This window comes from Pelobates fuscus, chromosome 6, assembly GCF_036172605.1.
Source record: "Pelobates fuscus isolate aPelFus1 chromosome 6, aPelFus1.pri, whole genome shotgun sequence".
Lineage (NCBI taxonomy): Eukaryota > Metazoa > Chordata > Amphibia > Anura > Pelobatidae > Pelobates > Pelobates fuscus.
The window spans coordinates 2,200,097-2,344,275 of NC_086322.1; the positions used below are offsets into that span (position 1 = coordinate 2,200,097).

The 144,179-nt window shown below is 45.5% G+C and overlaps 1 protein-coding gene across 1 annotated transcript; it reads left to right on the forward strand.

Moving 5' to 3' along the window:
• The first annotated feature begins 23,557 nt into the window (after window positions 1-23,557).
• LOC134614085 (interleukin-12 subunit beta-like) lies at window positions 23,558-93,412 on the forward strand. The gene is made up of 7 exons (XM_063457505.1): window positions 23,558-23,641; window positions 27,489-27,695; window positions 67,342-67,459; window positions 81,421-81,614; window positions 86,558-86,700; window positions 91,304-91,437; window positions 93,341-93,412. Exons 1-7 carry the CDS (start codon window positions 23,560-23,562, stop codon window positions 93,360-93,362), a joined length of 900 nt encoding a protein of 299 aa, XP_063313575.1. The 5' UTR covers window positions 23,558-23,559; the 3' UTR covers window positions 93,363-93,412.
• The last annotated feature ends 50,767 nt before the right edge of the window (window positions 93,413-144,179 follow it).

A 144,179-nucleotide genomic window follows, 5' to 3' on the forward strand; every position in this document is an offset into this window, starting at 1 on the left:
CCCTGCTCTCTGTATAAGGATACTGTATGTACCCTGTATTAAACACCCTCACTCCGCGCTCTCTGTATAAGGATACTGTATGTACCCTGTATTAAACACCCTCACTCCCTGCTCTCTGTATAAGGATACTGTATGTACCCTGTATTAAACACCCTCACTCCGCGCTCTCTGTATAAGGATACTGTATGTACCCTGTATTAAACACCCGTACTCCGTGCTCTCTGTATAAGGATACTGTATGTACCCTGTATTAAACACCCTCACTCCCTGCTCTCTGTATAAGGATACTGTATGTACCCTGTATTAAACACCCTCACTCCGCGCTCTCTGTATAAGGATACTGTATGTACCCTGTATTAAACACACTCACTCCACGCTCTCTGTATAAGGATACTGTATGTACCATGTATTAAACACCCTCACGCCGCACTCTGTATAAGGATACTGTATGTACCCTGTATTAAACACCCTCACTCCGCGCTCTCTGTATAAGGATACTGTATGTACCCTGTATTAAACACCCTCACTCCCTGCTCTCTGTATAAGGATACTGTATGTACCCTGTATTAAACACCCTCACTCCGCGCTCTCTGTATAAGGATACTGTATGTACCCTGCATTAAACACCCTCACTCCACGCTCTCTGTATAAGGATACTGTATGTACCCTGTATTAAACACCCTCACTCCACGCTCTCTGTATAAGGATACTGTATGTACCCTGTATTAAACACCCTCACTCCATGCTCTCTGTATAAGGATAATGTATGTACCCTGTATTAAACACCCTCACTCCGCGCTCTCTGTATAAGGATACTGTATGTACCCTGTATTAAACACCCTCACTCCCTGCTCTCTGTATAAGGATACTGTATGTACCCTGTATTAAACACCCTCACTCCCTGCTCTCTGTATAAGGATAATGTATGTACCCTGTATTAAACACCCTCACTCCGCGCTCTCTGTATAAGGATACTGTATGTACCCTGTATTAAACACCCTCACTCCCTGCTCTCTGTATAAGGATACTGTATGTACCCTGTATTAAACACCCTCACTCCCTGCTCTCTGTATAAGGATACTGTATGTACCCTGTATTAAACACCCTCACTCCGCGCTCTCTGTATAAGGATACTGTATGTACCCTGTATTAAACACCCTCACTCCGCGCTCTCTGTATAAGGATACTGTATGTACCCTGTATTAAACACCCTCACTCCCTGCTCTCTGTATAAGGATACTGTATGTACCCTGTATTAAACACCCTCACTCCATGCTCTCTGTATAAGGATACTGTATGTACCCTGTATTAAACACCCTCACTCCGCGCTCTCTGTATAAGGATACTGTATGTACCCTGTATTAAACACCCTCACTCCGCGCTCTCTGTATAAGGATACTGTATGTACCCTGTATTAAACACCCTCACTCCCTGCTCTCTGTATAAGGATACTGTATGTACCCTGTATTAAACACCCTCACTCCCTGCTCTCTGTATAAGGATACTGTATGTACCCTGTATTAAACACCCTCACTCCCTGCTCTCTGTATAAGGATACTGTATGTACCCTGTATGAAACACCCTCACTCCGCGCTCTCTGTATAAGGATACTGTATGTACCCTGTATTAAACACCCGTACTCCGTGCTCTCTGTATAAGGATACTGTATGTACCCTGTATTAAACACCCTCACTCCCTGCTCTCTGTATAAGGATACTGTATGTACCCTGTATTAAACACCCTCACTCCGCGCTCTCTGTATAAGGATACTGTATGTACCCTGTATTAAACACCCTCACTCCCTGCTCTCTGTATAAGGATACTGTATGTACCCTGTATTAAACACCCTCACTCCACGCTCTCTGTATAAGGATACTGTATGTACCCTGTATTAAACACCCTCACTCCCTGCTCTCTGTATAAGGATACTGTATGTACCCTGTGTTAAACACCCTCACTCCCTGCTCTCTGTATAAGGATACTGTATGTACCCTGTATTAAACACCCTCACTCCGCGCTCTCTGTATAAGGATACTGTATGTACCCTGTATTAAACACCCTCACTCCGCGCTCTCTGTATAAGGATACTGTATGTGCCCTGTATTAAACACCCTCACTCCCTGCTCTCTGTATAAGGATACTGTATGTACCCTGTATTAAACACCCTCACTCCATGCTCTCTGTATAAGGATACTGTATGTACCCTGTATTAAACACCCTCACTCCGCGCTCTCTGTATAAGGATACTGTATGTACCCTGTATTAAACACCCCCACTCCGCGCTCTCTGTATAAGGATACTGTATGTACCCTGTATTAAACACCCTCACTCCCTGCTCTCTGTATAAGGATACTGTATGTACCCTGTATTAAACACCCTCACTCCCTGCTCTCTGTATAAGGATACTGTATGTACCCTGTATTAAACACCCTCACTCCGCGCTCTCTGTATAATGAAACTGTATGTACCCTGTATTAAACACCCTCACTCCATGCTCTCTGTATAAGGATACTGTATGTACCCTGTATTAAACACCCGTACTCCGTGCTCTCTGTATAAGGATACTGTATGTACCCTGTATTAAACACCCTCACTCCCTGCTCTCTGTATAAGGATACTGTATGTACCCTGTATTAAACACCCTCACTCCGCGCTCTCTGTATAAGGATACTGTATGTACCCTGTATTAAACACCCTCACTCCGCGCTCTCTGTATAAGGATACTGTATGTACCCTGTATTAAACACCCTCACTCCACGCTCTCTGTATAAGGATACTGTATGTACCCTGTATTAAACACTCTCACTCCGCGCTCTCTGTATAAATAATATAATAATAATAATAATAATAATAATAATAATATAATATAAGGATACTGTTTGCTCTCTGTATAACAGTCTTTGTCATTAATAAAGGGGAAATCCTAAAACAGAAGTGATGAGGAGTAAGATTGTGAAACATTTCATTTGAAGTCCCCCCGTATCTATTAATCATCTCTCTGTCCAGTTTATATGTCAGTTTCCTCAGTCCCAGCCAGGGACAATCCCACCCAATGGCCCTGGGGCCACCATAAATAAAGGAACTCACTTCAGACATTTCACATTGCACAGAACACAGAAAGGTAAGGGGCTCGATGCTACTGATCCTGTGCCAGGTATATCCACTCTGTTACACCGCACTGTGCCAGGTATACCCACACTGCTACATCACGCTATGCCAGGTATACCCACACTGCTACATCACGCTGTGCCAGGATATACCCACACTGCTACATCACGCTGTGCCAGGATATACCCACACTGCTACATCACGCTGTGCCAGGTATACCCACACTGCTACATCACGCTGTGCCAGGTATACCCACACTGCTACATCACGCTGTGCCAGGATATATCCACACTGCTACATCACGCTGTGCCAGGATATACCCACACTGCTACACCGCACTCTGCCAGGATATACCCACACTGCTACATCACGCTATGCCAGGTATACCCACACTGCTACATCACGCTGTGCCAGGATATATCCACACTGCTACATCACGCTGTGCCAGGATATACCCACACTGCTACATCACGCTGTGCCAGGATATACCCACACTGCTACATCACACTGTGCCAGGATATACCCACACTGCTACATCACGCTGTGCCAGGTATACCCACACTGCTACATCACGCTGTGCCAGGATATATCCACACTGCTACATCACGCTGTGCCAGGATATACCCACACTGCTACACCGCACTCTGCCAGGATATACCCACACTGCTACATCACGCTGTGCCAGGATATACCCACACTGCTACATCACGCTGTGTCAGGATATACCCACACTGCTACATCACGCTGTGCCAGGATATACCCACACTGCTACATCACGCTGTGTCAGGATATACCCACACTGCTACACCGCAATGTGCCAGGATATACCCACACTGCTACACCGCACTGTGCCAGGATATACCCACACTGCTACATCACACTGTGCCAGGATATACCCACACTGCTACATCACGCTGTGTCAGGATATATCCACTCTGCTACACCGCGCTGTGCCAGGCTATATCAACCCTGTTATTCCACCATGTGCCAGGCTATACTCGCTCTGCTATTTTATGCTGTGGAAGGCAATCCCTGCTTTGCTATTCCACACTGTGCCAGGCTATACCAACCCTGGTATTCCACCATGTGCCAGGCTATATCTGCTCTGCTATTCTATGATTTGCCATGTGGTGAAACCGACCTCGCCACGTGTCCTTGGAGGGGGCTGCTTGCCAGCCTCTTGCCTTTGGACTATGGACCCGACTTTATGTGAATGTGTTAACCCAGATAGCTATGCCATTGAGCCCATTTGTGTAGTTAAAGACTTCGGCTCCATGGCAATTCAACTGTGTGAATAGGATCTGCGCGCTATTCGGTAGTTTTGTGCGCTCAGATCCCAGCTATCTGGGGATATGTGAAATGTCTGTGTGTTATGTGTAAAAGGTGACTTTATGTATTTTAAAGTGTTTTACTGTTTTTGTGTCCCCATGTGCTCCATGGAGTCTGTCTCTGTCCTGGGAGGTAATTGGATTACTTCTCCATTGTCTCCAGAAGAGAGGGCTCTGTAAAACCGGTCTGAGCCGGAAAGCCATGCTGGCAGGGGTTTTAAAAGATACTTTAGTAACTTTTGAACCCCTGGTCTGATTCATGCCATTTTTTAATATGTTGTTCCCCTGAATGGATTGATTGTGGATATGTATTTTTATGTGACTGTGATGTATGGTTTTAGAGTTATGAAAGTTGGGTAGAAAGTATGTTTTAACTGTATGTGTCATTGAGTTTCCTCTCAGGATAAGGGGAGGGAATATGTGGGATGTAACTGATGTGTGAGTGGTTGTTTTATACCTCCCTGTGGGCGGACCTGTATTTGTAACAAATGCAATAAAAACCAGGCTGGGAGTGCCAGCACTTCAGTTCCTGCTTAACCCTCAAAGTGAAGTGGCGTCTCATTATTGGGGGAGGATTTATTGCATGCTGTTCCAGTTGACTGCTAGGAGTGTAAACCTATTTGTATGGTTTCCTATTCAACTTTCTACAGCATTCACATGCTTGAGAGGATTTATACGCTTCTCTGATTCGGTGGTTGTGGTGTCTGCCAGAGTGCTTAGAGTCCTCAGGAAACGCTAGGAGCATCCATTAACGGAGGTACCCAGTGGGGGTGCCAGTCGATCCGTTACATGCCAGGCTATACCCGCTCTGCTATTCAACCATGTGCCAGGCTATACCAACCCTGTTATTCCACCATGTGCCAGGCTATACCCGCTCTGCTATTCAACCATGTGCCAGGCTATACCAACCCTGTTATTCCACCATGTGCCAGGCTATATCTGCTCTGCTATTCCACCATGTGCCAGGCTATATCCGCTCTGCTATTCCACCATGTGCCAGGCTATACCCGCTCTGCTATTCCACCATGTGCCAGGCTATACCCGCTCTGCTATTCAACCATGTGCCAGGCTATACCAACCCTGTTATTCCACCATGTGCCAGGCTATACCCGCTCTGCTATTCAACCATGTGCCAGGCTATACCAACCCTGTTATTCCACCATGTGCCAGGCTATATCTGCTCTGCTATTCCACCATGTGCCAGGCTATATCCGCTCTGCTATTCCACCATGTGCCAGGCTATACCCGCTCTGCTATTCCACCATGTGCCAGGCTATATCCGCTCTGCTATTCCACCATGTGCCAGGCTATATCCGCTCTGCTATTCCACCATGTGCCAGGCTAAATCCGCTCTGCTATTCCACCATGTGCCAGGCTATACCCGCTCTGCTATTCCACCATGTGCCAGGCTATATCTGCTCTGCTATTCCACCATGTGCCAGGCTATATCCGCTCTGCTATTCCACCATGTGCCAGGCTATACCCGCTCTGCTATTCCACCATGTGCCAGGCTATATCCGCTCTGCTATTCCACCATGTGCCAGGCTATATCCGCTCTGCTATTCCACCATGTGCCAGGCTATACCCGCTCTGCTATTCCACCATGTGCCAGGCTATATCCGCTCTGCTATTCCACCATGTGCCAGGCTATATCCGCTCTGCTATTCCACCATGTGCCAGGCTATACCAACTCTGCTATTCCACCATGTGCCAGGCTATACCAACTCTGCTATTCCACCATGTGCCAGGCTATACCCGCTCTGCTATTCCACCATGTGCCAGGCTATACCAACCCTGCTATTCCACACTGTGCCAGGATATATCCCCTCTGCTATTCTATGCTTTGCCAGGCTATACCAACCCTACTATTCCACGCTGTGCCAGGCTATACCAACTCTGCTATTCCACCATGTGCCAGGCTATACCAACTCTGCTTTTTCATGCTGTGACAGGTTATACCGGCTCTGCTATTTCACCCTGTGCCAGGTATATCCGCTCTGCTATTCCATGCTGTGCCAGGTTACAGGGCTTTCATCAGAAATGTTGAGGCTCCTTACACAGCTTCAAGGCTTGGGCCCACCCCAATGTCTGCCCACAAGGCCCGCCCATGAGTCCACTCACAGGCAGTGGAGTGTATGTGTGCAGGGAATGTGTTGTGTGTTATTGTAGACTGAGGATATTATGTGTGTGTGTGTGTGTGTGTTTATGGAATGTAGTGTATAGGAATTCCTATTGAGGTTTGTGTAGGGGATGCATTGTGTTTCTGTGTGTGTAAGGCAAGCAGGATGTATTTGTGTGTGTGTTTGGACAGAGTGCATTGAGTGTTTCTCTGTGTCTGTGTGCATGTATATGATGCACTGTGTGTTGCAGTGTGCGTAAGTGATGGATTGTGTTTCTGTGTGTGTGATAGGTGCATTGTGTGTCTATGTGTGAACAGTGAAGAGGTTGTACCCTGTGATTGCAGTACTGTTCCACGTGAAAACAAAAATCATGGTTGTCACCCCCTGATGGCAGCCCTGCCAGGCTATACCAACTCTGATATACCTTTATAGTGCCAGGATAGGCACTCCACTACAACACAATTACAACACATTTGTATCCATATTGGGAACAGCTTTTCATAGATCTCACATAGAGATGTCATCTAGCAGCAGTTGAGAATTTAGCTCAGTGTTTGTCAGTTGGAAAAGAAATTGTTGGTTGTTATGTTGGTGCAGGTGTGAAAATCTTGCTAGTTAGTTAGAAGTGGTTTGGGCCTGGTAAGTATTCAGTGTTAGTAAGAAAATAATGTGGGCTTGTTAGTTAGAACTTGTGATGGACCGCCGGGCTTGGCTGGGGTCTTGCCGTCCCTTCTCACCCTGGACCAAACTCCTGGATCCAGCTCCCAGTGAGAAGAGCAGGTGTAGCAGTGTAGCTCTTACAAGAGCTAGTGATTATAGCCCAGGGGAGTATAGTGATATAGCAATCCCCAGAGCAGATACAGCTGTTCCCCCCATGAGATGAGACTCTATGTTGAGGGTAGGCAGGAACTAATTTATTGGCAGCCACAAATGGCCTTATATGCAGGGGAATATTTACCCCGAGGCAAACAACGCATTTGCCTTGGGCGGCACTTTCTGGGGGGTGGCCAAAAAAGCTGCTCCCCAATCGCCCTGGCAAATGCCCTGCCAGTCTCTTGTCCTTGGGGGTCCAGGAGCTGGCCGGGTGGCCACATCAGGGCCCCCCAGGCTGGCAGCGGCGGAGCTTTCCGGTTGGGCTGCGAGGGAGCACTAATCCACCTGTTCAGCTCCCTCGCGGGCACCGCAGTGATGCCGGAGCCGGAATATGACGTCATTCTGGCTCCGGCATCACTATGCGATGAACGAGGGAGCTGAACAGGAGGATTAGTGCTCCCTCGCTGACTGCAGTGACTGGCCATCCACCCGCCCGCCCAGCAGCTCTGCAGCCCCACTGGACCCGAGGGAAAGTATTAATCCACCCCAGCATTCCCAAAGGTAGGGAGGCTGGGGGGATTGAATTAAAAAAAAAAATGTGAGTGTGTTAATATGTGTGTGTGTCTGTTAGTGAGTGTGTGTGTCTGTCAGTGAGTGTGTGTGTCTGTTAGTGAGTGTGTGTGTCTGTCAGTGAGTGCGTGTGTCTGTCAGTGAGTGAGTGTGTCTGTTAGTGAGTGTGTGTGGCGAAACCAACCTCGCCACTGGGCCCTGGAGAAGCCTGTTTGCTAGCCTCCTACCTGCTGACTATGGCCCCTGGGTTATTTGGGGCATATTGTACTGTATATTGCTGCCACTGGCCCTTTTAACAGCATCTATGGACATATTGGGACTTTTGGGACTACTGTCCCTTTAAGACTGTGATACATACTCTAGCGTACTGCCTGTAATATTATATGTGTATTAAGTTTAACCTGGGATATGTATGCAGCATTCATCTGATTGTTCGGTAGAATCACTCCATTTATTATATTGAGTGAAACTACCGAACAACCAGACCACCCAGGAATAAGTGTGCCTCCAATTACAGTTTGCAACAATGTTGCAAACGGGTAATTGGCAATCATGTAATGTGTTCTTTGTCCTCTGGGTGGCCGCCATTCGGGAAACAAACACGTGGCGGCGGCCATCTTAAACTACCGAACAGCGGTGTTTTGCCGTCGAGTGTCTGGAACTAAAATCGGACACTTGACTAGGCAAACACCGCTGAGACCTCCATACTTCCAGAAATTCGTATGGAAACTACCGAATGACCCGCCGTTCGGTAGAAAGAACCCCATAAACAAGGGAATTCATTCAAACCCTCTCCAGGCTCTATAACACAGGCAATTCGCCTGTTTTCATTCCCTTGTTTGTGACCGACCGCAGGGCCAAAATGCATGGAACTGTTTTCGGATACTTTACCCATGCGGTCGGTCAAATCTTTGGAACCCCATATCTCACGAACCATTCATCCGAATTACTTGAATTTTGGATATGTTGTCCCCCTGAATAAGGGCTATCCAGGGATGCTGGATTTAAAGGTGTACCCCCTGTTTTTGGGGTACATCCAGAACTTGGCTGAAAAGGTGTACCGGATAATTGGGTTTAATGTTATCTGAGGGGAGGGGATGTGTGGGCTGAACCATGTATGTGATTGGTTCTTTTATGCCTCCCCCTGGGTGTGGCCTGTATGTGTGAGTTGGAAATAAAAGCCAGGCTGGATGAGCCAGTCCAGAGTTCCTGTTTTACCCTCAAAGTGATGTGTCGTCTCATTATTGGGGGAAGGATTTATTGTATGCTGTTCCAGTTGACTGCTAGGAGTACAAGCCTATTCGTATGGTTCCTATTCAATGGTCTACAGCATTCATACGCTTGGGAGAATTTAAAAGGTTTCTCGGATTCGGTGATTGTGGTGTCTGCCAGAGTGCTTGGAGTCCTCAGGAAGCACTAGGAGCATCCATTAACGGAGGTACCAAGTCGGGGTGCCAGGTGATCCGTTACATTGGTGGCAAGCGGTGGGATGGCGTCCTAGTGTGAGGTAAAGCAGCTCGGAGACACAGTTCGTTTGGATTTACAAATTGAGGGCAACGCTAGCAGTAGTGCAGCGCCCCTGGGAGCAGACAAGTATGGAAGGTTCTGGCTCTGGAGATGATTGGCTGGCCGAGGTGAGGCAGCGAGTGGCCGAGTATGGGGATGATATACCCATGGAGACACGCCGGGTGATCTGGAACCAGGTCATGGCCGAGCGAAACACAAGGCTGGACCGAGAATTCCGGTTGGCAAAAGAGAGGAAGTATGCTCAGCAGCAGGAGCGTTACAGCAGCCGGGTAGAGGCTGCATCCGAGGAGGTTAGCCGTCTTTCCCTGAGGCGGCGGGAGGAACCCGAAGTGGGGGTCCTCATAGACTGGTCCTGTGAGGAACCACAACAGGCAGGTAGAGATGGGACCAAGGTCACTCCACCGGGATGCTGGGCAGCCGGCCCAGATCCCCAGCAGCAGCCAGAGTTGCCAGGTGGGGAAGCAGGTGGCCCTTACTCACAAATGTTGAGGGGCCTCACGGATTGGTCCTGGGAAGACCCACAGATGGCAGGTGGAGATGGGACTGCGGTCTCTCTACCGGCCCTACAGGGATGCTGGGCAGTCGGCCCAGATCCCCAGCGGCAGTGTGCGTTACAGGGAGCTGAAGGTGCCGTTCTTGCTCCCCAGCGGCAGTCTACGGTGCAGGGAGAGGAGCCTGTTATCCCCTCTCCCCAGCGGTTGAAGGTGTGTAAGGGAGAGGAGTTTGTTATTCCCTCTCCCCAGCGGCAGCACAGCTCACCAAGGGGAGACAGTAAGCCCCTCACCAGGGCAGATGGGACCGTGGTCTCTGCGCCCTGCCTACAGGGAGTACAGAGGGTCAGCCCTGCTCCCCAGCGGCTGAAAGTGTGTAAGGGAGAGGAGTTTGTTACCCCCTCTCCCCAGCGGCAGCTTAGCACACCAAGGGGAGACAGTAAGCCCCACACCAGCGCAGATGGGACCGTGGTCTCTGCGCCCAAGCTACAGGGAGCTGAGGGGGCCGTCCTCCCTCCCCAGCGGCAGTGTGATTTGTTGGGAATTGGGAGCCCAGTCTCCATTCCCCAGCGGCAGTGTGAATCACAGGGAATTGGGAGCCCAGTCTCCATTCCCCAGCGGAAGGCTGAGTTACAGGGGGCAGAGGTAGTTGGTCCTACCCCCCAGCAGCAGCATGATTGTTTGGGAATAGAGAGCCCAGTCTCTATTCCCCAGCAGCAGGACACTGAATTGGGAGGAGAGACAGTCGGTCTCCCTCCACAAAGACTGAAAGTAGGCATGGGAGAGGAGATTGTTACCACCTCTCCCCAGCGACGGATCATCGATGGGCAGAGTGTTCTAATGGGAGAGGAGCTGGTTACCACCTCTCCCCAGCGACAGCTTAATGTACCAGGGGGAGACTGTAAGCCCCACACCTGTGCAGATGGGACCGTGGTCTCTGCACTTCCAGCACAGGGGGTAGGGACGGTCGGTCCTGCCCCCCCACAACAGGGCTGTTTAGCCAAAGGGGAGACAGTCTGTCTCCAGCAACAGAGCTGTGTAACTAAAGAGGAGACAGTCGGTCTCCAGCAGCAGAGCTGTGTAACTCAAGGGGAGACAGTCGGTCTCCAGCAAGGCTCCAACCAGACTACTCCCGGGGTAGTGCTGGCACCAGGGCAGAGTACCGCTGGGCTCTGCCCACTCAGCAACCCACCAAAACAGCCTACCAGTCCCCCACACAGCCATGGTGAGGCACCTGGACCTGGACAAGTTTTTCTCTTACTCAGGTGTAGTAACCATTTATTGTGGGTGGGCTGTACTGCTGTTTCTGTTTTGTGGGTGGGCTGCTGGACTAACAAGGGCACTGACCGGCAAGAGGTCAGGTACCCTGTTAGTCTGTTTGGAAAAGGGGAGAAATGTGGCGAAACCAACCTCGCCACTGGGCCCTGGAGAAGCCTGTTTGCTAGCCTCCTACCTGCTGACTATGGCCCCTGGGTTATTTGGGGCATATTGTACTGTATATTGCTGCCACTGGCCCTTTTAACAGCATCTATGGACATATTGGGACTTTTGGGACTACTGTCCCTTTAAGACTGTGATACATACTCTAGCGTACTGCCTGTAATATTATATGTGTATTAAGTTTAACCTGGGATATGTATGCAGCATTCATCTGATTGTTCGGTAGAATCACTCCATTTATTATATTGAGTGAAACTACCGAACAACCAGACCACCCAGGAATAAGTGTGCCTCCAATTACAGTTTGCAACAATGTTGCAAACGGGTAATTGGCAATCAGTGTAATGTATTCTTTGTCCTCTGGGTGGCCGCCATTCGGGAAACAAACACGTGGCGGCGGCCATCTTAAACTACCGAACAGCGGTGTTTTGCCGTCGAGTGTCTGGAACTAAAATCGGACACTTGACTAGGCAAACACCGCTGAGACCTCCATACTTCCAGAAATTCGTATGGAAACTACCGAATGACCCGCCGTTCGGTAGAAAGAACCCCATAAACAAGGGAATTCATTCAAACCCTCTCCAGGCTCTATAACACAGGCAATTCGCCTGTTTTCATTCCCTTGTTTGTGACCGACCGCAGGGCCAAAATGCATGGAACTGTTTTCGGATACTTTACCCATGCGGTCGGTCAAATCTTTGGAACCCCATATCTCACGAACCATTCATCCGAATTACTTGAATTTTGGATATGTTGTCCCCCTGAATAAGGGCTATCCAGGGATGCTGGATTTAAAGGTGTACCCCCTGTTTTTGGGGTACATCCAGAACTTGGCTGAAAAGGTGTACCGGATAATTGGGTTTAATGTTATCTGAGGGGAGGGGATGTGTGGGCTGAACCATGTATGTGATTGGTTCTTTTATGCCTCCCCCTGGGTGTGGCCTGTATGTGTGAGTTGGAAATAAAAGCCAGGCTGGATGAGCCAGTCCAGAGTTCCTGTTTTACCCTCAAAGTGATGTGTCGTCTCATTATTGGGGGAAGGATTTATTGTATGCTGTTCCAGTTGACTGCTAGGAGTACAAGCCTATTCGTATGGTTCCTATTCAATGGTCTACAGCATTCATACGCTTGGGAGAATTTAAAAGGTTTCTCGGATTCGGTGATTGTGGTGTCTGCCAGAGTGCTTGGAGTCCTCAGGAAGCACTAGGAGCATCCATTAACGGAGGTACCAAGTCGGGGTGCCAGGTGATCCGTTACAGTGTGTGTGTCTGTTAGTGAGTGTGTGTGTATGTTAGTGTGTGTGTGTGTCTGTTAGTGAATGTGTGTGTCTACTAGTGACTGTATGTGTTTGTTAGTGAGGGTGTATGTCTGTAAGTGGGTGTGTATGTCTGTTAGCTAGTGTATGTGTCTGACACTGAGTGTATATGTGTCTGTCAGTGAGTGTATATGTGTATTTAAAAGGTGGGGCGGGGGTGTCTGAGTGTTGTCATGAGTTTTGTCATGTCAGGATTTTTGTTGCTACCAACAGAGGGCTCTATACAGGCTCCATAGCCAAATCCACTTAGTTGGTAACAAGCCTCAGCAGGACAGGAGGGCACACAAAACAATTAACAATAAACACCCTGCACTTATAATGGGAACCAGTGACTTAGACATTAGAGCAGTTTAGGAACCTTTGTAAAGCGTGCTTCTGCTCCCAGTGATGGTGACTACCGTCACAGAAAATACAACCTTCAACCTCGAGGAGGAGAATATAGACCACATCTCCAAGAAGGAGAATATAACCCACATCCCCAAAGAGGAGAACATAGACCATAACTCCAAGGAGGAAAACATAGACCATATCTCCAAGTTATAGAACATAGACCATGTAACGGACCGTTTCAGCAGACAAGGGGTTAAAATCCGTTTAGGCGATAATCCCCTTTTCACAGACAGGCACAGCTATGGTAGAATCACCAAAACTCACGAATTGGATATAAGTGAATGCACCAAACTCCCGAACTGCATACAAGGGAATAAGGTAGCACTCCAAACTCCTGAACAGGAACCTCACGAATAGCTGCTACCAGACAAACAGGAAAAGCTCCCAAGCGGCTTACACTCCTGGCAATCAGTCTCTATCAGCATACAGTGAATCCCCCCAAGAACGAGACAAGGCTCCGTGTTGAGGGTCAAGCAGTGGTCTGTTTATTGAGGGCTACCTGCCCCTGTATTTATGCAGGTCTCCCACCTGGTGGACACTCCTCTAAGGGACCAGATGGAAGACTGTAACAACAGACAGACAAGTACCAATTACAGACATACAGCAGTAAAACATCCCCACAATGCATCCTGGCTTCCTCCCCTCTGCCCTGGAGATAATTGAGAAGTAATTCAATTATCTCCCAGGACAAAGGCAAAACTCCATTACACACGTGGGGACACAAAAACAGCAAACACTTTAAAATACATAAAGTAAAATGTTACATATAACACACAGGTATTTAACATATCCCCAGATAGCTCAGGTCTGAGTGCACATTATTAGGTGAATGGCACTCAGACCACACGAATACAGTTTAATCGCCATGGAGCCAAAGTCTTTAATTCCACGGACAGGCTCCATGGCAGGCTATCTGGGTACTTCCACATAGATTGGGATATAAATTCAAAGTCTCGAATGCTCCGCCGTTCGGTTCATGAACGGAGCTAAAAAACCCGTAGGTTGGTAGGTCAGCGGTACTTGGCTGACACAGTGTTAGCTTTTAGTGAATGAAAGCCCGGCAGAAAAGCGCTGGCTGCCCGGGGAGCTCCAGAACACCACCATCGTGTGGCGGCTAAGTGTAACCGCGACCACCCAGTAACAATCAATTAAGCTGCGGTTAACTGCGGCTTCAGGAGGCACACGCCAGCTTCTGGGTGGCCAATTAACGGTCCCGGCCGGCTTCCCACGGCTCTGGGGAGGCTGAAAAAAAGGCTGTTTGTTCGGTAGATAGAATCTACCGAACGGCTGTGCAAAAAGGAGGGAATAAACCTTTCTGTACAGTAAAATTAACCCTTTAACTGCCTGTCCATAATCCAAAGGCAGCAGGCGGGCAACCAGGCTCCTCCAATGCAATGTGGCGAGATTGGTCGTCACAGACCATATCTCCAAGGACGAGAACATAGACCACATCTCCAAGGAGGAGAATATAACCCTCATCCCCGAGGAGGAGAATTTAGCCCACATCCCTGAGAAGGAGAATAGAGCCCACATCCCATGAGAAAAGAATATAACCTACATCCCCGAGGAAGAGAATATAACCCACATGCCCGAGGAAGAGAATATAACCCACATCCCCGAGGAAGCGAATATAACCTATATCCCCGAGGAAGAGAATATAACCTACATCCCCGAGGAAGAGAATATAACCCACATGCCCAAGGAAGAGAATATAACCCACATCCCCGAGGAAGAGAATATAACCTACATTCCCGAGGAAGAGAATGTAACCCACATCTCTGTGGAAGAGAATATAATGCACATCTCTGAGGAAGAACTGTACTGAGTTAAAAGCAATAGTTCTACAAAATGTCAGAGTAGTGAGCGTAACTAGGTTATCAACACGATCAACGAGCCCCACGACCGCGTATCGGGTCTTTATAGAATGGCCCCTATGTGCTCTACTTTGGAGATCCATTCTGAAACAGAAGGAGTATTTGTCTGTCTACCATATTTAGGTATTACGTCCTTTGCTGTGTTTAATAAGTGAAATTCCAATGCATGTAAATATGGTTGTTTTTTGGGGGTTTTGGGGATAAAATGAAAGTTTGGGATGAGGTATCTTACAAATAACAAGTTTTCAGTATGTCCAGAGAGCCAGACAACTGACCATATAAAGTAATCCATCCCTATCTCCAACTGGCACCTCCAACTCAAGTCTGGCATTGTAGGAAATATAAGATCTAGGTTATGTATATAGTTTACAGTACACTGATCGGCTTATGTTTGCACCCTTTTAATTCATCCAATCTTTTTTATTTTTTATTTATTTTATTAGTTTTAAATGGGTGGTAAGTTAGTTGCAAAACAGTATATATTTTTTAAAGAGGAGTCATTGGGGATTAGTTAGCCAATAGTTTAGGCTTTAGGTGGTAATTGAGTTGGCTAGTTAGTACTATAAGTTTTAGATGGGGGATGTGTTGAATAGAATTATAGATCTTGGATGGTTACCAGGTGTAACGGCACCCCGGGCATAAAAGGGTTAAAACCGCCGTTTAGAAGATCTTCCCCTTCCAGAGATACAGGCACGGCTACTGCAGAACACCAAACTCCCGAACTGGATACAAGGGAATGCTCCAAACTCCCGAACTGCATACAAAATAGCACTCCAAACTCCCAAACTGGAACCTCACGAATAGCTGCTAGCAGATGAACAGGAAAAGCATCCAAGCGGCTTACACTCCTGGCAATCAGTCTCTATCAGCATACAGTAAATCCCCCCAAGAACGAGACAAAGCTCCGTGTTGAGGGTCAAGCAGTGGTCTGGTTTATTGAGGGCTACCTGCCCCTGTATTTATGCAGGTCTCCCACCTGGTGGACACTCCCCTAGGGGACCAGATGGAAGACTGTGACAAAGGACAGACATGAACCAATGACAGACACACAGAGGTAAAACATCCCCACAATGCATCCTGGCTTCCTCCCCTCTGTCCTGGAGACAATTAGGAAGTAATCCAATTATCTCCCAGGACAGAGGCAAAACATTAACCACATGGCAGTAAAAGACATAAAAATTTATAAAGTTACAACTGAATCACAAAACATATACATTCTACCTATCCCCAGATAGCTTAGATCTGAGCGCACATTATTACCGAATGGCGCTCAGATCACATACATACATTTCAATCGCCATGGAGCCAAAGTCTTTCCCATAGTCTTTCGTTACACGAATAGGCTCCATGGCATGGCTATCTGGGGTAATGCTGTTCATACGGTTTAAACTACCGAATGAACAGGCATCCGGTTAAATGACCGAATGCAGAAGCAAGGAGGCTGACGGCTCAGCGGTGTTCGTGCAAATAAGTGTCCATTTCCAGTTCCATAGTTTGGGCGCTGAACACCACTGGCTGTTCGGGACTTATGTTGTACATGGTTATTGGTTATGGTTAGTTATCAGTTTATGTTGTAGAAGGTTATTAGGTTGGTTATGTAGCGGAGAGCCGATCTTGCACAGCTATTCTCCACTAGAGATTCCAGTGAGGCTCAGGAACAAGGTGATGTTAAGTCCATAGGCAAGGTTTCCAGCAGGTAAAGTAATACAGCAGTATCCCCATCGCAATCCCAATAACTGGACGACACACAGTTTTAGGAGTAGACTGACAAGCTTTATTCCACAGTTCCTTATAAAGCCCTCTCCCATGCAAGGGAGGAGGTTCTATCACTTAAGACATTATCCAATCTCTAAGTAGTAACCTCCCACAGATCTCCTCCCCTCCTCTAGCATCATAATCCCCTTATTGTGTACACAGTTTTCCCCGAGTTTTGGATGTACCCTAAATACTTGGGGTACATCCACAAATCCAACATCCCCAGATAGCTCTATTCTGGGGGACCAACATACTTAAAAATTAGCCCAGTCGGATGAATGGTTCGTGAGATATGGGGTTCCAAAGATTTGACCGACCGCATGGGTAAAGTATCCGAAAACAGTTCCATGCATTTTGGCCCTGCGGTCGGTCACAAACAAGGGAATGAAAACAGGCGAATTGCCTGTGTTATAGAGCCTGGAGAGGGTTTGAATGAATTCCCTTGTTTATGGGGTTCTTTCTACCGAACGGCGGGTCATTCGGTAGTTTCCATACGAATTTCTGGAAGTATGGAGGTCTCAGCGGTGTTTGCCTAGTCAAGTGTCCGATTTTAGTTCCAGACACTCGACGGCAAAACACCGCTGTTCGGTAGTTTAAGATGGCCGCCGCCACGTGTTTGTTTCCCGAATGGCGGCCACCCAGAGGACAAAGACCACACTGCACTGATTGCCAATTACCTGTTTGCAACATTGTTGCAAACGGTAATTGGAGGCACACTCATTCCTGGGTGGTCTGGTTGTTCGGTAGTTTCATTCCCTTGTTTTATTTAAATGATTCTACCGAACAACTAGAGGAATACAATTCTTTACATACATTTAACTGTCATTATACCCGGATACCATGCTTTCTATACATGTACATACACATTAAACCAGCCATATGACCAAATACACTTATTCTCATACATGTCGTGGGACAGCCCGGTACCAATCCGCTACACTGCTCCCCCTTGCCCACAAGCCGGCATACACAGTCTGATCCAACACGGATCGGCTTGGGGATGTCCGGGGGCTCACGGATCATTTCTCTAAGTCAGTTTGTCTTGACAACCCGTCAGCATTTCCATTCTGCTTACCCGGCCGGTACTGGATATTAAAGTCAAAAGGCTGTAGCGCCAAACTCCAGCGCAGCAGCCTGGCGTTGTCTCCAGCCACCCGGTTCAGCCAGACTAACGGGTTGTGATCCGTGAGCAAGGAAAAGGGCTGTCCATATAAATAGGGTTGTAGCTTCTTTAGGGCCCACACCACAGCCAGGCATTCCTTTTCGATGGCGGCGTAGCTTACTTCTCGAGGTAACAGTTTGCGACTGATGTAAGCCACTGGATGTTCCCCGCCATCGGCCCCGACTTGACTCAGTACTGCCCCCAATCCAAACATAGAAGCGTCGGTGTGAACAAGAAAACGTTTAGTTGGATTGGGAGCTGCCAAGACAGGGGCATTTATCAGTGCATTTTTCAATTGTTGGAATGCCTGCTCACACTCCGGGGTCCAGTTTACTTGGCGGGGAAGGTTCTTACGGGTCAGGTCAGTGAGGGGTTTGGCCAGGGCGCTATAATTGGGAACAAACTTCCGGTAATACCCTGCTGTCCCTAGAAACGCTAAAACCTGGGTCTTAGTCCTAGGGGTGGGCCACTGGGCTACAGCCTCTACTTTGGCGGGTTCGAGTTTTTGTTTACCGCACCCTACTCTATGTCCCAGGTATTGTACCTCAGCCATGCCGATACTACACTTGGCCGGCTTCAAGGTCAGACCTGCTTCCCTTATCCTATCTAGTACAGCTCCGATGTGAGCTAAGTGTTCCTGCCACGTATTGCTAAAAATAGCAATATCGTCCAGGTAGGCACATGTATAGTCCTGGAATCCATCTAGGAGTCGATCCACCATCCTTTGGAAGGTGGCTGGGGCGTTTTTCATCCCAAATGGCATGACCTTAAACTGGTACAAGCCAAATGGGGTGACAAAGGCCGACTTCGGGATGGCGTCTGGGGCCAGGGGGATTTGCCAATACCCTTTACACAAGTCAATAGTGGTGAGGTATTGGCCCCTGGCCATTCTGTCCAGTAACTCGTCTATCCGGGGCATCGGATAGGCGTCAGATACAGTCTTCTCGTTCAATCTCCTATAGTCCACGCAGAAGCGGGTCGTACCGTCTCGCTTTGGTACGAGGACTACAGGAGATGCCCAAGGACTGTCTGAGGGTTCAATCACCCCCAGTTGGAGCATTTCGTCGATCTCCTTACGCATGTTTGCCCGTACCGCTTCTGGAATGCGGTATGGCGTCTGGCGCATGGGTAGTTGCCCTGGGGTCTCGACCCGGTGAGTTGCCAGAGGCGTGTATCCAGGTACATTAGAGAACGTGTCGCGTTTCTCTTCCAATAGTTGCTGTACCTCGATCCGCTCCTGTGGGCTCAGCCGATCTCCCAGCGTAACCTCCCCTAAATCTCCGGACAGCTGCCCATCCCCCAGCAAATCGGGGAGGGGTAAGCTGTCAAACTCTTCCGTGTTAGGGGCACAGATGGCGGTTACCTCCTCAGTACGCTCGTGGTAGGGCTTCAGCATGTTCACATGGAGCATGCGTCGCCCCCCAGTCCCTGTGCAGGGGCCGATAATATAGGTGGTATCGCATCTTTGCTCCACCACCTTATATGGGCCCTGCCAGGCGGCCTGTAACTTATCATGTCGGACAGGTTTTAAAATTAGTACCTTCTGCCCGACCTGAAAGCTACGGTCCCTGGCTCCCCGATCATACCATGTACGCTGGCGGGTCTGGGCCTCCTGAAGGTTTTCCCGTACCGTCTTGGTCAACGCTTCTAGGCGGTCCCGAAAGGCCAACACATATGGTAGGATGGGAGTGCCATCTGTGCTCCGGTCTCCCTCCCAATGCTCTCTAATAAGATCCAATGGGCCTCGGACCCTCCTTCCAAACAATAATTCAAACGGGGAGAACCCTGTGGATTCCTGCGGCACCTCCCGGTATGCAAATAGGAGGTGCGGCAGGAATCGTTCCCAGTCCTTGTGGGTCTCTGCGAAGGTTCGGAGCATCTGCTTCAAGGTACCATTGAATCGTTCGCAGAGCCCGTTCGTCTGGGGGTGGTAAGGGGCGCTGATTATAGGCTTAATGCCACAGATCTTCCAGAGGTGTTGGGTGAATTCTGCGGTAAACTGGGTACCCTGATCCGAGATAATCTCCCTGGGTAATCCCATCCGGGAGAATATCCGCATGAGGGCATCCGCGACCGTCTCAGCGTGGATGTTGGTCAGAGCCACTGCTTCTGGATACCTGGTGGCATAATCTACGACCGTTAAAATATACCGTTTTCCTGACGGGCTAACTTTATTGAGGGGGCCTATCAGATCCACCGCTATTCGGCTAAAAGGTTCCTCTATTATGGGTAAGGGGTGAAGTTTAGCCTTCCTGCGATCCCCCCTTTTTCCCACTCTCTGGCAGGTATCGCAAGTCGTGCAATATCTGCGTACTTCCTGGCTAATCCCTGGCCAGAAGAAACTCTGGGTTAGTCTGTACCTGGTGCGACTAACCCCTAGATGTCCGGATAGCGGAATATCATGCGCTATCCGGAGTAATTCAGCCCGGTACCGCTGTGGTACCACTAATTGTCTCCTTGCTATCGGGTCTAACCCCGTAATCTGTTTGGTTGTTTCCCTGTATAAAAGTTGTTTATCCCAGATAAACTTCTCTCCCTCCTCCCCGGGGGAACCCGTGCCAACCTTGTCCCTATACACCTGAAGCGTGGGGTCTGTTGCGACTTCAGCTACAAATTCATTAGGTGGAGCCCAGGGGACACATTCTAGAGGGGGGGTAGGGTTGCTTACCTGGACCTCCGGCAGTGTGTTGTGGTCCTGGGTGCGGGCCTGTTGTCGGGTGACTACAGGGTTGACCTCTCCTGTGGTGGGTGACTGGGGCTCAAAAGCAGAAGTGAGCCTCCCCAGATCGTTCCCCAATAAAACCTCCGCCGGTAAATGTGGCATCAACCCCACCTCCACTTCCCCTGCCCCCGCTCCCCAATGTAAATGTACCCTTGCTGTAGGTAGCCGGTACACTGCTCCCCCAGCTACCCGGACGGCAACAGTTTTGTTCAGTTTTGCCTGATCTGAAATCAGGTGGCTCTGTACCAAAGTGATGGTGGCTCCCGAATCTCGTAATCCCCGGACTGCTGTACCATTCAGATATACCGTCTGTCGATGGTGCCGTAGATTATCCACATTGGCCTGGACCGGATCTGCCTCGTGCAGTACCTCCCATTGTTCCACAGTAGTAATGGGGACTGCGGAACCATATGGGGTGGTGACTAGGTCCTGGTAGTGGTGGGCTGCGGCCACCCTGGGTGGAGGTGGGCCTGGACGAATCCAGGTGGAACGGTCCCGTAGCTGTGGGCATTCCCTTTTATAATGTCCCCACTTCTGGCAGTGATGACAGGGGCCAGCGGTGGGTTGTCGGAACCGGGGCTGTGCAGCGGGTGGTGGAGGTGGTGGTAGCGGTCTCGGTGGAGCTGGGGTGTAGTTGTTTCCCCCGAATGTTTTAAAGGTTGCTTTTGGAGCTGCAGGTTTTTGTGACCTGCGTGCATCCAGGTAGTCATCCGCTTTCCTAGCCGCCTCGGTAAGGGAAGTAGGGTTTCTGTCCCTTACCCATTCCTGGACCTCATTGGTTACTCCCTCATAGAACTGCTCCATCAGCAACATTTGTATTACATCCTCCATAGAACGTGCCTTGCTAGCTTGCACCCACCCGAGCGCTGCCCCCTGTAATCGGCATGCCCACTCTGCGTGCGAGTCCTTCTCTGTTTTCTTTAGATCCCGGAACCTCCGCCGGTATGCCTCGGGTGTTATAGCATACCTGGCGAGTATAATTTCTTTCACTTTACTGTAATTCCTTATTTCGTCATTAGGTACAGTCCGATATGCCTCTGCTGCCCTCCCGGTTAACCTTCCGGCCAAAATAGGTACCCAGTCCTCTGCGTTAATTTTATGCAGTGCACACAGTCTTTCAAAGTCTTGCAGGAAAGCGTCTATATCTTCCTCTGCCTCCACATATGTTTTAAAAGCCTGGTATGGTATTTTAGGCTTACCTTCCTGTGGCACATTAATTGCAGAGCTTTGTTCTGGTGCCTGTGTCCTTAGGATGAATTCTTGTACCTCGGCCATTGTCCTGGTAACAATTTCTGTTGGGGGGTTTTCCCCATAAAAGGATAGCCTGAACTGAACCTGCCTCTGGAATTCCGATCCTTGTGGTGTTCCTCCCGGCTCCCTCTGTGCCGGAACTGAATCGCCCTCCATTCTGTACTCTGCCATGAGTTCTGTAACAAGTACTGCTTTCTTCTTATTGCTGGCTTGTATACCCCTTGCCTCTAGGAGGTCCTTTAGCGTGGAGCGTTTTAGCGCAGAAAAATCAATCTCCATCCGTACTCCATTTACGCTTGTTCCTCTGTGAGTTTGGATCCCAGCGCTGCCAACCAATGTAGCGGAGAGCCGATCTTGCACAGCTATTCTCCACTAGAGATTCCAGTGAGGCTCAGGAACAAGGTGATGTTAAGTCCATAGGCAAGGTTTCTAGCAGGTAAAGTAATACAGCAGTATCCCCATCGCAATCCCAATAACTGGACGACACACAGTTTTAGGAGTAGACTGACAAGCTTTATTCCACAGTTCCTTATAAAGCCCTCTCCCATGCAAGGGAGGAGGTTCTATCACTTAAGACATTATCCAATCTCTAAGTAGTAACCTCCCACAGATCTCCTCCCCTCCTCTAGCATCATAATCCCCTTATTGTGTACACAGTTTTCCCCGAGTTTTGGATGTACCCTAAATACTTGGGGTACATCCACAAATCCAACATCCCCAGATAGCTCTATTCTGGGGGACCAACATACTTAAAAATTAGCCCAGTCGGATGAATGGTTCGTGAGATATGGGGTTCCAAAGATTTGACCGACCGCATGGGTAAAGTATCCGAAAACAGTTCCATGCATTTTGGCCCTGCGGTCGGTCACAAACAAGGGAATGAAAACAGGCGAATTGCCTGTGTTATAGAGCCTGGAGAGGGTTTGAATGAATTCCCTTGTTTATGGGGCTCTTTCTACCGAACGGCGGGTCATTCGGTAGTTTCTATACGAATTTCTGGAAGTATGGAGGTCTCAGCGGTGTTTGCCTAGTCAAGTGTCCGATTTTAGTTCCAGACACTCGACGGCAAAACACCGCTGTTCGGTAGTTTAAGATGGCCGCCGCCACGTGTTTGTTTCCCGAATGGCGGCCACCCAGAGGACAAAGACCACACTGCACTGATTGCCAATTACCTGTTTGCAACATTGTTGCAAACGGTAATTGGAGGCACACTCATTCCTGGGTGGTCTGGTTGTTCGGTAGTTTCATTCCCTTGTTTTATTTGAATGATTCTACCGAACAACTAGAGGAATACAATTCTTTACATACATTTAACTGTCATTATACCCGGATACCATGCTTTCTATACATGTACATACACATTAAACCAGCCATATGACCAAATACACTTATTCTCATACATGTCGTGGGACAGCCCGGTACCAATCCGCTACAGGTTAGTTAGTTGTTTACATTTTAGATGGGGGGTGAGTTGAGTAATTATTAGTTTAGGTCTTGGGTGGTTGTCACCCAAGTTGGTTAATTAACACACTAGGTCTTAGGAGGTTGTTGGTTTGGTGAGTTAACCGTTTAGGTCTTGGGTGGCTATTAGGCTGGTTAGTTAGCACTTTTGGCTACTGAAATATGCATTGACTACAAGAGGAATACGTTTGAGTTTTAATTGAATTCCCCTTTGTTCTAGATGAATTCCTTTATGCTGCAGGCTTTTTTCTTGCTGCTGATACAAGAGGAATGGTCTTTTCTCCATACGGTCCCTGTGTCATGGCCAAAGAACTGTGAGTCCATAAATACAGCAAACGTCTGTCTGGTTATCTGTTCGTCTGTCTGTTGACCTTATAGTACTGCCTGCATTTACCCTCTACAAGCTAACAATACATGTCTCCTGACAATTAAGTTAAACACATTTTTTTATGGCATTACCATAACCCTTGGCCTGTCCTCCATTCAACTTCTCCAAAACAACATACCCACTGGTGGGGCAATCATTTACGGTGAGTAGGGGCATGAGCCATTGTCAGTGCTACATTCCCTGTAAGTTGGGACATCTGGACATTGGTCTTAGCTTACCTCTGTCCCATCTCCCATGGAAGTATTTAATAATACACAAATAAAATGTGGAAAACATTCAGTGGCTCTCCCCTCTTGCCCTATGCTGAGTAATACCACATTTAATTTCCAATCCACACAAATCACATATCCCATCCGCACAGATCACGTATCCCATCCGCACAGATCACGCATCCCATCCGCACAGATCACGTATCCCATCCGCACAGATCACGTATCCCAGCCGCACAGATCACGTATCTCATCCGCACAGATCACGTATCCCATCCGCACAGATCACGTATCTCATCCGCACAGATCACGTATCCCATCCGCACAGATCACGTATCCCATCCGCACAGATCACGTATCCCATCCGCACAGATCACGTATCCCATCCACACAGATCACGTATCCCAGCCGCACAGATCACGTATCTCATCCGCACAGATCACGTATCTCATCCACACAGATCACGTATCCCATCCGCACAGATCACGTATCCCATCCGCACAGATCACGTATCCCATCCACACAGATCACGTATCCCAGCCGCACAGATCACGTATCTCATCCGCACAGATCACGTATCCCATCCGCACAGATCACGTATCCCATCCGCACAGATCACGTATCCCATCCACACAGATCACGTATCCCAGCCGCACAGATCACGTATCCCATCCGCACAGATCACGTATCTCATCCACACAGATCACGTATCCCATCCGCACAGATCACGTATCCCATCCGCACAGATCACGTATCCCATCCACACAGATCACGTATCCCAGCCGCACAGATCACGTATCTCATCCGCACAGATCACGTATCCCATCCGCACAGATCACGTATCCCATCCGCACAGATCACGTATCCCATCCGCACAGATCACGCATCTCATCCGCACAGATCACGCATCTCATCCGCACAGATCATGTATCTCATCCGCACAGATCACGTATCCCATCCGCACAGATCACGTATCCCATCCGCACAGATCATGTATCTCATCCGCACAGATCACGTATCTCATCCGCACAGATCACGTATCCCATCCGCACAGATCACGTATCCCATCCGCACAGATCACGTATCCCATCCGCACAGATCACGTATCTCATCCGCACAGATCACGTATCTCATCCGCACAGATCACGTATCTCATCCGCACAGATCACGTATCCCATCCGCACAGATCACGTATCCCATCCGCACAGATCACGTATCCCATCCGTACAGATCACGTATCCCATCCACACAGATCACAGATCCCGTCCGCACAGATCACAGATCCAGTCCGCACAGATCACGTATCCCGTCCGCACAGATCACGTATCCCATCCGCACAGATCACGGATCCTGTCTGCACAGATCACGTATCCCATCCGCACAGATCACGTATCCCATCTGCACAGATCACGTATCCCATCCGCACAGATCACGTATCCCATCCGCACAGATCACGGATCCTGTCTGCACAGATCACGTATCCCATCCGCACAGATCACGTATCCCGTCCGCACAGATCACGTATCCCATCCACACAGATCACGTATCCCATCCGTACAGATCAAGTATCCCATCCGCACTGATCTCGTATCCCATCCGCACAGATCACGTATCCCATCCGCACAGATCACGTATCCCATCCGAACAGATCACGTATCCCATCTGCACAGATCACGTATCCCATCCGCACAGATCACGGATCCTGTCTGCACAGATCACGGATCCTGTCTGCACAGATCACGGATCCCATCCGCACAGATCACGTATCCCATCCGCACAGATCACGTATCCCATCCGCACAGATCACGTATCCCATCCGCACAGATCACGGATCCTGTCTGCACAGATCACGGATCCCATCTGCACAGATCACGTATCCCATCCGTACAGATCACGTATCCCATCCACACAGATCACGTATCCCATCCGCACAGATCACGTATCCCATCCGCACAGATCACGTATCCCATCCGCACAGATCACGTATCCCATTCGCACAGATCACGTATCCCATCCGCACAGATCACGTATCCCATCCGCACAGATCACGTATCCCATCCGCACAGATCACGTATCCCATCCGCACAGATCACGTATCCCATCCGCACAGATCACGTATCCCATCCGCACAGATCACGTATCCCATCCGCACAGATCACGTATCCCATCCGCACAGATCACGTATCCCGTCCGCACAGATCACGTATCCCGTCCGCACAAATCACGTATCCCATCCGCACAGATCACGTATCCCATCTGCACAGATCACGTATCCCATCCGCACAGATCACGTATCCCATCCGCACAGATCACGTATCCCATCCGCACAGATCACGTATCCCATCCGCACAGATCACGTATCCCATCCGTACAGATCACAGAACCCATCCGCACAGATCACGTATCCCATCCGCACAGATCACGTATCCCATCCGCACACATCACGTATCCCATCCACACAGATCACGTATCCCATCCACACAGATCACGTATCCCATCCGCACAGATCACGTATCCCATCCGTACAGATCACGTATCCCATCCGCACAGATCACGTATCCCATCCGCACAGATCACGTATCCCATCCGTACAGATAACGTATCCCATCCGTACAGATCACGTATCCCATCCGCACAGATCACGTACCCCATCCGCACAGATCACGTATCCCATCCGTACAGATCACGTATCCCATCCGTACAGATCACGTATCCCATCCACACAGATCACGTATCCCATCCACACAGATCACGTATCCCATCCGCACATATCACGGATCCTGTCTGCACAGATCACGTATCCCATCCGCATAGATCACGTATCCCATCCGCACAGATCACGTATCCCATCCGCACAGATCACGTATCCCATCCGCACAGATCACGTATCCCATCCGCACAGATCACGGATCCTGTCTGCACAGATCACAGATCCCATCCGCACAGATCACGGATCCTGTCTGCACAGATCACAGAACCCATCCGCACAGATCACGTATCCCATCCGCACAGATCACGTATCCCATCCGCACAGATCACATATCCCATCCGCACAGATCACGTATCCCATCCACACAGATCAGGTATCCCATCCACACAGATCAGGTATCCCGTCCGCACAGATCACGTATCCCATCCGTACAGATCACGTATCCCATCCGCACAGATCACGTATCTCATCCGCACAGATCACGTATCCCATCCGCACAGATCACGTATCTCATCCGCACAGATCACGTATCCCATCCGTACAGATCACGTATCCCATCCGCACAGATCACGTATCCCATCCGCACAGATCACGTATCCCATCCGCACAGATCACGTATTCCATCCGCACAGATCACGTATCCCATCCGCACAGATCACGGATCCCATACGCACAGATCACGGATCCCATACGCACAGATCACGGATCCCATACGCACAGATCACGGATCCCATCCGCACAGATCACGGATCCCATCCGCACAGATCACAGATCCCGTCCGCACATATTACTTTCCCCATCTTTGTTTGTGAATACTATATGTTAATGTGAATTTAATCGATATTGTTTATTAGATGTAGTTGTCGAGGAAAATGATTCCTACACACTGCGTTGTGACCCACATACACAGAATGTTAAATGGCTGACTCCGTCCGATGACTGCGTTAACTCATCACAGAACGCCTTGGAGCTGACTGATTTAGAGAATCCGTGTGCCGGTAATTACACGTGTCTGACGATGGATAACATTCTCCTGAAATCCGTCTACCTGCTCATAAAGGGTGAGTGATTAACACTGTATATATTATATTCACTATATTCAATATATATTCACTATAGTGACCTAACAGGATTATTTACTAACTAATATAACATGGATAGGAGCTGATCCAGATTCCCAATGGTACTGGGGGCTAGTGGATTAGTTCCAAAAAAGTGCCCACTGTTACTCTCCTAGAAGTTGGGGAATAACCCACAAAATACAATATAACAAATAAGGGTGGACTATAAGTCCTAATTGGAAGAGTAAAGCAAAATATAGAGAAGGGAAGCCCTACCTTTAATAGTCCTAAGGGGAAACGGGAGTTGTAAGAAAGGAAAGGGAGAGACAGAAAAGTATATGTAATATATGTATATATACACAAATACACATATACATAATCTATAAGGATACTGCTGGGTTAGCTAAAATGAACAAAGCTATTAAGAAGGTCTGAGCCTAAACTGAGCGCTGTCCCAGCCAGTATACAGAGGTCAGGTATATCCAGAGGTAAAGGACACTGGGGTGAAGATGAAGGAGCCAAACCCCAAACGAGAAACTCAGATAAGGTCTGTCTCTATATCACCTCGGCATCGTGGACTAGCCACTAATGCCTACCTGAACCACTCTCCCTTCCTTAACTAAAAGAAAATGAATAAAATTTAACTTAGCTAGTGCATATTAGTGCTACCGAGTGTAGTAAGTAAAAAAAAAAAAAAAATAGCTTGTCGCGCGTTTCGGCGTGTCAGCACACCGTCGTCAGGAGAAATGTCTATGAGCTGGCCAGGCTATCCATTTATATGTATTCGCAATGAGCTATTAATCAAAGTAAAATGCTCAGGGTGTATGATGTACAGTATACACCCTCCTTAATCCTCATTGGGCTTAGCCTACTGAGGGGCGGTACCTAATTCATTGTGTATGGATCAAAGACTGTGCAACATTCCTCCCTCCTATTTCTATTGGGTGTTGCCCATGTGGGGCAGATGCGGAGTCAAACGCCAGATAATACCTAACGGGATGTGTGACTATATTCACCTATCTCCCCAGTTAGGTTAATCTGATTTTCTGCCGGGTTGTCACATGCCCACAAGTTAGCCACACATCCACACGAGAGTCACCGTGCGTGTGTCGAGCAGTCAGTACTCCTCCCCAATACCTGTAGATTGATTAGAGTTCTCTAAATAGAAACAAATTGTAATGTATGGACATTACTGAGAGGACTAGTGCATCTCTTAAAGAGATATTATCATACATTGTGTAAAACATTATTTGATAGCACATTATAATATTATATTAATCACTGTGTACACACAGCGCCTCTGGAAAACCAAGGGACAATTATTAGGAGGTATACTATATTAAATAGTGTTTTATACATCCTTGATGTCCACAGAGATGATTATATGGTAGTAAACGGTGAGCAATTAGATAATAAATAACAGGATCTGGGGTGGTCCGCTGCCCAGACCTATTATTATTCTGGGTTTAGAGTGTTACTGGTGTTGATTCAACAGTGACATCAATCTACAGACAAATATCAGACTCCAAAAACAGCCAAATTCTGCCTCCGTTCTGTGAGATGTGTAGGCGTTTCAGAGGACTTACGAGGTCTCAATCATAGGTCCTGAATCTGGAATGCTTTAGAAAGTTCCTATCATACAGCGTATACCACATTTTTACAGAAGTGGCACAATTTCATAAAGCTCTGCGTTCACCCATTGCTACCATGACCTAAAGGACAATTATTAGGAATTGCACTATATTGAGTAGCGTTTCATATGTCCACAATGTCTCCAAGAGAGTTTGAGGAGTGGTGAATAGTTTGGGGTGAGCCGTCAGATGTATAAGATAAATGAAAACGTTTTGCACTAGTTCGCTGCCCAGACTTATTACTGTTCTGGATTTACAATGTCGCTGATATGATAAAATCAATCAACAGAAAAGAGGTACTCAGACATATATCAGGTTGGAAGCCGCCAGCAGATAATAACAATTCATATACAACTATTTACAATTTCACTATCTTAGAAAGGAGTGATAATAGGAGAAAGCTATAAAAACAGAGGAAGAGAATCCCTCATAAATCCGGAAGGATTCCCGCTGTCTCAGCCTTCGATCCCAATCGCCTTTGCATTGTGTTTGTGGAATATAAATCTTACTTTATTCGAGGAGTTTTAATGGTAAATCTTTAGATGGCGTGAGTCTCCAGGGGTCTTCTTACACAATTAACATGCTCCCTAATCCTGAATTTGAACAGGTTAAAAGTTTTCCCAACAAATTTTATTCCACAGGGACAGGTGAGTAGATATATCACTCCCTCCGTCCGGCAGTTAAAGGGACACTATAGTCACCTGAACAACTACAGCTTAAAGGACCACTCTAGGCACCCAGACCACTTCAGCTTAATGAGGTGGTCTGGGTGCCAGGTCCTTCTAGGGTTAACCCATTTTTTCATAAACATAGCAGTTTCAGAGAAACTGCTATGTTTATGAATGGGTTAAGCCTTCCCCCTATGTCCTCTAGTGGCTGTCTCACTGACAGCCGCTAGAGGCGCTTGCGTGCTTCTCACTGTGATTTTCACAGTGAGAGCACGCCAGCGCCCATAGGAAAGCATTATGAATGCTTTCCTATGTGACCGGCTGAATGCGCGCGCAGCTCTTGCCGCGCGTGCGCATTCAGCCGACGGGGAGGAGAAGAGGAGGAGAGCAGGAGGAGATCTCTCCGCCCAGCGCTGGAAAAAGGTAAGATTTAACCCCTTTCCCCTTTCCAGAGCCGGGCGGGAGGGGGTCCCTGAGGGTGGGGGCACCCTCAGGGCACTCTAGTGCCAGGAAAACGAGTATGCTTTCCTGGCACTAGAGTGGTCCTTTAATGTAGTTGTTCAGGTATTATCTATAGCTTCCTGCAGGCAATCTAATGTAAACACTGTATATTCAGAGAAAATACAGTGTTTACATTGATTGATAGGAATACCTCCATGGGCCACCAGAGGGACATCCTATCATGCAGGGCCCTAAAAAGGCCCTGTACACGTCAGACGTATTAAAATACGTCTGACGTGTGCAGGAGAGAGAAGGCACTGTGTGCGCGCCTTCTCTCTCCAGCCTGTCAGCAGAGGAGGGGGGCGGGCAAAGACCGCGAGCTGAGCTGTCAGTCAGCTCAGCTCGCGGCCGCGCACACCGCGCGCATTCGCGGTAGTGCGCTCAGAACTTCGGAGGGCACATGCGCAAAAGAGAGCAATGACGCTTCCAAATGGAAGCGTCTGATTGCTCCCTGCTCGCGCCCGCCTATTTCGTCATTTTGATGAAATAGGGGGCGCGGCTTCACGAGGCTCCCGGCGCTGGAACCAGGTAAGTAAAATTGCCTCCCTGGAGAGTCCCTTTAACCCCTTAAGGACACATGACATGTGTGACATGTCATGATTCCCTTTTATTCCAGAAGTTTGGTCCTTAAGGGGTTAAAGAAGGAACGAATTGGAAACGTTTCTTCTCCATTGCTGTCAGTAAACTGTTTAGAGTTTTTAGTCAAATGCATACATGCGCTGCAGTGTCCGCATTTATATGTGCCCTCAGGTAAATACTGCTTAGAAGATTTCCTCAGTGGGGCAAGGTGGCTTTGTACTAAAGTATCTCTCAAATTCCTGCCTCTATGTGCAGTCACAGAGGGGAATGGAGTGATTACTTGTTTTATATGTGGGTCTGACATTAAGATCGGCCAATAACATCTAAAGGTACCTGTAGCTTTGAGTAGCGGTAGCAGGGCTTCTTCTCTGCTGGTTACTCCAACAGCTACTCAGGAACAAACAAGAAAATTCAAGACAGCAGGCATAAGTACAAGATGACACACGAATATCCCATCACCCTTCCCAATAACTGGACGACACTCAGTATTAGGAGCAGAACTCATCCTTTAATGGCCAGACTGGCCTTTTATGCAGGTTTTGCCCCAAAGGTTACCACCCAAGTGGACCTTGTGTGGCACCGATAAACATATACAGCAACCAATAAACACAGAGTCAGGTCATAAGACACTCCCATACATTACACACTATCCCTTCCCTCTGCTCAGGAGATAATTGAGTTAATTACTATATCAACTCAATTATCTCCAAACAGAAAATCTAATTTTTTATACTTTTCTGGAAATCCCCCCAAAACATATCCTATATTCATAATTCCAACATCCCCTGATAGCCCCGATCTGGGGGAGCAACATACTGAAAAATACCCAGATCAGTTCAGGGGTTCAAAAGTTTTATGGATATCTTAGTTTTACCGGCCACCCAGGGCCACCCAGTTAGTTAGTGCGGTTGGCAATTAGAATAGTGTGAAACAAGTTAGGGAGGTCAATTAATGCCACGCTCCTCTCCTGGTTGGCCTGGTTGTTCGGTAGTTAGTTTGTTTGTCACACAATATGGTGTAAAATAGTTGAAACGGGATTCTTACCGAACAACCAGATGAACGAGAGTCAATATTACATTGTCACTTGTTTTCCCCAAGTAACTAACAGGGAAGGTGTTACGGTTACCCCCAGGCTAGCTGGAAGCTGGACCGCTTGGATGATCTGGATCCCAGTTTGGAGAGAGGGAAGAAGCCGCTTCAGCTGGACGTTGTAGCGGTACTTACCCTCTCCAGGGGCCGGCCGGGGTCCTCTCTTCTCGCCGCGCGCGGTCCTGCTCCTGCACGAGCCGCGCGTGGCTCAGCCAACAAGATGATCAGTCAGGCGGGCAGTGACCGCGAGAAGCGGTCACGTGTCCCGCCCGACACTAAGAGCGCGCCGCGCGTCTCGGGCGCGCTCTTAAAGGGACAGTGGGAGACTAAATTAGAATCAGTCTCCCATTGGCCCCTGTCAGGCCACATTCCCCATACACTCACATTTTGGGGGCGTGGATATGACAGGGGCCAATCAAAGTGAACCTTAGGGTATTTATACTCACCTGTTTCCCTTGCTCCTTGCCCTATCGTGGTTTCTGTCCAGTTTCCCTTTAGTGCTTGTATCGTTCAGTTGGTTTTTTGGTGCTTGACCTTGGCTTTGTTCCTGACTCCGCTCTCTCTTTATCCTTGCTTGCTTATCCGCTATTTTGTCCTCTGTGTACCAGTCCTCGGCTTGTTCTACGTTACGCTGTCTCTCTGTTCCCTTGACCTCGGCTTGTTCTAGACTCTGTCTTGCTTTTTCTCGTCAAGTCCGGCCATTCTAAGGTCCGGTAAGACGAACCCTGGTTTCTTGTCTCCTGACTATCTGTACTATTCCTGCGTGTTGGGGTATATTACCGTGACATTACGATAGGGCCATGGACCCCGCAGGTTTAGGTCAACAGATGGCCACTCATGAGGCTAGATTCGCAGAACAGGATCACCGTATGGATCAAATGGCTCAAGCCATCCAGACACTGTTATCCAGATCAGCTCCGGTACCTGTACCTACGCCTCCTGTAAACCCTATACCGGACACAGCTAATATGCCTAATGCTTCTGCACATCTAACCCCGCCACCTAGGTATGGAGGGGACGCTAAGACATGTAGGGGATTCCTTAATCAAGTGGAATTCCACTTTGAAATGTACCCACGTTCATTTCCCACTGATAGATCTAAGGTGGGTTTTCTTATGCACCAGCTTACGGATAAGGCACTAGAATGGGCAAATCCTATTTGGGAGGCTAATGGGCCTATGGTACACGACTTCAATAGCTTCCTCACAGCGTTCCGTAGAACATTTGACACGACTAAAAGGTCAAAAAATGCCGCCAGGGCATTATTGAGAATAAAGCAAGGATCTAAATCTGTAGCCGATTATGCTATTCAGTTCCGGACCCTTGCCTCACAGGTAGATTGGACTAATAATGGGCTTACTACCGCGTTTATGGAAGGTCTGTCTGATACTATGTTGGATGAGGTAGCAGCTAAGGACCTCCCTGTACCCCTGGAGGACCTGATTGACTATCTTATCGATATAGATAACAGGATCCGTGACAGGTTATATACCAGGTCCAGAAATAGACATTTTGTTCCCTTTAACTCCCCTAGAGCTGAGACTCCCGAGGGATCTAAGGGTTCTGAGGAGGAACCTATGCAGTTAGGGGTTGCCAAACTTACTGACGCTGAAAAGCTTTATAGGAGAAAGGAAGGACTTTGTCTTTATTGTGGTAGGAGGGGTCATATGAGACAAGACTGTCCCGTGCGTCCGGGAAACTATCGCACCTAAGACCATATAGAGGACTGGCCTTGGGTGTGACATCACAGTCCTCACATTTGCCTCTTAATAAACTACTTCTTCCTGTTTCCCTGCACCTTGATAATAACTGCATAGCAGGGAATATACTAGCCCTGGTTGATTCCGGAGCGGCCGAAAACTTTATTGATTCCAGTTTTGTCAAGGAGAATAACATACCCACCAGAGAGAAGGAGACACCCTTGGCCGTTGAGGCCATAGATGGTAGACCATTATGCTCTCCAGTTATCACACATGAAACTGTTCCACTACATATGTCTACAGGGGTGTTACACTCTGAGACCATTCGGTTTCAGATCATTACTTCTCCTTCCTCTCACCTCGTGTTAGGGTATCCTTGGTTACGTACTCATAATCCCACCATTGATTGGGAGTCAGGACAAATAGTTTCTTGGAGTGATTCTTGCCAAGAGTCTTGTATTGTTAAAGTCACCCCTTTGAATTCTACTAATATTCCTCCCGTGCCTACGGTCATACCCTCTCAGTACCTGTCTCTTAAATCTGTTTTTGATAAAAGGGAGGCTGAAAGATTGCCACCTCACAGGCCTTACGATTGTGCAATTAATTTGTTACCTGGTGTTATGCCTCCCAAAGGGAGAATATATCCTTTATCTCCTCAGGAGAATCTGGTTATGGAGGAATATATTAAGGAATCTCTAGAGAAGGGATTTATAAGAAGATCCTCTTCCCCGGCAGGGGCGGGTTTCTTCTTTGTATCTAAGAAAGATGGCGAATTAAGGCCTTGTATTGACTATAGGGGCCTAAATAAAATCACCGTCAAAAATGCGTACCCCATACCTTTGATCACAGAACTATTTGATAGGCTTAAACAGGCCACAGTTTTTACTAAATTGGACCTTAGGGGTGCTTACAATCTCATACGTATCAAAAAGGATCACGAGTGGAAGACCGCTTTCAATACCAGGAGTGGCCACTACGAGTACACTGTGATGCCCTTTGGTCTTTGTAACGCCCCAGCAGTTTTTCAGGAATTTATTAATGATGTCCTACGTCAATTTATACATACATTCGTTATAGTATACTTGGACGACATATTGATTTATTCTACTGATTTACAGACTCATCACATGCATGTTAAATTAGTGTTGAGAACTCTTCTGGTTAACGGTCTCTATTGCAAACTCGAAAAATGTTCATTTGATCAATCTGAAGTCCAATTCTTGGGTTATATAATCTCGGCCAAGGGTTTTCGTATGGATCCCAAGAAACTGTCTGCCATTATGGAATGGCCTCTACCCCAGGGGTTGAAAGCCATTCAGCGTTTTCTGGGGTTCTCTAATTATTATAGGCGTTTTATTAAAGGGTTTTCTGCCATTGTTGCGCCTATAACCAGAATGACCAAGAAGGATGGTAATACTCATGTCTGGAAACCAGAAGCACTCGAGGCCTTTGAATTCTTGAAGGCTACATTTGCCTCTGCTCCTGTTTTACAGCATCCTGTCCCTTCACTGCCCTTTATTCTTGAAGTTGATGCTTCTGAGATAGGGGTAGGTGCTATCTTGTCTCAAAGAGATTCACCTGAAAAGCCGTTACACCCTTGTGGCTTCTTTTCCAGACAGATGTCCAAAGCAGAGAGGAATTATGATGTAGGCAATCGTGAACTCCTTGCTATCATTTTGGCGCTCAAGGAATGGAGACATCTGCTAGAGGGTACTAGGGATCCCATCCTCATTTTAACGGATCACAAAAACCTCTCTTACCTTGGTGAAGCAAAAAGATTGTCTTCCAGGCAGGCCAGGTGGTCTCTGTTTTTGTCTCGTTTTAATTACATAATCACTTACAGACCGGGTGACCGTAATACTAAAGCTGACGCTCTGTCCAGACAATTCGAGACTACTGACAAACTCGAGGTCGATGTTACCCCTGTCATTCCGCCTGACAGAATAATAGCGACTACTGTTCTTTCCATTTCGTCTTCTCTCTTACAAGCTATTCAGGCTAAACAACACTTGGCTCCTGGGGAGAGGCCTGCTGATAAGCTATTCGTTGATATACCGGAGAGACGAGACATCTTGTCATTATATCATGACACTAGAACTGCTGGACACCCTGGTATTTCTAAGACATTCTCAGCAGTTTCTAGATATTTCTGGTGGGCTTCCTTGCGCAAGGACGTCACCGATTACGTTAATGCCTGTAGCACTTGTGCCAGTATGAAGTCCTCCCACAGAGTTCCTTGTGGGTTGTTACATCCGTTGCCCATACCCGAGAGACCGTGGTCCAATATATCCATGGATTTCATTGTTGAATTGCCTCCCTCTAATGGTAAAACTGTCATCCTAATGATTGTGGATCGTTTTTCTAAGATGGCTCATTTTGTGTCTCTTGTCAAATTACCATCATCCAGGGAACTTGCCTCTATCTTTGCCAGGGAGGTGTTTCGGTTGCATGGTATTCCCACTTCGATCGTGTCCGATAGGGGTAGCCAGTTTATCTCCAGATTCTGGAGATCGTTTTGTACAGAGATGGGTATCTCCCTCTCGTTTTCCTCAGCCTACCACCCCCAGTCTAATGGAGCTGCTGAACGTGCCAACCAATCTCTAGAGCAGTATCTTCGTTGTTTCGTGTCCCACCATCAGAACAATTGGGCTGACCTTCTTCCTTGGGCTGAGTTTGCTCGTAATAATGCTGCTCATGAATCCTCCGCTAACAGCCCTTTTTACGATGTTTATGGCCGGCATCCCGTGGTTCTTCCAGCTGCATTCTCCTTACAGGGCATGCCAGCTCTGGACGAACATTTGGCTAGTCTACGTAATACTTGGGAGCAGGTTCAGTGTTCTTTGGTGGCCTCAGCTGCTCGTCAGAAGGTTCAGGCAGACAAGCATCGCAGGGCAGCTCCATCCTATGCTGTGGGAGACCGGGTTTGGCTTTCTACTCGCAATATTCGTCTTCGTGTGCCTTCTATGAAGTTGGCCCCTCGTTTTATTGGTCCTTTTCGTATCTTGCATGTGGTTAATCCTGTCTCGTATGCATTGGATCTTCCAAAAAATTTACGCATTCCTAACGTGTTTCATACCTCCTTGTTAAAACCCCTCCTGTGCAACCGTTATACTCGGCATGTCCCTCCTCCTCCTCCGGTTTCTGTGGAGGGCCATGAGGAGTTTGAAGTGGCGGCTGTAATTGACTCTCGTTTGCTTCGGGGTCGCCTCCAATATCTGGTACATTGGAAGGGCTATGGGCCTGAGGAACGCAGTTGGATTTCCGCTGACGCTGTTCACGCTCCTCGCCTTGTGCGTTCTTTCCACGCTCGTTTTCCTGCCAGGCCTGCTCCTCCCCGCCCGGTGGGCGTGTCTTCAGGGGGGGATACTGTAGCGGTACTTACCCTCTCCAGGGGCCGGCCGGGGTCCTCTCTTCTCGCCGCGCGCGGTCCTGCTCCTGCACGAGCCGCGCGCGGCTCAGCCAACAAGATGATCAGTCAGGCGGGCAGTGACCGCGAGAAGCGGTCACGTGTCCCGCCCGACACTAAGAGCGCGCCGCGCGTCTCGGGCGCGCTCTTAAAGGGACAGTGGGAGACTAAATTAGAATCAGTCTCCCATTGGCCCCTGTCAGGCCACATTCCCCATACACTCACATTTTGGGGGCGTGGATATGACAGGGGCCAATCAAAGTGAACCTTAGGGTATTTATACTCACCTGTTTCCCTTGCTCCTTGCCCTATCGTGGTTTCTGTCCAGTTTCCCTTTAGTGCTTGTATCGTTCAGTTGGTTTTTTGGTGCTTGACCTTGGCTTTGTTCCTGACTCTGCTCTCTCTTTATCCTTGCTTGCTTATCCGCTATTTTGTCCTCTGTGTACCAGTCCTCGGCTTGTTCTACGTTACGCTGTCTCTCTGTTCCCTTGACCTCGGCTTGTTCTAGACTCTGTCTTGCTTTTTCTCGTCAAGTCCGGCCATTCTAAGGTCCGGTAAGACGAACCCTGGTTTCTTGTCTCCTGACTATCTGTACTATTCCTGCGTGTTGGGGTATATTACCGTGACAGACGTCCAAAAGAATCCTGTAAATGTAGAACAATCCCACTAGCTATTGTACAGCTAGGATACTCTTTTCCCCACAAAACGAGTCAAGGCTGCGATTTGAAGGTCAAACAAGAACTGGCTTTAATGGCACACAGGAATCGATATTTATACAAAATCTCAGGTCCAGGAACAGCCCCCTCTGGACCTGATGGGATACAGGAATATTACAAGGGATTAACCAATCAGAATAAAATGCATTGTTTGAATTTGTTACCGCCCAGCTTGGAGATAATGAATCCAACGGCTATGACAATACAATTATCTCCAAGCGCCCAAAATACCACGTTTTTATTACACATACAAAACAGGTTAAAAATATATAACTTCAACAGTTTCAGCTATAATTCGTGACTTCCACCATTCCTTCTGTAGCCCAGGTCCAGGTGCAATAGTTCACTGAAGAGCGCCTCAAACCCACGAACCATATTTGGTCCCGAGCTTGAGATGGTGGCCATGTTTTTGTGTGAGTCAATAGGCAGCGGGACCTCGGCATCAAACTCGTGGAACGAGTAACGGCCAGAGTTGTGCACGAATACCCGCTCTCTGGCTGGATGTTTCAGCTGTTCGGGAGACGAACGTAGACTGCCGTGAAGGGGGTACTTAACCTGCGGTTAACCACAACGCTCAACATTCTAATTGAGGCCACACGCCAGGCTGTAGGTGATCCCCGTTCATGACCCTTTCAGTAGTTAGACTATCGGGAGATAAGGCACGAACGAGAATGCCCGGAGGCCAGCAATTAACCTGCAATTAACCGCAGACCGCAACTCTCTGGGCGATCAAGTGGTACCACATTCCCCTCGCAGGGTGGTCGGTCGTTCGGTTGGTTGAAAAGTGACCGGGGTTAAGTGGCGGCACACGCCAGGGACCGGGTGGTCCGTTATTCATTTAACGAATCGGTGTAAGTAATCCGTTCATGAGTTGGGTACAGGATTCAAGTACCGAAGCAATATTATAATAAAGGAACAACATAATGCTTGTCTGTAACGGGTTTTTAACAGAAGGTAATTGAAATACAGTAACAAAAGGGTGGGTGGACAGCCCTCAGCAAAAGGAAGGTACTGGGGTGAAGCCCCTTCCGCTACAGTACCCATCATACATGTCCACCCTGCATCGTAAGTGGCTATGCAACGGATCAAATTAGAGTTCAATGTTTGTTGGTTACCGTCAGTGAGTACTGAATCTCTATCTAAAAGGATTGCTCTGAAGTAGGCTTTTCTTAGAACCCTATTCGGGTAGCCCTTCTCTTTAACCCCTTAAGGACCAAACTTCAGGAATAAAAGGGAGTCGTGACATGTCACACATGTCATGTGTCCTTTAGGGGTTGAAGGCTCTCCGAAGTTCCCAGGCCTTGGTTTTAGAATCCTCAATGGTGGAACAATTCCACCGCAGCCTTAGGTATTGCCCAATAGGTATACCCGCTTTTAATGGTTGAGGATGGTAGCTAGTCCAGTTCAACAGGCCATTGGTAGCAGTCTTTTTCCAATACGTGGTTGCCACTTTACCTCCAGGCTGTATTTTGTATAGGAGTGTCCTGGACCTGAGAGCCAATGTAATCGTGCATAGGGACTTGCATGAAAGGCCAGTTGTGGCTACTAATAAACGAGTTCCTGCCTACCCTCAACATAGAGTCTCATCTCGTGTGGAGAAACAGCTGTATCTGCTCTGGGGATTGATATTATCACTATACTCCTCTGGGTTATAATCACTTGCTCTTGTAAGAGCAGTCTGCTACACTGTCTGGAGTAGGAGAGGTCTGCCCACCGGCAGCTGGATCCTGGTCTTGGTGGGTGGAGGACGGCGAGACCCCGGCTTTGCTGTAACGCTGGAAGTGGGGACTGCAGTGCTGTTAGTGTCTGGTGTAGTGCTTGGAAGTACTCGGAGGTACTAGGGAGCAGTGATTGGCAGAGGCACCCAGTTGGGGTGCCAGGCGGTCCATCACACCCTCCCCCCTGCTTGGCATATACTGCATGATTATAATCATCCCCCCCCCCCGCTTAGCATGTACTGCATGTAAGTAATACCCCTACCCACGCTGCTCGGCATGTACTGCATGTAGTCACTCTCCCCCTGCAGAGGTTTGGGTTGGACTCGATAGCCGTCTCTGGGCGTCTTGTAAATGGTTTCTGCTGTATAAACTCTTAGCATTGTAGCTGGACTAACGTACTGACCTCAGCTCTTAAAATAATACTTCCTCTTTCATCCAAGCTGGTTCTTGTAAAAGCAGAACTTGTGGCTGCACAGAGTTTCCTGACAGCAGTTTGGAAAACTATTAAAACCTTCTCTTTCTGTCTATTTAAAAAATTCACAGATTTTACTTTTCGTGTGAGAGTCAGTGTGAGAGCGTCACTGTGAGAGCCTCACTGTGAGAGCCTCAGTGTGAGAGCCTCAGTGTGAGAGCCTCAGTGTGAGAGCCTCAGTGTGAGAGTCAGTGTGAGAGCCTCAGTGTGAGAGCCTCAGTGTGAGAGCGTCACTGTGAGAGCCTCAGTGTGAGAGTCAGTGTGTAGCAGTGATGGTGATGGTGATGATGGTGATAGAAGCAGTGATGGTGATGACGGTGACAGTGACGGTGATGATGAAGGTAGCAGTGATGACGGTGATGGTGGCAGTGATGGTGATAGTGATTGTAGCGTATCCCCAGATAACCAGACCAGTTATCTCCGCTAGTTCCCTTCCTTCAGCCAATCAGGAACTCTTGCATGGTTAGGGGACTTAGCTCTATGCGCTCCCAGAGCTGGACGGCACTCAGTCCTGGGAGCTCTATTCCTTACAAGGACTTTCCCCGTTGAATCCCCTGCAAGCTGGAACAGCAGGCACAGGGGTTAAATCTTCCTTCCCTTCAGTAACCAGAAAACACACAGTTCTGGAGGTACAAACTCTGACAATCTTTATTTGGAACACACAGCTTTTATGCACAGACCCCCACAGGGGGTCTCCATTCAAAGTTACCCAAAACATAAGCCAGCCCCGGCATTGCTGTGTCTGGAAGATAATTAAGTTCCCTCTCAGGTCCAGAGGGTAATCCCTCTGTTACAAATCGCTATCAACATTTATTGGGTGTGTATGGCCCTTTAAGAACCGTCTGGGGACATATTGTGACTTTGGTGAACAATGCCCCTTTAAGACTATGTCCCCAGACCGGTAAAATAACTTGCCCCTGGCTTTCCCCCACTTGGTTCAGTAAATAGGGCTTACTGAACCAAGTGCCACACAGGCGGACCACCCAGAAGTTAAAGTGTGCAGGCAATTTACCTCCCAGGCTGTGAGGTTACTGCAGGTTAATTGCACGTGGCGGCGGCCATCTTGGTTCAGTCGAACGCGGTCAGCGGTGTATGCTAAAGATTCTGTGGAACTAAAATCGGCTACACATTCTGCCGAACACCGCTGACCCTTACCTTCTCCCATACGGAACTTGCAGCTCCAGAGACCCGTTCGAAATGGGACTTAGTCGTTTTTCCGCATGAAATTGACCGACCGCACAGCCCAAATCTATGGAACTGTTTTGGGCAGGAAATTGTGCTTGCGGTCGGTCATAAAGGACTTCCAGCTAACTTTTGATCCACTGGAGGGATTTGGCTGATTTTTGGAAGTGTTTATGTTTGATGTATGCTGAGTCTGAATATGCAACTTTTATTGAAATTGGATGTATGGTTTTAAAGTTACAGTGTGTGTGTAAAAACTGTATTTTTATTGTATGTAATAATTGGTTTAACTGTTTATCTGAGGGGAGGGAACCTGTGGGCTGTACTATGCTGTTATTGGTTAATTTCATCCTCCCCCTGGGAGTGTCCTGTGTGTACCTTATCCTAATAAAAAGCAGGCTGGGTGTTCCAGTCCTCAGACCTCTTCTGACCCTCAATACGTAGCCTTGTCTCGTTATTGGAGGGAACTGCTATATCACACTGGGGACTGCTATGCGCTGCATATTCCCCTGAGCTCTTAATCACTTAGCTCTTTTAAGAGCTTGTTCTGGATACGCTCTCCAGGAGGAGAGATCTTCCCCACACGGTCCTGAATGCTGAAGGTTCATTCCAGGGTGGAAGGAAGACGGCGCGGCTCCAGTTAAGCTTCGGCGGTTGTGGAGTCTGCGGTGGTTGTAGTGTCGTCTGCAGTGCTTGGAGTCCTCTGAGAGCGCTAGGAGCATCCATCAACGGAGGGTACTCGGTCGGAGTACACGGAGCTCCGTTACACCCTCCCATGATCCTCTGTGCCTGAGAGGTAATCAAGGTCCCTTTCATGTCCAGAAAAGTCTTCAATAGTTCCAACCTCCCCCCCACAAACATTTTAACATTACAAAAGGGGTTAATAGATTGTATGAAAGGACAGAGCTTACAACCTGAGTTAGTCTTTGAAGCTAGGGACTCCAACAGAGCTCTTTGGTAAGGTGTGAGAAGTCACATCTAAGTGCCCTGGAAGCTTGGTTTGCCTCTTAGATAGGAAGTCCTCTGACATGTTAATGCTCATCAGCTTTCAGGAACAAACAACCTCTTGTGTTTCTGTAGCGGGACCTGGGTAACCTAGCTGGTTATCCCCTTTGGTTAGAATAGGTCAGACCCATGCCCCCAATAACTGGACGAGACACAGTTCCAGGATACAACGTTTGACAATGTTTATTTGGGCAAACAGCTTTTTATGCACAGACCCCCGCAGGGGGTCTACATCCAACACAAACACATACAGGAGGGGGCAGGGGAACAGATAACCATCTCCCGCTCTGGGAGATACTAACAAGACACAGGGACACGCATGAGTACACATTACATTCAGGGGGGTCACACCTTGGGGCTTGGTGCCCCGGGACAGGAAGGGGTTACTGGGTTAAAAGCCCTGGGACCCATCTGGGAACCCTGCAAAAAGCGGGGCGATCGGATGTACAGTTCCATGGTGTTGCTTGGTTTAGTCCGGCGAAATCAAACTTTGCGCCTAAACCAAGCAACGACAAATAGGCTGAAAGGGCACAAACCAAATCGTGCCAACCAGTGTTAGGGGGAGGAAGGAGTTTCGCCGCCCAATCCAAAGGAAGGGTGCAAAACTCGGCTGCACCAATCGGTGCTCGAGGAGGAGAGCGGTTTCGCGGCCCAATCAAAAGAAACCCGATGTCACCAATCCTCTGAAAGGAGCGAAACTTATTTACGCCAATCAGCACCCAGGAACGAGAGGAGTTTCACCGCCCAAAAGGATGGAAGGGCGTGAAACCCCATTTGAACAAGCGCTTCTTCTCGGATTGGTCGCCCGTTCCCTCGCGTCGACCGATCAGGAGAATGGCGCACACCAAATTTGAATGGGCGCTCCCTCTCCCATTGGTCAGCACGGACTTCCATGCAGCCAGCAGGACCCCTGTGGCCCCAGGAATTCCCTGCTGGTTTGCGTCCCTCTCTCCGGTGGGCACCCATACTCGGTACCCGCCGGAGAGAGCGTTCGCCTGGGTAGCCACGGGCCTAGCCTCGTAGCTCCCAGGTTTGTGAGTGTCAAGTGATTACAGCTCTGTTAGGAGCAGGTAGGATGATCCCTGACACAGGGATCGAAGACAGTGAACGCAGGCCGGTTCGGCAGTCGAATGCTCCCCCTAGTGGGCGTTCAGTTATACGAACCGGTGGCCACCCAGGGGAAGCATGCGCCGCTCGTTCCCTTGCAGTATGCGGTTTCACACCTCGTTAGTGAGGTGTGAACATTCTAAGTAAATGTTCCAAATAAAGTGCCGGGGTGGTCCGGCACACAGGGCTCCGTGCACCGGAGCACCCCCGTGCGGTCAAAAGGTGCACTGCAGGATTTTAAAATTACATAAAGAGGAATAGGAAAGAGGGGAAACACACATTCTAGGAGGACACATCCACACATATAAAACAAAGCAATTCACAGTTTAGCAATTCACAGTCCCGCCACAGTTTCAATATCATATCCAGAATAAGACAAGCATAATCTTCCAATCCAGCCCAAACATGATTTGTGAACAAGGGATCCCACAACCAATATATTGCCTCTTAGATAGGGAGATCCCTGACATGAGGATCGTAAACAATGCATGTCACAGTGATTATGGTGAAAGTAGCAGTGATGGTGATGATGGTGAAAGTAAATCAAAAAGAAAAAGAAAAGAAGTCGAGCCTTAAGGTAAAGCACTTATGGGTAGAGATGCAGTGAAAAAATGGGGGGATAACCCCTAAACAGTGAGTTGCACTTTAGAGAAAGAAAACAAAAAACAAAAAAAGTGGGCATGTCTACCTACATAGTGTGTAATGTGTAGAATATAAAATGTAACTTTTATTGGTAAAAACAAAAAAAAAAGATGAGAAGAAAAATAAGTGTTACGGTACCTCCAGTAATAAATGCACAAACCGCCGTTTAGTGAATGCTCCCCGGTCGCAATAATGTGGTCTGGTAGCGTATACAGTATAACCATGCGAACCGCCAGCTAGGGCACACTTCAAACTCCCGAACGGTACCTGTATGGCTTTCTCCCTTCTTGAGCTCCAAACATACGAATTGCCACTTACAGCCGAACGGCAATAGGTTCCAAGCGGCACATAATCCCAATAAGCAGTCTCTAGTTGTCGGTAATAAAATCCCCCCAATAACGAGACCAAGCTCCGCTTTGAGGGTAAAACACGAACTGAGTTTACTGTGGGCTACCTGCCCGTATTTATGCAGGTCTCCCACTTGGTGGACACTCCCCTAGGGGACCAAATGGGAGACTGGAATAACAGAAGGACATGGGGACATTTCAGGCTTACATCCCCACAATATTCCCAACATGCATCACAGTTTCCTCCCCTCTGCTCGGGAGATAATTGGGAAGTAATTCAATTATCTCCCCGAGCAGAGGCACATCGCCATTTTAACTCAAAGTTATAAAACACATTAAAATCTATAACTTTACAACTGCCGAACATATTGCATTTCTATAACACATCACCAGATAGCCTGGATCTTAGTGCATATTATTGGCGAATAGCGCTCAGATCCCATACGCATAGTTCAATCGCCATGGAGTCAAAGTTGGTTATAGCTCTTTGGTATGCGATTGACTCCATGGGACGGCTATCTGGGTTAAGTCCATTCGTGTTGTTAAATCTCCCGGACGGCTGGTATTTGTATTCTTCTGTCGATTGAGAAGGGGAGGTTGATGGCTTCAGCGGTGTTCGGTTGAAAAAGTGTCCGTTTTGAGTTCCATGAAATAATCATTGAACACGGCTGGGCTTTCGCATAGTTAAAATGGCCGCCGCCTCGTGGTCGACATACGAACGACGACCACCCTGTCTTCGGTCTTAATTGAGAAGTGGCTGCGATTAACCTCAATGTTCTAATTGGGATCAATAGGTTAACTAGCAGCACACTTCTCTCCTGGGTGGCCGTCCGTTCCAGGCATACGAATGGGGGAATTCATGCAAACGGCAAAACAGACGAACACAGTATTTTTAGTCCATACGGATGGGTCTGTCACAATAAGAAAAGCAATAGAGGAGAAATATCTTCACTAACTTTCCCAAAAGTGCCCAATTATTGCCACGAAATCTCTCAGTAGACGTTAGGTAGGGGGAGGGGGGTGGGGGGATAAAGTGTGAAGCAATGTAATATTGCTAAATCATGTTACTTACAAATGGGAGATCAGAAATGCTAATAATGAAAGCAGTAAATTGCTGATATTTGCTGATATTAGTTGATCTACTCGTAATCCAATGGCTGTGAGATGTTTGTGCCACATTGTAATAGAGTCTAGGTGATACCACGAGGATATCACAAGGATTCTAGGTGATACCACGAGGATTCTAGGTGATACCACGAGGATACCACGAGGATTCTAGGTGATACCACGAGGATTCTAGGTGATACCACGAGGATACCACGAGGATTCTAGGTGATACCACGAGGATACCACGAGGATTCTAGGTGATACCATGAGGATTCTAGGTGATACCACGAGGATACCACGAGGATTCTAGGTGATACCACGAGGATACCACGAGGATTCTAGGTGATACCACGAGGATTCTAGGTGATACCACAAGGATACCACGAGGATTCTAGGTGATACCACGAGGATACCATGAGGATTCTAGGTGATACCACGAGGATTCTAGGTGATACCACGAGGATATCACGAGGATTCTAGGTGATACCACGAGGATTCTAGGTGATACCACGAGGATACCACGAGGATTCTAGGTGATACCACGAGGATTCTAGGTGATACCACGAGGATTCTAGGTGATACCACGAGGATTCTAGGTGATACCACGAGGATACCACGAGGATTCTAGGTGATACCATGAGGATTCTAGGTGATACCACGAGGATACCACGAGGATTCTAGGTGATACCACGAGGATACCACGAGGATTCTAGGTGATACCACGAGGATTCTAGGTGATACCACGAGGATACCACGAGGATTCTAGGTGATACCACGAGGATTCTAGGTGATACCACGAGGATTCTAGGTGCAGATCCTTTTATAGCACTAAAGTAAAGGAGTGTTGGCCAAGGATGCAGTGTTAGTACAAAGTGATGGAACAATTAAGCAGCAAATTGTGCATGCAAGAAGGCTGTCCACAATGAATACAGAGAAGTGCTAGCTGTTTGTGCAGTGGGTTAATGCTATATTGTAACTAAATGTAATCACAAGTATCGCGAGGTGATACAAGAAATATACAGTACTGCACAGAAAAGAAAAAATATATATGGCTAATACTGTGTCTAGTGGATACACCACTAGCGAAAAGAGTTCCTGGAACAGAGGTGCTATTCTGGTGGTAAATCACCAGTGCCTTCAAGGGCACCCCTTAAAAAAGCCTCCTCTGAGCTAACACCCCCCTTCCAAATATAATATCAAAGTAGTGTTTGACAAAGAGAGGGGAATATTTCCCAACAAAGATTTAATCTCCTATGTAACTGGACGTAATTCAGAGCAGGGGCTCTTCTCGCTAAGGGGTGCTTCATTTCTGATCTCCTTGTACTAACCTCCCATTTGTTGCCAACACACTAAGTAACATGTTTAGCAATATTTAGCAACATTGCTTCACACTTTATCCCCCCTTCCTTATCGTTGTATTAGCTACCTAACGTCTACTGAGAGATTTAGTGGCAATAATTGGCCACTTTCGGGAAAGTTAGTGAAGATATTTCTCCTCTATTGCTTTTCTTATTTTTCTTCTTATCTTTTTTTAGTTTTTACCAATAAAAGTTACATTTTATATTCTACACATTACACACTATGTAGGTAGACATGCACACTTGATGGTGAAAGTAGCAGTGATGGTGTGGCGAATGTAACCTCGCCACTGGTTCTTGGAGGGGCCTGTTTGCCAGCCTCCCGCCTCAGGACCATGGGCCATGTAAAAAAGGCTCATAAAAGACCTCGTTCGTGCCTTTTTGCTCTTCTGTTCGGTAGATTGCATTCCCCTCCTATTCTAACATTATCCCTATGGCGAAAGTAACCTCACCACTGGGTTTTGGAGAGGCCTGCTTGCCAGCTTCTTGCCCTGTGACTATGGCCCCTGGGGTGTTTTGCCATTTAAAACACTATTTGTGCATTTTGGGACTTAGCACCATGTCCCTTTCAAACATGTTGCGGCAGCCATCTTAAATTGTCCAGCAGTGTTTTGTCGTCGAGTGTATGGAACTGTTTTGGGCATGGGACCATGTGCATGGTGGGGTAAAAATAAGACTTCCAGGAAATTCCTGAACCTCTGAACCGATCTGGGTGATTTTTGGATATGTTGTTCACCTAGATAGGGGCTATCAGGATGTATTTTTATGTTTTATGTATTTTTGTGGGGATATGTTGTATTTTGGGGTACTTTTGGGGGTTTGTAAAAATGTATGCATTTTCTGTTTAGAGTTAATTGAGTTAGCCCATTGTCTTTGTTAATTGTATCACAGGCAGAGGGGAGGGAATGCATGTGCAATGTGTGCAATGTAGGGGAGTGTCTGCATGTAAGATACTTGTAAAGGATCCTGCTATCCGTGCAGCGCTGATCCTTGTACCGTCTCCCGAAATCCAAGCTGAAAAGAGTGAAGTAGTGATTATAGCTCCCAATTCCCCAAACAGTCGAGTCGAGACTTCATGAAGGGGTAAAACGATCTGTTTATTGATGGCAAAACTCAGCCCTTTTATGATGGTCTCCCAGCAAGGGAACTCCCATATGGGACATTGTGGAAGACTGTAACAAAATATACATAACCAATCAGTATACAGTACAATTATTATACACACCCACAGGAAGAGTGTAACCCCTCCTCTCTATCCTGGAGATAATTAACTTAAGTGGTTAAAGAGAACCTAATTATCTCCAGGCAGAGAGAAACGTGCTTTTTATATCTTACAAAACTGTATTAAAATCTATAACTTAGCTTTAACCGAACATAACCTTTAAGTCCCACATATCCCCAGATAGCTTGGATCTGAGTGCATATTCTAGGCGAATAGCGCTCCGATCCCACGAACACAGTTCTCAAAAACGTCGACTGAAGTTTGGCTTTCACCGGCTGTTCGCGTGTTTGTAGCCGACTACAAGTTCCATACTGTAGCTATCTGGGGTCGGTCACTTTCGCATACATCCACGCACGAATGAGGTAGTATCTCCGGCATTCGTGTGTTTTCCACCATATGAACGAGGACCTGAAGAGGTATCAGCGGTGTTCGGCAAAATAAGTAGCTGAAATTAGTTCCAGAGTATCGTCGCCGTTTACCGCTGCACGGTCGACACTCCAAAATGGCGATTGCCACGTGTTCGGTAGCCGAACACGGATCACCATGCCTTTCATCAATTACCTTGAGGTTAACCGCAAGGTCTGGGTGGTAAATAAGCAGCACACTCCACAGACAGGGTGGTCGGCCATTCGGCAGTTTGTTCGTCTGTACGAACAGCATTATCCTGGCTGTACTGGAAGTTAAACTGCACGAACCAACATACGAATGCACCAGGGGAAATGTAAAATCCAAGCAAATAAGGCGAACGATGTGATCCAGAGACAAAGGGCTCTGTCCCAAGTGCCTTAAGACCCCATAACTTAACGGGCCAGCATCCCAGGGTAAGAGGCTAGCAATCCGACAGGGGGCAGGGCAGTTTGTCACATGCAGACCCAGTGACAAAAGCCATTTTGTCACAATACTGTTTTGAGTGGTTTTGTGACTTTGTGTCCTGTGCTCCACAAGATCCACCTAGGTGGTAACCTGGAGCCTTGTTGTAGGTCCAGGGTGGGTAGAGGGCGGCGAGTTCCCAGCCAAGCTGCGGCGGTTCGTGGGATCTGTAGTGCTTATGGTGTCTGGTGCGGTGCTGATGGTCCTTGGTAAGCACTAGGAGCATTGATTAACGGAGGGTTCGTCACAATCCCGTTCGACTACCGAACAACCGTATGAACCAGGAACCACCCGGGAGCTTGTTAACACCTATTAACAACTTGGAACGGTTCTCACCGCAGTGTTCTAATTGTTCGTCTGGTTGGCTGCAATTCCTATGGACAACCACAAGTTGGTGGCCATCTTGTCCACATGAACGCAGGCAGCGGTGTTTGGGCATGAATCTCAAGGAACTAAAATCGGACACAGAAACTCCCGAACACCGCAGGACTTCCATCATCACCTGCGTTCTATACAACTTAGAAGGGAACTGTTCGGTGAGATCATTCGTCTGGATGAAGGGAACAAGCTCTAGGGTAAGACTATTGACTCTGTTCGGTAGTTTGTTTGTTTGCAAACTACCGAACTAGACCAGCGCAAGCCCTGATTCTCTGGAACTGTTTTGGGCATGGGACCATGCGTGCGTTCGGTCAAAAATAAGACTTCCAGGAAATTCCTGAACCCCTGAACTGTTCTGGGTGATTTTTGGATATGTTGGTCACCCAGATGTAACTTTTGTGGGGTTTTATGTATTTTTAAGGTACTTTTGGGGTTTTATCAAAATTTGTGTTTTTCTGCCTGGAGATAATTTATTGGATATATGCAGTCCATGACTCAATTATCTCCCAAGTACAGAGGAGGGATTATATAAAAACATATAGTGTAATATTGTTTAAACACCAATAATTGTATAGAACCAGATATATGTATATTGCACAGAGGGATTGAGGGCGGGCTCAGTAAGCTTACATGCTAGAGGGAGTGGGGTATAGTGACACAGTAACAGAGGGATTGAGGGCCCTGCTCAGTGAGTTTACATGTTAGAGGGAGTGGGGTATAGTGACACAGTAACAGAGGGATTGAGGGCCCTGCTCAGTGAGTTTACATGTTAGAGGCAGTGGGGTATAGTGACACAGTAACAGAGGGATTGAGGGCTCTGCTCAGTGAGTTTACATGTTAGAGGGAGTGGGGTATAGTGACACAGTAACAGAGGGATTGAGGGCCCTGCTCACTGAGTTTACATGTTAGAGGGAGTGAGGTATAGTGTCACAGTAACAGAGGGATTGAGGGCCTGCTCAGTGAGTTTACCACTTAGAGGGAGTGGGGTATAGTGACACAGTAACAGAGGGATTGAGGGCCCTGCTCAGTGAATTTACATGTTAGAGGGAGTGGGGTATAGTGACTCAGTAACAGAGGGATGCTCATTGAGCTTACATGTTAGAGGGAGTGAGGTATAGTGACACAGTAACAGAGGGATTGAGGGCCCTGCTCAGTGAGCTTACATGCTAGAGGGAGTGGGGTATAGTGACAGTAACAGAGGGATTAGGGCCCTGCTCAATGAGTTTACATGCTAGAGGGAGTGGGGTATAGTGACACAGTAACAGAGGGATTGGGGACCTGCTCAGTGAGTTTACATGCTAGAGGGAGTGGGGTATAGTGACACAGTAACAGAGGGATTGAGGGCCTACTCAGTGAGTTTACATGCTAGAGGGAGTGGGGTATAGTGACACAGTAACAGAGGGATTGAGGGCTCTGCTCAGGGAGTTTACATGTTAGAGGGAGTGGGGTATAGTGACACAGTAACAGAGGGATTGAGGCCCTGCCCAGTGAGTTTACATGCTAGAGGGAGTGGGGTATAGTGACACAGTAACAGAGGGCCTGCTCAGTGAGTTTACCACTTAGAGGGAGTGGGGTATAGTGACACAGTAACAGAGGGATTGAGGGCCCTGCTCAGTGAGCTTACATGCTAGAGGGAGTGGGGCTTCGAGACACAGTAACAGAGGGATTGAGGGCCCTGCTCAGTGATATTACATGCTAGAGGGAGTGGGGTTTCGAGACACAGTAACAGAGGGATTAGGGCCCTGCTCAATGAGTTTACATGCTAGAGGGAGTGGGGTATAGTGACACAGTAACAGAGGGATTAGGGCCCTGCTCAATGAGTTTACATGCTAGAGGGAGTGGGGTATAGTGACACAGTAACAGAGGGATTGAGGGCCCTGCTCAGTGAGTTCACATGCTAGAGGGATTGGGGTATAGTGACACAGTAACAGAGGGATTGAGGCCCTGCTCAGTGAGTTTACATGTTAGAGGGAGTGGGGAATAGTGACAGTAACACAGGGATTGAGGGCCCTGCTCAGTGAGTTTACATGTTAGAGGGAGTGGGGTATAGTGACAAAGTAACAGAGGGATTGAGGGCCTGCTCAGTGAGTTTACATGCTAGAGGGAGTGGGGTATAGTGACACAGTAACAGAGGGATTGGGGGCCCTGCTCAGTGAGTTTACATGTTAGAGGGAGTGGGGTATAGTGACAGTAACAGAGGGATTGAGGGCCTGCTCAGTGAGTTTACATGTTAGAGGGAGTGGGGTATAGTGACACAGTAACAGAGGGATTGAGGGCCCTGCTCAGTGAGCTTACATGTTAGAGGGAGTGTGGTATAGTGACACAGTAACAGAGGGATTGAGGGCCTGCTCAGTGAGGTTACATGTTAGAGGGAGTGGGGCATAGTGACACAGTAACAGAGGGATTGAGGGCCTGCTCAGTGAGTTTACATGTTAGAGGGAGTGGGGTATAGTGACACAGTGACAGAGGGATTGAGGGCCCTGCTCAGTGAGGTTACATGCTAGAGGGAGTGGGGTATAGTGACACAGTAACAGAGGGATTGAGGGCCTGCTCAGTGAGGTTACATGTTAGAGGGAGTGGGGCATAGTGACACAGTAACAGAGGGATTGAGGGCCTGCTCAGTGAGTTTACATGTTAGAGGGAGTGGGGTATAGTGACACAGTAACAGAGGGATTGAGGCCCTGCTCAGTGAGTTTACATGCTAGAGGGAGTGGGGTATAGTGACACAGTAACAGAGGGATTGAGGGCCTGCTCAGTGAGTTTACATGTTAGAGGGAGTGGGGTATAGTGACACAGTAACAGAGGGATTGAGGCCCTGCTCAGTGAGTTTACATGTTAGAGGGAGTGGGGTATAGTGACACAGTAACAGAGGGATTGAGGGCCTGCTCAGTGAGTTTACATGTTAGAGGGAGTGGGGTATAATGACAGCAACAGATGGATTGTGGGCCTGCTCAGTGAGTTTACATGTTAGATGGAGTGAGGTATAGTGACAGTAACAGAGGGATTGAGGGCCTGCTCAATGAGTTTACATGTTAGAGGGAGTGGGGTATAGTGACACAGTAACAGAGGGATTGAGGGCCTGCTCAATGAGTTTACATGTTAGAGGGAGTGGGGTATAGTGACACAGTAACAGAGGGATTGAGGGCCTGCTCAATGAGTTTACATGTTAGAGGGAGTGGGGTATAGTGACACAGTAACAGAGGGATTGGGGGTCCTGCTCAATGAGTTTACATGTTAGAGGGAGTGGGTATAGTGACACAGTAACAGAGGGATTGAGGGCCTGCTCAATGAGTTTACATGTTAGAGGGAGTGGGGTATAGTGACACAGTAACAGAGGGGTTGAGGGCCCTGCTCAATGAGCTTACATGCTAGAGGGAGTGGGGTAAAGTGACACAAAATGAAAGGATAGTATTAGACTAATGACAGTTGCAAGAGAGGAATCAGCCGGGAGCTATTAACAGGTTAATTGATACGCTTCTTTTGAAGAAGTGGGTTTTTAATGATTTTTTGAAGGAGTGGATATCGGGTGAGCATCTAACGGATGAGGGAAGTGAGTTCCACAGGAACGGTGCAGCCTTCGTGAAGTCTTGAAGGCGAGCATCAGAGGTGGGAGTACGGACAGAAGATAGACGTAAGTCTTCAGCAGATCGTAAGGGCCTTGTGTATTAGGGAGGATAGATCGGTGGGAGCAGCATTGTAACGGCACCCCCAGGCATAAAAGGGGTTGTGACAGATCCATCTGTACAGACTAGTATTGCTGGTTCGTCTGTTTGCCTTTATTTTGTTTGATTTCCTGTCCGTATGCCCCTGTTCGTGTGTTTCTCTAAATACCGATTGAAACTACCGAACGGATGGCCACCCAGGAGAGGAGTGTGCTGCTGGTTAACCTCTTGGCCCCAATTAGAACGTTGTGGTTAACCGCAGACACCTCCATTCCATCCGTATGGGTGGTCGTCGTTCGTATGCCGACCATGAGGCGGCGGCCATTTTGGGACACGAGGAAGATCAGCGATGTTCGGTGTCGATTCTATGAAACTAAAAGCGGACACTTTATCTACCGAACACTGCTGGAAACTGCCGCCTGTCTTCTATTTCGTCGAGGCATACGAACACCGGTCCGTTCGGGAGTTTTGTAACGTACGTATGGACTTCGCCCAGATATCCGTCCCATGGAGTCAATCATGTACCGAAAGACTTGTGAGAGACTTTGACTCCATGGCGATTGAACTGTGTACATCGGATCTGAGCACTATTCGGTAGAAATATGCCCTCAGATCCAGGCTATCTGGGGATACGTTACACGAACCATATTTATTCGGTATTTCCTAATTTATGTATTTTAATGTATTTTTCTTATTGCATTTAAAATGGCGATTTGCCTCTATCCTTGGAGATAACTAGGTTTCTTCCCAATTATCTCCAGGATAGAGAGGAAGGATTTATGGGTAAAATGGGGAGGGCTTACACGTAAGCCACTGCGATTGGCTACTGTCAATGTGGAGACCTGCATAAATACCGGGCAGGTAGCCCTCATTAAAGCAGATTCCTGTTTGACCCTCAAGACGGAGCTTGGTCTCGTTTGTGGGGGGAATTATTACTGGGAAAGCGCTTTTCATATTTCTAGCTGTGAAAGGAGTTCGGCTAATTTTATGGTCGGGAGTTGCCGCGTTCACGTTTCCTCCGTTCGGGAGTTTGACGGTCGTCTGTACAGAACCTGCGTTCCTGGAGAAGGGGATTATTTACTAAACGGTGGCTTTCATCTGTCTGGCGGTGAGTGTGGAAACAGGGGTTAAAGCCATTTAGTAGATATTCCCCTTCCAGATATACAGGCAGCTACCAAAGACACCAATCCACTGAACAGGAAACCATATGAATGCCGTAAACCGCCGAATAGGAAAAAACATACGAAAGGTTTACACTCCTAGCAGTCGAACTGGAACAGCATACATTAAATCCCCCCAAGAACGAGACAAGACTCCATGTTGCGGGTCAAGCAGGAACAGACTGAGCTGTGTCTTTATTGGCCTTATATAAACATTCTTACACATTAGTACCACCCACAGGGTTTTGTAAAACAACCAATAAACACGTAATACACAGTAAAACACTCCCATTCATTTCAGCAGAATCCTCCCCTCTGCCTGTGATATAATTACTGAACACAATGGGCTAACGTAATTATCACAGGCAGGAAAATACACAGTTTTACACAATATTCATAACTTTATACATCACATTCACATAAAACTTGCATTTCCAGAATCAGCATACTCCAAATATACGTCAAAATCATACAAATTGGTCCAGTGGGTCAAAAGTTAGTTGGGTAGTCCCTTTGTGATTGACTGCAAGCATGTCTTGGGTGTGGTAAGCCAATTATCTCCAGCATACAGAAAATGGCTCTATTCACAACAACAGTAAAAACACATAAAAAATACGTAATTCCTATTATACTTAACACAACCCCCACATTCAACCTGTTCCCAGATAGCTTGGATCTGAGCGCTCACTATATCCGAATAGCGCTCAGATACCACAAACACAGTCAAATCGCCATGGGGTTTAAGTTTAGCATGGGCTGATGAGAGGGTCCATAGTCATGAGGCAGGAGGCTGGCAATCAGGCTGCTCCATAACCCAGTGGCGAGCTTAGTTTCGCCACAAGCATTATGTAGAGATTTGAAAGCATAAAAAAAGCACATGAAATTATTGGTGTTTAAACAATATTACACTATTCTCTTTCATGTTGAGGTCAACATATTTGCAAGTATAATATTTTATAAATTTTTTATATTTTAAGTATATTTGCACATAAAATCACTTTAACTGGTTTTGCACATATACTAATTTTTTTTTGCAATTGCACTTTATTTGAAGCATACTTAGAATTATTTGCACAATAATTAATAAGCACTGCTTGCTGTTTTTTAATACTTTGTGATATCTTAAAAGAAACATAGAAACATAGAATGTGACATAAATGCACAGACACACTTTATATTTTGGTTTGATATCTGATGTTATAGTTCTGTGGAGCTAAATACACTGATAAGGTGCTGCTATTTAACAATATATTTTTTAGCTCCAATTATACTAGTAACGTTTTGGTTGTTTATATCACTGTACTCCCCTGGGATTATATTCACTTGATCTTTTAAGAGCATATTGCTACACTCTTTTGGAGGAGAGGTCTACCCACTGGAAGCTGGATCCTGGTCTTGGGTCCAGGGTCGGTGGAGGACAGCGAGAACCAAACCGAACTGTAACGCTTGAAGTGGGGATTACAGTGCTGATGGTGTCTTGTGACGAAGTGCCCTTCGCCACTTGGGCCTGGAGAGGACTGCTTGCCAGCCTCTTGCCATGTGATTATGGTCCCTGGGAGATTGGGCCCTTTAAAAACAGTATTCGGCCCTAACAGAGTGCATGTCACTCATTCTGGCCCTTTAAATACAGTGGGGCCATTCGGTACTTGCCCTGTGTGAGCGGTGATACCCCCAGATAGCTATGACATGGAGCCTATTCATATAATGAAAGACTATGGCAAAGACTTTGGCTCCATGGCAATTAAACTGTATGTGTGTGGTCTGCGTGCCATTCACCTAATAATGTGCACGCAGACCTGAGCTATCTGGGGATATGTTACATGTCTGTGTTTAATGTATAAAAAGTAACTTTATGTATTTTAAAGTGTTTTACTGTCTTTGTGTAACCATGTGCTCAATGGAGTCTGCCTCTATCCCTGGATAATTGGATTACTTCTCCCCATTGTCTCCAGGATAGAGGCCTCTGTGAAACCTGTGTGAGCCAGATTTTGCCATGCTGCCAGCCAGGGCCCAAAAGATACTTTTACTAACTTTTGAACCCCTGGTCTGATTCATGCCAATTTTTAATATGTTGTTCCCCTGAATGGATTGATTGTGGATATGGATTTTTATGTGAATGTGATGTATGGTTTTAGAGTTATGAAAGTTGGGTAAAAAGTATGTTTTAACTGTATGTATAATGGGATTATGTGTCACACTAAGGGGAGGGGATGTGTGGGTTGCACCCGTGATACTATTGGTTATTTTATGCCTCCCCTTGGGTGTGGCCTGTATGTGTTCACTTGTAATAAAAACCAGGCTGGGTGTGCCAGCACCTCAGATTCTGCTTGACCCTCAAACCGATGTGTCGTCTCGTTTTTGGGGGAATTGGATTGTATGCTGACTGCCAGGAGTGCAAGCGGATTATATGCTTTTCCTGTTCAGCTATTCCAGGGTTCGTGTGTTTCCAGTTCGGGAGTTGGAAGATTTGTACAGTTTGCAGTCCGGGAGATTGGTGCTTGCAGTAGCTGCTGGTCTATGGAAAAGGGGCATATCGCCTAAACGTTTTTTATCCCCTTTTGAGCAATACGGTCCGTTACATGTCTGTTGGAGTGCGGGAAGTACTCGGTGAGCACTAGGAAGCAGCGACTGGTGGAGGCACACAGTCAGAGTCCAGATGGTGACGGTGGTGTGGTGGACTGCCTGGTACCCCAACTGGGTACCTCCGCCAAACACGCTTCCTAGTTATAACCGGGACACCATAAGCACTTTAGCCCCTAGCCGCCGCAGTTTGGCTGGGGTCTTGCCAACTCTTCCCACCCTGTATCAGGGTCCTGCATCCAGCTCCCAGTGGTTAGAGCTCGCCTCCAGAGAGTATAGCTGTATAGCAGTAATTAGAGCAGGTATAGCCCCCCTCCCCCCCCTCACACACACATTAGCCGAGACTTAATGCTGGGAGTAGTTCTGACTTTATTATGGGTCACACACAGCCTTTTATGCATAAACCCCCACATGGGGTTTCTCATACAAAATTACAGGGTCCTTTCTCCCAAGATCCCCTGTGCTTGAGAGATAATTGCATGAGAAAAACCTATAATTCAATTCTCTCTCAGGTACATAAAAATCGACCATATTTTAGAACACCCCAAAACAGACATAATACAGGTACCCCCGGATAGCCTGGATCTGAGCGCATAACATATCCAAAAAGTGCTCAGAACCTGCGAACACAGCCGAAACGCCACCAGGTTAAAGTTGTGACTGACCGCACACGAAGCACCTGCCCAAAATAGATCCATAGAATCCTCTGGCTCATTGGTAGCGATTGTTCGCATAGTTCATGTGAACAATCCTACTGAACAGCGCTGACGTGTGGAAAAGAAGCAGGCATTCATCAAAGTTCAGCGCTGTTTGCGAAGTGTCTGTGTGGAGAAGTTCCCTCAACTCGTTCGGTTGTTCTCCCTCCCTGCTACTTCACCCACTGGACTCATTTTGTTTAATGCTGTTTCATTTGTCTGTTTCATTTCGTTTAATTTTCACTATTCAGTAAAATATTTGTTTTACCGAACAAAGACCACCCTGGGTACCAATTAGAACATGGAACTCTGTGTAATTTCACGAAAACCGCAAGTTAATTGAATGCTCCTAGGTGGCCATTTCAGCATACGAACGCACGTGGTGAGAACGATGGATGGCGGCCATCTTAAACTCCCGAACATGGCCAGCGGGACTTGGTCGTCGAGTGCCTGGAACTGTTTTTGGCATGGCACTTGCACGAACACCTGGTCCCTGTTACGGACCGTTTCAGCATAAAAGGGGAAAAATCCGTTTAGGCGATAATCCCCTTTTCACAAAAAGGCACAGCTACTGTAAAAGCACCAAAACTCACGAATTGGATATAGGTGAATGCACCAAACTCCCGAACTGCATACCAGGGAATAAGGTAGCACTCCAAACTCCCGAACTGGAACCTCACGAATAGCTGCTAGCAGACGAACAGGAAAAGCTCCCAAGCGGCTTACACTCCTGGCAGTCAGTCCCTATCAGCATACAGTGAATCCCCCCAATAACGAGACAAGGCTCCGTGTTGAGGGTCAAGCAGTGGTCTGTTTATTCAGGGCTACCTGCCCCTGTATTTATGCAGGTCTCCCACCTGGTGGACACTCCCCTAGGGGACCAAATGGAAGACTGTAACAACGGACAGACAAGTACCAATTACAGACATACAGCAGTAAAACATCCCCACAATGCATCCTGGCTTCCTCCCCTCTGCCCTGGATAAGTAATTCAATTATCTCCCAGGACAAAGGCAAGACTCCATTACACACGTGGGGACACAAAGACAGACTATCACTTTAAAATACATACAGACACATTTTATACATAAAACACAGACATGTAACATATCCCTAGATAGCTCAGGTCTGGGTGCACATTATTAGGTGAATGGCACCCAGACCACACAAATACAGTTTATTTGCCATAGAGCCAAAGTCTTTAATTATACGAACAGGCTCCATGGCATAGCTATCTGGGTTAAAGCATTCACATAAAACATAAAATACAGAATTTCCCTGCATTCACCAAATTCATACGAATGAGAACCAGGGGCTGGAGGTTCAGCGGTGCCTGCACGTAAAAGTGTCTGATTTTGGTGCATGAAAGCCGGGCAGAAAAGTGCTGGCTGCCCGGGGAGCTCCAGAACAGCGCCACCTAGCGGCCGCTAAGTGTAACAGCGGCCACACAGTTAACAAGCAATTAAGCTGCGGTTAACCGCAGCTTCAGGGAGGTAAATAGGAGGCACACTCCAGCTTCTGGGTGGCCAATTAACAACGCCGGCCGGCTTCCCACGGCTCTGGGGAGGTTGGTGAACGGCTGTTTGTTCGGTAGATGAAATCTACCGAACGGCTGTGCAGAAAGGGAGAAATAAATCCTTCTGCACAGCAAAATTAACCCTTTAGCTGCCGGTCCATAATCCAAAGGCAGCAGGCGGGCAACCAGGCTCCTCCAATACAATGTGGCGAGATTGGTTTCGTCACAGTCCCCATGGAAGTCCCATATGAATTACTTAAACATATAGCAGTAGAACGGTGTTTGATAGTTTTAAACAGACGAACGAGAGGAGCATTCTCCACAAATCACCTTTACTATATCTATGGCATTTTCGTGCAAATCCATCCGAACGGAGACCGGCTCTTGCTACTGATTCTGTGAAACTCTGAGTCGGATACAACCTCGTGGCGAGCCGGTCAAACTTCCACACGGTGTTACTCAAAAACTACCTGTGGCGGAAACCGCCTCGCCACGGGACATTGGAGGGGCCTGGCTGCCTGCCTCCTACCTGCTGACTATGGCCCCTGGAAAATTGGTACGTTGGAACTATATTTGGGCATGTTTTAGTTTATATTGCTGCTTCTGGCCCTTTTAGAATCATCCGTGGACATATTGGGACGTTTGGGAATAATGTCCCTTTAAGACTTTGTAACATATCACAGTAATACTGTCTTAAATATTATGTAGGTATTTATGTGTTCGGTTAAACTGGGGATATGTAGAAATGTGTGTTTTATGTGTTAAATGTATCAGTATGTAATTTTATGTCTTTTACTGTCTTTTTGTCTGCCATGTGGGTAATGGAGTTTTGCCTCTGTCCTTGGAGATAATTAGATTCCTGAAGAGCCAGAGTGGCGAAACGTACGTCAGGGGCTCTCCCCTGGTGTTATCCAGCACACTGCATCATCAGTGTCCCATTCTATCCCTGCCAAGATTTTCTAACAGGGTTAGCCACACGGCAACACTGACTCATCTGCTCTATCTAGAAGCAAGTTCAGCTAAATTTTTCTCTAGCCTGTTTTGGCTTTCTGCTGGGAGGTTGGGACTTTATATCACTGCACTAGCGAAGGCACGAGTTGCTAGGGTCACTAGTGACAGGCAGATAGTCTCCTTTACTATACACCATATTATCTGCAGTTTTCTCTCCCCCTCCCTCTTTGATTATCAGTTTTGTATTTGAGCTTTTCAGGAGCTCAGTCATCCTTTCACGCTTTACCAGTATTAGCGATTTAAATACTGCAAATTTACCGGTCTCTCTCAGAACCTTGGTTTAGCAGTCTGAGAATCTGCCAAAAGTTGTTTGGTCAATTTGGCTAATATACCGACTCAGCTACTTACTACCTAAACGTCTGTATATATGTGCATTATAAACGGCAAGCTTATTTCATTACAGACCGCTTGCACAGCTACTTTACCGCTATAATGTCTCTAAATAGTGAAAACGGCAAGCTCATCTATTTAATGATCAGACGCTCTGCTATATACACTCAGTAGCAGGTATTTAGTTAGCAGCTTACACCGCTGTATACACTTTGGTGGCTTTGTATCATTAACCCCTTAAAGCCATTGCGGCGGCATAGAACGCCGTAACGGCTGAAGCCCCCAGGAGGTACTGTGTACTCACCTCCGCCGCGATCCTCTTCTGGGGGGCTGCCTGAGAGCCCAGGCAGCCCCCCTCCGGCAAATGAGGCCCCCGGGGGCCATGTGATCGCTCTCAAAGAGCGATCACATGGCCCCCTAGAGCTGGCTATGGATCTGCCAGCAGGGGGGTGTCTAAAATATTAGACAGTCCCCCTGCTGGTAGGAAAGTATATAAAAAAAAAAATACACATGTTAAAATAAAATACAAGTATTTATATATATGTAACGTCATACAAAGTGTATTTTAATATTAATATTAATATATATATTAGTATTAAAATACACTTGGAATGACGGTACATATATATAATATGTATATATATTATATATATAATAGATCTACATATATATATTATATATATATATACGTATAATTAAAATAATAAATAAATAAGATAAATAATTAAATAAATAAAATATTGAAACAAAATTTAAAATAAATTATATATTCATATGTAATTTAATTCTAACTGTATTTTGTTATTAATATATATATATTGGAAACAGAATACACTTAGAATGACATTCTATATATATCTATATATATATAAAATACAAATAACCGCAAATATGTATATATAGATAAATACATATAATTACATAAAAGATTACATTAGTATACACGTAGAATTTAAATACCTATAAATGCATATCTATTAAAATTCTACGTGTATATTTAAGTAATTTTTTAACATAATTATGTCATTTGATTAATTAAAATTTGATTGACATGCCTGACAACACAGGGAGAAAGTGCAGAGAATTTAATTCGCAAGCACTATATTTGACCCTGTAACTCTCCAAGACACCATAAAACCTGTATATAGGGGGTACTGTTTTACTCGGGAGACTTCGCTGAACTCAAATATTAGTGTTTAAAACTGGTAAATTGTATTACAACGATGATATTTTAAGTAAAAGTGACGTTTTTTGCATTTTTTTTTACAAACAAACGGCACTTTTATGGACTATATTATTGTTGTAATATGTTTTACTGTTTTAAAACACTAATATTTGTGTTTAGTGAAATCTCCCGAGAATAACAGTACCCCCCATGTACAGGTTTTATGGTGTTTTGGAAAGTTAGAGAGTCACATATAAGGCTTGCATTTCATTTTTTTTTACATTGAAATTTGCCAGATTAGTTATGTTGCATTTGAGACCGTATGGTAGCCCAGGAATAAGAATTACCCCCATGATGGCATACCATTTGCAAAAGTAGACAACCCAAGGTATTGCAAATGGGGTATGTCCAGTCATTTTTAGTAGCCACTTAGTCACAAACACTGGCCAAATATTAGTTTTTTGCTTTTTTCACACAAAAACAAATATGAACGCTAACTTTGGCCAGTGTTTGTGACTAAGTGGTGTGATAAAGTGAAGGCAGAGAGGCCTTTTAACCCCAGGGGAAGTATGTGTAGTTTTTGTGTTGCACAACACAAAGCTTTGTTTAGTTATGGGCCCCTGGGGTGGAGTATTTGGAGAGAACGGTGGGCCAATGCTCCACTCCACAGTTTAGTGGTTTTCATGGGAGACATAGATCCAGGCCAGGGTTTTTGGACTGTCTCCAACCCCATGCTCAGCTGCAGATGATCAGCTGTAGCAGTGGGAATAAACCACTCCCTGCTAGGCAGGTACAGGGGGATTGCTGGCTTCCTCTCAGGAAGCAGGTAGGAGAGAGGGTGTTCTCTCCAGTAAGAGAGTCAAGGAGACTAGGCACTGGGAGTGCTGGCTTGAGGCACTGGGAGTGCTGGCTTGGAGCACTAGGAGTGCGGAAGGAAGCAGTCAAGGCTGGCTTGGAGCTCTGGAGTGCTGAGAGCGGACAAATACACTAGGTTGGTGAAACCCACAAATTTTGTTATAGTTTAACCCCTGATAGATAGGGAATCTGATGTGAGTTAGTGCTCAGACGAGCTAGGCTTTTTTATGTAGGGATTTGTGTTACATCATTGCATTTATGTTTCGTTTGCTGCTGCCTGATGTGTAAATTTACAAATAAAGTTGCCGGGATTATAAGAAAATAAAAGGACTGTGCATGTTTTGCCCTAGAGGACCGTGCTATCTACTAACAAGGATCACAGTGGCTACTAAAAAAGACTAAACATACCCCACGTTCAATACCTTGGGTTGTCTACTTTTTCAAATGGTATGCCATTATCGGGGTAATTCTCATTCCTGGGCTACCACACCGTCTCAAAGGTAACATTACTAATCTGGCAAATTTCAATTTGAAAATGGAATGTTCTATATTTGACCCTGTAACTTTCCAAAACACCATAAAACCTGTTAATGGGGGGTACTGTTGTACTCGTGACACATCGCTGATTACAAATATGTGCATTTTATTGCAGTAAAACCTAACAGTATTATGACATTTACAGCTAAAATGGCAGACGGAAATACAAATTTTAAAAAAATCTTATTTTCTCACATTTTTTTACATTTTATTCATAATAAATTATGTTCCATAGATGAATAGTTAATGATAAATTAAAGCCCTGTTTCTCCTGAACAAAATGATATATAATAAGTGTGGGTGCACTTAATGTGACAGCGGTGAATTACGGGTGAACAGACATATAGCGCAAATTCCAGTTTTTGTTTCCGTTTTGTTTTGATCAGAACGTGCCCTATTGACTCTGTCCTGAAGGGGTTAACAGTATAACCCTTTCGACTTTGTAAGTCACAGTGGCTCACTGTTCTGTTCCACTGTCTCCTGGTGTTGCCACATTTTTTATATATATTTATATTTGTGTTTTGGTGGGTCACTATACCAACCGCTACTTTTATTTTTAGTTATAATTAAAAGCTAAGTTTTATTGTTGGGAATTAACTACCCACTTTTTCCCACTTCAGTTTCCCTCCAGATTGAGGGAAACCCACTCTATCAGGATTATTTCTACCTATTTTTCCTGTCCTTTCTCTCTACGTTCTTTCTATTATTTTGTATTTTTGGTGAATTTATTTCACTAGGGGTTAACCCCCAAGTAGGAGAAATCCACTTATATATCCCCCTTCCCCCCCCCCTTTTTGACCTTCCCCAATTATCTCCAGGCCAGAGGGGAGGGATTGTGAGATGTGTGGGAGGTAACCGGTCTGAGCCGGAAAGCCATGCTGGCAGGGGTTTTAAAAGATACTATTACTAACTTTTGAACCCCTGGTCTGATTCATGCCATTTTTTAATATGTTGTTCCCCTGAATGGATTGATTGTGGATATGTATTTTTATGTGAATGTGATGTATGGTTTTAGAGTTATGAAAGTTGGGTAGAAAGTATGTTTTAACTGTATGCATAATGGGATTATGTGTCACACTAAGGGGAGGGGATGTGTGGGAGGTAACATCTATGTCATTGGATATTTTACACCTCCCCCTGTGGGCAGGCTTAAATGTGTAAGATGGAAATAAAAGCCAGGCTGGATGTGCCAGTCCAGAGTTCCTGTTTTGCCCTCAAAGTGAAGTGTCGTCTCATTATTGGGGGAGGATTTATTGCATGCTGTTCCAGTTGACTGCTAGGAGTGTAAGCCTATTCGTATGGTTCCTATTCAACGGTCTACAGCATTCAGAGGCTTGAGAGGATTCATATGCTGCATCGGTTCGGTGATTGTGGTGTCTGCCAGAGTGGTTGGAGTCCTCAGGAAACGCTAGGAGCATCCATTAACGGAGGTACCCAGTCGGGGTGCCAGGCGATCTGTTACACTACCGAACTGATTTTCGTGAAATTTGGATATGTTGCTCACATCATCCTCAGCTACCCAGGGATATTTTTTATATAGTTTTGTCATGTATAAAGTATATTTCCAAATATTTTGAAAATTGCTAACTTTTCTGGACAGTAGATAATTGAGTTTAGTAATTGTTGCTTAAACTCAATTATCTAGCCTGGCCCAGAGGAGGAGTTGTGAGTTGCATAAATTGAACACCCTTGTTTCCATTAAATCAGTCTTGTTCCAGCATTAAGCCTTGGTTTATGTGTGGATTATTCGGCGATACCAGCGATTTATTACTCTGTGGATTACTTGGCGATTTTATTTTCTGGGAATAAGTGAATGATTGAAAGGAGTTCAGGATTAGACCGTCACAGTCCGATTTTAGTTCCATGAATTCTACGACCAAACACAGATGCCTGCGTTCATGTGAACAAGATGGCCGCCAACTCAGTTCCCAAGTGTTCGTGCATACGAACGCTGGTCACCCAGCTGCACACTTAGAGTCCACAATGATGGAGGTGTCAGGAGAGGTCAATAGGGGTTAACAAGCACAGAGGTGGTCTGCAGTTCGTGGGCTTGTCCGGTTCCCGAATGTGGCGAACAGAAACTCGCCACAGGCTTTTGGAAGAGCCTGCTTGCCAGCCTCCTGCCCCGGGCTAAAAGACCTGGATAAAATACTTTAAAAAGTATTTCGTGCAAATGGGACTATATGGTTCGACTACTGAACAACCGCACAAACCAGGGGCCAGCCTCAAGCTTGTTAACACCTATTAACACTTTGGAACATTTCTCACCGCAGTGTTCTAATTGTTCGTCTGGGTGGCCGCAATTCCTATGGACAACCTCGAGGGCATGAATCTCATGGAACTAAAATCGGAAAAGAAACTCTTGAAACCCATCATCGCCTGCGTTCGGTTCTATACAACTTAGAAGGGCACTGTTCGGTGAAATCGTTCATCTGGATAAGGGGAACAAGCTCCAGGGTAAGATTATTGACTATGTTCGGTAGTTTGTTTGTTTTCAAACAACTTAATTAGACCGACCGCAAGCCCTGATTCTCTAGAACTGTTTTGGGCATGGAACCATGCCTGCGGTCGGTCAAATCAATGACTTCCAGGAAATTCCTGAACCTCTGAACTGATCTGGGTGATTTATGGATATGTTGGTCACCCAGATCAATGCTATTGCGATGTAAACTGTGTAGGGTTTTATGTGTTTTTGGGGTATGTTTGGGATGTTTTGGAAAAAGTGTGTTTTTCTGTACTTGGAGATAATTGGATTAGAATAGCACAGTCCCTGATCCAATTATCTGCCAGGCACAGGGGAGGGATTATCTGTTTATGTATGGGAGTGTCCTGGATCTGAGAGCCAATGTGATTGTGTATTTGTTTCTACTGTGGTTTACTCTCAGGTCCGGGGGGAGTGTCCCTTGCATGGGGACTATCATAAAAGGCCAAGTGTGGTCCCATTAAAGTCGGTTCACTTCACCCTCAACACACAGCCTCGTCTCGTGATTGTAGGAAACAGCTATACCAGCTATACCTGCTCCGGATTGCTATACTGGCTATAATCACTTGCTCTTTGTAAGGGCTACACAGCTATACCTGCGAGACTCTCTGGAGTAGGAGAGGTCCAGGGTGGGTGGAGACCCCAGCCAAGCTTGTAGTACTCCAGGCTACTAGAAAGCTGGCACCCGGTCGCGGTGCCAGGCGGTCCGTCACATCAAACAATACAAAGTCTTTTAAAGGACCACTCTAGGCACCCAGACCACTTCAGCTTAATGAAGTGGTCTGGGTGCCAGGTCCAGCTATGGTTAACCCATTTTTTTTTATAAACATAGCAGTTTCAGAGAAACTGCTATGTTTATAAATGGGTTAAGCCTTCCCCTATTTCCTCTAGTGGCTGTCTAATTGACAGCCGCTAGAGGCGCTTGCGTGATTCTCACTGTGAAAATCACAGTGAGAAGACGCAAGCGTCCATAGGAAAGCATTGTAAATGCTTTCCTATGCGACCGGCTGAATGCGCGCGCAGCTCTTGTCGCGCGTGCGCATTCAGCCGATGGGGCGGAACGGAGGAAGATCGGAGGCAGAGAGCTCCCCGCCCGGCGCTGGAATAAAGGTAAGTTTTACACCTTTTCCCCTTTCCAGAGCCGGGCGGGAGGGGGACCCTGAGGGTGGGGGCACCCTCAGGGCACTATAGTGCCAGGAAAACGAGTGTTTTCCTGGCACTATAGTGGTCCTTTAACAGGTATTTTACCTGGCCCTTGGCAAGAGGCTAGCCAGCAGGCTTTGCCAGGAGCTCGAAGAACAGGCATCTTTGATAATGGTGAGAGTAGCAGTGACTGTAATGATGGTGAAAGTAGCAGTGATGGTGATGATGGAGACAGTAGTAGTGACTGTGATGATAGAGAAAGTAGCAGTGATGATGGTGAAAGTCGGAGTGATGGTGATGATGGTGAAAGTCGGAGTGATGGTGATGGTGGTGAAAGTCGCAGTGATGGTGATGGTGATGATGGTGAAAGTAGCAGTGATGTGATGAAGGTGAAAGTCGCAGTGATGGTGATGATGGAGACAGTAGCAGTGACTGTGATGATAGTGAAAGTAGCAGTGATGATGGTGAAAGTCGGAGTGATGGTGATGATGGTGAAAGTAGCGATGATGGTGGCAGTGCTGATGGTGAAGGTAGCAGTGATGGTGACGATGATCATGGTGAAAGTAGCAGTGATGGTGACTGTGATGATGGGGATAGTAGCAGTAACACGGAATCACTAGTACTGCACTGTGAGGGGAATCACAGAATCCAAAAGACACTAACAATCTTCTTGAATTCTGTTTTACCATGTCTGGGTCCTTTTTGCTGACCTGAGAAAAAAGTAAAATATTCCGTATGTGTAAGCAGGTTTCTCCATGAGCGACGTTAGGCCGAGGATTGGCATCTGATTTATCAATACATTTCTGTTCCAGAAAATGAAGATTTGAAGATCTCTTGCAGTTTGGATTCCTACAGCAGTCCGGTCTTATCCTGCTCCGTACGTGTCCCCTTTTGCAGAGACTGCCTAGTCCGAGCTAAAGCCAATACAAGGTAAGTAGTAGTGAAGAGCAGCGTTCACTATCATTTTTCTGGTGTGCGCAGGCAAAGTTCTGTGCGACTGAATGTGCAAATGTAAACCAGAAATAGTTTCTTAATAATTGTGATACAGCACAGCCTCTCTCTCCTGGTGAATAATACTACATTACAACATTACTGCATGGTAATAAAGTATTAGTATATATATAAGAGTATTACTGTAATTCAGCCATTCAGACAGCGCAGCGTCCCTACTAATGGTTAATAACATTATATTACAGTATTACTGTGCGATGATGTAGTGTTAGTAGTTACAGTATTACTATACGATGATATAGTGTTAGTAGTTACAGTATTACTATACGATGATATAGTGTTAGTAGTTACAGTATTACTATACGATGATATAGTGTTAGTAGTTACAGTATTACTATACGATGATATAGTGTTAGTAGTTACAGTATTACTATACGATGATATAGTGTTAGTAGTTACAGTATTACTATACGATGATATAGTGTTAGTAGTTACAGTATTACTATACAATGATATAGTGTTAGTAATTACAGTAATACTATACGATGATATAGTGTTAGTAGTTACAGTATTACTATACGATGATATAGTGTTAGTAGTTACAGTATTACTATGCGATGATATAGTGTTAGTAATTACAGTATTACTATACGATGATGTAGTGTTAGTAGTTACAGTATTACTATACGATGATATAGTGTTACACTAATTACAGTATTACTATACGATGATATAGTGTTAGTAGTTACAGTATTACTATACAATGATATAGTGTTAGTAGTTACAGTATTACTATGCGATGATATAGTGTTAGTAATTACAGTATTACTATACGATGATGCAGTGTTAGTAGTTACAGTATTACTATACGATGATGCAGTGTTAGTAGTTACAGTATTACTATACGATGATATAGTGTTAGTAATTACAGTATTACTATACGATGATGCAGTGTTAGTAGTTACAGTATTACTATACGATGATGCAGTGTTAGTAGTTACAGTATTACTATGCGATGATATAGTGTTAGTAGTTACAGTATTACTATACGATGATGTAGTGTTAGTAGTTACAGTATTACTATACGATGATGTAGTGTTAGTAGTTACAGTATTACTATACGATGATATAGTGTTAGTAATTACAGTATTACTATACGATGATGCAGTGTTAGTAGTTACAGTATTACTATACGATGATGCAGTGTTAGTAGTTACAGTATTACTATGCGATGATATAGTGTTAGTAGTTACAGTATTACTATACGATGATGTAGTGTTAGTAGTTACAGTATTACTATACGATGATGTAGTGTTAGTAGTTACAGTATTACTATACGATGATATAGTGTTAGTAGTTACAGTATTACTATAAGATGATATAGTGTTAGTAGTTACAGTATTACTATACGATGATATAGTGTTAGTAGTTACAGTATTACTATACGATGATGTAGTGTTAGTAGTTACAGTATTACTATGCGATGTAGTGTTAGTAGTTACAGTATTACTATGCGATGATATAGTGTTAGTAATTACAGTATTACTATACGATGATGCAGTGTTAGTAGTTACAGTATTACTATACGATGATGCAGTGTTAGTAGTTACAGTATTACTATACGATGATGCAGTGTTAGTAGTTACAGTATTACTATACGATGATATAGTGTTAGTAATTACAGTATTACTATACGATGATGCAGTGTTAGTAGTTACAGTATTACTATACGATGATGCAGTGTTAGTAGTTACAGTATTACTATGCGATGATATAGTGTTAGTAGTTACAGTATTACTATACGATGATGTAGTGTTAGTAGTTACAGTATTACTATACGATGATATAGTGTTAGTAATTACAGTATTACTATACGATGATGCAGTGTTAGTAGTTACAGTATTACTATACGATGATGCAGTGTTAGTAGTTACAGTATTACTATGCGATGATATAGTGTTAGTAGTTACAGTATTACTATACGATGATGTAGTGTTAGTAGTTACAGTATTACTATACGATGATGTAGTGTTAGTAGTTACAGTATTACTATACGATGATGCAGTGTTAGTAGTTACAGTATTACTATGCGATGATATAGTGTTAGTAGTTACAGTATTACTATACGATGATGTAGTGTTAGTAGTTACAGTATTACTATAAGATGATATAGTGTTAGTAGTCACAGTATTACTATACGATGATATAGTGTTAGTAGTTACAGTATTACTATAAGATGATATAGTGTTAGTAGTTACAGTATTACTATACGATGATATAGTGTTAGTAGTTACAGTATTACTATACGATGATGTAGTGTTAGTAGTTACAGTATTACTATACGATGATGTAGTGTTAGTAGTTACAGTATTACTGTCAGGATCGGGACAGGGATCCAACACGCAGAGTACAAACCGGTACAGGATACGTATACCGGACCTTAGAATGGCCGGACTAACGTACGGAGAATATAGAGAATAGTCAAAGACAAGCCGAGGTCGAGGGAACGAGAAGACAGGTAAGCGAGGAACAAGCCGGGTCAAGGGTAACAGAGATAAACAGAGTAAGTCAAACAAGCCGGGTCAGAACCAAAGGGATAACAGAAATGCAAGAGCACTGTGTGACTAGGCAGACTAGAACCACGACAGGGCAATGAGCAAATGGGAGAAGCAAGTTTAAATACCCTGGCTCGGAAGGGTAGACACGCCTCCGACGAGTCCTGATTAGTCTCTGAAGGATTGAGTGACAGGTCGTTCCGGGTTGGCGTCATGACGTCGGTTTCCGGACGTCATGCTAGAAAAGGAAGTGAGTCCCTCGCGGCCGGCGTTTACGTGACCGGATGGACCGCGAGGAACAGAGGAAACAGCCCGTCCGGACGGATGGACGTCTAAGTCTCTACCTCTCTCGGAGGTAGAGACTTCAGGTACCCTGACAGTACCCCCCCTCTCAGATACGCCCACCGGGCGGAAGGAACCGGGACGAGATGGGAAGCGGGAGTGAAACGCCCTGCGGAGACGAGGAGCATGAACATCCTCCTGAGGTACCCAACTCCTCTCCTCAGGACCATATCCCTTCCAATCGACCAGATATTGTACTCTCCCCCGGGAGATTCGAGAATCGATAATAGAGTTAACCTCATACTCCTCCTGACCCTCCACCTGAACAGAGCGAGGAGAGGATGATGTGGAGGAAAATCTGTTACAGACTAGTGGTTTCAACAATGAAACATGAAATGAGTTAGGGATGCGTAAGGCAGTTGGAAGAGCTAGACGATCAAGGTGATAGAGTATGGTTGAGTACAAGAAACATCCGTTTAAAAGTGCCTTCCATGAAGTTCGCTCCTCGTTATATTGGACCTTACAGGGTGCTAACTCGCATTAACCCAGGGTTAATGCGAGTTAGCACCCTGTAAGGTCCAATATAACGAGGAGCGAACTTCATGGAAGGCACTTTTAAACGGATGTTTCTTGTACTCAACCATACTCTATCACCTGGAACAAACACCGGAGCCGCCCTTCTACGTTTATCAGCGTGTTTCTTAACCAGCATAGAATAGTGCAGAAGACTCTGTCGAGTCTGATCCCACAACTTCCTCAAATTGGCAACATGAACATCAACCGACGGCACCCCCTGGGAAGAAGAAGCCGAAGGGAGAATAGATGGATGAAAGCCATAATTCATGAAGAAGGGGCTTGAACGAGTAGAATCACAAACGAGATTGTTGTGTGCAAACTCCGCCCAAGGAATCAAACCAACCCAATCGTCCTGGTGTTCGGAAACAAAACAACGTAAATATTGTTCAATCTTTTGGTTGGTGCGTTCAGCAGCTCCGTTAGACTGAGGATGATAGGCAGGAGAGAAATTCAATTTGATACCCAGTTGAGAGCAGAAGGACCTCCAAAAACGGGAAACAAATTGGGAACCTCTGTCAGATACAATTTGGGAGGGTATCCCATGTAATCGAAAAATCTCCCTTGCGAATATCTCCGCCAATTCGGGAGAAGACGGGAGTTTAGGCAGAGGAACGAAGTGAGCCATCTTGGTGAATCTGTCAACCACGGTGAGGATAACAGTCTGTTTTTTAGATATAGGTAAATCGACAATAAAGTCCATAGCCAAACAGGACCATTGCTTCTCTGGAACCTCTAAGGGGTGCAGAAATCCACAGGGAAGGGTATGAGGTTGCTTGGTCTTAGTACAAACCTCACATGCACCGATGAAATCTTTAATATCCTTCCGTAAATCAGGCCACCAGAAGTCCTTAGAGATCAAAGCACATGTCTTGCGAATACCAGGATGTCCAGCCACCTTGCTGTTGTGGAAACATTGCAACAGTTCCAGTTGTAGAACAGGAGGAACGAAACGTCGACCTCCAGGAGTCTGTTTAGGAGCTAGATGTTGCAGTTTAATGATCTTGGCAAGTAACGGAGAGTGAATCCTGAGATTCGTGTTGGCGATAATATTGCATTTCGGAACTATAGAGGAAAGAACCGGTTCAGATATAGTAGAAGGTTCATATTGGCGAGACAAAGCATCGGCTTTGGAGTTCTTAGAACCAGGTCTATAAGTAAGCACATAATTGAAGTGGGTCAGGAATAAGGACCAACGAGCTTGTCTGGCGGACAGTCGCTTAGCTTCCCCAATATAAGACAAGTTCTTGTGATCCGTTAAAATAGTAACAGGATGTAAGGTCCCCTCCAATAAATGTCTCCACTCCTTTAAGGCCATAATGACCGCTAAGAGTTCCCTGTCGCCAATGTCATCTACTTTCAGGACCAGACAGTTTCTTAGAAAAAAAACCACAAGGGTGTAGTGGTTTATCCACCCCTAACCTTTGCGACAGAACAGCCCCTACGCCTGTCTCAGAGGCATCGACCTCGAGTAGGAACGGCAGAGTCGTATCAGGATGGACTAGAATTGGAGCAGAAGCAAAAAGATCCTTGAGAGTCGTGAAAGCAGCGAGAGCTTCATTAGACTAAGTCTTAGTGTCAACCCCCTGTCTGGTCATATTGGTAATAGGTGCAATAATAGAAGAGTATCCCTTAATGAAGCTCCTATAATAATTGGAGAAACCAATAAACCTCTGAATAGCATTGAGTCCCTTAGGCAAAAGCCACTCTAAAATGGACTGGAGTTTGTCAGGGTCCATCTTAAAGCCTTCCCCAGAAATCACGTATCCAAGAAAGTCTATCTGAGACTGGTCAAAGCTACATTTCTCCAATTTACAGTATAAGCCATGTTGCAGGAGTTTGTGTAATACCTTTCTGACCTGTCTGTGGTGGGTCTCAACCTCTCTAGAGTGTATCAGTATGTCATCCAGGTATACAATAACACAATCATGTTAAATTCCCTAAGAACCTCATTAATCAAATCCTGAAATACTGCAGGTGCGTTACAAAGACCAAAAGGCATGACCGTGTATTCATAATGCCCATAACGGGTATTGAATGCTGTCATCCACTCGTGTCCTTGCTGGATTCTCACCAAGTTATATGCCCCTCTGAGGTCCAACTTGGTGAAAATTTTAGAGCCTTTCAGACGATCAAACAGCTCGGTAATCAAGGGAATCGGATAGGCATTTCTGATGGTTATCTTATTCAAACCTCGGTAATCAATGCAAGGTCTTAGTGAACCATCCTTCTTTTTAACAAAAAAAAAAAACCAGCCCCGGCAGGAGAAGAAGATCTCCTAATGAATCCCTTGTCTAGATTCTCCCGAATATACTCCTCTAGAACTTAATTCTCCTTAGTGGATAGGGGGTATACATTGCCCCTCGGAGGCATGGTACCAGGTAGTAAGTTAATTTTACAATCAAAGGTCCTGTGTGGAGGTAGAGTATCAGCATTCTTTTTGTCGAATACTGCTTTTAAGTCTAGGTACAGGGGCGGTATCTATATCTCTGTAGACTGGGTAGAACTACCTGGTGTGTTAATTACACCCAATGGGGAAACCCTCCGTAAACAATTCTCCTGGCAACCCTGGCCCCATGAGAGTATCTCCCCTAACTCCCAATCAATAATAGGGTTATGTCTTTTTAACCATGGGTAACCCAGGACTATGGGAACAGAAGGGGATGAAATAAGCATAAGCGATAAGTTTTCCTCGTGTAAGATACCAACAGTTAAGCTAACTGGGATGGTCTCACGAGAGATAACAGGCTCAAGTAAAGGTCTACCATCTATGGCCTCAACGGCCAAGGGTGTATCCCTTAACTGGGATGGGATAGTGTGTTTAGTAGCAAAGGCTTGATCGATAAAATTCTCAGCAGCACCGGAATCTATCAAAGCCATGGTCCTTAGTACTCCCCTTTCCCAAGTTAAAGAAACTGGTAGCAGAAGCCTGTGATCTTTATAATTATGCGTAGAGGACAAAATAGAAACACCCAAGGCCTGTCCTCTAGAGAAACTTAGGTGCAAGCGTTTCCCGAACGATTAGGACAATTCAGGCGTAGGTGACCTCTGACTCCACAATACATGCATAATCCCTCCCTTCTCCTGTACTGCCTCTCCTCCTCTGAGAGGCGAGTATTGCCTATCTGCATAGGTTCAGGACATAGTGAGGTAGTGGAATCAGGACTTTGAAATGCGGGAGCTAATTTAAATGAAGATCTAAGGTTCCTCTCTCGAGTGTTCTGTCTCTCTCTTAAACGCTCATCAATACGAGAAATGAATGAAATTAAATCCTCCAAATTTTCAGGAAGCTCTCTAGTAGCAACCTCGTCGAGGATTACATCTTATAGCCCATTCAAAAATACATCTATATATGCCTGCTCGTTCCACTTAACTTCTGCCGCCAAAGACCTGAACTCTAGTGCATAATCCACAAGAGTTCGGTTCTCTTGTCTCAGGCGCAACAGTAATCTAGCTGCATTGACCTTTCTACCAGGAGGGTCAAAAGTTCTTCTAAAGGCAGCTACAAAGGCATTATAATTATATACCAAAGGGTTATCATTCTCCCATAATGGGTTGGCCCATCTCAGAGCTTTCTCAATGAGTAAGGTGATAATAAATCCAACCTTCGCCCTATCTGTAGGATAGGAGCGAGGTTGTAATTCAAAGTGGATACTGATCTGGTTAAGGAAACCACGACACTTCTCAGGTGAGCCACCATAACGTACTGGTGGTGTAATACGGGAAGAGGCACCTGTTACGACACTCACCGCCTGGAGAGTGAAGCCGCCGTTTAGTCGATAATCCCCTTTCTCCAGAAATGCAATTCCAGTATAACCGATCATAAAACTCCCGAACGGAGCATACGAATGCGGTAACTCCCGATCAGCAATCCATCCGAAATCCTTCCACAGCTAGAAATAAACGAAAGCGCTGTCCCAATAGTCAATCCCTCCACAAACGAGACAAAGCTCCGTTTTGAAGGTCAAGCAGAATGTGTTTAATGGGGGCTACCTGCCCAGTATTTATGCAGGTCTCCACCAGGTAGACACTCCCCTAGGGGACCTGGTGGAAGACTGTAAAATATATTAAACAGTAGCCAATCACAGTGGCTATAACACAAGCCCTTCCCATTTTACCCATAATACATCTGTTCCTATCCTGGAGATAATTAGGGAGAAACCTAATTAACTCCGAGGATAGGAACCATCGCCATTTTAAAACCAAACACAAAAAATGCAATAAAATACATAAAATCAGAAGTACCGAATATATAGTGTTCGTGCAACGTATCCCCAGATAGCCTGGATCTGAGGGCATATTCCTACCGAATAGCGCTCAGGTCCGATGTACACAGTCCAATCGCCATGGAGTCAAAGTCTCTCATAAGTCCTTCGGTATACGAATGACTCCATGGGACGGCTATCTGGGTAAGTTCATACGGATGAAAGAAACTCCCGAACGGAACAGTGTTCGTATGCCTCCAAGGGAATAGAAGGGGAGACGGCCGTCTCCAGCGGTGTTCGGTAGATAAAGAGTCCGTTTTTAGATCCATGGGTTTTGCACCGAACACCGCTGATTCGCCTCGTGTCCAAAATGGCCGCCGCCTCGTGTTCGGCATACGAACGACGACCACCCATACGAAATGGAATGGAGAGGTGTTTGCGGTTAACCACAACGTTCTAATTTGTGGTCAAGGTGTTAATGAGCCGCACACTCCTCTCCTGGGTGGCCGATGTTCGGTAGTTTCAATCGGTACTTTAGAAAACGTACGAACAACAGCGTACGGACAGGAAATCCACGAATCCAATGAAAACAGACGAACCAGCAATACAGGTCTATGCAGCAGGGTTCATCACAGCACCTACAGTGGCTACCTCTAGGCCTGAGCTCACATGAGAAATAGAAGTAGTACGCGTCTCCTCTGGCGGGTTATTAGCACGAGACAATAACGCCTGTAGTGCTAGCGCCATCTGATCCATTCTGTGCTCCATGGCTTCGAACCTAGGATCAGAAGGACCAAGCTGACTGTTTGTACTTGCAGGATCCATTGGCCCTGTCGTAATGTCAGGATCGGGACAGGGATCCAACACGCAGAGTACAAACAGGTACAGGATACGTATACCGGACCTTAGAATGGCCGGACTAACGTACGGAGAATATAGAGAATAGTCAAAGACAAGCCGAGGTCGAGGGAACGAGAAGACAGGTAAGCGAGGAACAAGCCGGGTCAAGGGTAACAGAGATAAACAGAGTAAGTCAAACAAGCCGGGTCAGAACCAAAGGGATAACAGAAATACAAGAGCACTGTGTGACTAGGCAGATTAGAACCACGACAGGGCAATGAGCAAATGGGAGAAGCAAGTTTAAATACCCTGGCTCGGAAGGGTAGACACGCCTCCGACGAGTCCTGATTAGTCTCTGAAGGATTGAGTGACAGGTCGTTCCGGGTTGGCGTCATGACGTCGGTTTCCGGACGTCATGCTAGAAAAGGAAGTGAGTCCCTCGCGGCCGGCGTTTACGTGACCGGATGGACCGCGAGGAACAGAGGAAACAGCCCGTCCGGACGGATGGACGTCTAAGTCTCTACCTCTCTCGGAGGTAGAGACTTCAGGTACCCTGACAATTACTATACGATGATATAGTGTTAGTAGTTACAGTATTACTATACGATGATATAGTGTTAGTAGTTACAGTATTACTATACGATGATATAGTGTTAGTAGTTACAGTATTACTATACGATGATGTAGTGTTAGTAGTTACAGTATTACTATACGATGATATAGTGTTAGTAGTTACAGTATTACTATATGATGATATAGTGTTAGTAGTTACAGTATTACTATGCGATGATATAGTGTTAGTAGTTACAGTATTACTATAAGATGATATAGTGTTAGTAGTTACAGTATTACTATACGATGATATAGTGTTAGTAGTTACAGTATTACTATACGATGATGTAGTGTTAGTAGTTACAGTATTACTATACGATGATATAGTGTTAGTAGTTACAGTATTACTATACGATGATATAGTGTTAGTAGTTACAGTATTACTATACGATGATACAGTGTTAGTAGTTACAGTATTACTATACGATGATATAGTGTTAGTAGTTACAGTATTACTATACGATGATATAGTGTTAGTAGTTACAGTATTACTATACGATGATGTAGTGTTAGTAGTTACAGTATTACTATGCGATGATGTAGTGTTAGTAGTTACAGTATTACTATACGATGATGCAGTGTTAGTAGTTACAGTATTACTATACGATGATGTAGTGTTAGTAGTTACAGTATTACTATACGATGGTGTAGTGTTAGTAGTTACAGTATTACTATACGATGATATAGTGTTAGTAGTTACAGTATTACTATACGATGGTGTAGTGTTAGTAGTTACAGTATTACTATACGATGGTGTAGTGTTAGTAGTTACAGTATTACTATACGATGATGTAGTGTTAGTAGTTACAGTATTACTATACGATGATATAGTGTTAGTAGTTACAGTATTACTATACGATGATGTAGTGTTAGTAGTTACAGTATTACTATACGATGATATAGTGTTAGTAGTTACAGTATTACTATACGATGATATAGTGTTAGTAGTTACAGTATTACTATGCGATGATATAGTGTTAGTAGTTACAGTATTACTATACGATGATGTAGTGTTAGTAGTTACAGTATTACTATACGATGATGTAGTGTTAGTAGTTACAGTATTACTATGCGATGATGTAGTGTTAGTAGTTACAGTATTACTATACGACTTGCAGGCAGGCCTGCTGCCACCTCCTCTACTCCTCCTACTCCATCCTCTTCCATAACCTCCTCGGCTGAGTCCTCTTCTGCTGCTGCATCTTGCCCCATATCAACGGCAGCCCCCCAGCTCCCAGGTACTTTTCCACATCCCGGATACGGCAGTGTCACGCCGTCTTGGGTTTGACTTGCTTGAAAGCAGAGAGTCACACCGGACAAGCACTCCTGTCCAACCCTGAATGCACAGGTGGAAAAGTGGCTGACTCCGCAGCAACTGGATATCGGCAAAGTGATTTGTGATAACGGAACAAATTTGTTGGCGGCATTGAAGTTGGGCAAGTTGACACATGTGCCGTGCATGGCACATGTGTGTAATCTGATCGTACAACGCTTTGTGCATAAGTACACAGGCTTACAGGACGTCCTGAAGCAGGCCAGGAAGGTGTGTGGCCATTTCAGGCATTCCTACACGGCCATGGCGCACTTTGCAGATATCCAACGGCGAAACAACATGCCAGTGAGGCGCTTGATTTGCGACAGCCCTACACGTTGGAATTCAACACTGCTAATGTTCGACCGCCTGCTCCAAAAAGAAAAAGCTGTTAATAAATATGTGTATGACCGGGGTGCTAGGACAGCCTCTGGGGAGCTGGGAATTTTTTTGCCACGTTACTAGACGCTCATGTGCAATGCCTGTAGGCTCATGCGTCCTTTTGAGGAGGTGACAAACCTAGTCAGTCGCACCAAAGGCACCATCAGCGACATCATACCATTTGTTTTCTTCCTGGAGCGTGCCCTGCGAAGAGTGCTGGATCAGGCCGTAGATGAGCGTGAAGAGGAAGAGGAAGAGTTGTGGTCACCATCACCACCAGAAACAGCCTTATCAGCATCGCTTGCTGGACCTGCGGCAACGCTGGAAGAGGATTGTGAGGAAGAGGAGTCAGAGGAGGAATGTGGCTTTGAGGAGGAGGAGGAAGACCAACCACAACAGGCATCCCAGGGTGCTCGTTGTCACCTATCTTGTACCCGTGGTGTTGTACGTGGCTGGGGGGAAGAACATACCTTCATTGAGATCACTGAGGAGGAGGAACGGGAAATGAGTAGCTCGGCATCCAACCTTGTGCAAATGGGGTCTTTCATGCTGTCGTGCCTGTTGAGGGACCCTCGTATAAAAAGGCTGAAGGAGAATGACCTGTACTGGGTGTCCACGCTACTAGACCCCCGGTATAAGCAGAAAGTGGCGGAAATGTTACCGAATTACAACAAGTTGTAAAGGATGCAGCATTTGCAAAATAAATTAAAAAGTATGCTTTACACAGCGTATAAGGGTGATGTCACAGCACAACGGGAATCTAACAGGGGAAGAGGTGAAAGTCATCCTCCTCCTCCCACGATCACGCCGGCAAGGACAGGACGCTTAAAAGACGTGTTGTTGATGGAGGACATGCAGAGCTTTTTAAGACCTACGCATCGCAACAGCCCTTCGGGATCCACCCTCAGAGAACAGACTACCTCGCCTTAACTGCAGATATCGACACTCTGATGAGCGATGAACCCCTTGACTACTGGGTGTGCAGGCTTGACCTGTGGCCTGAGCTATCCCAATTTGCGATAGAACTTCTGGCCTGCCCCGCTTCAAGTGTCCTGTCAGAAAGGACCTTCAGTGCAGCAGGAGGTATTGTCACTGAGAAGAGAAGTCGCCTAGGTCAAAAAAGTCTGGATTACCTCACCTTTATTAAGATGAATGAGGGATGGATCCCGAAGGGACTGACAGTGGGCGATACATTCGACTAAAAAAGGCCTGATGAGATGAGCTGCCTTGGGCTAAAAATGGTCCACATGCTGCTGTATTTTAGCTCTAAATGCCGGTTGACTTGCGTGACTTATCCGCCACCAACTAGGGTTCAAGCCGCAATGTTTTAGGGCACTTTCTTCTTGGGAAACCAACATCAATTTTTCTGGCCGCTGCTACAGCAGCGGCTGCAACAATACCTATTTTTTCAGGCATGTGTACATGCCTAATTTTTCGGCCCTCTGGTGCTGCACTGTGGCTTCAAAAACCAAAGCAAAAAAAAGGCACATAACAGGGATTAAACTGATAGGAATAGTACTACTTAACACACCACTCCTATCTGGTGGCACATTAGATTGCACGCGCAGTGCCCCAAATTTGAAGTAGGAGGTCCGACCAAGCATCTTTTTCCATCTCCCGGTTCCTAAAATTGATGCCATATACACGTCCCCTGATAGGGCGCCAGCTCGTTATTCTCTTGGGCGCCAGCTCCTTATTCTCTTTTTCACTTCACTAGGGAAACTTTACTGCACTATGGGCACTTAGACCCACTCTTTGTCTTGCACACTGTTATTCCTAGCCAGCATCTGTGATGGGAAATCAGGCAGTCCTCTAAACGTTTAGATTGAGCTTTAGCTTAGAACACCCTTGAAGGTGTTTAAGGAGATTAGGGCTAGTTTAGAGGATTCTTCTTAGACCTCTCTGAGTCTTTATAGCCCTTCTACCTATCCAGCATTTCTGGAAACTAGCTAAGAGAAAGGGTGGCTGTGTGTCTGTGATACATTTAACTTTATATTACCTTATTGACACTTTATCACTCCGGTCTCCATACTCTCTGCCTATACCCATCTATTTAGAGGGAATTTCCTTGCCCCTGCCAATATTATATAATAGGTAATAGTATTACCATTATTACACAATTAGGTCTCTGAGGACAGGTGTCAATCCATATCTGCCAAGTGACCTTATGTAGGGGGAACAGTCCCTATTCTGCTCTGTGTCAGTGTGTATCAGGGGCTCTGAGGACAGGTGTCAATCCATATCTGCCAAATGACCCTATGTAGGGGGGACAGTCCCTATTCTGCTCTGTGTCAGTGTGTATCAGGGATCCTTAGGACAGGTGTCAATCCGTATCTGCCAAGTGACCCTATGTAGGGGGAACAGTCTCTATTCTGCTCTGTGTCAGTGTGTATCATGGTCTCTGAGGACAGGTGTCAATCCATATCTGCCAAGTGACCCTATGTAGGGGGAACAGTCTCTATTCTGCTCTGTGTCAGTGTGTATCATGATCTCCGAGGACAGGTGTAAATCCATATCTGCCAAGTTACCCTATGTAGGGGGAACAGTCCCTATTCTGCTCTGTCAGTGTGTATCAGGGATCCTTAGGACAGGTGTCAATCCATATCTGCCAAGTGACCCTATGTAGGGGGAACAGTCCCTATTCTGCTCTGTGTCAACGTGTATCAGGGTCTCTGAGGACAGGTGTCAATCCATATGTCAATGTGTCATATGTCAGGTGTCAATCCATATCCATTGTGATTTAGGAATGTTAGGAGATTTATGCCCTTTATGGATTAAAACCAGACTCTGCATCAACTGTGTAATATTCCATGGGAGTTTTGCCATGGATCCCCCTTCGGCATGCCACAGTCCAGGTGTTAGTCCCCTAGAAACAACTTTTCCATCACTTTTGTGGCCAGAAAGAGTCCCTGTGGGTTTTAAAATTCTCCTGCCCATTGAAGTCAATGGCGGTTCGCCCGGTTCGCCGGTTCTTGAACCGAAAATTTTGTGTTTGCAACATCACTAGCCTGGACCTTTTTTCTTTTTTTGCCTCATCAAGTATCTGGTTCTTGGTACTGGGACCGACCTAGCTACACCCTTAGAATGGGGATTGAGTGCATTTCCATACCCCTGTTTCTTGGTTATCTCTGAATGGTATGTCCAGCTATGAGTAACGTTGTCTTTTCCTGTCTTTTGTAGTTCTGTGGATGACACCAACTGGCTGGAGATGAAGTTCAGTGATGCTACTAAAGATTCAGTTCTAAAGTTTAACTTGTCCCTTCCCATGTGGTGTGCTTTCGAGGAGCAGATATACCCCATTGTTGTGACGATGGAAGCAATTACCAAGAGCCAGTACATGAGTGGATCCAACTCCTATTACATTCGAGATATTGGTGAGTCATCAGAAGACTAACTGAACGTTATAAGGATAACCAAACAAACAGGCCACAGCTGTATACCTAAAACATAAAATGACCAATGCATAGTATAGCACTGTATGATGGCATATAGATGTGCTCATTAATGAACTGAACTCACAAACTTGTGGGTTACTATACCTGCTATACTCTCTTGGATGAGAGGTCTTCCCACTTGGAGCTGGATCCAGGTGTTTGGTCCAGGGTGGGAAGGGACAGCGAGACCCCAGCCAAGCTGCGGTGGCTAAGGCGCTATAGTATTTATGGTGTCAGTGCTTATGGTACAGGGTGATACTAGGAAGTGCTATTGGCAGAGGTACCAAGTCGGGATGCCAAGCGGTCTGCCACAGCATGTAAGTATATGTATACTAGAGAACCGTACAACAGTCCCAACCTGTTACTATGTTATGTCCACCTTTAAATACAGTTTGAAAAGTCTGACTTACAGGAAGAAAGAATGCTCAGTATAGTGCTTAAAGAGAAAAACATAAAAGTACATGTATTTCTTTATTTAGGAAGTCAGCCTGGACACAGCTAAGAGAAAAACACCATATAGATGATACCATGGTACTTAGACCAGACTAGAGGGTACACAGACCACGTTAAATGGTACTTAGACCAGTCTAGAAGGTACGTAGACCTCATTAAATTGTACTTGGACCAGGTTAGCGGGTACGTAGACCTCGTTAAATGGTACTTGGACCAGGCTAGATTGTAGGTGGACCCCATTAAATGGTACTTAGACCCGGGCAAGAAGTTACGTAGACCACACAAAATGGTACTTAGACCAGGCTAGAATGTACGTAGACCGCAAAAAAATGGTACTTAGACCAGACTAGAAGGTACGTAGACTGCAATAAATGGTACTTAGACCAGGTTAGCGGGTATGTAGACCTTGTTAAATGGTACGTAGACCAGGCACTAAAAGCAAAGTAAATACCAAGGTATAATAAATATTTCTTCTTTATTATTAAAAAAAAAATACATAACAAAAGAACTTAAAATATGACCGGTAGAATAGTGCCAGTGTTACTAAGGGGGTGAGTGAGGCAGGACTTATCTAATGACGCTTTCTCAACAGGAGGCTATTTAGACCAGGATAGAAGCTATTTAGACACATAAAGAGGTTATTAAGACCAGCATAGAAGCTTAGTCAGGTGTAGAGGTTATTTAGACCAAGATAGAATTCATCAGAAGACTAACTGAATGTTACGATAAGGATAACCAAACAAACAGGACACAGCTGTTGACCTAAAACATAAAATTATCAACACATAGTGTAGCACTGTATGATGGCATATAGATGTGTTCATTAATGAACTGAACTCACAAACATGTAGAAAATTCAGGCACCTTAATATGACTCCCCTGATACAACAGGGGTGGATCTCTAAAGTCCTCCTTACCTCCCTGAACTGGAACCAGAATTCAGTCAGGATAGAAGCTATTTAGAAAGGTATAGAGGTAATAGAGAAGAGTATATTAATGACTATAAAAAAACAGATTCAATGAGATCAATGTGACAAAACTACATACTTTGGTTCCCAAAATGTATTTCAACCCTGGCTCATTAAGTTCAAAGAAAACAACAGGAATTAGTGCTGTCCCTGTGTGGCTGCCGCTCATATAACTGAGCACGAAAAGAGGCAGCGGGACTTGGTCATTGAGTATCTGGAACTCCAAGTCGGACACTTGACCCCGCGAACACCAGTCAACTTCGCAAACGCCTGCTTCTTTTCAGAGACAAGCCAGGAGAGCGCTGTTCGGTAGGTTTGTTCCCACGAACAAGACGAACAAACCCTAAATATGAGCCAGGGTAACCGTTCAATGTTGTCACGTCCTGTTCCATTCTGCTGATATTTCTGGCCTTGGTTTCTGATATCCAGTACTCTTTTTACAATTCTTGTTTAGTTTTACATAGAAACATAGAATGTGACGGCAAATAAGAACCATTCGGCCCATCTAGTCTGCCCAGTTTTCTAAATACTTTGAACTAGTCCCTGACCTTATCTTATATCTAGGATAGCCTATCCCACACATGCTTAACCCCTTAAGGACCAAACTTCTGGAATAAAAGGGAATCATGACATGTCACACATGTCATGTGTCCTTAAGGAGTTAAACTCCTTTTCCCCTATTTTCATCCCCTGCAAGCTGAAACAACAGACACAGGGGTTAAATCTTCCTTCCCTCCAGTAAAAGGACGCCACACAGTTTGGAGGTTTAAGCACTGGCCTCTCACCAGGCTGAGTCACACTCTTTATTGAATACAGGATTCTTTTATGCACAAACCCTCATTCTACACAATACACTTCCCTTAATCCCAGGTGGGGGGGGGGGGGGAGGAGGGGGTTTGGGGTTACAGATAGCCATCTCCCACCTTAGGAGATACCAAGCAGTACACAGGGATACACTTTACATCACATCACATTCAGGGAGGTTACACTTTGGGGCTCGGTGTTCTTGGAAGGGAATGGGTTACAGGGTTAGAACTTACATTGCTAGATAGCCCCGGGTCCCATCTGGAATCCCTGCAAAAAGCGGGGCTATCAGATGTACAGAGCCAGAGATATCGGCATTGAACATCTGGGGCTCAAGTCTCTGTACATCCCCAAAATTAGTTCCATGGTGTTGCTTGGTTTAGTCCGGTGAATTCAAACTTCGCGCCCAAACTTTGCAAGGAAGGAGTTTCGCCGCCCAATCTGAAGGAAGGTCGCGAAACTCGGCTGCACCAATCAGTGCTTAGGGACAAGGGGGGTTTCGCCACCCAATCAGAAGAAAGGGCACAAAACCCTGTTTGAACAAGCGCTCCTTCTCTGATTGGTTGCCCGCTCCTTGCTGAGACCAATCAGCTTACGAACATTCCAACCAGCCGAACAGGAATCATACGAACACTCTCCACTCCAAACAGCCGAACAGTAAATCCATGCGAATCAATTCCCCCAAGTACGAGACCAAGCTCCGTATTGAGAGTCAACAGAGATCTGGTTTAATGGGGCTACCTGCCCGGTATTTATGCAGGTCTTCCACCAGGTGCACACTCCTCTAGGGGACCTGCTGGAAAAATGGGACAATATTAATTGTATTACAAGCATAAGCACTCCCCTTTAGCTGTGAAGAACCCTCCTCTCTATCCTGGAGATAATTGGGAAGTAATTAAATTATCTCCCAGGATAGAGGCAAAACTCCATTTTACACGTGGCAGTAAAAACACATAAAAATATATAACATAAAAACCACCAAATACACTGGGTACAATTAACGTATCCCCAGATAGCTTAGATCTGAGCGCACATTATTACCGAATGGCGCTCAGATCACATACATATAGTTCAATCGCCATAGAGCCAAAGTCTTTCACATAGTCTTTCGTTATACGAATGGGCTCCATGGCATAGCTATCTGGGGTAAGTCCATTCGTGCAGACAAGTACCAAACATGCCGGCATTCGTATGCTGGATGAACAGAAGAAGGGAGGTTGGCGGCTTCAGTAGTGTCTGTTTTTAGTTCCATGAAATCGTCGACGAACACCGCTGGGCATTCGTACATCCAAGATGGCTGCCACCTCATGGTCGGCATATGAACGACGACCACCCAGTCGGCATTCGACAATTAGGAAGTGTCTGCGGTTAACCACAACGTTCTGATGAGGCCAAGAGATTAACTAGTAGCACACTTCCCTGCTGGGTGGCTGGCCGTTCGCCAGTTGATCGGTAGAAGAGTAAATAAACATAGAGGCTGCACAGACAGGTGAAATAACTGAACAAACAGATGAATTGAGGGAAAATAAAAGTAATTCACAGACAGATTGGTCTGTCACACTGACCAACCAGGAGAATGGTGCGAACCCAGTTTGAATGGGGGGGCTCCTTCTCACATTGGTAGGCACAGACTTCCATGCGGCCAGCAGGACCCCTGCAGCCGCAAGACCGACTCACAGCCCCAAGGATTCCCTGCTGGCGTTTGCCCCTCTCTCTGGTGAATACTCACACTCAGGCATCTGTCAGAGAGAGCGTTCTCCTGGACCGCCATGAGCCAAGCCTCGTAGCTCCCAGGGGACAAGTGATTACAGCTTCCTTGGGAGCAGGTAGGATGGTCCCCGATAAGTGGACCAATGAAAGGGTGCGCAGGCTGCTTTGGTATATGAATGCCGCTTGTTACCTTGCGGTCTGCAGTTTTCACACCTCGTTGGCGAGGTGTGAACATTCTAACACACATTCTAAATGGAATTTGGGTGTGGTCAGGCGCCCGGTGTACCGTGCGCCGGAGCGCCGCTGTGTGGCTGAAAAGTAAAACACAAGGGGAAATACACATGCAACAAGGGAAAAATCATACAATACACATTGGGGACACAAAATACAAGGAAACCACATAGGCACATACAGTGGGCATGGTACTAAGTGGTGATGTCCTGCAACAGGGAGCTTGGGAGGTTGAGGGGCGGCTTGGCAGATTGAGGGGGAGGGGGCTTGGGGGATTGAGGGGGGGACTTGGCAGATTGATGGGGGGCTTGGCGGATTGAGGGGGAGGGACTTGGTGGTTGGGGAAAGGGGAGAGACTAAGGAAGCAAACAGGGGTATATGATAAATGATGGAGGATAGATTTAGAATTGTAGAAGAGAAAGACAAGGTGTTAAGAAGGAATAATGAAGGGGGAAGAGGACAAGGAAAAGGAGAAAATGGAAATTAATAAATAATTATAAAGGTATTAATGGCATGTATGAAATACGCACTGTTTTATGACCTGACATGATACCTTTCTAATGTATGTCTAAATTTATAAATTAAAATTAAATATTGTTTGTCCTGAAACACGAAGAACCACCAAGTAGTTCTCTTTGGGCTGGTTCAGCCAATTGAATGCCGTATTCACCAGACTGCATTGTGTTTACCCATATTCTTGTGCTTTTTATCCTGAAGTGGTGCCCGGCGCTCCAGAAAATGTGATCTTAAACACAGACTCTAATCTCGGATCTTGGACGTATCCGTCAACATGGGCCAGACACTTTTCCTTCTTCCCTCTGCTGTTTGAGGTTAATATTCAATTCAAAAATAATAAAGAGGTAAGTAAGTCATCCTAAATACCCCAGTACTACTCCTTATATGTGCCCAGCTTACACTCTACCCATTCTACCTGCCCGGGACTTCCATGGATTGAAGTTTATTGACACAATTCATCGCCTCACTGCTATCACAGCATAACATTCCATAGAAACATAGAAACATAGAATGTGACGGCAGATAAGAACCATTCGGCCCATCTAGTCTGCCCAGTTTTCTAAATACTTTCATTAGTCCCTGGCCTTATCTTATAGTTAGGATAGCCTTATGCCCCACGCATGCTTAAACTCCTTTACTGTGTTAACCACTTCAGCTGGAAGGCTTTTCCATGCATCCACTACCCTCTCAGTAAAGTAATACTTCCTGATATTATTTTTAAACCTTTGTCCCTCTAATTTAAGACTATGTCCTCTTGTTGTGGTAGTTTTGCTTCTTTTAAATATAGTCTCCTCCTTTACTGTGTTGATTCCCTTTATGTATTTAAATGTTTCTATCATATCCCCCCTATCTCGTCTTTCCTCCAAGCTATACATGTTAAGATCATTTAACCTTTCCTGGTAAGTTTTATCCTGCAATCCATGAACCAGTTTAGTAACCCTTCTCTGAACTCTCTCTAAGGTATCAATATCCTTCAGGAGATACGGTCTCCAGTACTGCATACAGTACTCCAAGTGAGGTCTCACCAGTGTTCTGTACAATGGCATGAGCACTTCCCTCTTTCTACTGCTAATACCTCTCCCTATACAACCAAGCATTCTGCTAGCATTTTTATGTTTAATCCTTTGACCCCTCTAATTTATGACTCTGTTCTCTACACCCTGTTACAAATTATTATGCAAATTATATTTCTCTCATTTACCTAAATAATTGATGTAAATAACAGTCAGCATAATTCTCATGGTATCAACTATTAACCCCTTAAGGATCTGACTGTTTTTGCGATGTTGTACATTTGCGACCAGGCATCTTTTTGACACTTTTGTGGTGGTTGTGTTTAGCTGTAATTTTCCGCTCTCTCATTTACTGTTCCCATACAAATTATATATTGTTTTTTTCAGGACAAAAGGGGCTTTCTTTACATACCATTATTCATATAATCTCATGTAATTTAATTTAAAATAAAAGTTTTTTGACTTTTATGTGAAAAATCTTTTACTCATCTACAAAAGCGAATGAAAACAAATGCTAAATAGATTCAAAATGTTGTCCTGAGTTCAAAAATACCCAGTGTTTACATGCTTTTTGCTATTTTTTTGCATGTTATAGGGCTATAAGTACAAGTAGGATATTGCGGTTTCAAAACATACATTTTTAAAATGTATCAATAGTGACATTGTAACACTATTATCTGTCATAAATCTCTGAATACCACCCCACATGTACATATTTTTTTTAAAGTAGACAACCCAGGGTATTCAATATGGGGTATGTCCAGACTTTTTTAGTAGCCACTTAGTCGCAAACACTGGCCAAAGTTAGCGTTCATATTTGTTTGTGTGTGAAAAAAGTAAAAAACTAAATTGAACGCTAATTTTGGCCAGTGTTTGTGACTAAGTGGTTACTAAAAAAGACTGGACATACCCCATTTGCAATACCTTGGGTTGTCTTCTTTTGCAAATGGTATGCCATCATGGGGGTAATTCTCATTCCTGGGCTACCATACGCTCTCAAAGGCAACGTAATCAACCTGGCCATTTTCAATGTAAAAATATTTGACCCATATATTTGACCCTGTAACTTTCAAAAATGCTATAAAACCTGTACATGGGGGGTACTTTTATACTAAGGAGACTTTGCTGAACACAAATATTAGTGTTTCAAAACTGGAAAATGTATCACAACAATTATATCATCAGTAAAAGTGCTGTTTGTGTGTGAAAAATGCAAAAAAAGTCACTTTCACTGACAATATCATCGCTGTTATATATTTTACTGTTTCGAATCACTAATATTTGTGTTCAGCGAAGTCTCCCGAGTAAAACAGTACCCCCCATGTACAGGTTTTAGGGTGTCGTAGAACGTTACAGGGTAAAATACAGTGATAGCAAATTAAAGTCTCTGGACTTTCGGCCTGGGTTGGCAGGCAGGTCCCTTAAATTGCAATCAATAAAATAACTTAATTATGTAAAAATATGACATAAATACGCACGTAGAATTTAAATATATATGCATATTTATATATTTGAAGTCTACGTGTATATTGATATAATTATTTATGTAATTTTGTATATGGACATATGAATAGTTCTTATTCTTTTTATTTATTTATATATACATAGATATATATATACAATTTCATTCTAAGTGTATTTTGATATAAATATATATATATTAATATCAAAATACAGTTAGAATAAAATTTCGTATAGATATAATTTTTTTTAAAATTTTTATTATTATTTTTAATTTTTTTAATTTAATTTAAATTACTTATTATTCGTATTTTATAATAATATATATATATATATACAATATATATAGTTATTATATATATTATATATATACGTGTGTAATTTAATTATAAGTGTATTTTTATATTAATATATGTACATATTAATATAAAAATACACTTAGCATGACATTATATATATGATATATAGACATATATTATATAGGTATAATATATGTCTATATATCATATATATATATATATATATATATATATATACACATATATAATAATAATTTTTTTTTATTAACATTAACTTTATTTTATTTTTTTTATGATTTTACATTAGCAGGGAGACTGCCTGTCAGCACAGACAGTCCCCCTGCAGGCAGACACATGGACACCTATTGTGACCATGTGGTCGCCCTGTTGGGCGATCACATGGCAACAGGGGTCCTAAACCGCCATGGGGAGACTGTCTGGGCTGCAGGCAGTCTCCCCACACCGGGAGCACCGCCGATCGCCGCCGTTGGAACGACGGCGATCGGGTAAGTACATTGGACGATTCAGGACCGTCACCGGTCGGCAACGCTAAAATGCCGATGACGGTCCTGAACCGTCCTCCGTCCTTAAGGGGTTAAGAGTACAATTCAAATTTTATTGAACACACCTCCTAATGATAGCAGTATTTTTTTGAAACATAAAAAACTTACAATGCACTGTTCCAAATTATTACGCACGGTAAGTTGCAAAACACTTTATAGGTTGTAAAGAACTGAAAATTGTCATTTGTTGTGTTTGCAGCATATTTACGGAAATCAAAAGCTATTTCAATCAAACGTATAACAACATTTTAACCTTTTAAACATTTTAACAGGTCACGTTACATTTTAACATAGGACCCCTTATTTGATAGCAGCTTCACAAGTCTTGCATCCATTGAACTTGTGAGTTTTTGGACAGTTTCTGCTTGAATTTGTTTGCAAGATGTCAGAATAGCCTCCCAGAGCTGCTGTTTGGATGTAAACTGCCTCCCACCCTCATAGATCTTTTGCTTGAGGATGCTTTAAAGGTTCTCAATAGGATTGAGGTCAGGGAAGGATGGAGGCCACACCATGACTTTCTCTCCTTTTATCCCCATAGCAGCCATTGATGCAGAGGTATTCTTTGCAGCATGAGATGGTGCATTGTCATGCATGAAGATGATTTAATTACGGAAAGCATAGTTCTTCCCTCTGTACCAGGGAAGAAAGTGGTCAGTCAGAAACTCCACATACTATGCAGAGGTCATCTTTACACCTTCGGGGACCCTACAGGGGCTGACCAGCTCTCTTCCCATGATTCCGGCCCAAAACATGACTCCACCACCGCCTTGCTGATGTCGTAGCCTTGTTGAAACAGGGTGGTCATCCACCAACCAACCATTACTCCATCCATCTGGACCATCCAGGGTTACACGGCACTCATCAGTGAACAGGACTGTTTGAAAATTAGTCTTCATGTATTTTTCTGCCCAATGCAGCCATTTCTGCTTGTGAGCATTGGTTAGTTGTGGCCGAATAGAAGGTTTATGCACAGTTGCAAGACTCTGGAGGACTCTACACCTTGATGTCCGTGGGACTCCAGAGGAACCAGCAGCTGCAAATATCTGTTTGCTGCTCTGTAATGGTATTTTAGCAGCTGCTCTCTTGATCCGATGCATGGATCTGGCAGAAATCTTCCTCAATGTGCCTGTATCTACACGAACCCGTCTGTGCTCTGAATCAGCCACAAATCTCTTAATAGTGCGATGATCACATTTAACTTTTCGTGAAATATCTGTTTTCATACCTCGTCCAAGGCATTGAACTATTTCACTCTTTTCGTCAGCAGAGAGATCCTTTTTCTTCCCCATATTGCATGAAAATGGTGCTCTGCTTAATAATGTGGAACACCCTCCTTTAGTAGTTTTTCCTTAAATTGGGCTCACCTGGCAATCTAATTATCACAGGTGTCCGAGATTGTCTTCAGTGATCAAAAGAGCCCTGAGACACAATGCCATCCATGAGTTAAACTGAAAAACAAAATATTTAATCTTTGTGACACTTAAATAGAATTTGCATAATAATTTGGAACAAGGTGTAGTTGTGGTAGCTTTCCCTTCTTTTAAATAAGAATAAATCTGTTCTTATAGTCTGTTACAATGTAACAAATGACAGGAATTATCTCTGTTCTAGATATATGAGCTGGTGTACGAGATGAAGAAGAATATGACGAATGTAAAGTGTATGCGTGTCCGATGCAGAGATATGTATAATAACTCAATGTGGAGCAACTGGACCACAGCACGGTCCGTGAGCCGTGCACCGAGGTTTGTGAGCTTTTATTACATGCATTATACAGAGTGTGAACCTTGTCCATCCCGTCAGACAGAATAATGAGATAATACACTTCACATAGAGGGTGACAAAATACATCAAATTCTGCATAAAAGGCACTGAGAAATGATATGAGATAGAATTGTATCATCCACCGCTAAGTCTACCGCTAAGGCAGGATTCCACATCACTGGAATATCTCTCACCAACGCCAGGCAAATTGTTTATTACTTTCAAATCATGTCATGCATTTAAATCTAGAAAATATTGTGCTCTCTGTAATATTCACTAAAGTCCAACTGAACCCAAGTCCAGGCTTGCCTTAGGGCATTCAGACAACAAAATCCAGACATTCTTTGGACTATAGGACAATGTGTGGAATTTGCAATACTGGCTCCGAATAAGACAGAATGTTGCCCTTATCCACACACAACTCCCTGTCCCTACAATGTCCCTATTCCGTTCATGGCAGCACATACAAGCCAGCAGCAAACACAGAACAAACACAGACTTAAGAGGTACGCCCAGCTTACACTCTACCCATTCTAGCTACCCAGCTTCCTCTCCATCCAGTCTACCTGCCCAGCTTCCTCTCCATCCAGTCTACCTGCCCAGCTTCCTCTCCATCCAGTCTGCCTGCCCAGCTTCCTCTCCATCCAGTCTGCCTGCCCAGCTTCCTCTCCATCCAGTCTGCCTGCCCAGCTTCCTCTCCATCCAGTCTACCTGCCCAGCTTCCTCTCCATCCAGTCTGCCTGCCCAGCTTCCTCTCCATCCAGTCTGCCTGCCCAGCTTCCTCTCCATCCAGTCTGCCTGCCCAGCTTCCTCTCCATCCAGTCTGCCTGCCCAGCTTCCTCTCCATCCAGTCTGCCTGCCCAGCTTCCTCTCCATCCAGTCTGCCTGCCCAGCTTCCTCTCCATCCAGTCTGCCTGCCCAGCTTCCTCTCCATCCAGTCTACCTGCCCAGCTTCCTCTCCATCCAGTCTACCTGCCCAGCTTCCTCTCCATCCAGTCTGCCTGCCCAGCTTCCTCTCCATCCAGTCTGCCTGCCCAGCTTCCTCTCCATCCAGTCTGCCTGCCCAGCTTCCTCTCCATCCAGTCTGCCTGCCCAGCTTCCTCTCCATCCAGTCTACCTGCCCAGCTTCCTCTCCATCCAGTCTACTTGCCCAGCTTCCTCTCCATCCAGTCTGCCTGCCCAGCTTCCTCTCCATCCAGTCTGCCTGCCCAGCTTCCTCTCCATCCAGTCTGCCTGCCCAGCTTCCTCTCCATCCAGTCTGCCTGCCCAGCTTCCTCTCCATCCAGTCTGCCTGCCCAGCTTCCTCTCCATCCAGTCTGCCTGCCCAGCTTCCTCTCCATCCAGTCTGCCTGCCCAGCTTCCTCTCCATCCAGTCTGCCTGCCCAGCTTCCTCTCCATCCAGTCTGCCTGCCCAGCTTCCTCTCCATCCAGTCTGCCTGCCCAGCTTCCTCTCCATCCAGTCTGCCTGCCCAGCTTCCTCTCCATCCAGTCTGCCTGCCCAGCTTCCTCTCCATCCAGTCTACCTGCCCAGCTTCCTCTCCATCCAGTCTACCTGCCCAGCTTCCTCTCCATCCAGTCTGCCTGCCCAGCTTCCTCTCCATCCAGTCTGCCTGCCCAGCTTCCTCTCCATCCAGTCTACCTGCCCAGCTTCCTCTCCATCCAGTCTACCTGCACAGCTTCCTCTCCATCCAGTCTACCTGCCCTGGACTTCAGCAGGCCACGGCCCATTGCTTCCCTCTGGAACCCACTTTGGAGGGGTAAACACAACACAGCACACATGCCGACTGATATTGCTCTGTCTGTAAACTGATTTGAAGATCTGTGTAACCGTGTTACTGTGTGCAGGATGTCCCTGGTAATTATACTCCTCTTTTTCCATTTCAGGTCTCCATGCAAGTTCAAATGATTCCATCAGGGCGAGTGGGATTCTTCGAGCACAAGATTATCTAATTATACATAAATGTTATTTATTTATGAAAATCCTAATAAAGTGATTGACAAACAAACCAACTGGGCTATTATTACCACATGAACAGGAAGTGAAACAAAGAGAAAGATAGAATTCTACCACACTCAGTGGTACGAGCACCACATCTCCTGATAGGAGCGATCTCTTACTGATAGTTACAGTCACTGTACTGGGAGCGATCTCTTACTGATAGTTACAGTCACTGTACTAGGAGCGATCTCTTACTGATAGTTACAGTCACTGTACTAGGAGCGATCTCTTACTGATAGTTACAGTCACTGTACTAGGAGCGATCTCTTACTGATAGTTACAGTCACTGTACTAGGAGCGATCTCTTACTGATAGTTACAGTCACTGTACTGGGAGCGATCTCTTACTGATAGTTACAGTCACTGTACTGGGAGCGATCTTGTAACGGACCGTTTCACTTACAAGAGGATAAAACCCAGTTTAGGCGATATCCCCCTTTTCCATAGACCAGCAGCTACAGCAATCACCAATCTCCCGAACTGCAAACTGTACGAATCTTCCAACTCCCGAACTGGAAACACACGAACCCTGGAATCAGCCGAACAGGAAAAGCATACAATCCGCTTACACTCCTGGCAGTCAGCATACAATCCAATTCCCCCAAAAACGAGACGACACATCGGTTTGAGGGTCAAGCAGAATCTGAGGTCTGGAACACCCAGCCTGCTTTTTATTACAGTTGTGCACATACAGGCCACACCCAGGGGGAGGCATAAAACAACCAATCAAGTAACAGTACAACCCACACATCCCCTCCCCTCAGATAAGCAATTAACATAATTATTACATACAGTAAAAATACAGTTTCCACACATACTCTGTAACTTTAAAACCATATGTGGCGAAACCAACCTCGCCACTGGGCCCTGGAGAAGCCTGTTTGCCCGCCTCCTACCTGCTGACTATGGCCCCTGGGTTATTTGGGGCATATTGTATTTTATTGTGCGACTGCTGGCCCTTTAACCACAGTGAATGGTATTTTATTGTACTGCTGCTGGCCCTTTAAGAACTGTCTGGGGACATATTGAGACTTTGGGTAACAATACCCTTTAAGACTATGGCCCCTGAAAACGTATGGACTTTTATTCAGTGATTATGGCCCTGTGTGATCGGTGATACCCCAGATAGCTATGCCATGGAGCCTATTCATATAATGAAAGACTATGGGAAAGACTTTAGCTCCATGGCAATTGTACTGTGTGAATAGGATCTGCGCGCTATTCGGTAGTTTTGTGCGCTCAGATCCCAGCTATCTGGGGATATGTGAAATGTCTGTGTGTTATGGATAAAAAGTAACTTTCTGTATTTTAAAGTGTTTTATGTCTTTCTGTAACCATGTGGTTAATGGAGTCTGCTTCTAGCCCTGGATAATTGGATTACTTTCCTCTTTGTCTCCAGGATAGAGGCCTAGGTAAAATCTGTCTAAACCGGTTTGCCATGCGGCTAGTAAGGGACAAAAGATACTTTACTAACTTTTGAACCCCTGGTCTGATTCATGCCATTTTTTAATATGTTGTTCCCCTGAATGGATTGATTGTGGATATGTAATTGTGTGAATGTGATGTATGGTTTTAAAGTTATGAAAGTTGTGTAAAAGTATATTTTAAACTGTATGCATAATGGGATTATGTGTCACACTAAGGGGAGGGGATGTGTGGGTTGCACCCGTGATACTATTGGTAATTTTATGCCTCCCCCTGGGTGTGGCCTGTATGTGTGAGATGGAAATAAAAGCCAGGCTGGATGAGCCAGTCCAGAATTCCAGTTTTACCCTCAAAGTGAAGTGTCGTCTCATTATTGGGGGGGGGGGATTTATTGCATGCTGTTCCAGTTTGACTGCTAGGAGTGCAAACCTATTCGTATGGTTCCTATTCAACTGTCTACAGCATTCATATGCTTGAGAGGATTTATACGCTTCTCTGATTCGGTAATTGTGGTGTCGGCTAGAGTGCTTGGAGGCCTCAGGAAGTGCTAGGAGCATCCTTTAACGGAGGTACCAAGTCGGGGTGCCAGGCGATCCGTTACACCATACATCACATTCACATAAAAATACATATCCACAAACAATCCATTCAGGGGAACAACATATTAAAAAATGGCATGAATCAGACCAGGGGTTCAAAAGTTAGTAAAAGTATCTTTTGTTCCCCCTGGCTGGCAGTATTTTAATCTGGCTCAAACAGTAAAAGTAAAACATCCCCACAATGCATCCTGGCTTCCTCCCTTCTGCCCTGGAGATAATTGGAGAAGTAATCCAATTATCTCCCAGGTCAAAGACAAAACTCCATTACACATGTGGGGACCTAAATACAGGATTATGTTTCAAAATATATAAAGTTACTTTTTATACATAAAACACAGACATGTAACATATCCCCAGATATCTCAGGTCTGAGTGCACATTATTAGGTGAATGGCACTCAGACTACACGAATACAGTTTAATTGCCATGGAGCCAGAGTCTTTAATTACACTAATATGCTCCATGGCATAGCTATCTGGGTTAAAACATTCTTCCAACATAAAATACCGAATTTGCATGCATTCGTTTAATCCGTACGAATTAGAACCAGGGGCTGGAGGTTCAGCGGTGCCTGCACGTAAAAGTGTCCGGGTTTGGTGCATGAATGCCGGGCAGAAATGCGCTGGCTGCCCGGGGAGCTCCAGAACACCGCCACCTAGCGGCCGCTAAGTGTAACAGCGGCCACCCAGTAACAATCAATTAAGCTGCGGTTAACCGCAGCTTCAGGGAGGTAAATTGGCAGCACACTCCAGCTCCTGGGTGGCCAATTAACGGCGCCGGCCGGCTTCCCACGGCTCTGGGGAGGTTGCAAACAGGCTGTTTGTTCAGTAGATAGAATCTACCGAACGGCTGTGCAGAAAGGGAGAAATAAATCCTTCTGCACAGTAAAATTAACCCTTTAGCTGCCGGTCCATAATCCAAAGGCAGCAGGCGGGCAACCAGGCTCCTCCAATGCAATGTGGCGAGATTGGTCTCGTCACAGACCTATAATCAGTGCCCCCTACCATCCTCAGACCAATGGGCTCTGCGAGCAGTTCAATGGCACCTTAAAACAAATGCTCCGAACCTTTGCTGAGACCCACCGAGACTGGGAACAATTTCTGCCTCACCTCCTCTTTGCTCACCGGGAGGTGCCGCAGGAATCCACCGGATTTTCCCCATTTGAACTGTTGTTGGGGAGGAGAGTAAGGGGACCACTGGACTTAATTAGGGAGCATTGGGAGGGAGACAGGAGCGCAGACGGCACCCCCATTGTACCATATGTGTTGGCGCTCCGAGACCGCTTAGAAGCGCTAACCAAGACGGTAAAGGAAAACCTTCAGGCGGCTCAGACGCGCCAGCGCACATGGTACGTTCGGGGCGCCAAGGACCGTAGCTTCCAGGTTGGGCAAAAAGTTTTCATTTTAAAACCTGTCCGACATGATAAGTTACAGGTCACCTGGCAAGGCCCTTATAAAGTGGTGGAACAGAGATGTGACACCACGTATATAATTGGCCCCTGCGCAGGAACTGGAGGGCGAAGCATGCTCCATGTGAACATGATGAAGCCCTACCAGGAACGCTCAGAAGAGGTGACCGCTATTTGTGCACCCAGCTCTGAGGAGTTTGACAGCCTTCCCCTCCCAGATTTACTGGGGGACGGTCAGCTGTCTGGGGATTTAGGAGAAGTTGTACTGGGAGACCGGCTGAGCCCACAGGAACGTACCGAGGTACAACACCTGCTAAGAGAGAAGCAGGATACCTTCTCCAATGTGCCTGGGTACACTCCTCTGGCCACTCACTGGCCCCAAGCCAAAACCCCATGCGCCAGACCCCGTACCGCATCCCTGAAGCGGTGCGAGAGAATATGCGTAAGGAGATTGATGAGATGCTCCAGCTGGGGGTAATTGAGCCCTCAGACAGCCCCTGGGCATCTCCAGTATAAAGTGGTACAACCCGCTTCTGCGTAGACTACCGGAGGTTGAATGAAAAGACTGTATCAGATGCTTATCCTATGCCCAGGATAGATGAACTGCTAGACCGGATGGCCAGAGGCCAGTACCTCACTACTATTGATCTTTGTAAGGGGTACTGGCAGATACCCCTGGCTCCGGACGCCATCCCTGAGTCGGCCTTTGTCACCCTATTTGGCCTATACCACTTTAAGGTTATGCCATTTGGGATGAAAAACGCTCCGGCTACGTTCCAGCGGATGGTGGACCGACTCCTAGATGGGTTCCAGGACTAGACCTGTGCCTACCTCGACGATATTGCCATTTTTAGCAATACCTGACAGGAACACTTGGCACATATAGGAGCGGTTCTAGACAGGATTAGGAAGGCCGGTTTGACGTTGAAACCAGCCAAATGCGGTATAGGAATGGCTGAGGTATAGTACCTGGGCCATCGAGTGGGCTGTGGGAAACAGGAGCCAGAACCAGCCAAAGTAGAGGCTGTAGCCCAATGGCCTACTCCTAGGACTAAGACTCAGGTGTTGGCATTTCTAGGGACAGCAGGATACTACAGAAAGTTTGTCCCCAATTATAGCGCCCTAGCCAAACCCCTTACTGATCTGACCCGTAAGAACCTTCCCTGCCAAGTAACCTGGACCCCGGAGTGTGAACAGGCATTCCAACATCTGAAAAAAGCACTTATTAATGCCCCTGTCTTGGCAGCTCCCAATCCAACTAAACATTTTCTTGTTCACACAGACACTTCTATGTTTGGATTGGGGGCAGTGCTGAGCTAAGTTGGGGCCGATGGCGGAGAACATCCCGTGGCTTACATCAGTCACAAACTGTTACCCAGAGAAGTAAGCTACGCCGCCATCGAGAAGGAATGCCTGGCTGTGGTGTGGGCCCTAAAGAAGTTGCAGCCGTATTTATATGTACAGGCTTTCTCCTTGCTCACGGATCACAACCCGTTAGTATGGCTGAACCGGGTGGCTGGGGACAATGCCAGGCTGCTGCGCTGGAGTTTGGCGCTGCAGCCTTTTGACTTTGACAAACAAAATGGAAACGCTGATGGGTTGTCGAGGCAAACTGATTTGGAGAAATGATCCGTGAGCACCCCGGACATCCCCAAGCCGATCCGTGTTGGATCAGACTGTGTATGCCGGCTTGTGGGCAAGGGGGAGCAGTGTAGCGGAACCCCTTTTTGGCTGTCCCATCTGTAACAGATGCCCCTGTCTGGCATCTGATCTGCATCAGCCACTTACCATGGTACCTGAGAACCTCTACCCTTTGTTTTATGGCCATCATCCACCTTGCCTTGCACTTAAAGACAAAAACTGTTTCTAGCCCTTTAATTGTGTAGTGCAAAGAATGGGTTTGATATGGCACTTCGGATACAGCCGAAGTGCCGAAGTAGTCGAAGTGGCCACCATTAGACAATCGAACACGTGGCGGCGGCCATTTTAATGCAGTTGAACGCGGTCGACCTGTACCTTCCCCTACCCTTCAACACCGCGGCTGTAGACTAAGTCCCGTTCGAAGATTGGAACACCCGTTCGAATGGGACTTTGTCATCTTTTTTTTGGGGAAATAGACTGCCACTCGACTAACGAACACCGCAGCAGTTTAACCCCGTTCTATTTCTACCCTTTGACAAAAGTTGAAGTGCGTTCGACTACTCGAACTCCGCCTTCGGATGGGACTTTGTAAATTTTCAAGGCAGAAATAGACCGACCACACAGCCTGAATCTGTGGAACTGTTTTGGGCATGCAAATAGGCGTGTGGTCGGTACAAAGAGACTGTTTCAATATCTCGGGAACCACTGAACCGATTTGTACACATTTTTAATATGTTTTTCCCCAAAACACGCCCACAGTGACATCACAATCCCTCCTCTCTATCCTGGAGATAATTGGGAAGTAATCAAATTATCTCCCAGGACAAAGGGAAGACTCTGGGGACTGGAGACTGGGCTCCCAATTCCCTGCAGATCACACTGCCGCTGGGGAATGGAGACTGGGCTCCCAATTCCCTGCAGATCACACTGCCGCTGGGGAATGGAGACTGGGCTCCCAATTCCCGGCACATCACACTGACGCTGGGGAATGGAGACTGGGCTCCCAATTCCCTGCAGATCACACTGCCGCTGGGGACTGGAGACTGGGCTCCCAATTCCCTGCAGATCACACTGCCGCTGGGGAATGGAGACTGGGCTCCCAATTCCCGGCACATCACACTGCCGCTGGGGAATGGAGACTGGGCTCCCAATTCCCTGCAGATCACACTGCCGCTGGGGACTGGAGACTGGGCTCCCAATTCCCTGCAGATCACACTGCCACTGGGGAATGGAGACTGGGCTCCCAATTCCTTGCAGATCACACTGCCGCTGGGGAATGGAGACTGGGCTCCCAATTCCATGCAGATCACAATGCCGCTGGGGAATGGAGACTGGGCTCCCAATTCCCAATAAATCATACTGCCGCTGGGGAATGGAGACTGGGCTCCCAATTCCCTGCAATTCACTGTGCTGCTGGGGGACAGGAGCAACTATCTCTGCCCCCTGTAACTCAGCCTGCCACTGGGGAATGGAGACTGGGCTCCCAATTCCCAATAAATCATCTATCTCGTCCCAGCTGAATTGGTCGGTCTCTGGGTTTGTCACTCTGCTCCCCTGCTGAGCCTTCTCACTGCATTGGAACAGCTGCTGGTAGCCCTGTTCCAGCTCCATCTCCCGGGTCACCAGGTGGACCAGGTCTTGCTCAATCTCGTGAGTGTTGTCCCAGTCATACCTGCTCTCCCTCCACTCCAAGAGATCACTGAACCGGGCTTGTGTAGGGCTCCCAAACTTGGGCTCTGAAAACGACTCCCATAACAAGCCAGGACCATCAAACTCCTCTCCCTCTGGCTTGTCATGCTCGGCTGTCCAGGGCAGGTACTGTGCCCAATACCACCAGAGCGCCTGGTAGGCATCTTCTAGCCACATCTCCTGCCATACTAGGTGTTCCAATTACTTCACCCATTCCTTTAGGGGCTGCTCTCCCAGGAAGGGCATCCGCAGGGCTACTCGCTTCTGTAATCGCTGGTCTTCCTTGGGGAATCTCTCGTCCCGCTGGTACTCCACAATACCCAGTGCCTGGTACCAGATGCCTTTGCGAACTGCATCTCGATCATCCATGACACCCTCATCATACTCCACTGCTGGTTCCATCCTGGTGCTGTCACGGTCGCTGTACTGGGACATGCATTGCCCTCAAATTGTAAAATCCAAAGAAATGGTGTCTCCTGTAGCTGTCCTTCTGGCTGTAGGAAAGATCCTGCCGCTTGCCACCAATTGTAACACCCCCCCCCAGGGTTAAACCGCCGTTTAGTAGATCTTCCCCTTTCAGAGATACAGGCACAGCTACTGCAGAACCCCAAACTCCCGAACAGGATGCCAAGTAGCACTCCAAACTCCCGAACTGGAACCTCACGAATAGCTGCTAGCAGCTGAACAGGAAAAGCACCCAAGCGGCTTACACTCCTGGCAATCAGTCTCTAACAGCATACAGTAAATCCCCCCAAGAACGAGACAAGGCTCCGTGTTGAGGGTCAAGCAGTGAACAGACAGAGCTGTGGGTTTATTGTTCTTATATACACATTAGTACCATCCACAGGGTTTTGGAAACACTCCCACACAAAATCCTCCCCTCTGCCTGTGATACAATTACCTTACACAATGGGTAATGTAATTATCACAAGCAGAGAAATACAGTTTTCCACATTATTCATAACTTAAAAAGTATGCATCACATTCACATAAAACTTACATAAAACTTTCAGAATCCGCATACTCCAAATACAAACAAACGTCAAAATCATACGAATTGGTCCAGTGGTTCAAAAGATAGATCGTAGTCCTTTGTGACCAAATGAAGCATGGCTTTTCTGCCCAAAACCAGTTCCACAGAGTCTTCTATCCTGGAGATAATTGGGAAGTAATCCGATTATCTGCAAGGACAGAGGCAAAACTCCATTGAACACATGGCGGCAAAAGACAATAAAATACATAACAATATATAACTGTGCAGCCATTGCATAAAACAGGTACATTCAACATTGTAACGGACCGTTTCACTTACAAGAGGATAAAACCCAGTTTAGGCGATAATCCCCTTTCTAGATGCACAGGCAGCTACGGCAAACACCATTCTCCCGACTGGAACCACACGAACACTGGGACAGCTGAACAAGAAAAGCAGACATCGGCTTACACTCCTGGCAGTCAGCAAACAATCCCATTCCCCCAAAGACCGAGACGACACATCGCTTTGAGGGTTAAGCAAGAACTCTGGACTGGGACACCCAGTCTGGCTTTTATTACAACCAAGTACATACAGGACACTCCCAGGGGGAGGATGAATTTAACCAATCACATGGATGTACCTCCCACACATTTCCTCCCCTTAGATTAGCACTTAACATAATTATACCGTACACCTTTTTCCCCAATTCCTGGATGTACCCCAAATACATATGCTACACCTCCAAAACAGGTATACCCTGATAGCCCTTATTCAGGGGGACAACATATTCAAGAATCAGGTCATTCGGATGAATGGTTCGGGAGATATGAGGTTCCAAAGATTTGACCGACCGCATGGGTAAAGTATCCGAAAACAGTTCCATGCATTTTGGCCCTGCGGTCGGTCACAAACAAGTGAATGAAACAGACGAATTACTTGGGTTATAGAGACTAAGGGGGATTCGCATGAATCCCCTAGTTCGTATGTTTCTTTCTACCGAACGGCGGGTCATTCGGTAGTTTCTATACGAATTTCTGGGAGTATGGAGGTCTCAGCGGTGTTTGCCTAGTCAAGTGTCCGATTTTAGTTCCAGACACTCGACGGCAAAACACCGCTGTTCGGTAGTTTAAGATGGCCGCCGCCACGTGTTTGTTTCCCGAATGGCGGCCACCCAGAGGACACAGAACACATTACATGATTGCCAATTACCCGTTTGCAACATTGTTGCAAACGGTAATTGGAGGCACACTTATTCCTGGGTGGTCTGGTTGTTCGGTAGTTTCCTCAATACAATGAATGGAGTGATTCTACCGAACAATCAGATGAAGGCTGCATATATATATATAACCCAGGTTAACTGCATACATAAATACATATACAATATACAGGCAGTACAATAGAATATGCTTCACAGTCTTAAAGGGACAGTAGTCCCAAAATGTCCACCGCTGATTTTAAAGGGCCAGTAGCAGCAACATAAATTATTACATGCCCAATTATAGTTTTTAAAGTGCAATATGTCCAGGGGCCATAGTCAGCGGGCAGGAGGCTAGCAACCAGGCCTCTCCAGTTCACAGTGGCAAAGCTGGTTTCGCCACAAACATATTCCCAGATAGCTCAGATCTGAGCGCACATTATTACTGAATGGCGCTCAGATAACACACATACAGTTCAATTACCATGGAGCCAAAGTCTTTCCCATAGTCTTTCATTATACAAATGGGCTCCATGGCATAGCTATCTGGGGTATCACCGCTCAAACAGGGCAAGCACCGAATGACCCGGCTTTCGTGTCTTTGCAGAGGGAAATCAAGCTTTTTAAAATGGGGCCATAGTCCAGAGGCAGCAGGCGGGCAACCAGGTTCCTCCAATGCAATGTGGCGAGATTAGTCTCGTCACAGGGTGTTTTCTGTGTTTTGTGAAAAATTTGTGTTTTCTGCCTGTGGGTAATTAAGTTAGTCAATTGTGTTTGTTAATTGTATCACAGGCAGAGGGGAGAGTTTGTGTACATTATCTGGGAGTGTCTAACTGTACAAGTCTGTCCTGATTGGCTTTGTAACTTTGTATCCTGTGTTCCACAAGGTCCACGTGGGAGATAACCTTGTGGGAAAATCTGTATATAAGAGACAATATACCCTCAGACTGCTGAGTTCCTGTTTTACCCTCAACATAGAGCCTCGTCTCATGTGTGGGGGGGGGTGGGGGGAAAGGCAGCATCTACTCTGCTGGATGAATCTGCACCTATGGTGTTTATTTTCCGTCATCGTTGAACATCCAGATTTCCTCGTTCTACAGGATTTCCATGGACATTTCTAACTACTGTAATACTGTTTTACTGTTGTGACTTGTGATGTCGCTTTGTCACTGTGAGGGGCATGTTATACCCTAACCTTGTCTCTGATTGTGATACCGGAGAAACTGACGGAAGCCAAGCACAGAGAGATGGACACAGGTTTCTTCAGGAAGGAAGAGATTCTTTATTCGGTTCACCGATCGGGACTCAGAGGGACTAATGTCACCAAAATACAACAAGTTCTGAGCCCCGGACAATAGTGCAGGCTCCTTATATAGGCATATAACTCCTCCCATATTAAGCTCCACCCGCACATTCTCTTGACCAATCAATACAAATAAGAATTAACTTCCTGCTTGACCGCATGGCCTGTCCAGCACAATGGAGGAGGGGAATACTACATCCTGTATTCTTGCACATGCTCCGTACACTACTGATCGTATCTTGCCTAGAAATTACAACAGGAATTGTCGACGCACTGTCTGCAGAAAATCCAAAGAAACGCTTTGAACTGACAGCAAATTTAAGTTATGGTTGTTATTTTAGATAAGCTAAATGACGTCAAAATCTTCATCAGGAAAAGTTAGCTGTTTCCTGGATAGGAAGGTTTAGTGAGGCGAGACTGCCCTCTATGGACCAAATACCTAAATTGCAATCTGCAGGTTGACCACACCTTCAGTTTCCTATTGGCCTTATCAACTAATGACGTACGGAGAGTCTGGCCCTTTAAAAGTTAGGACAAAGGGAAGAGAGAAGTAGTTGAAGTTGGAGTTGGAGTTGGAGTTGTAGTTTGGGATTTCAGATTCGGACATGCAGAGAGATCCATGACAGATATTCACTCTTGGACACAACTCAAGAAACACTCCTGGACACCTAGAATTTTTTCTAACCAACACTATTTTTACTATTACTTACATACCTCCACACAACCAATCATACACGCATTCAAGTTCCTGGGACTACCTAAGAGCATCTGATGAGAACATCTACTTAACTGGTAATTATGCTGGTTTTATTTAATTAATCTAAATTGATTAAAATCTAATAGCATGATATATGACTGGATAAATCACGGTCAGATTTCTATATTAAGAAATCTTAGTTAACTAAAGAATATATAGTTATAAACATTCCATTCTGCAGGTGGAATTAAGAGTAATTATATATTATAGTATCACGTGTTAGCATACCGTTGTTTTTATCCAGGTGTATTGATTTGCTTTAAATAAGATAAGATATCTTTTTAGGCTAATTAAAATTCGGTTTATAGAATCTGGTAGATTATTCTTATTGGATGGTTCCAGGAAATGATTAATGAGCTGGTTTAAATGTTATTTTAATTGAAAATTACATGAGAATAGGATATTAAATGCCTATGAGGATCTAGTCAGCATTGAAAGGGTTACTCAGTTAACTGTTAGCCAAGGTTTTATGGCTTTTCCCTGGAGTTTAACTTTCTGTCTGTGAAGCACCCTCATAAATCTAAAGTCTTGACAGCTGATGCTGTAGCTTTGTAATGTGTTTGTCATTGGAACGTGTATAGCCATGCCATTGTATTGCATATTCATGTATACTAAAATATTCACTGATTATTATCATGCATGCTGCCTAATATTATTATATTATTTGTCACAATAAATTGTATCTATTTTTATAACAAATTGTGATTTTATTTGTATGGAATACATTTCACTTACATGATAACGATCTCTAAGATCTAAGAGAATTGAAATAGTGGTCAATTCTTGACTGATGAGAAGGCGGAGCCTGGAGTTGTGGGAGGGGTTGCAGCCGGCCTATTTAAACCCACTACTACCCTTCATACCTTGCTGACAGCGCTTGGTCACTTCCGGTTCTTCGACAGTCAAACCAACAACACACTCAAAACAGCCATATACTTGGCCTTTTATGGGTTTATGCGTCCTAACAAACTCACACTTAACCCCTTCAGGACCGCTGACGGTTCAGGACCGTCAGCGGTAAAACGTGCGTTTGGACCGCTGACGGTCCTGAACCGTCATAACGGTCTGGGGCTACTTACCTGATCGCCGTCGGTCCCACGGCGGCGATCAGTGCTCCACCCGGTCCAGGGGGACTGCCTGTCTGCCCGGGCAGTCCCCCCTCGGCAGATCAGGACCCCACGGCCATGTGATCACTCGATCACATGACCGCAATAGGTGTCTGTGTATCTGCCTGCAGGGGGACTGTCTGTGCTGACAGGCAGTCTCCCTGCAAGTGAAAAATCCAAAAAATAAAGTAAAAAAAAAAACAGTGTAAAATCAGTGTAAAAATAAATAAATAATATGTGTATATATATATATGATATATATACATGTATTATATCTATATATAATATATGTATATGTATCATATATATAATGTCATATTAAGCGTATTTTTATATTTATATATACGTATATTAATATAAAAATACACTTATATTTAAATTACACACGAATATATACAATATATATATAATTGCTATATATATGGTATATATATATTATTATAAAATACAAATAATATGTTAATAAAAATAAATAACAAAAAATAAAAATAATTTTTAATAATTATAAAAAATATTTATATATGCAATTTTATTCTAACAGTATTTTGATATATATATATATATATATATTTATATCAAAATATACTTAGAATGTAATGATATATATATCTATGTATAAATAAATAAAAACAATACGAAATATACATATGTCCATATACATAATTACATAAATAATTTCATAAATATACACGTAGACGTCAAATATATAAATATGTATATATATTAAAATTCTACGTGCATATTTATGTAATATTTTTACCTAATTAAGTAATTTTAATGATTGCAATTTGAGGGACCTGCCTGCCAACCCAGGCCGAAAGTCCAGATAATTTAATTTGCTAGCACTGTGTTTAACCCTGTAACTTTCTATGACACCCTAAAACCTGTACATGGGGGTACTGTTTTACTCGGGAGACTTCGCTGAACACAAATATTAGTGTTTCAAAACAGTAAAACATATCACAGCGATGATATTGTCAGTGAAAGTGAAGTTTTTTGCATTTTTCACACACAAACAGCACTTTCACTGAGGATATTATTGCTGTGATACATTTTACTGTTCTGATACACTAATATTTGTGTTCAGCGAAGTCTCCTGAGTATAACAGTACCCCACATGTAGAGGTTTTATAGTGTTTGTGAAAGTTACAGGGTCAAATATAAGGCTTGATTTTACTTTTTTTTTTAATTGAAATTTGTCGGATTGGTTAGGTTGCCTTTGAGAGCATATGGTAGCCAAGGAATGAGAATTAGCCCCATGATGGCATACCATTTGCAAAAGAAGACAACCCAAGGTATTGCAAATGGGGTATGTTCAGCCTTTTTTAGTAGCCACTTAGTCACAAACACCGGCCAAAGTTAGCGTTAATTGCATTTTTAACACACAAACAAATATAAATGCTAACTTTGGCCAGTGTTTGTGACTAAGTGGCTACTAAAAAAAACTGGACATACCCAATTTTGAATACCCTGGGTTGTCTACTTTAAAAAAAATATGTACATGTTAGGTGTGTTTCGGGGATTTATGACAGATAACGGTGTTACAAGGTCACTATTGATACTTTTAAAATATATATATATTTAAACAGCAATTTCCTACTTGTATTTATAGGCCTATAACTTGCAAAAAAAAGCAATAAAGCATGTAAACACTGGGTGTTTTTAAACTCGGGACAAAATTTTGAATCTATTTAGCAGTTTTTTTCATTAGCTTTTGTAGATAAGTAAAAGATTTTTCAAGTAAAAGTCCAAAAACATGTTTTTTTTTTTAATTTTTCACCATATTTTATAATTTTTTTTAAATACAATATTGGACATAATACAAATAATGGTATGTAAAGAAAGCCCCTTTTGTCCTGAAAAAACCAATATATAACTTGTATGGGAACCGTAAATGAGAGAGCGGAAAATTACAGCTAAACACAAACACCACAAAAGTGTTAAAACTGCTCTGGTCCTTAACGTACAAACATCGCAAAAACAGGCCGGTCCTGAAGGGGTTAATAACATCAATAACAAGGAAAATATGCTGCGTGTATCACACATAAACAAAATAGGTGATCACTACACCCTATCGCTAAAACAGTCAAAAACCAATCAAGTAGGACCGCCTCTTGACATTCAGTTCTACCCAACCGGCAATCAGTGGTGCCCCGTACACTTATTCAATATATACATGGCAGCCTAAACAAGCTCCTCTCCTTACCGTACACGGTCAACCATTGACAACCTCAAAGTTCGTCAAATACGTAAGATTACTGTTCACAAGAATCGGGTTCGATCCCGCAGCCTATACAGGCCACTCATTTCGTATCGGAGCAGCCACATCCGCCTCCAGCCAAAACATACCAGTTCATATTATTAAAAGGCTTGGACGGTGGAAATCTTCAGCATACCATCGTTACATACCACAACCAGAGAAAGAATTGAGGCTTGCGTTCACACAGTTGGCTAAATGAGGAATCAATTGTTAATGATATATGTGCATACGTAATAAAGTGTGGAATATAAATTCTCTTTTTGCCCTCTTTATTTACAGGCCAACCCGTACGTCGGTTTCGGCACACCTCAACCGACTTAGTATATTCTAATAATGTTTATAGGTATAAGTTGCGGTATACGGCCTTCTTCCCTGACCACAATTTAATATTATCATCCCATAAATATCCCCACAGTATCCCCTGGAGAGAGGGGCGTGTGGCAAAACCAACTTCGCCACTGTGAACTGGAGAAGCCTGGTTGCTAGCCTCCTGCCCTGCGACTATGGCCCCTGGACATATTGCACTGTAAAAACTATATTTGGGCATGTAATAGTTTATATTACTGCTACTGGGCCTTTAAGGGCCATTCGTGGACCTATTGGGACTTTTTGGGATACTGTACCTTTAAGACTGTGGAGCATATTACAGTAATACTGCCTTTAATCCTTTAATATCATGTATGTATTTATGTGTTCAGTTAACCTGGGTTATATGTATGCAGCATTCCTCTGATTGTTCGGTAGAATCACTCCATTCATTGTACTGAGTGAAACTACCGAACAACCAGACCACCCAGGAATAAGTGTGCCTCCAATTACCGTTTGCAACAATGTTGCGAACGGGTAATTGGCAATCAGTGTAATGTATTCTTTGTCCTCTGGGTGGCCGCCATTCGGGAAACGAACACGTGGCGGCGGCCATCTTAAACTCCCGAACAGCGGTGCTTTGCCGTTGAGTGTCTGGAACTAAAATCGGACACTCGACTAGGCAAACACCGCTGAGACCTCCATACTTCCAGAAGTTCGTATGGGAACTACCGAACGGCCCACTGTTCGGTAGAAAGAACCCCACGAACTAGGGGATTCATTCGAATCCCCCTTAGGCTCCATAAACCAGGCAATTCGTCTGTTTTCCTTCCCTTGTCTGTGACCGACCGCAGGGAACTGTTTCCGGATACTTTACCCATGCGGTCGGTCAATACTTTAAAGTCCCATAACTCCCGAACCCTTTATCCGAATGGGCTGATTTTAACGTATGTTGTTCCTCCAGACTAGGGCTATCTGGAGATATTGGATTTATGGATGTACCCCAAGTATTTAGGGTACATCCAAAACTTGGGTAAAACTATGTCCATGTTAATTGTGTTAACAGATAAGTTAGAGGGAGGAGATGTGTGGGTTGTACCTTAAACTGGATTGGTCTATTGTAAACCCCTCCCTTGCATGGGAGAATCGCATATAAGCCTGTGTGTGAATAAATCAGTGTTGTTGCTGTTTAACCCTGAAGCTGGAGTGTGTCTCTTTCTTGGGGGAAAGGGGACTGTATGCCGACTGCCAGGAGTGTAAGCTGTTCGTATTGCTTTTCCTGTTCGGCTGCTTCCAGGGTTCGTGTGTCTGCTGTTCGAGAGTTGGTGAATTCGTGCAGTTTGGGAGTTCGGGAAGTTGGTGCTGATGTAGAATTATTAAAAAAACTTTATTAAACCTTTATTAAATTTTTGCACTAACTCCATTTAACTTCATTATATGACAGATTTTCCTAACAGCATTTAGAATATTAGAAAGAGAATGTATTTTCTAGAAGAATATGACTAACACCGGAATTATCAAGTTCCTGTAATATGTAACAATGTATGCCATAGCTAGGTCACGAGAAAACTGCACTAATGAAATGTTCATTTACTAAAAAGCCTTGAAACTAACCTCGAAGCTAAACGGTGCCAAGTATTCAAAATGGCTGGCTGCCAGATTCCCCCTCCCATCGAGCGAGCCTCGTGCTAATCAACAATGGCGCCTAAATCTTATGTCCCATCCCTGTAAGAGATGACGACAGTTCATGATGGGAGGATGCCTAACTGACCACTTAGTACTTGAGCCAATTAATAATATAGATGGGAGGGCATTTGACATAGCCACTTAACACATAGACCAATTAATGATGTTTATTTGTTGTTATCTTGATATTCTATGATGATGTATTATTGCCTTTAAAAGGGTCTGCATACCCGCTTTTTAACCAGATGCCATTAAATTTTCTGAAGTTCTTTTTAACCTGAACTCCATGTGTGAGTGTGAATTTACTTCTGCGTATACGCAATTTAATCATCTCAGATTTGGACAGGAACAGATAGTCATTCAAACATATTTGTTTGCTTAAATGAAGCTATGTCAATTGGCGCATCCAACGTGGAGCTTTGGGTTATGACCTATCTGGCAGCCGTCCAAGAAGACCTGGGTAGATGAATCCTGGGGGAAGGAAGGAGATTGATCACCTCTGAATACACGGTGGAGACTGCAGCAGCCCCGGTATGTTCCTTTTCCCCTTTGATTTATCTGTCCAAGTGTCTGTGACTGCTGCCAAGAGGACATCAAAGACAGGTAATATCTTGCCCAGAGAACCTATATCTTATTTGTTAATACTTTTTACCTGCATTTTGACTATCTGTTGCCTGGGTGTGTTTGTATTGATCTGTCTTTAGCTTAAGTGCCCGGGTAGAGTGTTTGTCTGTTTACCCCTTTTTGGGATAAAGGGGGGTGGACCTGTGGTAGTTTGCCTGGGGGTCCTGTGTTTGTTTGTTTGCCCCTTTTTGGGATAAAAAGGGGGGTGGACCTGTGGGTGTTTGCCTGGGGGTCCTTTGTTTACCTGTTTACCCCTTTTAGGAGCCACGTGGCTGTGGCTGCAGGGAAAAAGGGGGGTGGACCTGTGGAAGTTTTCCTGGGGGTCTTCTTTGCCTGTTTACCTCTTTTAGGTGCTGGGTAGCTGCAGCAGTTAGGAAAAAGAGGAGGGGGGAATCTGTGGAGCGGTGTAGACTCATTGCTTCCTGGGGATTCCCCATGGTGTCACTTTGATAGCCTAGCTAGCCTCATTGTGCACATAGCTCTGCTTGCACAGAGGTGGTACCCTCCAGCTTCGAGCGCTGAGGCTGGTGGCATTCCAATTTTATTTGTGGCGGGTGGATTCAAGCAGGCATTGCTGTCTCCAGCACCACGTGGTAGTGAAACTTACGGGTGGGTCCGTAGGGGCACTACAAGGGTGAGGGAAGTGGTGGTCACGAGTATCGGGCTGCTGTAACAAGGGAGGCTACACAGGATTTGGGTCGGAGATGGTTGCTGTTTCCTGTGGCCGCTGGTAGTGAGACTTGAGGAAGTCATTCTCCGAGCGGGGACACTACGAGGTTGAGGGAGGTGGCTCCGGCCACATGAGTAAAGGAAAGGGATTACTGTTGATTTTATTTGAACTGTGATGCATGCACTGTATTTCAATTGAATTGTTGTCTTAATTGGGAGTCATTCAAACTCCTGTGTCTGTCTCTACTTTCACTTTTTACTTTTACTCTACTTCCTGTGTTATTTACACTTTCCCCTCCTATTTCTCTTGTGAGAGAAGTGATTGGACACACACTTCTCACCTCGCTGAAATCCGTGGCTACCTCGGGTAGGCGGAATAAGTGACTAGTCTACGGTTTGGGAAGACGCACTTGGGGACCCACCCTCAAGTGGCAGTCGAGCATTGTAGACACTCTGTTTCATCTTCCTTACTCTATATCTGGGACGTCTTTTATAGGGGGAATGGGACAGGGATTAGAAAAGCCCAGTAAGGGCTGGTTAGCGTGTGATCTAGTTGAGGACAGAGAGGGTGAAGAGATGGTTAAAGGAGTTGAAAAGATTGCTAAGGTGTGTAAGATTGCTGTGCCTTCATGTGGTAGATTACAGCCAGAGAGCTGGCGCAGATTATTAACAGAGAAGAAAGGCAAGCTTACAGATAATGATTTACTACGTACTGCAGAAGCCTGGTACAGAGTATCAAGAGCTATTCACCAGGAAGGTTGGGTTGAGGAAGAACTAGATCACAAAGGGTTAAGAATGTATGTATATCATAATAATTGTGTTACTAGAAGGCTCTCCCAGCCAGAGCCCTGTTATGGCGTCCAGGAGGTGACCACTCCCATCATCCCGTCAGTAATGATCCCTGGTCCCCACCCTACCCCAATCTTAAATGCTGTGGGGTTTTTGTATTTTGTGTTTTTTGTGTTTTTGTGTCCCTTTGCTTGCAATAATTGTAATGTAACTATCCTTCTGTCTTGTTACTGTACAGCAGTGACATGGTTAAATCGTATGCCTGTAGATTCTCTCGTGTCTCTCCCCCTCCCTCCCTCCTCCTCCTCTCTCTCTCTTGCTTCTGGTCTCCGTGCGGAGGTGCGGGGGGGGAGTGAGGGGGGTGGCATTCTTGCAATTCAGATTTGTCTCTTCAGTGAAAGTTATGCATAGCTACCGATAAGAATTAGAAATGGAATTAATAATGGGGGAGATTGGTTGCATTCCGTGAGTTTATTTTGCATCATGTTAGTATTTTAAAGGTTTATGTTTCTAGAGACAGCTTTACGGGCTGTTAGATGTATGTTGTTTTCAACTGTCTTATTTAATCCGTCAAGTCTGTCCATAGTTTAGTATTTCATTTTGCCGAACAGAATGTTGCTTCTCTGATTTATTTTATTAGGCAATACTATAGTGTAATGTAGAAATGCCCTAAAAGAAAATGGCCCCTAGTACAAAAGAAGGTTGTCCTTAAGTGACAGCACTTCTGCCCTCACTTCTGCCCTTACCATATCAGTGAAGTCATTTCCGCCCTTATGGCTGCCTGGATCATGAGACCTACTCCTATCATGCTCATCCTATCTTAAGACATGCTGTTTTCCTTAAATCCCACATATTATGAACAGGAAAGTTATAATTACTAAAGGGAAAAAAAACTAGAGAGTTTCAATAATTCAATTTAATGGTAATACAATTAGGGATTGGTCTCAAAATGTTTTGATCTAATTGAAAAGGAACCAGTAAACATTATAAGCCTAACTATTAACAAATGGATAAGGTGGGAGTGTGTTCCAATCTGTCTTTGTTGGATAATGTTTGCCTCCAAGATTAAAGACTGACTAACATAATTTTTGATGTAAGCCCAGATATTTTATTATTGCATATGCATAGAAGTTGAGACTTTGGGCATTATAGTGTATTGATTCTAGATCTGTTACTAGCAGCAAGTGCTTTACAAAGAAACATGGAATGTGACGGCAGATAAGAACCATTCGGCCCATCTAGTCTGCCCAGTATTATAAATACTTTCATTAGTCCCTGGCAATATCTTATAGTTGGGATAGCCTTATGCCTATCCCACGCATGCTTAAACTCCTTTACTGTGTTAACCTCTACCACTTCAGCTGGAAGGCTATTCCATGCATCCACTACCCTCTCAGTAAAGTAATACTGTGACGAAACCAATCTCGCCACATTGTATTGGAGGAGCCTGGTTGCCCGCCTGCTGCCTTTGGATTATGGACCGGCAGCTAAAGGGTTAATTTTACTGTGCAGAAGGATTTATTTCTCCCTTTCTGCACAGCAGTTCGGTAGATTTCATCTACCGAACAAACAGCCGTTCACCAACCTCCCCAGAGCCGTGGGAAGCCGGCCGGCGTTGTTAATTGGCCACCCAGAAGCTGGAGTGTGCTGCCAATTTACCTCCCTGAAGCTGCGGTTAATTGCCTGTTAACTGTGTGGCCGCTGTTACACTTAGCGGCCGCTAGGTGGCGCTGTTCTGGAGCTCCCCGGACAGCCAGCACTTTTCTGCCCGGCTTTCATGCACCAAAATCGGACACTTTTACGTGCAGGCACCGCTGAACCTCCAGCCCCTGGTTCTCATTCGTATGGATTTGGTGAATGCAGGGAATTCGGTATTTTATGTTTTATGTGAACTGTAGTAACCCAGATAGCCTGCCATGGAGCCTGTTCGTATAATTAAAGACTTTGGCTCCATGGCAATTAAAATGTATTTGTGTGGTATGGGTGCCATTCACCTAATAATGTGCACCCAGACCTGAGCTATCTGGGGATATGTTACATGTCTGTGTTTTATGTATAAAATGTGTCTGTATGTATTTTAAAGTGATAGTCTGTGTTACGACACTCACCGCCTGGAGAGTGAAGCCGCCGTTTAGTCGATAATCCCCTTTCTCCAGAAATGCAATTCCAGTATAACCGATCATAAAACTCCCGAACGGAGCATACGAATGCGGTAACTCCCGATCAGCAATCCATCCGAAATCCTTCCACAGCTAGAAATAAACGAAAGCGCTGTCCCAATAGTCAATCCCTCCACAAACGAGACAAAGCTCCGTTTTGAAGGTCAAGCAGAATGTGTTTAATGGGGGCTACCTGCCCAGTATTTATGCAGGTCTCCACCAGGTAGACACTCCCCTAGGGGACCTGGTGGAAGACTGTAAAATATATTAGACAGTAGCCAATCGCAGTGGCTATAACACAAGCCCTTCCCATCTTACCCATAATACATCTTTTGCTATCCTGGAGATAATTAGGGAGAAACCTAATTAACTCCGAGGATAGGAACCATCGCCATTTTAAAACCAACCACAAAAAATGCAATAAAATACATAAAATCAGAAGTACCGAATATATAATGTTCGTGCAACGTATCCCCAGATAGCCTGGATCTGAGGGCATATTCCTACCGAATAGCGCTCAGGTCCGATGTACATAGTCCAATCGCCATGGAGTCAAAGTCTCTCATAAGTCCTTCGGTATACGAATGACTCCATGGGACGGCTATCTGGGTAAGTTCGGTATACGGATGAAAGAAACTCCCGAACGGAACAGTGTTCGTATGCCTCCAAGGGAATAGAAGGGGAGACGGCCGTCTCTAGCGGTGTTCGGTAGATAAAGAGTCCGTTTTTAGATCCATGGGTTTTGCACCGAACACCGCTGATTCGCCTCGTGTCCAAAATGGCCGCCGCCTCGTGTTCGGCATACGAACGACGACCACCCGTACGGATGGAATGGAGAGGTGTTTGCGGTTAACCACAACGTTCTAATTTGTGGTCAAGGTGTTAATGAGCCGCACACTCCTCTCCTGGGTGGCCGATGTTCGGTAGTTTCAATCGGTACTTTAGAAAACGTACGAACAAAAGCATACGGACAGGAAATCCACGAATCCAATGCAAACAGACGAACCAGCAATACAGGTCTATGCAGCAGGGTTCGTCACACGGCTCCCCCCTTGTGGAACACTCCGGCAGACCCGGCTTGGCCCTTTAGCGGGTCAACTTGGGGATGACCGGACTAGGAGGTAGCAAGAACGTCGGTTTGCCGTGATAATCCATCTGCATTCCCATTCTGCTTACCGGGTCGGTAGCTGATGGTGAAGTTATAAGGTTGTAATGCTAAACTCCACCGCAGCAGTCTACCATTGTCTCCTGAGACCCGGTTAAGCCAGACAAGGGGATTGTGGTCCGTGATAAGGGAAAATTCCTGTCCATACAAATAGGGACTCAATTTTTTCAATGCCCAGACCAGGGCCAAACATTCTTTCTCCACTGCCGCATAACTCACTTCCCGGGGTAACAGCTTTCGACTGAGATATGCGACAGGGTGTTCTCCTCCATCCTCCCCGACCTGGCTTAGCACAGACCCCAGTCCATACATGGAAGCATCTGTATGGACGAGAAAACGTTTGTTAGGAACTGGGGCAGCCAGGACAGGGGCATTCACGAGAGCCTGCTTAAGTGCTTGAAACGCAGCTTCACAAGCTGGAGACCACAGGACCTGCTTAGGGAGGTTTTTCTTAGTCAGGTCTGTCAGGGGTTTAGCTATAGAGCTGTAGTCGGGGACAAAGCGTCTGTAATACCCTGCTGTCCCTAGGGAGGCCAATACCTGGGTCTTAGTGATAGGTGTGGGCCAGTTCGCTACTGCCTCTATCTTGGCTGGCTCTGGTCTCTGGCTCCCACACCCCACCCTGTGACCCAAGTATTGTACCTCAGCCATGCCTAGATGACACTTCTCTGGCTTCAATGTCAGGCCCGCGGCCCGAATTTTATCCAGTACTACCCCAACGTGCACCAAGTGTTCCTCCCAGGACCCACTGTAGATCGCAATATCATCCAGGTATGCACAAGCAAATTCCTGGAATCCATCAAGGAGCCTGTCCACCATACGTTGGAAGGTAGCTGGGGCATTCTTCATCCCAAATGGCATAACCTTAAATTGGTATAAGCCAAATGGGGTGACGAAGGCCGACTTGGGGATAGCGTCCTTGGCCAGGGGAATCTGCCAGTAGCCCTTACACAGGTCTATGGTGGTCAGATAGCGTCCCCTGGCAATGCGGTCTAACAATTCGTCTACCCGGGGCATCGGGTAGGCGTCAGTGGTGGTCCGCTCGTTGAGCCTCCTGTAGTCTACACAGAACCGGGTGGTCCCATCTTTCTTAGGCACCAGGACTACAGGGGAGGCCCAAGGGCTATCGGAGTGCTCGATGACCCCAAGCTGGGTCATCTCCTCTATCTCCTTCCGCATTCCTTCTCGGACTGCTTCAGGGATACGGTAAGGGGGCTGTCGTAAGGGGTTCTGTCCAGGGGTCTCTACCTTATGTACAGCTAGGGTAGTGTAGCCGTGTTCTTGGGAGAACGTCGCCTGCTTCTCCCACAGAAGCTGTTTCGCCTGTCCTTTCTCTGCGGGGCTTAACCTGTCCCCTAGCTGTACGAGGTCAGTCAGATCCGTCTGGGAACCTCTCGCTAATAAGTCGGGTAAGGGTAAGCTTTCGGTATCGTCTGCAGCGGGGGCACATACTGCAGCTACATCCTCAGGTCGTTCCTGATACTCCTTTAGCATGTTCACATGAAAGGATCGCTGGATCCTGTCATCTGAACAGCTGGCTATAAGGTAGGTAGTATCACACACCTGAGCTAACACTTTATACGGGCCCTGCCAAGATGCCTGCATCTTGTTCGCCTTCACAGGTTTGAGCACTAGCACCTTCTGCCCAACCTGGAAGACTCGCTGCCGGGCACCCCGATCGTACCATTCCCTCTGTCTCCCCTGGGCCACCTGGAGGTTCTCTCTTACCATCAGAGACAGTTTCTCCATGTGGTCCCGGAGTTCCAGAACATATGGCACTATGGGGGTCCCTTCCTGCTCCGTCTCCCCCTCCCAGTGGTCTCTAATGAGATCTAGGGGTCCGCGGACCCTTCTCCCATAAAGCAGCTCAAAGGGGGAGAACCCAGTAGATTCCTGGGGCACCTCTCTGTAGGCAAACAACAGATGAGGCAGGAATCGCTCCCAGTCTCGGCAAGTGTCAGAAAAGGTCCTCAGCATCTGTTTGAGGGTGCCATTAAATCGCTCGCAGAGACCGTTAGTCTGTGGATGGTATGGGGAACTAAGTATCGGTTTAATGCCGCATACCCTCCACAGCTGCTGGGTGAGCACAGCGGTAAATTGGGTTCCCTGGTCAGAGAGGATCTCTTTAGGGAACCCGACCCTGGTAAAAATCCTAACCAGGGCATCAGCAACTGTCTCTGCCTCAATGTTAGACAGCGCTACTGCCTCTGGATAGCGAGTGGCATAGTCCACCACGGTGAGAATGTATTTCTTACCAGATGGACTAGCCCTGGCCAGTGGACCCACAATATCAACGGCTATGCGGGCAAAGGGCTCCCCAATAATAGGCATTGACATAAGCCTACCTTTTGGGTGGTCCCCCCGCTTCCCTACCCGTTGACAAGTGTCACACGTGCTACAATATATCCGCACAGCCTGGTTAATCCCTGGCCAAAAAAAATTCTGCATAATCCTATGGCCTGTGCGGCGGGACCCTAGATGTCCGGCTAGTGGAACATCATGCCCTATCCGCAGAATCTCCTGCCGGTATTTCGCGGGCACTACCAGCTGTCGATTCGGCGGAGGGGCAACACTTTTCTGGGACGGCTTAGGGATCCGATATAACCTGTCCCCCACCCACTCATACCGCTCCCCCTCTGCTCCTTCTTCTCCAGTGTCTGCTCTGCTCCTATACCTCTGGAGAGATGGATCTGTCTGTGTTTCCCTCCCGAACTCCTCTGGGGAATCCCAACTAGCTAACGTCTGCCCTGGGGTGTCAGTCGGGGAATCGGTTCTTACCTGGGTCTCAGCAGCAGGTGGGCCGGTTCCAGCAGCACGGGTCTGAGCACGGGTAGTCACTGGATTGGCTTCGGCAGGTCCCATAGCAGCATAGGCAGAAATCAGAGGGGCCAAATCATTTCCCAGCAAAACATCGGCAGGCAAGTCCTTCATAACCCCCACATTCACATGTCCAGCTCCCACTCCCCAGTCCAAATGGACCCGGGCAACAGGCAGGCGGAACACGGCGCCTCCTGCCACCCTTACTGCTACAGTATTCCCGGTATGTTGGTGTTCCGAAACCAGGTTCTTTTGGAGCAGGGTCATAGTAGCTCCGGTGTCTCTTAGACCAGTGACCACTTTCCCATTCAACTTAACGGTCTGCCTGTGGTGTTGGCGGTTGTCTTGCTGAGCTGCTTGTACTGGGTCTGCTTCGTGAAGGAAACCCCAAAACTCCTCCTGCTCAAGGCAGTGAGCAGAAGGCTGAGGTGGCTGCTGGGCTCCGCCGGCTGGTTTTCTCCAGGACTGTGCTTGGTTGGCACTGTTTAAGGGGCATTCTGGTCTTTTATGTCCCATCTGCTTGCATCCATAGCACTGGATCTGGTTGGAGTAACCCCGGTTGTTGAATCGGGCTGACTGCCCATGGTTGGTTGCTGGCGGCATAGTGGGGGTACGTTGTGCTGGGGGGTGGTATACATGGGTGGTTGGAGGTGCTGCCGGTTTGTACTCCACTCGGGCAGGGACCTTGGCTGCTGTCTGATCGAGATTACGTGCATCAGTGTATTCGTCAGCCAGACGAGCAGCTTCATGGAAGGTAGCGGGTTTACGGTCCCTGACCCACTCACGAACTCCTGCAGGTAACTTGTCAAAGCAGTGTTCTAGCAGGAACACTTGCAGCACCTCTTCCCCAGTTACCGCTCGGCACCCTGTCATCCAGTGGGCTGCCGTGCGGTGTACCCGGCATGCCCATTCCACATAGGAATCACCAGCCTGTTTATTAGTGTCCCGGAATCGCCTCCGGTACGCCTCAGGCGTAACAGCGTACCGGGCCAAAAGGGCATCTTTTACTGCCCGGTAACTAGTGAGTTCCTCCTCTGGGATGGCCCGAAAAGCTTCACTGGCCCGGCCGGATAATTTCCCAGAGAGGATAGGAACCCATTCTTCTGCGGGCACCTGGTGTAAAGCACACTGTCGTTCAAAGTCCGCCAGGAACCCGTCTATCTCTCCTTCAGTCTCAATAAAATTTCTAAAAGCAGCAAATGGTACCTTTTTCTTCCCATTATTATTAGGGGGTACCTCTGCTGCTGCAGCTCCTCTCCTCTGAAGCGCCTGTTGTGCTGCCACTGCGGCTTGTACTTGCACCACAATATCCGCTGCAGGGTTGGGGCCAAAGTGTGCCAGCCTTATCTGAACTGCCCGGTTAAACGCTATCTCCTCGGGTGTTAAGTCCAGCAGGCCCGGCACATTAGCTATCTCCATTCCCTGTGCCGTATCCATCTCTACCAATATAGCAATAATCTCTCTTTTCTTGAGATTGCTCGCTGATCGTCCTCTGCGCTCCAAAATGTCTTTAAGGGTAGCACGCCTTAACTCCTCATATTGCATTTCCAATCCGGGGTGTGTAGCTGGCCTTCAGGGCGGTGGGATTCATCCCGTCGCTTGCCACCAATTGTTACGACACTCACCGCCTGGGGAATGAAGCCGCCGTTTAGTCAATAATCCCCTTTCTCCAGAAATGCAATTCCAGTATAACCGATCATAAAGCTCCCGAACGGAGCATACGAATGCGGTAACTCCCGATCAGCAATCCATCCGAAATCCTTCCACAGCTAGAAATAAACGAAAACGCTGTCCCAATAGTCAATCCCTCCACAAACGAGACAAAGCTCCGTCTTGAAGGTCAAGCAGTAGTGTGTTTAATGGGGCTACCTGCCCAGTATTTATGCAGGTCTCCACCAGGTAGACACTCCCCTAGGGGACCTGGTGGAAGACTGTAAAATATATTAGACAGTAGCCAATCACAGTGGCTATAACACAAGCCCTTCCCATCTTACCCATAATACATATTTTCCTATCCTGGAGATAATTAGGGAGAAACCTAATTAACTCCGAGGATAGGAACCATCGCCATTTTAAAACCAACCACAAAAAATGCAATAAAATACATAAAATCAGAAGTACCGAATATATAATGTATCCCCAGATAGCCTGGATCTGAGGGCATATTCCTACCGAATAGCGCTCAGGTCCGATGTACATAGTCCAATCGCCATGGAGTCAAAGTCTCTCATAAGTCCTTCGGTATACGAATGACTCCATGGGACGGCTATCTGGGTAAGTTCGGTATACGGATGAAAGAAACTCCCGAACGGAACAGTGTTCGTATGCCTCCAAGGGAATAGAAGGGGAGACGGCCGTCTCTAGCGGTGTTCGGTAGATAAAGAGTCCGTTTTTAGATCCATGGGTTTTGCACCGAACACCGCTGATTCGCCTCGTGTCCAAAATGGCCGCCGCCTCGTGTTCGGCATACGAACGACGACCACCCGTACGGATGGAATGGAGAGGTGTTTGCGGTTAACCACAACGTTCTAATTTGTGGTCAAGGTGTTAATGAGCCGCACACTCCTCTCCTGGGTGGCCGATGTTCGGTAGTTTCAATCGGTACTTTAGAAAACGTACGAACAAAAGCATACGGACAGGAAATCCACGAATCCAATGCAAACAGACGAACCAGCAATACAGGTCTATGCAGCAGGGTTCGTCACAGTCTGTTTCTGTGTCACCATGTGCATAATGGAGTCTGGCCTTTGTCCTGGGAGATAATTGAATTACTTCATTAATTATCTCCAGGACAGAGAGGAGGAAACCAAGATGCATGGTGGGAAGGTATTGTGTCTGTGTGTACGAAAATGATACATGTCTGTCTGCTGTTTCAGTCTTCCATTTGGTCCCCTAGGGGAGTGTCCACCAGGTGGGAGACCTGCATAAATACAGGGGCAGGTAGCCCTGAATAAACAGACCACTGCTTGACCTTCAACACGGAGCCTTGTCTCGTTCTTGGGGGGATTCACTGTATGCTGCTGGATATTGACTGCTAGGAGTGTAAGCTGATGTCTGCTTTTCCTGTTCGTCTGTTAGCAGCTATTCGTGAGGTTCCAGCGTGGAGTGCTACCTTATTCCCTTGTATGCAGTTCGGGAGTTTGATGCATTCGCCTATATCCAATTCGTGAGTTTTGGTGCTTTTACAGTAGCTGTGCCTTTTTTGTGAAAAGGGGATTATCGCCTAAACTGATTTTTCCCCTTTTATGCTGAAACGGTCCGTAACAATTAGTGGCAAGCGGCGGGATCGTTCCTACAGCCAGAAGGACAGCTACAGGAGACACCATTGCTCTGGATTTTACAATTTGAGGGCAACGCATGTCTCAGTACAGCGACCCTGACAGCACCAGCATGGAACCAGCAGTGGAGTTCGATGAGGGTGACATGGATGACCGAGATGCAGTACGCAAAGGCATCTGGTACCAGGCACTGGGTATTGTGGAATACCAGCAGGACGGGAGATTCCCCAAGGAAGAGCAGCGGTTGCAGAAGCGAGTAGCCCTGCGGATGCCCTTCCTGGGAGAGCAGCCCCTGGAGGAATGGGTGAGAGAATTGGAACACCTAGTATGGCAGGAGATGTGGCTGGAGGATGCCTACCAGGCGCTTTGGTGGTATGTTGCACAGTACCTGCCCTGGACAGCCGAGCATGACAAGCCAGAGGGAGAGGAGTTGGATGGTCCTGGCTTGTTATGGGAATCTTTCTCAGAGCCTGAATTTGGGAGCCCCACACAAGCCCGGTTCAGTGATCTCTTTGAGTGGAGGGAGAGCAGGTATGACTGGGACGACACTCAGGAGATAGAGCAAGACCTGGTCCACCTAGTAACCCGAGAGATGGAGCTGGAACAGGGCTACCAAAATCTGTTCCACTCCAGTGAGAAGGCTCAGCAGGGAAGCGCAGACCCAGATCCAGACCCCTTCAGCTGGGAAGATATTGTACAGTTTTACTGGGAAGAACCCCAGGTGGCCAGTGGAGATGGGACCGAGGTCTCTCCACCGGTCCTGCAGGGAATTGGGAGCCCAGTCTCCATTCCCCAGCGGCAGTGTGAAGTGCAGGGAGAGGAGAGCAGCGTCCTCCCTCCCCAGCGGCAGGCTGAGTTACAGGGGGCAGAGGTAGTTGTTCCTGCCCTCCAGCAGCAGAGTGATATGCCAGGAGGGCAATGTGAAGTGCAGGGAGAGGAGAGCAGCCTCCTCCCTCCCCAGCGGCAGGCTGAGTTACAGGGGGCAGAGGTAGTTGTTCCTGGCCCCAGCAGCAGAGTGATATGCCAGGAAGGCAGTGGGAAATACAGGGAGAGGAGAGCAGTGTCCCCCCTCTCCAGCGGCAGGCTGAGTTACAGGGGGCAGAGGTAGTTGTTCCTGCCCCCCAGCAGCAGAGTGGTATGCCAGGAAGGCAGTGGGAAATACAGGGAGAGGAGAGCAGTGTCCTCCCTCGCCAGCGGCAGCGTGATTTTTTGGGAATTGGGAGCCCAGTCTCCATTCTCCAGCGGCAGTGTTATTGGCCGGGAATTGGGAGCCCAGTCTCCAGTCCCCAGCGGCAGAGTATACAGCAGGGAATAGAGAGCCCAGTCTCCTTTCCCCAGCAGCAGGACTCTGTATTGGGAGGATAGACAGTCGGTCTCCCTCCGCAAAGACTGGAAGTATGTATGGGAGAGGAGATTGTTACCACCTCTCCCCAGCGGCAGATCATTAATGGGCAGAGTGTTATATCGGGAGAGGAGCTTGTTACCCCCTCTCCCCAGCGGCAGCTTAATGTACCAGGGGGAGACTGTAAACCCCCCACCGGTGCAGATGGGACCGTGGTCTCTGCACTCACCACACAGGGGGTAGGGACGGTCGGTCCTACCCCCCCACGACAGAGCTGTGTATCCAAGGGGGAGACAGTCCGCCTCCAGCAACCAGGCTCCAACCAGACTACTCCGGTGGTAGTGCTGGCACCAGGACAGAGTACCGCTGGTCTCTGCCCACTCAGCAACCCACCAAGGCAGCCTTCCGGTCCCCCACACAGCCGTGGTGAGGCACCTGGACATGGACAAGATTCTCCTCTACCCAGGTGTAGTAACCATTTATTGTGGGTGGGCTGTACTGTTTTTTCTGCTTTGTGGGTGGGCTGCTGGACTAACAAGGGCACTGACCGGCAGGTGTCAGGTACCCTGTTAGTCTTTTTGGAAAGGGGGAGAGATGTGACGAAACCAATCTCGCCACATTGTATTGGAGGAGCCTGGTTGCCCGCCTGCTGCCTTTGGATTATGGACCGGCAGCTAAAGGGTTAATTTTACTGTGCAGAAGGATTTATTTCTCCCTTTCTGCACAGCAGTTCGGTAGATTTCATCTACCGAACAAACAGCCGTTCACCAACCTCCCCAGAGCCGTGGGAAGCCGGCCGGCGTTGTTAATTGGCCACCCAGAAGCTGGAGTGTGCTGCCAATTTACCTCCCTGAAGCTGCGGTTAATTGCCTGTTAACTGTGTGGCCGCTGTTACACTTAGCGGCCGCTAGGTGGCGCTGTTCTGGAGCTCCCCGGGCAGCCAGCACTTTTCTGCCCGGCTTTCATGCACCAAAATCGGACACTTTTACGTGCAGGCACCGCTGAACCTCCAGCCCCTGGTTCTAATTCGTATGAATTTGGTGAATGCAGGGAAATTCGGTAGTTTATGTTTTATGTGAACTGTAGTAACCCAGATAGCAATGCCATGGAGCCTGTTCGTATAATTAAAGACTTTGGCTCCATGGCAATTAAAATGTATTCGGGTGGTCTGGGTGCCATTCTCCTAATAATGTGCACCCAGACCTGAGCTATCTGGGGATATGTTACATGTCTGTGTTTTATGTATAAAATGTGTCTGTATGTATTTTAAAGTGATAGTCTGTTTCTGTGTCACCATGTGCATAATGGAGTCTGGCCTTTGTCTTAGGAGATAACTGAATTACTTCATTAATTATCTCCAGGGCAGGGAGGAGGAAACCAAGATGCATGGTGGGAAAGTATTGTGGCTGTGTGTACGAAAATGATACATGTCTGTCTGCTGTTTCAGTCTTCCATCTGGTCCCCTAGGGGAGTGTCCACCAGGTGGGAGACCTGCATAAATACAGGGGCAGGTAGCCCTCAATAAACAGACCACTGCTTGACCTTCAACACGGAGCCTTGTCTCGTTCTTGGGGGGATTCACTGTATGCTGCTGGAGATTGACTGCTAGGAGTGTAAGCTGATGTCTGCTTTTCCTGTTCGTCTGTTAGCAGCTATTAGTGAGGTTCCAGCTGGAGTGCTACCTTATTCCCTTGTATGCAGTTCGGGAGTTTGATGCATTCGCCTATATCCAATTCGTGAGTTTTGGTGCTTTTACAGTAGCTGTGCCTTTTTGTGAAAAGGGGATTATCGCCTAAACGGATTTTTCCCCTTTTATGCTGAAACGGTCCGTAACAAATACTTCCTGATATTATTTTTAAACCTTTGTTCCTCTAATTTAAGACGATGTCCTCTTGTTGTGGTAGTTTTCCTTCTTTTAAATATAGTCTCCTCCTTTACTGTGTTGATTCCCTTTATGTATTTAAATGTTTCTATCATATCCCCCCTGTCTCGTCTTTCCTCCAAGCTATACATGTTAAGATCCTTTAACCTTTCCTGGTAAGTTTTATCCTGCAATCCATGAACCAGTTTAGTAGCCCTTCTTTGAACTCTCTCTAAGGTATCAATATCCTTCTGAAGATACGGTCTCCAGTACTGCGCACAGTACTCCAAGTGAGGTCTCACCAGTGTTCTATACAATGGCATGAGCACTTCCCTCTTTCTACTGCTAATACCTCTCCCTATGCAACCAAGCATTCTGCTAGCATTTCCTGCTGCTTTATTACATTGTACATTGTCATTAACAGCCAGAAACTGGAAAACAAGAAAGGTGAATTAATGTATAGCTATTTATAAAGCTTAACAAAATCTCCATTATCTTTTTCATTTATTTCGCAGAAGACAATGTTATTTGTCTATTTTGTATGTTTTAAAAATACATAATCAGTGAAGAGTAGAATAAGTTTTATCCCATTTGCGAGACATAAAATTGTGATAATGTATATTTGTGATATAAGTAAGAATTACATTTTGAGATGTTAGATATAAATAAATAAAATAAAGAACGAGAGTCAGGGATAGCGTCTGTCTCCACGGGCACAAGTCTGGTGTGGGAGATGTAGTGGGTTAGCCACTGCGGGACACCCACGGAGTGAAGCGTTCGAGGCCTGTGCAGACAAGATGAGCATGTTAGCCTTTTATTCTTTTTCTCTAGGGAAAGCATAGGGTCAGTTAATAGTTATTGTACATGGGCTATTTGCAGCCTCCATAGCGGAAGAGAATCCTACCTGCCTCCTAATTTCTACCTAGTCTTGATTTCTGATGTATCCTCCACTGCTACATCACCTGTCTGCTCCCTTACCTGCCCACCCCCGCTTACTCCTTCCACCTCCTCCTACTCCTCTCTCTACTCCACCTTCTCCTCCTCCTACTCCTTCCTCCTGCTCTTACTCCTCCCTACTCCTTCTACTCCTCCCTCTACTCCACCTTCTCCTCTTACTCCTCCCTCTACTCCACCTTCTCCTCCTCCTACTCCACCTTCTCCTCCTCCTACTCCTCTCTCCTCCTCCTTCTCCTCTACTCCTCCTCCTACTCCACCTTCTCCTCCTTATACTCCTCCCTCCTCCTACTCCTCCCTCCTACTCCGCCTTCTCCTCCTTCTACTCCTCCCTCCTCCTCCTACTCCTCCCTCTACTCCACCTTCTTCTCCTCCTACTCCTCCCTATACTCCTCCCTCCTCCTACTCCTCCCTCCTACTCCACCTTCTCCTCCTTCTACTCCTCCCTCCTCCTCCTACTCCTCCCTCCTCCTCCACCTTTTCCTCCTCCTACTCCTCCCTCTACTCCACCTTCTTCTCCTCCTACTCCTCCCTCTACTCCACCTACTCCTCCTCCTACTCCTCCCTCCTACTCCACCTTCTCCTCCTTCTACTCCTCCCTCCTCCTCCTACTCCACCTTCTCCTCCTTCTACTCCTCCCTCCTCCTCCTACTCCTCCCTCCTACTCCACCTTCTCCTCCTTCTACTCCTCCCCCTACTCCTCCTTCTACTCCTCCCTCCTCCTCCTACTCCTCTCTCTACTCCACCTTCTCCTCCTCCTACTCCTTCCTCCTGCTCTTACTCCTCCCTCTACTCCACCTTCTCCTCCCTCTACTCCACCTTCTCCTCCTACTCCTCCTCCTTCTCCTCTTCCTACTTCTCCTGTCCTTCCTACTCCACCTTCTCCCTCTCTCACTCCATCCACTACTCATTCCTCCATCTCCCCACCACCATATCTATATACTTTATATGCTTCCTCCCTTCTTATTCCTTAACAATTTCCTCCGCCCATAGACAACTCAGGAGTAGCTGTATTAGAGGAAGCTGTTACTTCTAACAGCCGAGGTGACAGCCCCTCTAGTACGGGTGGGGATCAAAATGTAAGGAAGGCAAGACAGGTTGTGGTGGTAGGGGACTCTATCATTAGGAGAGCAGATAGGGCAATCTGCCACTCTGATCGGCTCAACCGGACAGTTTGCTGTCTCCCGGGTGCTCGGGTCCGGCATGTTGCTGACAGAGTGGATGGATTATTGGGAGGGGCTGGGGATGACCCAGCGGTCATGGTCCATGTTGGTACCAATGACAAAGTAAGAGGAAGATGGAAGGTGGAAGGTCCTAAAGAATGATTTCAGGGAATTAGGTAGCAAACTCAAGAAAAGGACCTCCAAGGTTCTCTGAGATATTACCTGTGCCACGTGCTACAGTGGAAAGGCAGCGGGAGATTAGAGAGGTTAATGCGTGGCTGAAGTCTTGGTGCAGGAAGGAGGGTTTGGGGTTTTTAGAGCACTGGGCCGACTTTGCGATTGGGTACAACCTATATAGTAGTGATGGATTGCACCTAAACGGAAGGGGGTCTGCAGTGCTGGGGGATAGGATGGCTAGAAGGTTGGAGGAGATTTTAAACTAGTAGTAGGGGGGGAGGGTCATAGCAATCTACAAAATGGAGATAGGACAGAAAGGAGATGGGCTTTAGAACAGTATAAGGAGGGTGGAGACGGGGGGAGGGGCAAGCTCAGAACAGAGAAGCTATGTAATGTTGGTAATTCACAAAATAAACAAGAGACGCATGATATTAAATGTATGCTTACTAATGCAAGGAGCCTAAATAAAAAAATGGGGGAACTAGAGGCAATAGCATACACTAAACAATATGATATAATAGGCATAACTGAAACATGGTGGGATGAGACACATGACTGGGCAGTTAACTTAAATGGGTACACGTTATTTAGGAAGGATAGGAAAAACAAGAAGGGTGGTGGGGTATGTTTGTATGTCAACCACGAGTTAAAGTCAAATCTTAGGCATGTGGAGTGTGACGGGGAAAATGTGGAAGCTTTATGGGTAGATATCTGCTTGGGGCAAACGAAGGGAAATACGTTATTGGTTGGGATATTTTATAAACCACCTAATGTTAATATTGACGAGGAACAACAGCTGTTAGAGCAAATTGAGAAAGCTGCAAATCTTGGTAACACTTTAATTATTGGAGATTTTAATTACCCAGACATAAATTGGGACATAGGGACTAGTAGCTCAGCAAAGGGAATTAGGTTTTTAAACTTGTTAAATGACAACTTCATGTCACAACTTGTACAAGCACCAACTAGAATGGACGCTTGTCTGGAGCTGGTTTTAACAAACAACGTTGATCTTTTGACCAACATTCAAGTAGGTGAGCACTTGGGAAATAGTGATCACAATATAGTGTCCTTTGAAATAAACTCAAAAAAACAAAAGCACATGGGGTATACTAAAACATATAATTTTAAAAAGGCCAATTTCAATAAGATAAGGGAAGCTTTACAATATATTGACTGGCATAAACTCTTTAGTGAAAAGAACACTGAGGATAAATGGATCATCTTCCAACAAATATTAGAAAGGTACATTTCTCAGTATGTACCATTGGGAAATAAGTATAAAAGAAACAAATTAAAACCAATGTGGCTTAGTAGAGAAGTAAAACAAGAGATTAAAAATAAGAAAAGGGCATTTAAAGCATTTAAATCAGACAAATCAGATGCATCTTATAAAAGATATAAGAAAGCAAATAATGCGTGCAAAAAGGCAATTAAACTTGCTAAACTTCAAAATGAAAAAATGATCGCTAAAGAGAGCAAAACAAACCCCAAAGCATTTTTTAAGTACATAAATTCCAAAAAACCCAAAAATGAAAGTATAGGTACACTTAAAACTGAAACGGGGGTGTTAGTTAATGAAGACCAAGAAAAGGCAGGAATTCTAAATAACTATTTCTCCTCCGTATATATTAAAGAAGAACCCATGGCAATAGATGTGCAAATGATTGCTACTAAAAACTTGCAGAATAATTGTAATTGGTTAACTCAAGACAATGTGCTGCAGCAACTAAAGAAAGTTAATATAAACAAAGCTCCAGGGCCTGACGGTATCCATCCACGTGTACTTAAGGAACTAAGTGTAGAAATAAGTGAACCTCTGTTTTTAAGCTTTCAAGATTCTTTTCTTTCAGGAAGTGTTCCGGAAGATTGGAGGAAGGCAGATGTGGTTCCTATATTCAAAAATGGTTCAAAATCCTTGCCTGGAAATTATAGACCTGTGAGCTTAACTTCTGTGGCTGGTAAAATATTTGAAAGGTTATTAAGGGATAATATTCAAGAATTCCTTGAGAAGAATATGGTTATCAGCAAAAATCAGCATGGTTTTATGAAGCACAGGTCATGTCAAACTAATTTGATTGCGTTCTACGAAGAAGTAAGTAGAAGTATAGATCAGGGTGTTGCAGTGGATGTGATCTATTTGGATTTTGCCAAGGCATTTGATACAGTTCCACACAAAAGATTAGTGTTCAAACTCAAGGAAATCGGTCTCAATGAAAATGCTTGTTCTTGGGTAGAACATTGGCTTAAAAACAGAATACAAAGAGTTGTCGTTAATGGTAAATTTTCAAGCTGGACAGAGGTGGCAAGTGGTGTCCCTCAGGGGTCTGTTCTGGGACCCCTTCTATTTAACATTTTTATAAATGATCTTGAAGACAGCATTGAAAGTCATGTTTCAGTGTTTGCAGATGACACAAAACTTTGTAAAATAATACAATGTGAGCAAGATTACTTTGCTGCAGAAGGATTTAGATAGACTGGAGGACTGGGCACTCAAATGGCAGATGAAATGTAATGTTGAAAAATGCAAAGTTATGCACTTCGGCGTAAAGAATACACAAGCAACGTATACCCTTAATGGAAGTGAATTAGGGATAACAACACACGAAAAGGACTTGGGAATTGTTATAGACAACAAACTATGCAACAATGTGCAATGTCAATCAGCAGTGGCCAAGGCCAGTAAGGTATTGTCATGCATGAAAAAGGGCATTCATTCTCGGGACGAGAATATCATTTTGCCCCTCTATAAATCACTGGTAAGACCACATATTGAATATGCTGTGCAATTTTGGTCACCTGTTCTAAAGAAGGATATCATGGCACTAGAAAAAGTGCAGAGGCGGGCTACAAAATTAATAAAAGGAATGGAACATATCAGCTATGAAGAAAGGTTAACAAATTTAAACCTATTTAGTTTAGAAAAACGTCGCCTGAGAGGGGATATGATAACATTATACAAATATATTCGGGGCCAATACAAACCATTGTGTGGAAATCTATTCACAAACCGGACTTTACATGGGACATGAGGCCATGCGTTTAGACTGGAAGAAAGAAGATTTCGTCTAAGGCAAAGGAAAGGTTTTTTTACTGTAAGAACAATCAGGATGTGGAATTCTCTGCCTGAAGAAGTGGTTTTATCAGAGTCCATACAGATGTTCAAACAGCTACTAGATGCATACTTGCAAAGACAGAATATTCAAGGATATAATCTTTCAATGTAGGGTAATAACTGCTTGATTCAAGGATAAATCTGACTGCCATTCTGGGGTCCAGAAGGAATTTTTTGTCCTAGCTTGTTGCAAAATTGTGCTTCAAACTGGGTTTTTTTTTTTTTTTGTTTTTTTTTGCCTTTTGGATCAACAGCAAAAAACAGGTGTGAGGAAGGCTGAACTTGATGGCAAGTCTCTTTTCAGCTATCTAACTATGTAACTATGTAACTCTGCCTCTACCTGACAACATTATATTTTGAAGAAAAGTTGCTCTGGCCACTCTTCCGCCACTTCCCAGGGGGGAATACCACACTAACGAAAAATTATTCAGACTGGTGGAGGTGCACTTCATCATGAAAGACCTGTTTTGGGCACTCTCAAGGAAATAGTGCGGTCCTGACCCAGATACCCATGGAAGTAAGACACCTGTATCATCACTGGGAGGTGGCTGTCCCTCGTGTTTTCTTCACTAAGTCCCCAGAAATCTCATGAAAGGAACCTGACTCATTAGAACAAAAACATGAAACACTAAAAATCAATATCAGCTCTCTACAGATGGGGGTCAGCAAGAGAACTGTAAATAGAAAGACAAATACCCCCAATCTCACACAGAAATAGGTGAGGAAACCTCTTCTGCTGCTCCTCATGGTTGCTTTGAACAGATGAAAAAAGAAACAAGACACCTTTCAACAGGGCATGCAGTAGCTTTACCAGATCCTGACTCCACTCTGTTTGCGGATAAAGAGGAAAGGTACCATACTGGATTTGCTGTTGCTACAGAAGATCAGGTACGTCAAGCATCTTCACTTTCCTCACCCACATCTGCTCAAGACGCTGAATTGACAGCCTTCTCAGTGGCATACAAAATGCCTAAAGGAAGACATGCCAATACCTACACTGACTCAAGATATGCCCTGGGTGCAGCACATGATTTTGGATCAATCTGGAAGACAAGAAGCACCACTCAGCTGACCAAGCTGCCAACCAAGTCACAAGTGCACCAAGGGAAGTGGACAGAAGGGTGTCCGCTGAAGAAACTTCTATACTCACCATGTAGATCCTATCCACAGATCTCAAGCTTCTGAAAGAATGACAAGCAGCTGCTGACCCTGAAGAAATACAAAGCTGGAAAACAGAAAGGGGCAACCCTTGAAGATGGGCTGTACTCCAACACTCTCAAGTTCTGTTTACCCAAAAACATGTACTGGGCAGTGGGCCCATGGATTTTTATACCTATCCAAGACCCTCATGAACTCTTTGATCTCTAAATACTCTGAAGCACCTAGAATTACTCCTCTAATCATCAGTTACTGCCGATCCTGTGTCATTTTTGCCAAGGACAGCTCAGGCAGAAGAGGAGGAGAATCCTAAGCACCTAGCTAACTCTCACTATCCCTTTCAATAATCCAAGTGACTATATCCAGGTGCCAAAGAGCTGCCGGGTCAAATATGCACTAGTTATAATAGACATTTTGTCAGGATGGCCAGAAGCCTAGCCGGTCATCAATGTGACAACCAAGACCATATACCCAATAGTGCATTGTGAAAGTTGCAGAGATCACTCAGTGGATTCACTGTTCCAGATTCAAGACTCTCTCTGCAACATGGGAAGTAACATTTGTTGATTTTGACAAACCTTTGACTCTAAAGGAAAAATGACTTGCTAGAAAACAAAAAGATACCAACAAGTAGGTGTTTGATGGCCATAATAATGCCTGACCACCTGCCATTGATGGAAAGCCGAGGACCCCAAAAGGAGACCTCGTGAAGCTAAAGAGATCCAAACGCCAAGCTTCCTCAGGATTATCTGCCCATCCTGAGTTTGTGGTGATATTAATATTGACTAAATGATCCGAGTCCACCTACACTGATGTAGCGTGGGACAGGTTTAATACTGCGATGAATAAGCAACGGTGCCCTAGCCAAGGTTATTATGTCCATACGCATAATACATGACAAGGTACTCTTGACACACCACATTCATGCTTCAGAACACAAAGAGGAGCACCCCTCTGAAGGGAAGTTTGACACATATATACATATATATATTGATGCCATAGGTGTGCCAAGGGGGGTACCAGATTATTTTACAGTTAAAGAAAAGTTTGAGTCCATTTTCCAAACCGTCACTGCTAATAATAATATTTTAATTTGCATTTATTATATCTATTGCAACCAACAACGTTTTGTCAACTACACCAGAGATGCCCTCCAGGGCTTGACCGAACAGTTGTAGGCCACATCCCAGATGACCTTCCAGAACAGAATGGCCTTAGACATGATTCTAGCTGAGAAGGGGGGTGTATGTAAAATACTACCGGTCACCATGACTTGTTGTGCCTATACTCCAGATAACACAGGTCCATATGGTAATGTAAGCTTGTCTATTTTATGATGTCCCTCTGAAGAACTAAGAAGACTTTAAGAACCGTTACTTCATAGGGTTTTGTGCCTTTGGGCTAACATGTCTTCTGGAACTAACCAATAAAGTTTATCTTTTTAGAATCTAACATTTCATAGGGGGGACTGATGTAGAATTATTAAAAACCTTTATTAAACCTTTATTAAATTTTTGCACTAACTCCATTTAACTTCATTATATGACAGATTTTCCTAACAGCATTTAGAATATTAGAAAGAGAATGTATTTTCTAGAAGAATATGACTAACAATGTATGCCATAGCTAGGTCACGAGAAAACTGCACTAATGAAATGTTCATTTACTAAAAAGCCTTGAAACTAACTTTGAAGCTAAACGGTGCCAAGTACTCAAAATGGCTGGCTGCCAGATTCCCCCTTCCATCGAGCGAGCCTCGTGCTAATCAACAATGGCGCCTAAATCTTATGTCCCATCCCTGTAAGAGATGACGACAGTTCATGATGGGAGGATGCCTAACTGACCACTTAGTACTTGAGCCAATTAATAATATAGATGGGAGGGCATTTGACATAGCCACTTAACACATAGACCAATTAATGATGTTTATTTGTTGTTATCTTGATATTCTATGATGATGTAATATTGCCTTTAAAAGGGTCTGCATACCCGCTTTTTAACCAGATGCCATTCCATTTTCTGAAGTTCTTTTTAACCTGAACTCCATGTGTGAGTGTGAATTTACTTCTGCGTATACGCAATTTAATCATCTCAGATTTGGACAGGAACAGATAGTCATTCAAACATATTTGTTTGCTTAAATTAATCTATGTCAGTGCTTATAGTAGCTGCTGGTATATCTAAAGGGGATTATCGCCTAAACGGATTTTATTCCCTTTTATGCTGAAACGGTCCGTTACAGGGCGTGTGCCAGCAGGGAGTCCCTGGGGCTGTGAGTCGGTCTCATGGCCGCAGGGTTCCCGCTGGTTGCATGGAAGACTGTGCCGACCAATGGGAGAAGGAGCGCCCCCTTCAAACTGGGTTTGCACCATTCTCCTGATTGGTCGGTACAAGTAAAGAGCCGATTGGTCGCCACAGGGAGCCAGCGACCAATCAGAGAAGGAGCGCTTGTTCAAATGGGGTATTGCGCCCTTTCTTCTGATTACGTGGCAAAACCCCCCTTTGTCCCTAGGTGCTGATTGGCTTAAACTGGTTTTGCGCCTTTCAGTGGATTGGTGCAATTGGGTTTCGCGCCCTTTCCCCTAATTGGGTGGCGAAACCCCCCTCTTCCACGAGCACCAAGTTTCGCGTCCTTCCTTTGGATTACGTGGCAAAACTCCTTCCTCCCCTGAACACTGATTGGCGCGAAGTTTGAATTCACCGGACTAAACCAAGCAACACCATGGAAATAATTTTGGGGATGTACAGAACCTTGAGCCCCAGACCTTCAACGCCGATATCTCCAGCTCTGTACATCCGATTGCCCCGTTTTTTGGAGGGGTCCCAGAGGGGACCCGGGGCTATTTAGCTATGTAAGTGTTAACCCTGTAACCCCTTCCCGTCCCGGGGCAGCAATCCCCAAAATGTATCCCCCTTAATGTAAAATGTATTCATGCGTGTCCCTGTGTCTTGTTAGTATCTTCCAGAGCAGGAGATGGTTATCTCTACCCCAGCCCCCTCCTGTATGTGTTTTGTGTTGTGTTGGGTGGAGACCCCATGCGAGGGTCTGTGCAAAAAAAGCTGTGTGTTTGAAATAAAGATTGTCAAACGTTGTGTTTGCAAGACTTTTCTAAGTGTCCCCCATACACCAGGGGAACGAGAGAGTGGCTGGATCGGACATTCTCATATCAGATAGTTCCAACAGCAATCTTTCTGGTAAATGATCATTTCTATCAGGAGCAATTCATGCTGGGGTCGTGTTCCGTGTCAGCAAAGATGTCTTTACTGACTGTAAGGTTTATCCGGTAGGAAATAGGAAAACCTGTAAAAGTTTAGAATTTTTCTAGTTTTCTATTGTAACGGATCGACGGGCACCCCGACTGGGTACCTCCGTTAAAGGATGCTCCTAGCGTTTCCTGAGGACTTCAAGCACTGCAGCAGACACCATAACCACCGTAGACTCCTCCAGAGAGCAAAACAGGAACCAGCGCTTACAAGAACTTAGCAGTGATGTAGCAAGGGAATATGACAAGCATAGCAATCCCTTGTAGCAGATTCCCCCAATAAGAGACGGCACTCCAGATTGAGGGTAAAGTAGAACTCAGGTTTAATGGCAGGTACTCTGCTTTTATGCAGTGCCCCCCTGCAAGGGAGACGCCCACAGACAATTAGGCATTAACCAATCAACTATCGGTTACATCCCACATATTCCCTCCCCTCTGCTTGGGAGATAATTGAGTTTCTTACTGTATCTCCTCAATTATCTCCAAGCTAAAACGTATACATTTTTATACATTTTTATAAATTTTTATAACTCCAAAACTATACATTCAATCTTAATAAAAACCACATATTATTAATCAGCACACTTGAAATATGAACATACTCAAAAAATCATGCAAATCCTTCCATTAGTTCAAAAGTTAGTCGGAAGTCCTTTGTGACCGACCGCAGGCACATTTCCATGCCCAAAACAGTTCCACAGATTCAGGCTGTGCGGTCGGTCTATTCCTGCGATGAAAATAACAAAGTCCCATCCGAAGGCGCCGTTCGAATCGTCGAACGCACTTCGACTTCTGTCGAAGTGTCGAAGTGAAACCGGGGTTGTGTTTCCGTGGTGTTATATTGTCTACCAGAGGTCTATTTTACAGTCGAACATGTGTTTGAATCTTCGAACGGGACTTAGTCTCCAGCCGCAGTGTCGAAGGGTAGGGGAAGGTACAGCTCACCGCGTTCGACTGGATTAAAATGGCCGCCGCCACTTGTTCGACCGTAATGGCGGCCACTTCGACGACTTCGGCACTTCAACAACTTCGGCACTTCAACTGCATCCAAAGTGCCAGTTTAAAAGTTGTAATACTGCTCCACAGTGTTTAAAGGGCCAGGAACAGCATATAAACATCCATTGTGCCCAAATACCCTTCTTACGGGGTTAATACACCCCAGGGCCATAGTCGCAGGGCAGGAGGCTAGCAACCAGGCTTCTCCAGTTCACAGTGGCGAGGTTCGTTCCGCCACATCTATTGCAGCCTAAAATGTACTAATACTGCAGAGAAACAATTTTGTTTTATTAATCCCATAAATGTGGACGAAGGGCAATGTATGGGTTAATGTACCCCCTCATCCTGCGGACAGACCCCCTGGGTTATAACCGTACATATTTTACATGGAAATCTCTATTTATTTGTTTTAGATTTCATATCTGAAGGCTTCGTTCATCGTTCTACAATATTAAACAGGACTCTTTATTCATTTGAAAGTTTGTTGAAAAATGTTAAAATCAGGGCCCCCGCCTGGGCAATAAGAGATCAAGCCCCCCCCCTGCTGGCTGCTCTCACACAGATATCACGAGCTCACTGCCCAGCACGAGACCAGCTATGTAGGAGCTGTGCAGGACCCCTATTAAGGGTCAGATTTAATAAAATCGTTTTTTTAGATGGATTAACTCTTGATGGCACAATCCCCCCAGACTTTTAAAATAAAGCCAATTTAAAGGATTGGGTGTACTGGGGGTGGTCTTGTAAACAGGGTTGTGTGTGTGTGAAAAGAAATATATGTGCTTGAAGGCCAGGGCCGGTGCAAGGACTTTTGCCGCCCTAGGCAAAAGAAAGATTTGCTGCGCTCCCCCACCTCCCTCCCTCCCCAGTGACATCACAATGCCCTACCCATATGATCTGCCATATGAACTAATGCCAGTGCTGCACACAGTGTGTGTTTACATTAAAAAGCCTGCAGGGACCAGCTATAGACACCAGAACCACTTCATTAAGCTGCAATGGTTCTGGGGACTATAGTGTCCCTTTAATGTGAGGTAAATTATAGATTAGTGTCAATAATAATATACTAGATTGCCTACTTACAACCAGATGAGGATGATGATGGGCTGCAGTTTGGCTCCACTGGTCTGGTGTAGAACAGGATCTCTGGAGGCTGTTTGCAACTGTGGTCACAAAATTCAATGTTCTGGGAGAACGGGAAGCCGCTCCATTTTTTGGGGCCCCTTAAACAGCTCAAGGTCTGGGCCCCAGGGCCTGACGGTTTGCATGCCCATAAGGCCCACTCATAAGTTCACCTATTTGTTCGCTCACAAGAAGTGGAGTGTGTAGGGGATGTGTTAGGTGTGTGCTTATGGCATGTAGTGTATAGGGATACCAGTTTGTGTAGGTGATACAGTGTGTTTGTGTGTAGTGGAAGCAGTGTGTGTTTGTGTAAGGGATAGTAAGCAGTGTGTATTTGTGTATAAGGGATGTATTGTGTGTTTCTCGTTGTGTGTAAGGGATGCATTGTGTGAATCTGTGTTTGTATGCATAAGGGATGCAAAGTGTGTTTCTGTTTTTGTAAGGGATGCAGTATGTGTATGTAAGTGGTGCGCTGAGTGTGTGTAAGAGAAGCAATGTGTGTTTGCATGTGTGTGTAAGGGTTTGCATTGTGTGTTTCTGTGTATGTGTGCAAAGGATGCATTGTCTTTATGTGTAAGGGTTGCATTGTGTGTTTCTCTGTGTGTAAGGGATGCATTCTGTGTGTGTGTGTAGTGTGAAAGAGCTCCCTGTCCTGCCACCTGTCCTATAGAGCTCTCCCTTCTGTCCCTTAGAGATCTCCCCTACCCCTTAGTGGTCTCTCCTATCCTCCCCTGCCCCTTAGTGGTCTCTACTCTCCTCCCCTGTCCCTTAGTGGTCTCTCCTATCCTCCCCTGTCCCTTAGTGGTCTCTCAGTACTACACACACCAACTATCCTATTACTCAATCAGTAATGAACTCACCAACTACCCTATTACTCAATCAGTACTGAACACACCCACTATTCTATTACTCAATCGGTAATGAACACACTAATCATCCTATTACTCAATCAGTACTGAACACACCAACTATCCTATTACTCAATCAGTACTGCACACACCAACCATCCTATTACTCAATCAGTACTGAACACACCAACCATCCTCTTACTCAATCAGTACTGAACACACCAACTATCCTATTACTCAATCAGTACTGCACACACCAACCATCATATTACTGAATCAGTACTGAACACACCAACCATCCTATTACTCAATCAGTACTGAACACACCAACTATCCTATTACTGAATCAGTACTGCACACACCAACTATCCAATTACTCAATCAGTACTGCACACACCAACTATCCTATTACTCAATCAGTACTGAACACACCAACCATCCTATTACTCAATCAGTAATGGACACACCAACTATCCCATTACTCAATCAGTACTGAACACACCAACCATCCTATTACTCAATCAGTACTGAACACACCAACCATCCTATTACTCAATCAGTACTGAACACACCAACTATCCTATTACTCAATCAGTACTGCACACACCAACCATCCTATTACTCAATCAGTACTGAACACACCAACCATCCTATTACTCAATCAGTAATGAACACACCAACTATCCTATTACTCAATCAGTACTGCACACACCAACTATCCTATTACTCAATCAGTACTGAACACACCAACCATCCTATTACTCAATCAGTACTGAACACACCAACCATCCTATTACTCAATCAGTACTGAACACACCAACTATCCTATTACTCAATCAGTACTGAACACACCAACTATCCTATTACTCAATCAGTACTGCACACACCAACCATCCTATTACTCAATCAGTACTGCACACACCAACCATCCTATTACTCAATCAGTACTGCACACACCAACCATCCTATTACTCAATCAGTACTGCACACACCAACCATCCTATTACTCAATCAGTACTGCACACACCAACCATCCTATTACTCAATCAGTACTGCACACACCAACCATCCTATTACTCAATCAGTACTGCACACACCAACCATCCTATTACTCAATCAGTACTGAACACACCAACCATCCTATTACTCAATCAGTAATGAACACACCAACCATCCTATTGCTCAATCAGTACTGAACACACCAACCATCCTATTACTCAATCAGTACTGAACATACCAACCATCCTATTACTCAATCAGTACTGCACACACCAACCATCCTATTACTGAATCAGTACTGCACACACCAACTATCCAATTACTCAATCAGTACTGCACACACCAACTATCCTATTACTCAATCAGTACTGAACACACCAACCATCCTATTACTCAATCAGTACTGCACACACCAACTATCCTATTACTCGATCAGTACTGCACACACCAACTATCCTATTACTCAATCAGTACTGAACACACCAACTATCCTATTACTCAATCAGTACTGCACACACCAACTATCCTATTACTCGATCAGTACTGCACACACAAACTATCCTATTACTCAATCAGTACTGAACATACCAACCATCCTATTACTCAATCAGTACTGAACACACCAACCATCCTATTACTCAATCAGTACTGAACACACCAACTATCCTATTACTCAATCAGTACTGCAAACACCAACCATCCTATTACTCAATCAGTACTGCACACACCAACCATCCTATTACTCAATCAGTACTGAACATACCAACCATCCTATTACTCAATCAGTACTGCACACACCAACCATCCTATTACTGAATCAGTACTGAACACACCAACTATCCTATTACTCAATCAGTACTGCACACACCAACTATCCTATTACTCAATCAGTACTGAACACACCAACCATCCTATTACTCAATCAGTACTGAACACACCAACTATCCTATTACTCAATCAGTACTGAACACACCAACCATCCTATTACTCAATCAGTACTGAACACACCAACCATCCTATTACTCAATCAGTACTGAACACACCAACTATCCTATTACTCAATCAGTACTGCAAACACCAACCATCCTATTACTCAATCAGTACTGAACACACCAACCATCCTATTATTAAATCAGTAATGAACACACCAACTATCCTATTACTCAATCAGTACTGCACACACCAACTATCCAATTACTCAATCAGTACTGCACACACCAACTATCCTATTACTCAATCAGTACTGAACACACCAACCATCCTATTACTCAATCAGTAATGAACACACCAACCATCCTATTGCTCAAGCAGTACTGCACACACCAACCATCCTATTATTCAATCAGTACTGAACACACCAACCATCCTATTACTCAATCAGTACTGAACACACCAACCATCCTATTACTCAATCAGTACTGAACACACCAACCATCCTATTACTCAATCAGTACTGAACACACCAACCATCCTATTACTCAATCAGTACTGAACACATCAACCATCCTATTACTCAATCAGTACAGAACACACCAACTATCCTATTACTCAATCAGTACTGAACACACCAACCATCCTATTACTCAATCAGTACTGAACACACCAACTATCCTATTACTCAATCAGTACTGAACACACCAACCATCCTATTACTCAATCAGTACTGCACACACCAACCATCCTATTACTCAATCAGTACTGAACACACCAACTATCATATTACTCAATCAGTACTACACACACCAACTATCCTATTACTCAATCAGTAATGAAGACACCAACTATCCTATTACTCAATCAGTACTGAACACACCAACCATCCTATTACTCAATCAGTACTGAACACACCAACCATCCTATTACTCAATCAGTACTGAACACACAAACTATCCTATTACTCAATCAGTACTGAACACACCAACCATCCTATTACTCAATCAGTACTGCACACACCAACCATCCTATTACTCAATCAGTACTGCACACACCAACCATCCTATTACTCAATCAGTACTGCACACACCAACCATCCTATTACTCAATCAGTACTGAACACACCAACTATCCTATTACTCAATCAGTACTGAACACACCAACCATCCTATTACTCAATCAGTAATGAACACACCAACCATCCTATTACTGAATCAGTACTGCACACACCAACCATCCTATTACTCAATCAGTAATGAACACACCAACCATCCTATTACTCAATCAGTACTGCACACACCAACTATCCAATTACTCAATCAGTACTGCACACACCAACTATCCTATTACTCAAACAGTACTGAACACACCAACCATCCTATTGCTCAATCAGTAATGAACACACCAACCATCCTATTGCTCAAGCAGTACTGCACACACCAACCATCCTATTATTCAATCAGTACTGAACACACCAACCATCCTATTACTCAATCAGTACTGCACACACCAACCATCCTATTACTCAATCAGTACTGAACACACCAACCATCCTATTACTCTCTCAGTACTGAACACACCAACCATCCTATTGCTCAATCAGTACTGAACACACCAACCATCCTATTACTCAATCAGTACTGAACATACCAACCATCCTATTACTCAATCAGTACTGCACACACCAACCATCCTATTACTGAATCAGTACTGAACACACCAACCATCCTATTACTCAATCAGTACTGAACACACCAACTATCCTATTACTCAATCAGTACTGCACACACCAACCATCCTATTACTCAATCAGTACTGCACACACCAACTATCCAATTACTCAATCAGTACTGCACACACCAACTATCCTATTACTCAATCAGTACTGAACACACCAACCATCCTATTACTCAATCAGTACTGCACACACCAACTATCCTATTACTCAATCAGTACTGCACACACCAACTACCCTATTACTCAATCAGTACTGAACACACCAACCATCCTATTACTCAATCAGTACTGAACACACCAACTATCCTATTACTCAATCAGTACTGAACACACCAACCATCCTATTACTCAATCAGTACTGAACACACCAACTATTCTATTACTCAATCAGTACTGAACACACCAACTATCCTATTACTCAATCAGTACTGCAAACACCAACCATCCTATTACTCAATCAGTACTGAACACACCGACCATCCTATTATTAAATCAGTAATGAACACACCAACTATCCTATTACTCAATCAGTACTGAACACACCAACCATCCTATTACTCAATCAGTACTGAACACACCAACTATCCTATTACTCAATCAGTACTGAACACACCAACCACCCTATTACTCAATCAGTACTGAACACACCAACCATCCTATTACTCAATCAGTACTGAACACACCAACTATCCTATTACTCAATCAGTACTGCAAACACCAACCATCCTATTACTCAATCAGTACTGAACACACCAACCATCCTATTATTAAATCAGTAATGAACACACCAACTATCCTATTACTCAATCAGTACTGCACACACACCAACTATCCTATTACTCAATCGGTACTGAACACACCAACCATCCTATTACTCAATCAGTACTGAACACACCAACCATCCTATTACTCAATCAGTAATGAACACACCAACCATCCTATTGCTCAATCAGTACTGAACATACCAACCATCCTATTACTCAATCAGTACTGCACACACCAACCATCCTATTACTGAATCAGTACTGAACACACCAACCATCCTATTACTCAATCAGTACTGAACACACCAACTATCCTATTACTCAATCAGTACTGCACACACCAACCATCCTATTACTCAATCAGTACTGCACACACCAACTATCCAATTACTCAATCAGTACTGAACACACAACCATCCTATTACTCAATCAGTACTGAACACACCAACCATCCTATTACTCAATCAGTACTGCACACACCAACTTTCCTATTACTCAATCAGTACTGCACACACCAACTATCCTATTACTCAATCAGTACTGAACACACCAACCATCCTATTACTCAATCAGTACTGAACACACCAACTATCCTATTACTCAATCAGTACTGAACACACCAACCATCCTATTACTCAATCAGTACTGAACACACCAACCATCCTATTACTCAATCAGTACTGAACACACCAACTATCCTATTACTCAATCAGTACTGCAAACACCAACCATCCTATTACTCAATCAGTACTGAACACACCAACCATCCTATTACTCAATCAGTAATGAACACACCAACTATCCTATTACTCAATCAGTACTGCACACACCAACTATCCTATTGCTCAATCGGTACTGAACATACCAACCATCCTATTACTCAATCAGTAATGAACACACCAACCATCCTATTGCTCAATCAGTACTGAACACACCAACCATCCTATTACTCAATCAGTACTGCACACACCAACCATCCTATTACTCAATCAGTACTGAACACACCAACCATCCTATTACTCAATCAGTACTGAACACACAAACTATCCTATTACTCAATCAGTACTGAACACACCAACCATCCTATTACTCAATCAGTACTGCACACACCAACCATCCTATTACTCAATCAGTACTGCACACACCAACCATCCTATTACTCAATCAGTACTGCACACACCAACCATCCTATTACTCAATCAGTACTGAACACACCAACTATCCTATTACTCAATCAGTACTGAACACACCAAACATCCTATTACTCAATCAGTAATGAACACACCAACCATCCTATTGCTCAATCAGTACTGAACACACCAACCATCCTATTACTCAATCAGTAATGAACACACCAACCATCCTATTACTGAATCAGTACTGCACACACCAACTATCCAATTACTCAATCAGTACTGCACACACCAACTATCCTATTACTCAAACAGTACTGAACACACCAACCATCCTATTGCTCAATCAGTAATGAACACACCAACCATCCTATTGCTCAAGCAGTACTGCACACACCAACCATCCTATTATTCAATCAGTACTGAACACACCAACCATCCTATTACTCAATCAGTACTGCACACACCAACCATCCTATTACTCAATCAGTACTGAACACACCAACCATCCTATTACTCTCTCAGTACTGAACACACCAACCATCCTATTGCTCAATCAGTACTGAACACACCAACCATCCTATTACTCAATCAGTACTGAACATACCAACCATCCTATTACTCAATCAGTACTGCACACACCAACCATCCTATTACTGAATCAGTACTGAACACACCAACCATCCTATTACTCAAGCAGTACTGAACACACCAACTATCCTATTACTCAATCAGTACTGCACACACCAACCATCCTATTACTCAATCAGTACTGCACACACCAACTATCCAATTACTCAATCAGTACTGCACACACCAACTATCCTATTACTCAATCAGTACTGAACACACCAACCATCCTATTACTCAATCAGTACTGCACACACCAACTATCCTGTTACTCAATCAGTACTGCACACACCAACTATCCTATTACTCAATCAGTACTGAACACACCAACCATCCTATTACTCAATCAGTACTGAACACACCAACTATCCTATTACTCAATCAGTACTGAACACACCAACCATCCTATTACTCAATCAGTACTGAACACACCAACTATTCTATTACTCAATCAGTACTGAACACACCAACTATCCTATTACTCAATCAGTACTGCAAACACCAACCATCCTATTACTCAATCAGTACTGAACACACCAACCATCCTATTATTAAATCAGTAATGAACACACCAACTATCCTATTACTCAATCAGTACTGAACACACCAACCATCCTATTACTCAATCAGTACTGAACACACCAACCATCCTATTACTCAATCAGTACTGAACACACCAAC

Coding starts and splice junctions, on each gene's coding strand:
- LOC134614085 (XM_063457505.1), top strand. CDS start 23,560: ATGCTGCAGGCTTTTTTCTTGCTGCTGATACAAGAGGAATGGTCTTTT. Junction 81,615..86,557: donor CTATTACATTCGAGATATTG/GTGAGTCATCAG, acceptor TTTATCCTGAAG/TGGTGCCCGGCGCTCCAGAA. Junction 86,701..91,303: donor AATTCAAAAATAATAAAGAG/GTAAGTAAGTCA, acceptor TCTCTGTTCTAG/ATATATGAGCTGGTGTACGA.